General features: G+C 34.9%; 2 protein-coding genes across 2 annotated transcripts; one reads left to right on the plus strand and one right to left on the minus strand.

Moving 5' to 3' along the window:
• The first annotated feature begins 4,553 nt into the window (after nucleotides 1-4,553).
• On the plus strand, nucleotides 4,554-16,929 carry LOC114284372 (putative fructokinase-7). The gene is made up of 7 exons (XM_082869637.1): nucleotides 4,554-5,223; nucleotides 5,436-5,635; nucleotides 7,274-7,486; nucleotides 13,995-14,192; nucleotides 14,474-14,602; nucleotides 15,388-15,504; nucleotides 16,429-16,929. Exons 1-7 carry the CDS (start codon nucleotides 4,980-4,982, stop codon nucleotides 16,549-16,551), a joined length of 1,224 nt encoding a protein of 407 aa, XP_082725763.1. The 5' UTR covers nucleotides 4,554-4,979; the 3' UTR covers nucleotides 16,552-16,929.
• Nucleotides 16,930-18,455: 1,526 nt separating this feature from the next.
• On the minus strand, nucleotides 18,456-68,997 carry LOC114284373 (MADS-box protein SOC1). The gene is made up of 8 exons (XM_082869638.1): nucleotides 68,501-68,997; nucleotides 68,154-68,357; nucleotides 21,037-21,118; nucleotides 20,218-20,279; nucleotides 19,972-20,071; nucleotides 19,836-19,877; nucleotides 19,432-19,473; nucleotides 18,456-18,902 (listed from the first exon to the last, which is right to left on the minus strand). Exons 2-8 carry the CDS (start codon nucleotides 68,333-68,335, stop codon nucleotides 18,759-18,761), a joined length of 654 nt encoding a protein of 217 aa, XP_082725764.1. The 5' UTR covers nucleotides 68,336-68,357; nucleotides 68,501-68,997; the 3' UTR covers nucleotides 18,456-18,758.
• Nucleotides 68,998-144,179: the final 75,182 nt, after the last annotated feature.

Raw genomic sequence — 144,179 nt, forward strand, 5'->3', positions numbered from 1 at the left:
AAGGATTTGAGGTTAAAGGAAAACAGAAACGAGTCTGCAAACTGAAGAAGAGTCTCTACGGCCTGAAACAGGCGCCGAGACAATGGTACAAGAAATTTGATTCATTTATGGTGGATCACGAGTACACAAGAACGGTGGCAGACCAGTGTGTATATTTCTGAAGGTTTTCGGATGGAAACTTCATTATCCTACTGTTGTATGTCTATGATATGCTGATCATCGGACAGGATACTACTATGATCAACAAGTTGAAAAAGGACTTGTCGCAGTATTTTGACATGAAGAATTTAGGCCCAGCACAGCAAATTTTGGGCATGAAGATTGTTCGTGACAAGAAAGCCAAGAAGATACGGCTATCACAGGAGAAATATGTTGAACGGGTAATTGAAAGGTTCAACATGAAAGATGCCAAGCCAGTCAGCACACCACTGGCCAACTATTTCAATGTGTCAAAGCGTTCGTGTCCCATGACCAGCCCTGCAAGGAAAGAAATGGAGACAATCCCTTATTCTTCCGCAGTAGGAAGTTTGATGTATGCAATGGTGTGTACCCGGCCAGATATAGCTCACGCAGTTGGCATTGTGAGCAGATTCCTCGCCAATCTAGGAAATGAGCATTGGGAGGCGGTCAAATGGATTCTTCGATACTTAAAGGAAACTTCAAAGATGTGTTTATGTTTCGGGGGAGCTGAACCAATTTTGGAGGGTTTTACCGATGCCGATATGGCAGGTGATCTTGATGGTAGAAAGTCTACATCAAGATTTCTATTCACTTTTGCAGGGAGAGCTATTTCATGGTAGTCCAAACTACAAAAGTGTGTTGCTTTATCTACAACAGAGGCAGAGTACATTGCTACCGCAGATGCTGGAAAGGAAATGTTGTGGTTAAAACGGTTTCTCCAAGAATTGGGTCTACAGCAAGAAGAATACAAGGTACATTGTGATAGTCAAAGTGCAATTGATTTGAGCAAGAATTCCATGTACCATTCACGTACAAAACACATTGATGTCCGATATCATTGGATACGAGAAGTGATGGAAAAGCAGCTGATGAAGCTAGTGAAGATTCACACAGACAAAAATCCTTCTGACATGATCACCAAAGGTGTCACCAGAGACAAACTGGAAGTTTGCAAGAATCTGACCGGGATGGACTTTAAGTGAGAAGTCAATTATCCTTATGGGCGTGGAGGGGGAGAATTGTTAGCTCCAGCTCATAAGAGAATTATCTCCCATGTGAAGAGATGATTTTCTTCTCCATATGAAGTCAGCTGCAGCATGTCAAGGAATGCGGCTGCCAACCGACAAGCCGCAAAGGTGGACGGCCACCGAAAGGAGAAGAAGAGGGCTGGTAGCCAGCTCACATGGAAGACTCTCCTTACCTACCATTATGTGTATAAATGGAGAGGGTGAGAGAGGGGAATATAGTGTGTGAGAGAACACCAAGAGAGAGAGTTCTATAAAGTGTATGTGAGTGAGTTCTGGAATCTCCCTCCGAGATAATTCTATAGTGGATACCTCTCCCATGGACGTAGGCAATTGCCGAACCATATAAATATTCTTGTGTTATTGTGTGGAATTGATTTCTGGTGTCCCGTAGTCCTAACATTTTGGCTTCAACCCCATTGTTACCAAAAACAAAAATGTGATTTTTATATGAATATTACTATTCAAATCTAAAAGTCAGGTTTATTTTTTAAATTTACATGCATGCAAATTTGTTTTTACAAAAACATTCCTTGTAATTATTGCATAATGTTGTTGTCCAAGACAAATCTGAAGTCATGTTTGGGAGCAAATAAAAAAATCATCTTTTTATTTATTTATTATCATTTTTTTTTGGTTTGTTTTTAATAATATGTTTTTAAAATCATGTCAAAAAATCTTGCCACGTCATAGGAGCCCGTATTTTGGATCCTTCCATGTTGGCAAAATCTTGAGGCTGCTGGAGCTCCTGTTCAGCAGCAATGGACCCTCCTCCTCCACCCCAATAGAGAGAAAACAGGACAGGAATGGCAGGTGGTGGGTTTCTTTGGAGAGAATCAAGAAACAGTCATTCATTCACATGCAGTGTTATATATATATATATTTACAATCACAACTATATATAGAGAGAAATTAAGAGACCTGTAATAGGAAAACCTCCAAATACCCTGTACGGGGAGCAGATGTTCCGGCGTGCCCGTACTCCTTTCTACCAAGCTCCTTGTCTGTCCGATCGACTTGCGAACACAACGGCGGTGAGCTACCCGGCGGTGTGTGGCCGGAAAACCCCTCCGACGGTCAAGTTAGCACACACTCAGGGATCGAGAGAGAGAGAGGAGAGAGTTGAGTGTTCAAGTGTTTCTTACCAAAAATGATCCATCCCTAGCATGGGGGGCACAGTCAAGCTTATATACTCTCTGCACTCTAAATCTGCTTCCATTAGTCTCTTGACACGTGGTACTGCTTTCCCATCCGTCAACACAAATTCAACAATCGCCACCTAACCATGTTGTCAGGCTATATTAGCGGAGCTCGGTAGACCGGCGGAACCACCTCGGCCTTTCACGACCGCGCTGCGTAGCGTACCCCAGTGCTCCACTCGCCGAGCTCCAGAACGACCGAGCTCGGTTGCATTCCGGCAATGCCGAGTTCAAGATAGGTTGAGCCAGCAAACCGAAGGCCTTCCTGCCGCGCTAAACGCGTGAACCGTGGAATCCAGAATGGCAAGCAATCATCTCGGCCGAGCCACTCAAGTAGCTCGGTTTTCTACATAGAAAGCCCAAGTAGCTCGGTCTCAACATGGTCCTGGGCCTCAACCGAGCAAAACCTTATCTAGACGAGCCCAAGCTATCACGGCCCAAACATGTTCGGCCCCTCAATTTGCCCGGCCTTTACCATGGCCCATTCCAGCTCATAAATCTCCCTCTCATACCCCAAATAGTAGGAATCGGAGAAACTATAGGACCAACAGGTATGTACATATGAACATTTAATATTGAATGTAATAACTTTCTGATTATCTGCCTCAGTTGCAAACATGGATCGATTGGACAAGGACAAGAGCAAATTGAGTTGTTGTTTTCCAGTGAATCTTGATGGGTCTATGTGAAGAAGCTTCAACAAATCAAAGAACTCAAGGGATCTTAAGCTTTCTAAGAGTTCCTCCGAGAAGCTCGTCAAGAGCACTTCCTCTCGTGAGAAACATACATACCCATTTTGATTCTTGGTCCCTAGTATGCAATACTCATTGAGTTTTCATCTGGGTAACTGATAAATTTTGATTTAGGGACTTGGCAGGATATGATTGACATGGGTTTTGAGTTGTTTGAGTTTTTGTCTGAATTTGTTTTCCAATTTTATGTTGAATTCCTCATTTACCAATTTGAATTTTTGTGCCAAAAATTTGTGATTGTTGAGGTTAGCTGTTGGATTAGAATATGCTTCACAACACTGGTAATTTGGAGTTCTTATTTGGGTCATTGCTAAATTTGTTGTCTTGTAGAGTTTATGTTGAATTGGGTTTGATTATGGGTTGATATAATGCAACATTTCCATATTATTTTTTGGGTTAGAAGCGATTGCTTGATTATTTGAATGATCTGATTATCTTATCCACTGTTATTCTTAAATTATGAGAATGCAATCATTTGTCAGCATTTGGGCCACTGGTTATGAGATGGGTTTCTGCTCAACTTTGGTGGCAGTGTATTGTTGTTCTTATATTGCTTTGAGATTAATGGAGTTTTGTTTGTTTAATTAATCTATGCGTTGGTTGGAATACCAATACCATTGTAATTTGTATGTTTTTTACTATATGACTTCCTTTCCTTTCATTTCATTTCTAAAAGAGAAGAGATGAGTTCTTGATAGAATTATCTGATCATTTTCTGTTTCCATAATTTCTATTTCTATCCTTTGTTTTGGGTCATTACTGAATATTCTTGTAGTTACTTGTAATTTTGTCCTTCTGAGATTCTCTGATGGTGTATCTATCATTGTGTGTATATATAAGATTATTGTCTTTCAAAGATTATTGGATAAATCCTTTTAGATCATTTGTAATTCAAGCCTTTGAGTTGGATTATTATTGAATTTTTTGAAGTGGGGGAGTTGTGTTTGATCCTTTCTCTTTAGGATGTATAATTGTGCCTTCGTCTAATACAAAAAATAAAAATAAAAATTAGGATGAAATGGGCTGTGAAGAATGTTTTGCTCTCATCATAAAGGAAAGAGATTAAAAAAAAGAAAAAAAGAAAAGAAAAAAAAGAGATAAAAGTAAAAACGAAAGAAAGACTTTCATGCCAAAAAAAGGAAGGGAAAAAAAAGATTACCAAAAAAGACCAATGTTCTTTTCTGTCTAAGCATCATTTTATAAGATTTTTCCACATTGCACCAGAAAGCTCCAATTCTAGGTCATATCAGATGTGCCAATGTGCTCTCTTCATATTATCTTGAATGTGCATTGAGCTGGTAGAATAGGGCAGACTGCTACGTCTTGATTGTTTTTGAACACATATGACCTTAATAGTAGAGTTCTCCATTAATGATGTAGTTTTTAATTTGCACCAGGTTCATTATTGTTTAAGGCAGGGGAGCTAGGTATAGGCTGTCTTGATGCATTCACTGGACAGTGGTATTGAGGATGAATGTTGCTATCTGTTGTATGTTGATGCCTTGATGCATTCACCAGGTTCATATGTTGCTGTCTGATATATGTTGCTGTCTGTCTAGCTGCTAATCTGGTTGCTAATCTGCTAGAGTGCAGAGGACAGTGGTTTTGGAGGATGTTCATAGGTTAGAGTGCTGGGCAGTCCTCAGTGTGCTTTCATCTGTTATGCTACTCATATGCTGGAGTGCAGTGGATAGTGGTCTTAAGTGTGCCTCTGTTCAGTTGTTCATCTGCTAGTCATCAGGAGTGATGAATCAGATATGGAATGCTGCTCTGTTGGGGGCTGCGAAGTGATGTATTACCTCATGGCACTGTCCTAAGGCAGCATGGTGTTTGGTTTGCTACTGCTGCTGTCAGCTAAGTGGGCTGTTCTGTGGGTTGTTGCTGTGGTGTATTGGGTGCTGGTTGCTATGCGCAGGTTGTGGCTGTGGGGGTCGTTTTGGCTGCAGTGCATTTCTGATGTTGGCTTATGTTTTGGTCTGTTATTGGTCTGTTGGTGCTTTTCTGTTCTTGTTGCTTTCTTCTGTGTTTCTCTTCTGCTTGGGTTTGGTTCCTCACCAAACTCCTGGGGTGAGCTAGCTTGCTGCTCTTCCCCTCCTTTTTGATGTAATCTCTGGTTTTGTTTGGTTTTTGCATCAATAAAGGTTCTCTTTTGCTGATCAAAAAAAAAAAAAATATGACCTTAATATTCCATATTAGGTGTTCCCTTATATTTTTCCTCCTCCTTTTACTTAAATGTACTATTATTTGGCTTGTAATCTCAAACAGTTAAACCCTTGTAGGTTTGGCAAAATCTCTTTCTGTTGATAAGAAGAAGCCACTTGTGGTTTGCTTTGGGGAAATGTTAATTGACTTTGTGCCAAGTGTTGCCGGAGTTTCACTTGCAGAAGCACCTTCTTTTAAGAAAGCTGCTGGTGGGGCTCCTGCTAATGTTGCTGTGGGTGTAGCAAGATTAGGAGGCTCCTCTGCTTTTATTGGCAAGGTTCAAACATCCATGTTTCTACGCTTAATACACACACATACGTGCATAGTTGTATGACGCTAAGAGACTTGTTTGACATCATTGTCTCAAAGAAAATCCTCCTATCAAAATTTTATTTGAGGCCATTAAAACTTCAATAAATCCTATTGAAATAAAGATACAATTTTGTTTATGCATTGAGGCTGCAGTTACAATTGCCAATGGTTTCTGACGAATAGATTTTGCCTGCATAACAACTGCCCGACAATACATATTTTCTGATTTAGACAACGTAAGGACTTACAATTATATTTCTATTATCCAGGAAAGAAATATTGAAAAAGATTTTATTAGGCTCGAATTACAAAAAATAGGTAAAAGAAAAATTCTATACCGATCAATGTCAAAGACACATTCATGTTGTGAAGTGTACCAGTATAATTTTATTGTGAATCCTTAACACACTCAGTTTTTGCTGATATATTCCTCAGTTTGTGCTCTGTTTTGTAGTATTGCCTCTGATTCTTTTTCATCTAAATGGGTTTTGGGTCACTGAGGATCTATGAAGCACGGATACTTCAAATAGGAAGACGTATCCGTATCGTATCCGTATCAAATACCAATACTCCTTGGATACTTCCAGATACGTATCAAATACTTATTAAAAGTATCGGATATTTCTTAATTAATTTTTCATTAATTTTGAAGTATCGGATACTTAGTTTTGAAATATCGGATGCTCCAAGTCACATATTATCTGATACTTCTTAATTAATTTGAAAGTATCAAATGCTCCAAGCCACATATTACTCCTTTTACGAAATTAAAATTGTATCATTTCTTACATAACATCATAATATAATATAATTGCGAGGATAAATAGAATATTTTTACAATACTTTGCTTAGTTTTTTTTATAAAAATAACATAGTAAGCTAAAGTAATAGAATTCATCAAATTGACATATCTTCATTGTATCATGCATGCCCCCTATAACTACATAGAAATAAGGATTAATAAGATAATAAACAATAGTAAAATTAAAGATCAATAAATAAATAAGCAAATAAACTTGCATAGAATATTTTTGACTAGTGCAAAAGGAAAAAGCATAGGGTCAAGTTGTGGATTGTTTTGATATTATAATATCAACATATTAGACTTGATATTGAAATGAAATATTTGCAAGACCTATTGAAAATTTAAAAACTAAACTAGTTACTGCCTTAAATTAATACCTAATTCTTAAAAATGAGTATTTTGCATCATAAAGTTACTATGGTTTCTTAACATTCTTGAGCTTATGTGTAACTCACTGGTAATAATTTATTTAAACGTATCCTAACCGCACCTATATCCAACTCCTTTAGGTTTTGTTGTATCACCGTATCTGTATCGTATCGTATCCGTACCTCGTATCCGTATCTGTGCTTTCTAGCTTAGGATCATAGTTTGCAAACATATCAATCCTTTTTCATTTTTGTGTATATTTTGTATCCCTCGTTTCTTCATCTTGTTCATAGACGATATGTCCCTCCTCAGCCCTTCATGGAAACAGTTTATGTTTTATATATTTATTATTTTATAATTTCTTTATGTTGGAAAAAAAAAAAAAAAAAAAAAAAAAAACTAATTAGTCCTCAACCGTCTGCGCCACAGGTGGGTGAAGATGAGTTTGGTCATATGCTTGCTAATATTCCGAAAGAAAACAATGTTGACAGTTCTGCCATACGTTTTGACGCTAATGCAAGGACTGCGCTGGCCTTCATCACACTGAGAGCTGATGGGGAGCGTGAATTCATGTTTTTCCGCCATCCAAGTGCCGATATGCTTCTTTCTGAAACAGAACTTGATAAAGACCTGATTAAGAAGGTAAAAGCATCGAAGTGTAATAAAAATAACAAAGTTCAACAGCTAATAAAAGTACCAATGTTCAACTATTCATGATAATAATTTATAGTTGCTTTATCTCTTAAGTTGTGTTCATTGCATAGTTTTCATTTTTTGGTGTAAAGGAAATTTTTGTGAATCCTCTTTTGCCCTTATAGATTTATTGGAGAGCTCAATGTTTGCGTTGGGCTTCTTTGAGTATGTAATCTTTTTGTACAAAGCTATGCCCCTCTTTTGAAAAATCTAGAAATCCGCTAGATATTGATTTGTGATTATGTATCAATTTAAAGCAATAAAACAATCGCAATCAAACAATCAAGACAAATCGACACAATGATTTTAACGTGGAAAAACCACAATTGGAGCACCTCCAATTTGATAACAAAGAACATCTATTTCATATATTTTTGAATAATCATTGAGTACAATATATATAACCTAAATGAAATAAACCCTAATAATCTAATAGACTAAACTACCCTAAATAACTAATAGAAAATACAATAATCTTCACACCCCCCCCCCCCTCAAACTGAGGATGCGAGCGCAGAAAGTATCGAAAGTTTGCTAAGAAGAAAACGAAAACGAGCAACAGTATGAGTCTTTGTAAAAAAATCGGCCAACTAAAGAGAGGACAGAACAAAAGGAAGAGAAATAGTGCCAGCCTGAAGATGCTGTCGGACAAAGTGACAATCGATTTCAACATGCTTGGTCCGCTCATAGAAGACTGAATTATGAGCAATCTGAACAGCACTCTGATTATCACAATACAATGGAGTCAGATCAGAAAGAGAGATGCCCATATCAGAGAGAGGCCAGCGAAGCCAGACTATCTCGGAAGTAGCATGAGCCATGGCACGTATTCAGCCTCAGCAGTGGAACGAGCTACAACAGACTGTTTCTTACTTTTCCAAGATATGAGAGAATCACCAAGGAAAACACAAAAACCAGAAGTGGATTTGCAATTAGAGATGTCACCGGCCCAATCAGCGTCAGCATAGGCACGGAGAGTCAAGTCCGAAGAGGCAGATAACAGCAGACATTGCAACAAAGTGCCCTGAATGTAGCGCAAAGTACGGAGTAAGGTAGCCCAGTGTGTGGAGCGAGGAGCAGAAACAAACTGACTGAGAATGTGCACAGCATAGGAGATATCCGGACGAGTAACGGTGAGATAAACAAGGCACCCAACCAACTCACGATACAAAGTGGGATCCTCAAGAGGAACGCCATCAGAAACAGAAAACTTAGCATGCAACTCAAGAGGAGTGTCGACAATCTTATCATTAGTGAGATTGGCACGAGAAAGAATGTCACGGGCATATTTAGTCTGAGAAAGAAGATACCCAGTAGGAGAAGTAGCAACCTCAATACCAAGAAAATATCGAAGAGACCCCAAATCTTTCATTTCGAACTCCTGAAACAACTGATACTTAACCTCCTCGATAGTATTACAATCAGAGCCTGTGATGATCATATCATCCACATATAAGAGAAGAAGAACAAGGCCAACAGAAGTACGCCAAACAAATAGAGCACAATCATGTTGACTAGGGCAAAACCCAAGCTGAAGTGCAACCGAGTGAAATCGCTCATACCAATACCAAGCACGAGGAGACTGCTTAAGACCATAGAGAGCACGGCGAAGACGACAAACCACACCATGAGGGTGTAAGAGACCCGGTGGAGGGCGCATATATACTTCCTCTGCAAGATGCCCATTCAGAAAGGCATTTTTGACATCAAGTTGAAACAAAGGCCAGTGATGGGCAGCAGCAACAGAGATAAGAGTGCGAACAGTAGTCATCTTGGCAACGGGGGCAAAAGTCTCATCGTAATCAATCCCATACTCCTGAGAAAAGCCTTGGGCAACCAAACGAGCCTTGTATCGTTCCAAAGAACCATGAGAAAGGGTTTTGACCCTATAGACCCATTTAGAGCCTACAATATTCTTGCCAGTAGGTAATGGAACCAAATCCCAAGTCTGAGTGTTAGCTAAAGCAGTTAACTCGTCATTCATGGCAGCAATCCAATTGGGATCATGACAAGCTTCCTTGTAGGACCTAGGCTCAAAATAAGTATGAAGACAAGAAAGAAAAGACTGATATGAAAGGGAAAAACATGTATTACCAAAACCATACCAGTTCGGAGCACGACGATCACGCGCGGAAAAACGACGTGCAGGAGGAGCGGGATCCAAAGAAATAACTGGAGGGACAGTAGAGCTAGAGATAGGTGAACTCGGAAGTGCTTTGCGACGCTGATAAACAAGAAGAGGAGCAGGGGAAGCGGGAGCTGGAGAGGGAGGAGCTGCCGAGATATTAGAGGTACTAGGAGGAGGCAAGGTAGAGATCTCAAGATCAGAAACAAACTCATCAGAAGAAACATCAGAAGGAAATGGGTCAATGTGAACCAATTCCTCCTTGGTAATAGGAACAGGGGTGGAAGGTATAGTGTAGTAGGGTAGTTTTTCCAAAAAAGTGACATGCCTAGACACATAAAGCTTTTTGGTGGCAGGATCATAGCACCGATAACCTTTCTGATTAATGCCATACCCTAAAAAGACACATAGGACACAACGAGGACTAAGCTTAGAGCGCGCCCGTTTAGGAAGGAGAACAAAGCATGTAGAACCGAAAACACGAAGAAGAGAATAATTGGGAGTAACACCAAGAAGACGCTCATACGGAGATGAGCCGGAGAGAAGAGGAGTAGGCATCCGATTGAGAAGATATGCAGCAGTGAGCACAGCTTTTCCCCAAAAGACAGAAGGGACAAAGGATGAGAGTAGCAAAAAACGAGCTGTATCAAGGAGATGGCGATGTTTGCGCTCAGCATGACCATTTTGGGCAGGAGTGTCTGAACAAGAAGACTGATGAATAGTAAAACGAGTAGCTAAAAACTCCTCAAACTCAGACAAGTAATACTCACCCCCCAAATCAGAACGAAGAACTTTAATGGTGGTGGAAAATTGAGTGCAAATCATGGAGTGAAAATTGGAATATATTTTGTAAAAATCAGATTTTCGTGTCATCAACTAAACCCATGTAAACCGACTGTAATCATCCACAAAAGATACATAATATTGCGAACCTCCCTTAGTAACTATAGGGGAAGGACCCCAAACATCAGTATGAACTAATTGAAAAGGAGAAGATGAAATAGAACTACTTTTATTAAATGGAAGAGTAGACATTTTAGCCAGTTTACAACCACGACACTCTGAAATATCAGCAATGGGAAAATGGCCTAAATGTCCAGACTGAACTAACATCCTCAAACGAGCACTCGACAAATGACCTAACCTAGAATGCCAAATATAAAATAAAGAGGACTTATTGTTTAAACAAAAAGAAGACAATGCAGTAGAAGACACATCTAAAGGAACATGTAAGCTGTCCAAGATATATAGTTCTCCAACTCTACGCCCGATCCCAATCTGCCTCTTGGAGACCCGATCCTGCACAACACAATGAGAGGAAGAGAAAACAACATCAAAACCGGAATCAGATAATTGGCTAATAGAAATAAGACTAAGTGAGACATGATGTACATAAAATACAGGAGAAAGAGACAAATGGGAAGAGAAAATAGAACCAATAGAGGAGACAGGCATAGATGAACCATTAGCAGTAGCAATAGTGATAGGAGAAGGAGGGGAGACACAATTACTAAGGAGAGATGCAACAGGGGTCATATGATGTGAACAACCAGAATCAAAGATCCACGAAGTGTGGATATTACCTGAGGATGATGAACCAGACAAACCTAATTGAGTGGTAGTCATAGCGGAAGCCTGGGACGAAAGAGTTGGATTGGCCACCATGAAAGACTTGAACTGCTCAAACATAGACTGCATATTGGAAGATAGACCATTCTCAAAAACTAGTGCAGAAAAGGCGGCAGATGAGCGAGATCCCGAAGATGTCGGCTTAGAGGATGGTGGACCAGGTGAACGGCCTTTGGGCTACACCAGCTTAGGAGAAGCATGTTTCCAATGACCTTTCTGATGACAGAAGCTGCACTCAACCATAGAAACCCGAGGCTTGGGCTTACTAGTAACTTGAAATAAAGAAGATGGTGGGGTTGGCAAGAGCGGAGGAGTGGCAAAAACTGATTGGGAATGAGGAGTACCATGAACCACCTTAAAGCGAGTTTCTTCTGCAATAAGCTCACGGACAGCACCATCAACAGAAGGCAAGGGGGACCGATGAAGAATAGCGCCCCGAAGTGGCTCAAACTGATCACGAAGGGCCATAAGAAACTGAACAAGACATTGCTTCTCCCGATACTTGGTATAACTGTCAAGTAACTGCAAATCTGATGGTTCCATTAGAGCAAGCTGATCCCAATAAGTAGTCATCTCATTATAAAATTTCTGAATGGACTTGTCTTTCTGACTAGCACTGCGAATGGACATCTCAAGTTTATACTATTTTGCAAAGTTAGACTCAAGGTACATAGTTTTCAAATAGTCCCAAACTTGTTTAGAAGTAAAATACTTAGAGAAATTCATACCAGTGGTGGTTTGAACTGAATTATGAAACCAAGTAAGAATTTGTGCATTTTCCTTATCCCATTTAGCAACATCAGCCTCAGTTTCTTTGGATTCTAATGGTCGAGTAGTTACACCAATAACATAGTTCCACATACCTTTACCCATGATAAAATTTTTCATTACATGAGACCAATAAGAATAATTTGTGCCATCCAACTTAGTCGTGATGGCTTGCAATTTATCATCAGCCATATTGCTATAATCAAACAACCCAGTGCAAATAACAAATAGTACCAGACACAGATACACACTGAACCAAAGACCACGATGACGAAGTGCGAAGAGAAGAGAGAGAGAGTAGTACCAGTCAGAGAGATATAGTGAGCCAGAGATCACGATGAGGAAGGGCGAAGGAGAGAGTTCCAATCCCAGCGACTAGAACCACAAACGACCAGAGAGAAATCAAAGCAGAGTCAGGAAGTTGCAATTGACGAAAGAATGACGAACGACATCGAAGACTTGGAGCCGAAATTAATGAGAGAACCACGAACGAAATTCATGAAGTAGAACAGAAGAGGTAGGCGCGAGACAGGGCAGTCGGGTCTCGAAGCCAGGCAGAGGCATTCGCGAGAGAACTGTTGGTCGCTAGAATGATAACAAAGAACATCTATTTCATATATTTTTGAATAATCATTGAGTACAATATATATAACCTAAATGAAATAAACCCTAATAATCTAATAGACTAAACTACCCTAAATAACTAATAGAAAATACAATAATCTTCACACAATTGTGATAAAAAATCACGGGTAACAGCCACAAAACAATCCACTAAGAAGATATAAAGGAATTACACAGGTATACTCTCAATTACCTAGCGAATCCACGCCCGAATTGAACCAACCTCTATGTGCCTCTTCCAACCCCGTCTTCACCTCGGAATTGTCTTGACGATGAGCCACTCCGGAATCCACCAAAGCTTCAAGCTCGAATTCTTCAGAATCCATCGAAGAACAGCTCTCTCTTTTGTGTAGAACAAACAAATAATCCTTTAATGTATACTCTTTAAACCATGAGTTGAATACTCAATCAAAACATAAAAGAAAACTAGCAAAATATCCCCAAATATAAACCCTAGAACCCAAGAAGAAGATCTGGAGAAGTAATCTTAAAATCTGACAGAAACCCGTACTTATAGAAATCTGAATCACGAAGCTCGCTCGAGCGAAGACTCTGTCGCTCGAGTGAGGAATCAACAACGCTTGTTTTCCATTAGTGGCTTCGCTCGAGCCAAACAACCTGCACTCGAGCGTAAAATCATCTCTTTCAGGTTTTTATACGGACGCAGCTTTCGCTCGACCGAGAACTCCTTCGCTCGAGCGAGCAAGGGCAGACATGCAACTTTGAATGCAATTTTGCATTTTGCTTCGGGGGCGCTGCCCCTCGACCCCGCCTAGGCGCTGCCCCAGACCTGCCAAGGGGCACTGCCCCCTCGACCCCCGCGAGCTGACCGAGCAGCTCGACCTCCATCATAATCAGCAAAGTGGCAATCTTGAAAGCATTAACATCACAAACTTCTCTGCAAGGCACAATTCGGGTTGGATTCGCATCTAAACACTCATAGTCTCATTGAAATAAAAAATGCGAAAATAAATACAACTAAAAGGAGTTTTGTCAAACGAGATTGCCAAGAATAAAAACCTAACATCTTTGCATTTTCAATAGATTACATGTACTTACCAAGAACAAAAAAACAAAAACAAAAACAAAAAAAAAAAGCTTTGTGGTTGTTTTTCTATTAGTTCCAATGGAATATTTTGTTTTGATGTTCAAACTGCTTTCTTTCTACTTCTTAGGAAAATGGGTAGTAGTTGCTTCTTTCATTTATTTATTTTTCTGAAGTATCTTGCTTAACTGAACTTCTTTCTTTAGTCATAAAAAAAGTATAGAATCTATCGATGATAATTTTGTTTGCCATTATTATATATGCAGGCAAGCATATTTCATTATGGCTCAATTGGTTTGATTGAGGAACCTTGTAGGTCAACTCTTCTTGCTGCTACGGAAATCGCCAAACAGTCGGGTTGCATTCTCTCGTATGACCCAAATCTGAGAGTGCCACTCTGGCCCTCAGAAGATGTAGCTCGGGAAGGCATAATGAGCATATGGAACAAAGCCGATGTTATTAAGGTATATTTTGCAATAAATTGATATATAACTGTGAAATTGTGGATAAGTTTTTAATGTGTAACTAAACTTTGTTTTACAAGTAATGATATACAGACAGAACTATTTTTACAGAATTTTCATACGGATGTGGCTTCTTGTCATACTTTCATTTCCAATCAAAAATTGTCCTCACAATTTAAAAAATACATTGACACATCATTCTGGATGTGTTTTCTGCATAAACTTTCTGTTTGTAAATCATTTTCCTTGTTTTTATCACAGACCTTATGTGCAAATTGCAGGTAAGTGAGGATGAAATCACATTCTTGACTGGAAATGATGACGATGCAGCGATAGAGAAGCTTTACCACGCAAATCTTAAGCTTTTGATTGTTACCGAAGGTGCAGGGGGCTGCAGATACTACACTAAGGTTATCATTTGGATTTGTTACTTCTGATTTAAATGTGAATATTCTATAATTGGTCCAAAATATTTGGTACTTAATGAGATGGTTCCATTTGGGATGTCAGCATGGTATAGGTAATTCACTGGATCATATAGTGTGTCTATCGATTTTGGTCTGAACTAAGGGGCTTTTTTTTTCTTTTTTTTTTTTGAACAGTATCTGAACTAAGTTAGACATTGATTTTGAAAAAGAAGTTATTCTTACAGAAAATTCATACAAAATCTGCTACCAGAATGATGTGGCGGTTGCATTTTAGCAATTAATAATCTTTTTGGTGGGTTCTTTGTTTTGAAGTGAAAGGCTCTGATGCAGCCATATCATTCTGTATATTTTTTCTGCTTGTATAGCGCTACTCTTCTGAAAACAGTAGAAAATTATACATTCAGACCGCCTTTTCTCTGAAATTATGCTTCCTGGCCTCCCTCGCTCCTCTCTTCTTGGAGCTCGTCCATTCGTTGGGTGATCCTGTGCTCTCACATATGAGTGTTTGCTCTTCATTTAGGACCCATTAGTGAGATTTCTGCTCATTGCAGTTACTTCTAGGGTTCTTCACACCTGGAAATTATTTGGACCATTGCACCCTGGCCTTTGATCAGATAAAACTGCCTGCGCAAAGCCCATCCTATGACACAACTAAAAATGAGCCTTGCGACGAGATGTGGACATTCCCCATGATGTGGTTCGCTCCAGTCCCGGTTTGATACAATCCCATAACTTCTATTTTAAGTCAAATCAAATATCCTGTGCAGGAATCTAAGGGTAGGGTTGATAGTCACAAAGTTGATGCAGTTGACACAACAGGTGCAGGTGATGCTTTTGTTGCTGGATTACTGAATAGTTTGGCTTCAGACCCTACTTTGTACAAGGTATATATATTTCATCTCTGTTTGCTTGTAATTATTTCTTTTTCCTCTTGTTTTCTTTTTAAATAGAGTCCTTTTCAATATAATTACTATTTTCTTTTTCATGGGAAAATAAGCTGTGTTTGGAAATATATATCTTTATGTCAAACCATGTTGCATTGACTTGAATATGAGTGTTAGATGTAGTTGTGCAACTCGAGTGTATGATTCATCTAATTTCCAACTGCAAGGACACTTGGACACAGTTAAATTTTATCATTTCTCGATATTCTTCTATTATTTCCTAAGAGTAAAAAATGGTGTTTTTATGTAATAAAGAAATCATATCGCCAAAATCATATCGATATTCTTCTATTATTTCCTATAGTTAGGTCTCGGGTCTGTCTTTTTAGCCCTCTAAAAAAGCCAAGTGTAAAGCGTGGGCTTAAAAATCCTATTTGTTTGGCATATCTTAAAAAAGTAGAAGTTTTCAAGGCTTTTTAAGCCCTTTTTGTTTGATAACATTTGGCTTATATAATTTTTCAGTTTTTCACTGCAAAATGACTGTCATTCAATGTTTTATGATTCCACTTTTCCATTTTTCATATGAATGACATTTTCACACTTGTAGAGAGCAAAATAGTAAAGTCAGATTATATCATAATGATGTCAGAAAAAAAGGACATGAAAAAGGCATTAGGTTGGCTTTTAGGCTTTTAAAGCTGGTTTTTTCTGCCAAAAAACCACCTAAAGACCAGCCCAAACAAGGCCTAGTAAACTTGAACTGCCTGTTGTCCAACTAATCCTATGACCTTACCCAAAATGCTAAGCGTCCTATACCTCTGCATTTAGAAGAGTCCAAGTGACATAGATGTGAAAAAAGCAATATAATTTTTATGTGAAAAACTGTGAGTAATGCTTAAACAAAGTTATAATATTTTGCTGCAGGAGGAAGAGAAATTAAGGGAAGCTCTTGTCTTTGCGAATGGCTGTGGTGCTCTCACAGTGATGGAGAAAGGAGCGATTCCTTCATTGCCGACAAAAGAAAAGGTTCTCAAATTTCTGAAATAATGCCACAGCATGACAAAGATGAATGTTTTTTGCCATTGTGTTCAAGTTTTGATTTGCAGCCAAACAGACTGTCAAAGGTGTCCATTTTCGCCTCTTGAGCTAATTTGACATTTTATTTTTTTTCTTCCATTTTCTCCACATTTTTCTTCCAAGGGTTTAAGTTCTTTATGGTATCTTTATGGTTGTGAAAATTTCTCTAAATCTAAAAACCCATTAAGATGATTGTTAATTACAAAACTCATTTGTATGAATGTTTAGAAAGAATATCCTTTTCCAATTTGTAAGGCATTTAACTCGCTTGGTGCGGTAAAAATGTATCAGATCTGACAGAATTTGGAAAAATTCAGAACAATTATATACATACTGGATTTCCTAGAAGTGAGTTTTAGTTATGATTAAAGAGGTGGCAAATTGCAGGAAAAAAAAGAAGGGAAATTACAAAAAAAAAAAAAATTCATACTTTGTAACAAAATCAATTTGAGTTTTTAATTTCGTCAAATTAGACTCTAACCTTTCGATTGTTTTTGATAAAAAAAACATTTGCATATTTCCTTTAAGTAAAATAGAAAAAAATTATTCTAGTCATTAAATTCAACGTAAGTGTACACAAAATGTCTAAAATATATTTTTTTGTTGAGTCTAATCACTAAAATACTCTTTTTCGTCAATTTCACTTAAAGAAAAACATACCGATGGTTTTGATTGAAAACAAATTGAAAGAATAAGATTTAAATTGACAAAATTAAAAATTTATTTTGTTGCAATGGTTAAACCTTCAGTTCTTTTTTTTGTAATTTTTTTTTTTTTTAAATATGCATTTGTTTAACGTGAAAGTAGTGTAAGTACCAAAAAAGTTAACTTTTTATATATAATCATATGTAACTTACCTTTCATTTCTTACTTAAACACACAAAATTTTGTTCATGTGAAAGTAGTTGTATGTTATCATCTATCATCTTCTTTCCAATCTTCTTCCTACTTTCTCACCAAAATTTCATCTTACCAAATGCAAGCAACAAAATAAATTTTTTTTCCAAGATCACTTTCTATCATTTTCACTTCTCACTACAATTTTTACTCTAACCAAACGGATCCTAGTAAATTCATGACTTCGTAACGCTACGCAAATATATAAAATCTACCTAATAATTTCGTCCTCGTTATACATTGGATACAAACCTAACATTTGATATAATTCAAGCAAATTGACTGTTCTCATATATACATTCAAAAAAAATGTATAGAAACACAGAAAACGAAGACACAAACAATAGAATTCAAACATTCTACCTCAATTAAGTCTCTTCCATGCTATCAACCATGATTAGTGGCTGTCTTGTATATATATATATATATTTTTTGAACGGCGAAATAGAAGATCTTTATTGATGAAACCAACAAAGACAAGGATACAACAATAAAGAGGAGCTCGAAGCTAACACAAGCTAGGAGCTCCAGTTGGCAAGGAGCCAACAAGAAACAGAGAAAAGAAGGAGAACCAAAAACACATGGCCAATTACACCTGGTGGTGCTGGTATACAGATTACACAAACTAGGTAGCAGTTTATGCAGACAGCAGACAGCAAGAAGGAGAACCAAACAGACAGCAAATACACAGCTGCAATTCAGAACTACCCAGCAACCAGACAGCAAACCAGAGACACAGCACTACCCAGCTGCAATGGCCAAACAGATACACAGCACTACCCAGAAATAGATGACCAAACAGATAGAATTACACAGCAGCAAGAGCGTATGCAGTGCCTAGAAAACCTGAACAGATCAGGTAGCAGCTCAAGAGCGTATGCAGTGTATATATATAACTATGAACCATCAATTTTAGTTGCAATTTACCTATATATTCCATTTACAACATATTTTAACATGCTCCCCACCAAAAAAAATAAAAATAAAAATTCTAAGATTATTGAGAAAGCATAGTGCTGCAAAATATACATCAGGTTATGATATTGCAGTATTATTCTTGGACCATATCCAATGACATAGATACAAAGATAGATAGATAGATTAAAGTTGCAGTGAGCAAAATGCTGCACTCAATATAAAGCACATTATTGCTTGAGCAAGGCCAAAATACTTCAGTGGCAGCAACAATTTTACAGTTAGACATACAAAATATATGGAAATGACTATGATCATAAATATGTAGATATATATATATATGTTGCACAATTGCAAGTCGCTGTTCACTTCTGAGGCGAAGAACGCTTGATTCTCCCTTCTGGGGGTCCAATAAACAGATCAGTCTCTACGTCTGAAATCTCACTGCTTTCTGTGTATGGCACACCTTCTCTCTCTTCATTTGATTCTTGTCGCGGTAATAAGCCATACTAGAAAAAATATATACATGTCTATAAGACTGATGTGGTTGCAAAATTTACACTTAATTTGTTTTGTCAAAAGCTTCGAAAAACATTTTCTTATTTTTACATGCGACTCTAAAAAATGTGTTAGTGGTTTTGCCATATCATATGATCACGACCTTGGAATATAGTAAAACCCCAAATTATAAAGCAAACCAATTCACATAATAATCCTAGAAGATATATTACAATATAGAAATAAACATACCGTATAATTAAATCACATCGCGTTGCATGTAAAGTACAAACAACAAACAATCAAAATTTGGGTAATCACAAAATAATGAAGATCATCTTTATTGATGTAATTCTTGTTTAATTCATCAATAAAGACTTCGTTTGCCGATCAAAAAAAAAAATATTTAGCATTAAATTTATTTATTTTTTTTAAAAAAAAAAAAAGAAAAGAAAAGAAAAAACTTAAGAAATATTTTAAAAAATAATAACAAAGGTAAAAATAGAAATAAAGCCCAAAAAAGGGGATAGAGAGAATCACCTTCTCACATAGCTTTGCATTTTCAGCCGTTTGGACTTTCACCTAAATTAAATTGAAGCCAAAAGACATACAACATCAGCAATTAGCGAGATAATTTAAGTAAAATGGTATTTACAAACTAAAGTCAAATTTTTAAATAATAATTTTATATTTTTAGGGTAAATGGTATTTACAAACTAATATAGAGCATGTTATCCATAAGATGGAAGTAACTCGACTATTTATGCATATTTGTTGGGTGCATTATCCGACTAGAAATGTCATTGAACACATAATTAACTCATACTAAGGTATCAAGTGTCTGACATGGGTATTTCAAAATTTTGAAACAGTTGTAGTAACAAATGACTTTAGTGAAACAATGTGCTACACTCAACCTAAGATCACAAATTTTAATAGTTTACCTTTTCCTTATGTTGATCAATCTGTTCCATGAAAACCTCCATCTGAAGCACAGACAATAATCAAAGAAATTAGACTTCCAAGTAATTACAAAATTTTAGGAACTAATTACATTTTGTATTACATAATAATAACAACCTTTTTAGCCCGGACTCTGCTTACGCTCCGCTCCAACTGTTGTTCAATTTGCTGCAGTTCTTCCATGGTGCATGACCCCAGATCCTCTCCCAAGAGTTTCCTAATACATATTTTCCAATTTCAGAGTTTAGAAATGCTTCAATTTTATTTTATTTATAAAAAAAATAAAAAATAAAAATAAAAATAAAAGTTGACATATGTTTAGTGTGCCAAACAAATTCGAACTAGCTAGGCCTTCCATCCAACCTTTTTGCAACTTCAAGAAGCTCTATCTGCTTTGCCATGTCTGCTGCCTCATGCCTCAAATGCTGCTAGTCCGAATCAATAATTGCCAGAAAATCGAGTTAGTAAGGTTTTAATAGTTAACATAAGGTTTCATCTTCCAATAAAAAGAAAAAAAAGAAGATTAATTGGTTCCCACTAGAGGGTGGACAAAAAGGAGAGAGAGAGTTGCTTCATTAATAATGCTCTACCAAAGGGAGGAAAGAACAAACGAACAAACACCACATGAAAACATTTATTTGCTACAAAACAAATTGTTGGACAGTGGAAGCGTAACATAAAAAATATGTTAGCGTACTTAAGAATCTATGGATATATATATGGCTATAGAAACCGAGCAGAGCTCCTTTGAGAAATAAGAATAACTCTTGCTTCATATAACATTCTAGATATATATATTTCAGAATCACACTCTTAAAAGAACTATTCATATTCGTATGCAATTTTATTAACTACTTTCATGCATTTTACTAACATCTAAATGTACCATAAAACTTTTAGAAGATGTTGATTATTTTTTCCAACATAAAATCAGCTTTCCACAGGGAGGGCAGCAAAAATGCCTTAATAGAATGACATCTGTCATGTGATTTGATGAACATGGAGCAACAAAATTAAGCTATATATATGTGTCTTAATATAAGTACTGAAGTTACATGAAGTAAAAATAGATGAATAAATAAATAAAATTATTCCAGTTAATTATCTAAAATTTTGACAATTGTGAAGAGGAAGTTAGTATGATCAGAGAGAGAGAGAGAGAGAGAGAGAGGGGGGTATAACCTGCATGTTTTCTTCCACTAATGAGTTGTCAGTTTGAACATCTTTTGTATGCCTCTGATAGCGCTGTATTGTCTCCTGCATGCTGAGTAATTTCAAAATTGAACACAACACAAATGCAGTCACTCCATTGTCCCTTTTTAACCTCAAATATCAAATAACAAAAAGAATTAACTCAAAAGAGTCAAAACCATAAGGATGATAATAAAGATGAAAATAATAATAATAATAATATATATATTTTTTTGATGAATATGACGTTAAAGAAATGGCCAATACAGCATAATGCCAATAACCAAGTAATTGAATTACTCAGTTTTTATGAATTTGAGAATGTTTCTCCAATCAAATTTGTCATGCTATTCAAAATGTCATGCAAAAAATAAACGGTTCCAATTAAAAAACAATAAACAGAAACAAATAATTACACTAAATACAAGATATGTGGTTTGGCAATGTGTCTAAGTCCACAAAGGGGAGGAGATCAAATCCACTATACATAATAAAGATTACAAAAATTTGAATCTCACTTCTATCACTCTACAGTGCTGTCACAATCTCACACTAAACCCTAGCTGAAAAATACAATAACAATAAATATCACAAAAACTTCAGGCCAAGCCTGTTGCACTTGGAATCTCACCTCCTTAAAAAACCCCTTACGGTAAATTTAAGTGTATAGTACACATTCAAGGTATAACACAAAGTCTCCATTATATTTTCTACATAAAAATTTGAAGACAATCTGCAAAAACAGAAATGGAAAGATGATACAGTGAAGAATTTGACAACTAATTTTAGATGCTGGCCTTTTAACAAAGGAAGAGTCATAAACTGGACTTTCATGGATCATTAAAAGAACTTACCAAAGTTTTTGAAGCACATTACAAAATAAGGTGACACTAAAGTTAGTAACTATAAATAATGACAGATAATAGAAGTTGATGATTCTCCATTATCTTAGTCCTGTTTAGCAACAATTAAACTAATTTTCTTTAAATCAAGCCAACAAAAAAAAAAACAAATCTAGAACTTTATACAGAGTATGCCAATAGCTTTATATAATCATGTTTATGGTTAATTTGACCTTAATATCTTATTTTTTGTGTATTTCATAAGGTATGATGGTGTTGGGCATATTAAGTAGTAGTTTTTATTACTTAGTTGTACTTGTTAAAATTAATGTCATACATTGGATACTTTGGATACATTGCATTATTTGTATTCACGTCTCTAATGTTAGATATATAATATTGGATACATTATCTAGATTATATTCATGTACCTAGTTTTTTGAAGGTTGTTTAGGTTCATGGTTCTTGTTCCTGTATCTTTTTTATGACCCTCTATATAAATAGTTATAAGCCTATTGGCAAAGCATATCAATACAAGATCAACACAATAAAAATTAATAATTCCTCCTTGAGAAAATTCCTATCAAAAGCTAACAAAAGTGGTATCAGAGCTTAGTTAGGTCAAGAACAAGCTAGGCGTAAAGATCGGATCCGGGAAAACAATCCCTAAAAAGGACAACTACCATGGCGAATTCCAACAACCAAGATGTACCTATTCCTGCCTTTGATGGTGAAAACTTTGATTTTTGATCTGTGAAAATGAGAACTATTTTTATCTATATGGATTTTTGGGATCTAGTTGAAAATGGATTTGATGAACCCAAAGATGAAAGAGCTTTGACAAATGCTCAAAAGGGACAACTGAAAGAACAAAGACAAAAGGATTCAAAGGCTCTCTTATTGATTCAACAAGGAGTTTCGAAAGCAATATTTTCAAGGATTATCAACTCTACAAAAGCAAAAGAGGTATGGGATATTCTTCAAAAAGAGTATAGAGGCAACTTGAAGGTAAGAACCATCAAACTTCAATAATTACAAAGAGATTTTGAAAATTTAAAGATGAGAGATATGGAATTGTTGAAAGATTACTTTTCTAGAGTAATGATACTTGTGAATCAAATGAAAATTAATAAGGATGATATTTCTAATCAAAGAGTTCTTGAGAAAATTTTGATAAGTTCGTCGAAAAAATATAATCCTATTATTGCCGGCATTGAGGAAACTAAGATCTTACTGATTTGAGTATTGAAGAATTGATGGGTTCAATTAAAACATTTGAGCAAAGGTTGAGTAAGCAATCTGAAAATTCAATTGAAAGTGTTTTTCAAACCAAGCTCAATGTTGGTACTTCTAATTTCCAAGGAAGAGGAATAGGAAGAAATACAAGAGGAAGAGCAAGGTATAATTCTCAAAGAAGGGAAAATGAAGAGTCCACTCACAAAAGTATGGAATTTGTAACCGAAGCAATCATGTTGATAAAGATTGTTGGTTTCGAGGAAAGCCACAATGTTTCAATTGCAACAAATTTGGGCATGTCAAAAAGGATTGCCAAGTCAAGACCAATCAACAAGCTAATATCTCTGAGGAGCAAGAAAGTGAAGGGCACATGTTTTCTGCCTGTCATTCGGCATCGAAACAAAAGAATGATGCATGGTTTCTTGATAGTGGATGTAGTAATCACATGACCATAGATGAGAGCATTTTTGTAAAGATGGATGCTTCCTTCAATTCTCAAGTAAAAATGGGGAATGACGCCTTAGTCCAAACAAAAGGAAATGGTATTATTGTCGTAGAGACCAAGATGGGTACAAAACACATCTCCGATGTTTTCCTAGTTCCAGATATGGAGCAAAATTTGATAAGTGTTAAATAACTTATGGAGCATGGGTACTTTGCTCATTTTAAAGATGACTCTTGCAAGATTTATGAAAAATGGAGAAGAAGTCAAGTTGTTACAAAAATCAAGATGGAGAAGAATAGAAATTTTCCTCTCATTTTCGATATAACAAAAATGTGGCCTTGAAGATGGATGTGGCTAATAATTCCTGGCTTTAGCATAGAAGATTTGGGCACTTTAATTTTCAAAGCTTGAAGAATTTTCAACAAAAGAACATCGTTTTTGGGCTTCCGACTATTTTTGAAGTGTAACAAGTTTGTGAAGGTTGTGCTCTTGGAAAGCATCACCGGGAGTCATTTCCAAAGAAAAAAGCATGGAGAGCAAAAGAACCATTAGAACTTGTTCCTATGAAGCACAGATACTGCAAAAAAGGTGTTGTATGAGTATGAAATACTTATCAGATATGGACACAAGTCCGATATAGCGGGATACGTATTGGATATGGCAAATAAGTATCCGATTTATTTTTTTAATTTTTTAATTTTCGGATACAAGAGAGATACACGAAGGATACTTGAGAGATATAACAAGATACGTGAGGGATACGCAAGGGATATGCAAATAAGTATCCAAATTAATTTTTTTCTTATTTTTTATATTTTATATTTTAACAAGCCAAATGAATATCTTTTTTTTTTTCAATTTTTTTCTTATTTTTATATTTATATTTTTCAAAAAGGTCAATGCTCTCTCCTTGTTTCTCCCTCTCTTTATATGTCTCTTCATATTCTATGGGGTTTATATTGTCATTATTTATTCCCTTGTGATAACCAATTTCTATCTTGTTAGCTTTGCTACAAGGGCTACTCACTCATGTGTTAAAAAAAATCACATTGTTTATATTTTTTAATTTCTCTGTATTGTTGTTTTATTTTATTTTTAAATTTTAGATACTACGACTTAGTGCTATTGTTATCATTGCTTAATTTTGTTAGCTTATTGTTGCTCTTTAAACTTCCTTGAATATTTGATTGAATCCTCTATTATTGTTTGTTGTTAATTCTTTGTCAATATGCCTAGTTATTAATTGATTGCTCTTTGATGAAAATAAAATTCTCTTTTTGATATTAAGGAATTTAGTAGTAAATATTTTATGAATGTACTCTTGCATTATGTTTTATTTTATACATACTACATCACTAAAAATTATTTTTAAAAAAAAATTGCAAACATATCATCACCATACACACATCATACTTTTTTAAGTTTCGCCGTATCCATATCGTATCGTACCCGTATCTTGTATCTGTATCCCTGCTTCCTAGACTTGTTCATACCGATGTTGTGTGGGCCCATGGATACACCAACTCATGGAGGTAACAAGTACTTTATCATTTACTAGGAACGACTTGGGCGTATTTTATGAGACAAAAGAGTGAAGTTTTCTCTATCTTAAAAAAATTTCAAAGTCTTGTGGAAAGGCAAGGTAGTTACTTAATGAAAGTTTTGATAAGTGATAGAGGGGGAAAATAAAACTCAAACAAGTTTATGAAATTTTGTGAGGATACTGGCATGAAAAGGCAACTTACCGTTGGGTACACTCCACAACAAAATAGAGTGGCGGAAAGGAAGAATAAAACCATAGTGGAGATGTCCAAATCTATGCTACATGAAAAGGAGCTACCCAAAACTTTTGGGGGAGAGGCCGTGTATATGGCAGTTTACTTGATGAATAGATGTCCTACAAAAGCTCTTGAAAACAAAACTCCGTTTTAGGTTTGGAGTGGAATGAAGCCATCGGTGAATCACTTGAAAGTGTTTGGTTGCATTTGTTGTGCTCATGCCCCAAAAGAAGTGAGGCATAAGCTTGAGTAAACTAGTAAAAAATACATCTTTGTGGGTAATAGCTCAAAATCTAAAGGCTATAGACTCTATAGTTTGGACAAGAAGAAGGTGATTATTTCTAGAGATGTTCTCTTTGGTGAGATTGCATCTTTTGATTGGAAATAAAAGAAAATTCAAAATCAAGGCATTATTTCCAATGAAAATTCAAAAAGTCAACAAATTGAGGATGTTGAAGCATTTGGATCTCTACAAAGATTGTCACCCATTGCTAGTTCACAATCTTCTCCAACTTTGAGTTCAAGTTCTTCATCTCAAAGCTCAACTCCAAGAAGAATGAGGAATCTAAATGATGTGTATGCAAGATGCAATTTATGCATTATTGAACTTAAGAACTTGAAAGAGGCATTAAAGATGAAGCATGGAAGAAAGTGATGGAAGATGAAATTCATGTGATTGAGAAAAACAAGACTTGGGGGTTAGTGGGGAAACTGGAAGAAAAAGAAAAAATTGGTGTAAAGTGAATTTTCAAAACAAAGTTCAACTCGGATGGCTCTATTCAAAAGAACAAAGCAAGACCGAAGATTAAGTTGCAGACATCTTTACAAAAGCTGCACCAAGGAAGAAGTTTTGAGTGTCAACAATATGGCATTAAGGGGGAGTGCTGTTCTGATATGGCTACCTCTTAATCAAGTAGTGCAGCCTTGTCTTGGTGTTGGTTTTGGTATGGCAATCTGAGGGCGTTAGTTCATGGTGCTGCAGCTCTTCAGTTACAATTTGTTTTAAGTTTTTTATCATATGTTGTTGGTGTTCCTTCTCTCTTTTCCTGTTGGTTACTCACCAACTTTTCGGTGGTGCTAGCAGATGATTGGGTATCCTTCTTAGTGCCAACCTAGTTGGGATTGAGGGGGGTATTTTGATGCTTTTTGCACTTCCTTTCTTTATTGATGTTGTCCCATATGTAATGTATGATTTCTCATCAATAAAGTTCTTTTTGCTTATCAAAAAAAAAAGGGGGAGTGTTAAAATTAATGCCATGCATTGGACACTTTGGATATAATGCATTCTTTGTATTCATGTCTCTAATGTTAGATACATAATATTAGATACATTATCTAGATTCTATTCATGTACCTAGTTCTTTGAAGGTTGTTTAGGTTTGTGATTCTTGTTCATGTATCTTATTTATGATGCTCTGTATAAATTGTTGCAAACCTATTGCCAAAGTAAATCAATACAATAAAAATAATATTTGAACCTTGAGAGAATTCCTATCAATAGCTAACAGTACTATGATAATTTTAAACTTTACTACATGACTATAGTAGTTGCTCATAAGTTGTATTACATGTCAAGTATTGTTTTTAGTCTTATATAGCCTTTGTTATGTTTTGAACATTCTAGTTAGTAAAATAGTACTTAGTTCCTTAGTCATAACCTTAGCAGAATTAAGAGAATCATGTAGCCTTAAAATCGAAGTATAGAAATTTTGTGTAGACCTTTTGTCGGTTTGAGTGATATTTTGCAATCCTACCGGGGTAACTAGTAGGAAAGATGATGAGGAATTTATTGTTAAAATTACGAAATACTTAATTAGGATTGGTGAGACATGAACATAGAATAACAATAAACAAGAATTGTAAATCACATATAAAAGAACACAAGATTTATGGGATTCATAAAAAACTAGGGTTACGTACACAGTCACTGTGGTTTGACTATGATATGAAAAGTTCCAAACAAGACACTGAGATAGCTGATTTGTTTCCTGATTTGTTTCTTTACCCCAAGCTTTGCTTCTTCGATCAATGGACAACACTTACTAGCTTCCAAGAATTTGATTTTGGTTCATGGATAAATTTTTTGACTTGTTTTAAAAAACTGTTTCAGTAAGACATGTGGTAGGTTCCGAAAAATTGAGGGTGTTCAGAAAGTAATCTTGACTCGTAGATTGGCTTTGATACCAAATTTGTTAGGGGCACCAGAAGATAAAAACAAAATTGTATGGAGATGTACAACTATAGGAGCAGTAGACGACTCTTTCAATATAGGCTTGGAGCACAATCAAAATATTTTCTATGTTACTAATCTTTCCTCTCTCAGCTTATAATAATCACATTACCATGTCCCTTATATAGTGATAACAGATGACAAAACTTGTGTATATTGATTAATCAAAAGAATTACAAAATATATAAACGAAACCCTAATAATCCCTAATAATCTAAAGTACTAAACTATCCTTAATGAATAATATAAACTACATACATAATTCACACCCCCCCTCAAACTGAGGATGCGAGCGCAGAAAGCATCGAAAGTTTGCCAAGAAGAAAACGAAAACGAGCAACAGTATGAGTCTTCGTAAAAAAATCGGCCAACTGAAGAGATGAGGGAACAAAAGGGAGAGTAATAGTGCCAGCCTGAAGATGCTGTCTGACAAAGTGACAATCTATTTCAACATGCTTTGTCCGCTCATGAAAGACTGAATTATGGGCAATCTGGACAGCACTCTGATTATCACAATACAACGGAGTCGGATCAGAAAGAGAGACACCCATATCAGAAAGAAGCCAGCGAAGCCAAACGAGCTCGGAAGTAGCATAAGCCATGGCACGATACTCAGCCTCAGCAGTGGAACGAGCAACAACAGATTGTTTCTTACTCTTCCAGGATATAAGGGAATCGCCAAGGAAAACACAAAGACCAGAAGTGGATTTGCAATCAGAGATGTCACCTGCCCAATCAGCGTCAGCATAGGCACGGAGAGTCAAGTCCGAAGAGGCAGATAACAGCAAACATTGCAACAAAGTGCCACGAAGGTAGCGCAAAGTACGAAGTAAGGCAGCCCAGTGTGTGGAACGAGGAGCAGAAACAAACTGACTGAGAATGTGCACAGCATAGGAGATATCCGGACGAGTAATGGTGAGATAAACAAGGCACCCAACCAACTCGCGATACAAAGTGGGATCCTCAAGAGGAACGCCATCAGAAGCAGAAAACTTAGCATGCAACTCAAGAGGAGTGTCAACAATTTTCTCATCAGTGAGATTGGCACGAGAAAGAATATCACGGGCATATTTAGTCTGAGAGAGAAGATAACCAGTAGGAGAAGTAGCAACCTCAATACCAAGAAAATACCGAAGAAATCCCAAATCCTTCATCTCGAACTCCTGAAACAACTGATGCTTAACCTCCTCAATAGTACTGTAATCAGAGCCAGTGATGATCATATCATCCACATATAAGAGAAGGAGAATAAGCCCAACAGAAGTGCGTCGAACAAAGAGAGCGCAATCATGATGACTAGGGCGAAAACCAAGCTGAAGGGCAACAGAGTGAAATCGCTCATACCAAGCACGAGGAGACTGCTTGAGACCATATAGAGCACGGCGAAGACGACAAACAACACCAGGAGGGTGAGAGAGACCCGGTGGAGGGCGCATATACACTTCTTCAGCAAGATGCCCATTCAGAAAAGCATTTTTGACATCTAGTTGAAACAAGGGCCAATGATGGGCAGCAGCAACAGAGATAAGAGTACGGACAGTAGTCATCTTGGCAACGGGGGCAAAAGTCTCATCGTAATCAATTCCATACTCCTGAGAAAAGCCTTGGGCAACTAGACGAGCTTTGTACCGTTCCAAAGACCCATCAGAAAGGGTTTTGACCTTATAGACCCATTTACAGCCTACAACATTCTTGTCAGCAGGTAATGGAACCAAATCCCAAGTCTGAGTGTTAGCCAAAGCAGTTAACTCATCATTCATGGCAGCAATCCAATTGGGATCATGACAAGCTTCCTTGTAAGACCTGGGCTCAAAATATGTATGAAGACAAGAAAGAAAAGACTGATAGGAAAGGGAAAAACATGTATTACCAAAACCATACCAGTTCGGAGGATGACGATCTCGCTTTGGGAAGCGATGTGCAGAAGGAGCGGGATCCAAAGAAACAGCTGGAGGGACAGTAGAGCTAGAGACAGGTGAGCTCGGAAGTGCTTTGCGGCGTTGATAAACAATAAGAGGAGTAGGAGAAGTGGGAGCAGGAGAAGCGGGAGCTGGAGATGAGGTAGCTGGAGAGGTATTAGAAGTGCTAGTAAGAGGCAAAGTAGAGACCTCAAGGTCAGAAACAAACTCATCAGGAGAAACATTAGGAGGAAATGGGTCAACATGAACCAATTCATCCTTAGTAATAGGAACAGTGGTGGAAGGTATAGTATAGTAGGGTAGTTTTTCTAAAAAAGTGACATGCCTAGACACATATAGCTTTTTGGTGGCAGGATCATAGCACCGATAACCTTTCTGATTAATGCCATACCCTAAAAAGACACATAGGACACAACGAGAACTAAGCTTGGAGCGCGCCCGTTTAGGAAGGAGCACAAAGCATGCAGAACCAAAAATACGAAGAAGAGAATAATTGGGAGTAACACCAAAAAGACGCTCATACGGAGATGAGCCTGAGAGAAGAGGAGTAGGCATCCGATTGAGAAGATATGCAGCAGTGAGCACAGCTTCTCCCCAGAAAACAGAAGGGACAAAAGATGAGAGCAACAAAGAGCGAGCTGTATCAAGGAGATGGCGATGTTTGCGCTCAGCTCGACCATTTTGTGCAGGAGTGTCAGAACATGAAGACTGATGAATAGTTCCATGAGTAGCTAAATACTCCTCAAACTCAGACAAGTAATACTCACCCCCCAAATCAGACCGAAGAATTTTAATGGTGGTAGAAAATTGAGTGCGAATCATGGAGTGAAAATTAGAATATATTTTGTAAAAATCAGATTTTCGAGTCATCAAATAAACCCAAGTAAACCGATTGTAATCATCCACAAAAGCTACATAATATTGCGAACCACCTTTGGTAACTATAGGGGAAGGACCCCAAACATCAGTATGGACCAATTGAAAAGGAGAAGATGAAATAGAACTACTTTTATTAAAAGGAAGAGCAGACATTTTAGCCAGTTTACAACCACGACACTCAGAAATATCACTAATGGGAAAATTGCCTAAATGTCCAGACCTAACTAACATCCTCAACCGATCACTCGACAGATGACCTAACCTAGAATGCCAAATATAAAACAAAGATGACTTATTGTTTAAACAAAAAGAAGACAATGCAGTAGAAGACACTTCTAGAGGAACATGCAAGCTCTCCAAGATATATAGTTCTCCAACTCTACGCCCGATCCCAATCTGCCTCTTGGATACCCGGTCCTGTACAACACAATGAGAAGAAGAGAAAACAACATCAAAACCGGAATCAGATAATTGACTAATAGAAATAAGACTGAGTGAGAGGTGAGGCACATAAAATACAGGAGAAAGAGACAAATGGGAGCAGGAAATAGAACCAACAGAGTGTACAGGCATAGAAGAACCATTAGCAGTAGCAATAGTGATAGAAGAAGAAGGAGAGACACAATTACTGAGGAGAGATGCAACAGGGGTCATATGATGTGAACAACCAGAATCAAAGATCCACGAAGTAAGGATATTACCTGAAGAGGATGAACCAGACATACCGAACTGAGTGGTAGTCATAGCGGAGGCTTGGGACGAAAGATTTGGATTGGCCACCATGAAAGACTTGAACTGCTCAAACATAGACTGCATATTGGAAGATGGATCATTCTCAGAAACTGGTGCAGAAAAGGCGGCAGATGAGCGAGATCCTGAAAATGTCGGCTTAGCGAATGGTGAACCAGATGAACGACCCTTGGGCTGCAAAAGTTTAGGACATGCATGTTTCCAATGGCCTTTTTGATGACAGAAGCTGCACTCATCCATGGAAACCCGAGGCTTGGGCTTACCAGTAACTTGAAATAAATGAGAAGATGGGGTGGGCAAAAGCGGAGGAGTGGCAAAAACTGACTGGGAAGCAGGAGTACCATGAGCCACCTTAAACCGAGTTTCTTCCGCAATAAGCTCACGGACAGCACCATCCACAGAAGGCAAGGGAGACCGATGAAGAATAGCTCCCCGAAGTGGCTCAAATTGATCACGAAGGGCCATGAGAAATTGAACAAGATGTTGTTTCTCCCGATACTTGATATAACTGTCAAGTAACTGCAAATCGGACGGTTCCATCAAAGCAAGCTGATCCCAATAAGTAGTCATCTCATTGTAGAACTCCTGAATGGACTTATCTTTCTGACTAGCACTGCGAATAGACATCTCAAGTTCATACTGCTTTGCAAAGTTAGACTCAAGGTACATAGTCTTCAAATAGTCCCAAACTTGTTTAGAAGTAGAATACTTGGAAAAATTCATACCAATGGTAGTTTGAACTGAATTATGAAACCAAGTAAGAATTTGTGCATTTTCCTTATCCCATTTAGCAACATCGGCCTCAGTTTCTTGAGATTCCACAGGTCTAATAGTCGTACCAATAACATAATTCCACATACCTTTACCCATTATAAAATTTTTCATCACATGAGACCAATAAGAATAATTGGTACCATCTAATTTAGTAGTAATAGCTTGCAATTTATCATCAGCCATATTGTATACCCAAACTACAGTACATTCAAAACAGAGTGAAAGGCAGCAGAGAAGAGAGAGAGATGAATGACCTGTCAAGAGTAGCAATGCACTCTTCTCATAACCACGGCAACCTATACACCAGAGAGCAGTGATGGAGGTTCACCGTTTACAGGAGCTAGGTCGAAATAGAGAGAAGATCAGCGAGATACCCAACCTAGGTCTCCGAATGAACCAGGGACCAGCGATGGAAGCTTCCTAGGGCTTCGATGACGACCTTGCGAAGAAAGAGACAGAGCTGCGATGGCCTTGCGAAGAGAGAGACAGAGCTGCGATGGCCTTGCGATAGAAGGAGAGAGAGCTGCGATGTGCGATGAGAGACAGAGCTGCGATGGTCGATGATGACCTGCGAGGTATGCTACTGTTTGTAACCTTGCTCTGATACCATGATAACATATGACAAAACTTGTGTATATTGATTAATCAAAAGAATTACAAAATATATAAACGAAACCCTAATAATCCCTAATAATCTAAAGTACTAAACTATCCTTAATGAATAATATAAACTACATACATAATTCACATATAGGACTGCATAGAAGATTCTAGGTCACACCCCTAGATAGCCATTTCATATTCCTATGCAAATATACTTAATATGATGCATTTTTGTAAAAGATTAATTTACCACCCAACATAAAGAAGTCAACTTTTCAACCCTAAAAGCTTAACATCAAACATAAATCATACCTAACCTTATCCTCCTAGGTTTCAATTGAACCATTTAACACTAATTGGATTTTGTCTAGACTTTTCATCAACTACTATTATGAAAATTCTGAAACTTGCCCGTTTGCAATTCAAGCCAAATCTCACATTTATTCATCTGCAAATCTTAGAAATTTTCTTCTATCTTTTATATAACCTTGGAAACTTGTCTATAACCAGTACCCATTATTACAATTTTGATAGTAGGTAGTCTTAAATTGAATCCAAGTTTTCTAAGGCTTTCCTATATCAAAAACATTGCCAATTTCCTTTTTTTAGCAACACTAAAAGATATTTATCGCTCCTTCTAATCACCCTTGATTTTCAATTGACTTACTTAACAAGTTTATTATACATTGAAAGCCAAGTCACTTAATCATATTGATCTCACTTGATAGGCTATTGGAAAATCCCAATAAAGTACAACGTATTTGGAATGATTGCTATTGCTAATTTCCTAAGTGAATCTCCATTCCGTCATGTGTCCGCCAAATTAGAATTGGTCATGCTAACAAGTGTTCTGGTAACACTTGTTTAGCAACAATTAATGCAACATATATGTGTCTAATAATGTCAATCAATTTTTCAAAACAAAATTAATAACTGTTAATTAAAATGTTAGAAATTCTTGTAGTTTTCAATATTACTCTTCTACTATGTTAAAATAAAACCCATGCCCTTACGATTTATTCATAAAAAACCCAAAACCCTTTCATCCATAATTGAAGTATTCATCATCATTACAAATATATAAGAAAAATCTAAGAAAGGGTAAATTTGATAATAATTTTTATTTATTTATTATTTCTACAATAAATACAAGTGATTAGGGAAATTTATCATCTAAGAAGCCTGTATGTGGATATACGACAAGACACGAATAAGAAGATACGTCAATTTTCAAAAAGTGCAAAACACGATATCTAATTTTATATATTTATTATATGTCATATATATGACTATTTCATTAAAGATAATAAAAATTACATCATAACAATAATTCCAAAAGTTTAAAGGAATAGGCATTAATAAGTATAAATCTTTAATGTTTTTTTATTTATTATCATTATATCCTTTAAATTATTTTGTTCAAACTTAAAATGTGTTTTATGTGTGTCTTAGCAATAGACATGTGTATCTCCAAGTGTTTGAAGTGTTAGAAACGTGTTTGAGTAAAAAAAAGTTTAAAAAATAATGACACATTTGAATGCATGTTCGATACATGTTAGGAGGTGTCTATTGACGCCTCGTTTGGCAACATCACATTTTAGCCCAAAAATTAAAAAGTGATTAAAAAAATAAAAAATCCAACAAATTATACAAAAAAGTCAACTATTCCCTTTTCTCCCTACTTTTTGTATATCTTTTCGTAAAAAACTAAAAAATCATCCCAAAGATACTCTTGTTTGGTTTGTGTTTCTCAAAAAATTTTGGAAAAAATTCTCTACAAATAAGTTTTCAAAAGTAATCAAACCAAACAAATTTTTTCAAAAAAATTTTCCAAAACTTGTTTGGTTTACAAATTTTTCAAACAAATATCTCTCTCATACACATCAAATCAATCACTTTTTTCAAAACTCTCTCTCAAAATAATTTTTCAAAACATCTTTTGACAAAAAACCAAACCAAACAATTTTTCGTACTTTTTATCTCAAAACATGTTTCTCAAATACAAACCAAACAAGGACTAATTTTTTTTACCTCATATTTTAACCAAAAAATCAAAAAGTTACTAAAATAACTTGTTCCCAAACGAGACCTGAGAATCGGACATGGACACAGACACGACACAAACACACACCTCAAGTATATGTGCTTCTTTATACCCCTTGTACTTTCGCACATCAATAAATTTTATTTCGCCAATAAAAAAGAGGTATATATGCTTCTTAGCTTATCATATTAAGCATATGTTCTTTATATCCTTTGTATTTTCGCACATCAATAAATTTTATTTTGTCAACAAAAAATATATATATATATATATATATACTTCTTAGCTTATCATATCTAACTCGTTTAATGATCATTAAAAGTTAAAATGTTGTTTCACTAACTTTTTGACATAAATTAGGTCATTAATTACACCTTAATAAGTGTCTTGAGACACCCAAACCATTTTCCATCAGGAAGAGATTTTGGTTCTTACAGTCTACAAAGATGCATATTGTTGGAATGTGTCCCATATCGTCTAGAGTTTGCCCCATATGTGCTGGTTATAAAACTTCAGTTTCTCTCTCCTTAGTACTTAGGTTTTAAGGAGAAATATGGGCTAGGCTTTTCTTTATTTTTTTGATCGGCCAAAAAGGAAACTTTATTGATGACGATGAAAGGTGCAAGTTATACACACAAATACATCAAAAAAAACATCAATAAAGAGAAGATTGTGCACAAAGCATCACAATGGGCTAGATCATCCCAACTAGGCTGGCACCAAAAAGCTCATCCTATCATATGCTAAGCACCCCCAAAAGGGAGGAACAACCAAGAAAGACCACACAGAGAAGAACAGTTGAACACAAAGGGAGGACACACTAGCCAAGAAACATCAGCAGAAGACAATGTGCCACCCTTTCTGATGCAAAAGATCAGCCATAACTCAATCTATTTTGTAAACCAGATCATTCCTAGAGACAAATAACAGATCATACACACCATTCCTGATGCAAAACAGTTAAAATAGAGTCATTCCTAAGACAAAACAGCCAAAATAGATACACACTCAACCACCTTTTTTGAGACAAAACTTGACCTGCTGCAGATTGTAAACCAAATCATTTACAGAAACCTCCACAAGTATTTGGCGAGGCCTTGACCCACAAAGCAACTAACTTTTCACAATTTCACATAAAGCTCCAAAGTCTGGTTGAGATCCATTGAAAACACACTCAATTCTATGCCTCCATGTAGACCAAAGAGTTACCAAAGGGAGGAGCATCCAGATTTTCTTCTCCAATTTTTTCATTCTGCATCCATACCACCACTGTAGCAGCCCATCTACAGAACCTGGCAAGACCCACTGAAAACCCCACCATCTTACAATGTTTGACCACAGCCTCCAAACAAAAGGACAGAAAAGAAGAATATGTTCTACAGTTTCCACTTCATTATGACAGAAAACAAAGTCAAGATTAACTCTCCATCAAGTATACCAATTCTGTGGAGGAAACAAGAAGTTTTAACCTTACCAAGTCATGCCAACCACCCAAAAAATTGCACTTTTGGAAGAGCAAAATTATTCCAAATAGAGCATGCCATTTCCAGAGCAGGACCAAGAAGTGATTCACTCTATTTATAAACTGACGCTACACTAAACAGTCTAGACGGATCTGCAGCCCATTTCAATTCATCTGGTTTATCAATACAAAGAGCTGGTCTACTCCGAAGCAAACAGACTAAACGATGGACTTCCTCCTCCTCACAAGCCAAAAGATTTCTTTTGAACTCTAGGTTCCAATCATCAACTGCACCCCTTCTCTCAAAAAACACCCTTACCACCCCATGCTTATCATTAGATAAAAAGAAAAGTCTCGGGAATTCTTCCTTAAAGCAGACATTTCCAGTCCACTTGTCCAGCCAAAAGTGTCCCCTTTTCCAATCCCCCAAAGCAATCTGAGCACTATGAATATCAAAATTATGCAAGTCAGGATTAAGCAGAACCACATTAATTATATCAGTCCAGAGCTTAGATCCTCTACCTTCCAATCTTGGAAACCACTTCCCATTCTCAACATTACATTTTAAGCAGATCACTTCTTTCCAAAAGGTTTTATTCTCAGCTCCAAACCTCCACCACCATTTTAGCAAAAGGCATTCATTGAATGTTCTAATCCTCCTCAAGCCCAAACCACCTAGATTCTTATTCTTTGCAATCACATCCCAACGAACCAAATGCACTTTTCTTCTAAGATCTAATCCACCCCACAGGAAAGCTGATTGCGTTTTCTCAATCTCCTTAGCCACTCCTACAGGAATCTTGAACAATGACAAATAGTAAACAGGCAAGTTAGACATAACAGACTTGATTAAGTTTAATCTTCCAGCAAAAGAAAGCAATATTCTCTTCCAGGTAGCCAGTTTTTGCTTGAATTTGACAAGAACAGGTTTCCAAGTACTTCTTCTACTTGGGTTAACCCCCAATGGCAGTCCCAAATACATAATAGGTAGCTTCTTGTGAATTCAATTTAAGATAGAGGCAAACTCATGCAATAGTCCATCATCAACCCCAACACCACCGATAACACTCTTGTGATAATTTATTTCCAGCCCCAAAGCAATCTCAAAACATCTTAAAATTCATTTAATATTGCACACTTCCTCCCTCTTGGCTTCACAGAACAAAATTGTGTCATCCACAAGCTACAAATAAGTTACTCTAAGGTCATTTGACCCCATCTCTGTCCCATTAATTAAGTTTAACTCCTTAGCCCTGCTCAACAAGATATTGAGTCCCTCTACTACAATGTTGAAAAAAAATGGTGACAATGGGTCTCCTTGTCTAAAGCCCCTTTGTGGGCAAAATTCAGATGTTGGTGACCCATTTACCAAAATAGAGATCTTAGCAGAAGATACACAAGCTTTCATCCAACGCACCATCTAGATCCAAAACCAAACTTTGATTACATGTTAAAAAGAAATTCTCAATTAATTGAGCCATATGCCTTTTCATAATCCAATTTAAGAATCAAACCTGTCTTATTGGATCTTTCCACCCATCAACAATTTCATTAGCTATTAAAATCCCATCCAGAATATTCCTTCCACCCAGAAAAGCTGATGGGTCTCCTTGTCTAAAGCCCCTTTGTGGGCAAAATTCAGATGTTGGTGACCCATTTACCAAAATAGAGATCTTAGCAGAAGATACACAAGCTTTCATCCAACGCACCATCTAGATCCAAAACCAAACTTTGATTACATGTTAAAAAGAAATTCTCAATTAATTGAGCCATATGCCTTTTCATAATCCAATTTAAGAATCAAACCTGTCTTATTGGATCTTTCCACCCATCAACAATTTCATTAGCTATTAAAATCCCATCCAGAATATTCCTTCCACCCAGAAAAGCTGACTGAGCCTCACTAATAATCTTGGGCATCACCTATTTCATTCTATTTGATAACACCTTTGCTAGAATTTTATGCAAGGAACCAACCGGACTAATTGGCCTATACTCATCCAAACAAGAGGGGCTATCTGTTTTAGGGATTAAAGCAATAAAGGAGCTATTAATCCCACCAACTAAACTTGCATTCTAATGAAATTCCCTCATAAATTGTAGCACATCAGATTTCACACATTTCCAACATTTCTTGAAAAAAGCCATGGTGAAATCAGGCCCAGGTGCCTTATTAGCTTCGTAGTGCTTGATTACATTACTAATCTTAGCCTCAATAAACTCTGCCTCCAATTGTTCCACAACATGAGGTCTACCAATGTTCTTGAAATGACCAGATATTTTAGGTTTGTCTTTCCAAGACTCAGAGAAATGCTGTAGAAAGTAAGCATTCACCTCAACTTTTATTACCCTAAGCTCCTCAGCCATTGAGCCATTCACAACAATGGAGCACATAGAGTTCCTATTATTCCTGCCACAAGCCATAATGTGAAAATACCTTGTATTTTTATCCCCTTTAAGTGCCCAATTCACTCTAGATTTCTGCAGCTAGATCCACTCCAACATCTTACTTAACCTCAAAACTTAACCCCTCACCTCCTTTCTTCTAATCAGTTCTATATGAAGCAAAGGTCTGACCTCATCTAACAGATCAAGAGCATGAGCTTCTTCTTCCAACACTCTTTAGATTATTTTCCACCTTCCCAAAAACCTCCACGTTCCAATGTTTTAAAGCTTGCTTCAGGGCTTTAAGTTTCATGTGACACTTATAACCAGCCCAACCCTCCACTACAAAACCAGACCAACATTGCTTCACAAAAGGTAAGAAATTACGATAAAGTAGCCAAGCATTAAGGAACTTAAAAGGCCTAGGCCCCCAGTCCCTATCATCGTCCATTAAGATGATAGGACTATGATCAGAAAATAGTCTGGGAAGGCCCCATAATTTGAAATTAAAATTTTGCACCCACTAATGATTAAGAAAAAATATGTCCAGTCTACTCCATTTCTCCCTATCTTGGGAATTACACCAAGTAAACTTTCTCCCAAGCATAGGCATGTCTATCAGCTCAATTTGTTCAATCATATCATTGAAGTCTTTCATCCCTTTGTCCCTTTTGGAACACCCAATTCTTTCTAATATAATCTTAATTTCATTAAAATCACCCCCAAGCACCATGACCCCAGAAAATTGGACTTCAGTCTTACTAAAACATTTTACAACTCTTTTCTTTTCACCACCTCATTAGGACCATACACATTAATAATAACACAATGAAAACTATACAGCAACAAGCCTAAAACTGAAACACCTCAGGTTTCCAGATACATAGCAATCCTCCAGCTCTACCAACCACATCTACGGCCATGAATTCAATTTGATCCCCAGGCCACATAGATTTAACCAAATCAAAATTGATGGAGGAGATCTTAGTTTCTTGAAGAAGAATAATGTCCACTTTTCTATCAGCAATGCATTTCTTTAACTTCCTTATTTTCTCTGGTCTTCCTAACCCCCTTACATTCCATGATTGTATCTTCATTATCACACTAGAACACCTTTAGTCACCCGGGATTGCTAGTCTAGATAGCATCACCTTCCATTTGCCTTACTTTCTTTTGTCCTTGGCTTCAAATTCATTCAATTTGCTAATCACCTCCACTTCTTTCCCTACACAATCAAGACCAAGAGCGTTGCCAATTTGAAGTGAAGCTTTAACCTTCGACAGCACTCTCCTTCCTCTGCTGGTTCCACTAGTCATTGATAATGAAATGGTAGCTACAACTGACCTGAAAATAGCTCCATTTTCTCAAATTCAATGATGATTCTCCCAATTTCCTAGTAGTCACAAACTTCCCCTTCTTCTACACACTGCTCCTTCATATCATTAGAAACTATGATTTGCTCTTCACATACCCTAACTGGGTATGTTATACCTTTGCACTTTAAGTTGATGACTTGGTTAATAGCCTCCATACTTGGTTAATGGCCTCCATACATCTTGTGGTTATCTTCACTTTCCCACAATAGAGAGAAGATAGTCTACTAGTAGCATCATCCATACCAATCCCTACTCCCTAAACCTTTCCAATGCTGCTGAATGTAATGTTACTCCACAAGTTCAATGGGACTCCAGAGCAACTTAGCCAAACCTACCTTTCTTGCTCAATGGGCTGGGCTTTTCAATTTGGTATTAGAACTTGGTTGAGCCTATGATTGGTGTGTCGTTTGTCCGACTATTGTATGTTGTGGTCTAGGAGGGTGAATTAAGAAGTCGGAAAAATCTCAACGGCTTATCTAAATAGATGCTACCGAATAAACCCGGTAGCCCCAAATAATAAAAAGGTAGACAAAGGGGCTTAATACATCAGTCCAATCACCCCAAGAAGGAGAAAAAAAACAGCCACGAACCACCTAAAGAGGCAACCGAAGTACATAAGACCAGAACCAAGTTTGGTTGGCAGTAACCAAAGCCTCGACAGGGATAAAGAAGGCCTACCAAAATGAAAACAAAGAAGGAGAGGAGTTCCGTAGGCTGGGTTGAGGCTATCGGAAGGAGAAAAGGAGTTAGAAAGGGCTGTCGGAGGCTGGAGAGAAGAAAAAAGGCAGTCGGTGGTGATGGGTGGCTTATGAGAAAGTGCGCTAGGGGGCGGCTTAGATAGTGTGCCAAGGGATCGGCTTCGGTGGTTCACATGGTGTATAACTTTAGTGCGCCAAGGGGTGGCTGAGATAGTGCGCCTACGGATCGACTTGGGTGGTTCACATGGTATATAACCATACTCACCATGATATAGGTATAATACTCCCCTCAAACTCAAATAGATTTGAAGATAGAAACCTATTTCAGGTTAAAGCAGAGGGAAAGACATGGTAAAGTATAAGCACAAAAAAAAAAGAAAAAAAGATTGTGAGTAAAAAAATATATAATTGAGATATTTGGGATAGGAATAAACCAATGGACAAAGGAAGAGATCACCATGATGCAATATTGAAAGGAAAATATGGCGGCGAAATAGGTTGAGGTCCGGCGAGCAACCAAGGCAAGGTTGCCGCCCGCCGATAAGACGAAGAACACCAAGAGCTTAACCTATAGCTTTGAATATAGAAATCAAAAAATTATGTTTGAATATGGAAATTAGAATAGGAATTAGAATATGAATTATTTTGATTATAGAAATCTTATCATATGTATATTGTTTCCTAAATTGTATCACGAGTATATTATATATATATGGCCTCTACCTCATTGATTGGTAAGCCAAATAATTCTTTTCATTCTTTTTGGTATCAGAGTTTGGTTAAGCTTGTGATTGGTATGTCGTTTCTCCGGCTACTGTATGTTATGGTCTAAGAGGGTGACTGTTGTTTACCTCATTAATAGGACCCCTAGTCTTGTGTTGCATGGACTCACTCCGTTTCATACCCTTATGCCCACCACCACTATATTTCCACTCTTACCTTGTGTCGTTGGGTGTACCTGTTTTGTTCAAATCAGTCCTACCCTCACAAAGTTAGATGACAAATCTATTTGTTGTATCTTCTTAGGATACTCTTCCATGTCCAAAGGGTATAGGTGTTATGACCTTGTGTCTTGTCACTTTCACCACACTTTAGATGTTACGTTTTGTGAGGATTTTCCTTTCTTCAATACTAACCCTTCTTTGCAAGCTTCTCCTTCTATTATTTCCATTGTTCGCCCGGTGATCATTCTAGACGAGGATGAGAATGAGGTTGTCTCCCTTCCTTCTTTTCAATCTTCGCCTCCTCCTCCATTGCAAGTATACTCCCGTCACCTATGCACTCAGCCCCTCTTGTCGTCTCTCCGATATCTGGTTAGGTAACTCTTCTCCTTTAGCTTCTCCTCTGCCTCATCGTTGTAACCCACATCGGGATCAACATCTTCCAAACTGTTTGAGTTATTTGAATAGTACTTATTATCCTATTTCCCAATATCTTTCCTATGACAGGGTTTTCCCTTCTTGTCGTTCTTTTCTAGGAAAGCTTGAGTCGGAGTCTATTCCTCATTCTGTATCTAAGGCTTTTTAGAATCCCAAATGGGTAGCGGCTATGCAGACTAAGATGGTGGCCTTAGAACAGAATCACACTTGGGATCTTATACCTTTACGTCCTGGGGAAAGCACAGTTGGTTGCAAATGGGTGTTCCCTATAAAGCACCTCGCTGATGGTTCAGTTGACCATTACAAAGCCAGCTTGATGGCCAAAGGTTTCACATAGATTCCTGGCAAAGATTTTGATGCCACTTTTGCCCCTATCGCCAAGCTTACTTTTGTACATTTCCTGCCAAGGTCTCATTCTTGGCCTTTTCATCAGCTTGATGTCAAGAATGCATTTCTCCATAGAGATCTTATTGAGACGATTTATATGGCTCCTCCACCCAGTTTTCGGGCTGAGGGGGAGTATCTGGGGAAAGTGTGTTGATTACGCAAATCCTTGTATGGTCTGAAACAATCTCCGTGAGCATGGTTTGGTCGCTTTAGTTTTGTTATTATATCTATGGGCTTTGTTCAGTGTCACTCTGATCACACTTGTTAAATTCGCCAGAATTCTGCAGGTTAGTATATAGTCTTGTTAGTTTATATGGATGATATTATTCTCACAGGTGTTGACTTTGTCGACATTGGTCAAGTAAAAAAGGACTTGGGCCAAACTTTTGATATTGAGGATCTGGGATGTCTCAAATATTTTCTGAGAATTAAGGTGGCTCGCTCAAGGGAGGGTATCTCCTTATCTCAAAGAAAGTACACCCTTGACTTGATTCAGGATACTGATATGTTAGGGTGTAAACCTACTTCCACTGCTATGGATCCTAATGTCAAACTCACATCAGAGTCTGGTGAGTTGTTAAATGACCCAGGCATGTATCAGCGTCTTGTTAGACGCCTCACTTATTTGACCAACACTAGACTTGAATTGACATTTATAGTTAGTGTTGTGAGGCAGTTCATGCATGCATCTTGTAAAGAGCACCTTCACGCAGTTCATATTTTGAGGTGTTTAAAACCTTCTCCTGGCTTGAGATTGTTCTTTACCGTTAGTCTCTAATTTGGGCTCTTCTGTTTCACCGATGCAGACTATGTAGGATCTAGCACTGATCAGCGTTCCACTTCTGGCTTCTGTACTTTCTATGGTGATCATCTTATCTCATGAAAAAATAAGAAGTAAGTAGTGGTTTCTAGGTCTTCTATAGAGGTTGATTATCAGGCTATGGCATATGGGACATGTCAGATTCTTTGAATTCGCTCTATTCTGGCAGAGTTGGGTTTTGAGGAGACTGTTCATTCCTCTTTATTTTCTAATAACAAACTTGCCATTATGTTATCCTCTGATTCTGTACTTCATGAACATACCAAGTATATCAAGGTTGACATACATTTCATTCGAGAAAAGGTTCGGACTGCATTGTGCCTCCATCATTTGTCCCTTCTTCTCAACAGTTGACAGATATGTTTACAAAATCTATGGGACCAACTTTGCTCCAGTCTTCAATTGACAAGTTGCGTTTGTTGAATATTTTCACGCTAGCTTGAGAGTAAGTGTTGAATATAGAAATCAAAATATTATGTTTGAATATAGGAATTAGAATAGGAATTATTTTGATTATAGGAATCTTACCTTGTGTATAATGTTTCCTAAATTGTATCATGAATATATTATATATACATGACCTCTACCTCATTTGATTGGTAAGCAACCAATTATTTTCATTCTTTTCATATCCCATGATTAATTAAGTCTTTAACAAACTAATGCCAATGACTTTATGCCTACTAAGTGTTTAAATGAAGGAAAATGTTATGAACTCCAAATAATCTATCAAATCTCTCACACGGGTGTGGGACCCACACAAACTCATATGTGTGTGGGTCCCATACCCGTGTGAAAGATTTGGTAAAAAATTTGATAGATTATTTGGGTCATAGCATTACTCTTAAATGAATGATTTTGTTAACAAGCACTTGTTAAGATGCATTAAATCTACTCAACAACTTCCATTATCATAGAAAATATAAAATACTATAAACACATTTTGCTTGTAGACTAAACTACCTTTTTTTTCAATTTCATATATTTTAACATTACATACTTTTCAAAATAGAGTTTTTTTTTTTTTTATAATATTTTCTTATCATAAAGGTAAATTTCTTTTATTTTTAAATGACATTTTGTAGATTTGTTTTTTTATAAATATTCTTTATTTTGAATCCTTAGAACCTTAATATACAATGGTGATATTGAATGACAATGTTGTAACATTTATTTTTAAATAAATTCATATGCCTTTGTTGATTGATCTTATAAATTTGTTTTTATATTTGTTATAATTTTTAAATTCATTTTTTTACCATATAATTTATTTATGATTGAAAATAAATAATATTTATAAAAAAAAAAACTACCAAATGTTACTTAAAAATAAGGACATTCACTATAGGAAATCGCACTTTTGCCGACTAAAAATTTAATCGGCAAAAGTCTATTTTCGGCAAAAGTTATCCGCAACTAATTTTTTTGGTCACCACTTTGGTCGCCAATTGAGGGTCGGCAAAAGTAATTAGCGACTAAAACTTTTGTTAGTCGCGAAAAAGTTGGATTTGTCTACTAAATTTTTAGTCGCTAAATATATCATTACTGCGACTAATCTATTTAGTAGCTAAAACACTTTGATCGCAAAAAGTGATATTTTCTCAACCAAACATGTTAGTCGCCAATTGTCACATTCCACAACCAAACATATTAGTCGCTAATTGTCACATTCCACGACCAAAAAGTTTGGTCGCCAAAAGAAAAAATATTTTTAAAAAAACTCTATTTTGAAAAGTATAGAACGTCAAAATATATGAAATTGAAAAAAAAAGGTAGTGTGATCTACAAGCAAAATGTATTTATAAAGTTTTATATTTTCTATGGTAGTAGAGGTTGTTGAGTGGATTTAATGCATAACAAAACCCTTCAAGTGAATAATGGATCTTGTTAAGCAATAAATGAATTTCAACTTCATCCACTAGTATGGGGAATGTAAAGGAAGAGTTAAATTTTTTATTCATGTATGGACATAAGTACCCTTGTTTTTGTAAGACAAAAATTCTTTAACTACTACTACATAGTGTGATTAAAAAAATAAAGACTATCCTATATATATATTTTTTTTAAATGGTTTTAATATGGTGAGAACCCGATCAACATTTATGAAGGTACTATTGGAAAACTTTAGTTGCAAAATATTTTATTTGATTGAATTTTTAGAGATTGTATTTAGAATTTATTTTAAAAAATTATAAATTAGTTTGACAAAACTAAACATAAATATATATTTGAATTTTTAAATATTATTTATGTTAAGAAAAAATCATATGAAAATAAGTGTTTGATTTAAAAAAAAAAATCATCAAACTAAATTTTAATTTTTTTTAAGAAAAACATTAAAAAAATTTTTAAAAAAAACTCAATAAAAAAATAAAGGAGGAGAAGGGTGCAAAGCAAAAAGGGTATTTTGATCTCATTATAAATATAAAAAAAAAATAATTCAGACAACTTTTAAAGTTGTGTTATTTTTCTACACAAGTTGATATAAATGTACTCATTTAATGTTTTCTTAACATATTAACGCACATGTTAACAAAAGCCATGGATAACTATAGAATCTGGCTTCTCTCCAGCCCTTTATTAGACTAGAGAGGTACTGTTGGGCCTAGTGTGCCCATTTTTGGGCCCCACTTCAATTATCCAAATTGTTCACATTTTAGGATTCATTGAGTATATCATCCCTGCATAAAATCAAGTGAATCGGATAACAAAAACCACGTGTTCGAATCAATTTTGTATGAATCGTTTATTTTCTCACCATCCCTTTTTTCATACAAAACTAATCTGAACACATGATTTCCATTATCCGATCAACTTAATTTTTTACAAGGATGATGTACTCAATGAATCTTAAGATGTGAACAGTTCAGATTATCGAAATGAGACCTAAAGGTGGGCCCACTAGGCCTAATAGTACCTCTTCAGTCCGATGAAGGACTGGAGAGAAGCCATATTCATAATTATAACAAGGAAGATGAAAATTGTGTTATTGAGTGCCAAGGAGATGAATTATAGCTTAATATCAAAGTAAATAGTCATAAAATGGATGCATTATCAATACAGTGCATTACTAACAACATCTCATTAATAATGATGGGAAAAAATGAAAATTAATTTCAGAACAAGACATTTGCATATTAGGGATGTTTAGCTTTCAACTTTTTTATTTTGGGAAAAAAGGATATTAGTATCCTGCTGGTCAGTTTTAAAAACATTTGTACTAAGCACACAAAGATTTCACATAATGGGACACAAAGAAGACACAAAGGGTATAGAAAGATTTCACATATGAGAGACAAATGGTGAGACTCACATACCGTTTATCTCTCCTTTGTGTCACATTCAGTGAAATCTTTCTATACATTTAAACTTGAGAGAATTTCATTATTGCTCCTATACTTTGCCTCGATTTTCAATTATACCTCCAAACTTCGAATAATTTCAATTTTACCACCAATGTTTTTGAAATCGTATCAATTTTGCCCCTGCCATCACATTTGAAATGGAAAAGTTAAAAGAATTACATTTTGGCCTCAAATTTCAAAAGAAAGATGCAAACACACCACCTCCTACCCAAATTCACCCTCTTTACTCTTCCTCTAATTTTCCAACCCAACTTCTCTCAAACCCAAATTCACTTACTCAATCCCAAATTCAATCACTCAATTCTACATCCTGCTATACACCACCGATCATTTCATGTTATTATATATATGCACTGTAAATACAAATAGACTTCATTAAGGCTTGTGGATTACTTAGAAGTGAATAAATTATTGAGAAAACAGAGCAGCAATTGGATTTTGAAGAGAGAGAAATTGCCAAGATTACTAGTGTGTTTATGAAACACTTGGCTTTCCCATGAACTTCAACCCCAAAAACACAAAATCAAAAAAAATAGGATAGTGCAACTACCTATTTTTAAACTTCAAAATTTTGAGAAGATTTGAAGAACCCATAAGCAAATACAATGAAATATGTAATGAAATCACCAAATTAACATCTGATTGCCCATAATATTGGAACCATTTTAGAAAGAGAGACAGTTTGGCACAGACCCAACAAACAAAACACTCACAATTTGCCTATATATATACATGGCTTTGATGATTCTGTTAATATACTCACAAACTGTGACATTATGCGTTCAATTATGTGTTGAGTAATCTTAGAAGAAGCAAACGAGAAAGGATTGTCGGAGACAGTGGCCGCCTACTCCACTTCTCTGGCAATGTCCACCACTGCCGCAACCTTGAAGTCTGGCCCTGAAGGTCTGGGATAACATCTAAGCAAGAAGATAGTTTTGGAGACTTCCATAGAAAACACACTCTAAGAACGAGACAGAAACTCAGAGAAAAGAGATTGAACACTCTATTTCTGGGTTTTTTGGATCGGTGTCAAATGTGGATGATAAAGGTCAAGAAAAGGAGAGAAAGAAGGGTAGAAAGAGAAAGTAGGTGGCGGAGTGATAGTGGCAGTGGTGGGGTGGTTGTGGAGAAGAGAGAAATGAGGTTTTGGAGAGAGAGCGAGATGTGAGGATGAAGAAGACGATGACGTTGTTCTATTGAAGATGATGATGAAGAGAAAGAGCGAAGGACGAGGAATTGGAGCTACATTAATGGCGTTGAAGGTCGCCACATTTTCAGAGAGTTCTAGAGAGAGTGTGTGATGTGAGTGCGTCTCTCTTTCTCTCTCTACTAGTTCAGCTTCACATTTTCAGAGAGTTATAGAGAGAGAGTTTGGGTAAGAGTGGTGGATTTGCATCTTTCTTTTGAAATTTGGGGCCCAAATGTAATTTTTTTAATTTTTTTCATTTCAAATGTGACGGCAGGGACAAAATTGATACGATTTCAAAAACTTTGGGGGTAAACTTAAAATTATTCAAAATCTAGGGGTGTAATTGAAAATCAAGGCAAAGCATAGTGATAAAAATGAAATTTTCTCTTTAAACTTTTTATTCGACAAATCTTAAGATTTGTAGGAATGGGTTGTATTAGTGATCTATGGTTATAATTTGGACCAATTACATTATGGTATTGTTATGTGCTTTTCTAGAGAAAACAAGAAGTTGCGGTTAAGCTAGAGTTGTTATATATAGTCAAACATCTTATAAACATCAAGTCTTTTAAATCTATGTTAATTTTAAACAATGCCCTTGGAGAATTTGTTAATGTGCATTTAATGTCATATTAACTTGTATTGATATTTAGTAAAATTTTAATTTTAATATACTCATTAAAATGTATGCATTTATTATTTACCTATTTCTACTTTTTTTTATTTACAACCATTTAGCAGTTTAATGCCATGTATTTCCATACACAAAAATGATATTATCTAAAATTTTAGCCATTTTCAATAGAGAATGACCTTTAAATCAATAGAGAAATTATGAGACTTGAAAATTGTGTTTGTGTATAGAGTAACTCAAAACTTGAAGGTTCTTGCTAACATCTGTTCCAAAAGCACAAGAAAAAGACGGCAAAAAAAGAAAGAAAGAAAGATATAGAATTCATAGCACTTTTCACTATTTTCAAAACTTCCAAAACACATTTTACACGAATCCCAACATAAACAATGTCCATAAGTCACTTGTTAATATTTGCCAAACTTGAAAACAACAAAAGAATCTAGTCAAGTTCATAAATTTTATTATTATTGTTTCTCAACTCTTATCTTTCTTCAAAAGTAAAAGGGAAAAGAAAGCACAAGATAATAGAAACAAGAGACTAATTAGAAGCACATATATCGATACACTAACACAATTTTTTTTTTAAAATTAAAATACACACGACAGAGTCACAATCACAAATAAAATATATTTTGATACATATACAAAAATATATTTATTATATCAAAATGTTAAGAAACCATTTTTCATAATCTACGTATTAGAGAAAAAGTATAAACAATCTAATATCTATTTTAGAAACTTCATTGATAAATAAATTGAACAGAATAATAAATGTGGGGACATAATTTTCGTGTTGTCCACATAGCTTAGCCATTAGTCGAGGTGCCACACGGCAGAGTGTTATCGGCCGAGGTGTGGAAACGATTCATACTAGATCCGAGATACATAAAGGGTGTGGAAACGATTCACACTAGATCCGAGATACACAAAGGATGACATGAGTCCTAAATGAAGATTGACTCCTAGATTGGGCAAGTTAGGGCTTTTGTGAGAGGTAAATTCAAACCTAATTAGGAGAGATGAGTCCTAGGTGATTTGTTATTCCTAAAAGGAATAAGAGTTTTGAGTAGAATATGATCACTATGAGGAGGTGGGGCACTCTATATAAACATAGGTACCCCCATGGGTTAGAGAGATGTGTGACTTTATCTGTGATTTATTGCTCAAGTTTATTGTTTCTTTGTCAAATTATCTTTGAGAGATTTGTTTATTAACTTTATCATCGAAGTGCCCTACCAGTTGATGAGCAATCGGGTTAGTTATTTTGTCCATTCTTATAGTTGTGGATCTTATTTATTGCACGTGCTCTTCAACTTTGTTCCCAAAATTCCAAGAAAAATATTAGAGTTTGGTTGTGTGGTCAGATTTTAGCACACAAAAAATATAAATTCACATTATTTTATTTTATTATTGGATCTCAAGTTATTTTGTTTAAAGTTGCAACATATTTTATGTGTCTAGAATGATAAATACAATGTCCATTTCCTAAATATCTTTGAGTGTGTTCCATTCTAAAAAATTAATTATACATATTTGGTGAAAAGCCTCTCAAAATAGTTTTATCATTGAAGAAGGATACTTCAATAATTTTTGATGAATAAAGTCCTTCACTTTCTAAATTTCGATGCTTATAATTTTTTGGGACTGATTTGTCATTGCATCCTATCTCATGAACAATTATATATTGGTTGTCATAAGTGAGTTGGACGAGGAACAGTCCCAATCGACATCACTCTAGGAAATGTACTTCTCACAATGAATTGTCGATCCTTGCTAATTGCCTCATTTCTTGTAAGAGTTTATTCCCTCGTTGATCTTCCTCATTCAACCCATTCGATGATGAACATGACATGATCTCTTTGCTTTCTCCTACATTTGATCAATTTGGATTCAATTTCAAATTTCATTCATTTGCATGTTTCAGTTTTTCTATTTTATTCAAAGTTGTGATGAAAAAAAGAACAAAGGTTTCAAAAATGAGGGGTAATGGTGCTATTTATTTATGAAATCTGAAACAAATGAAATCATAATAGTCCATGTACCGGTAATAGTGCTCTAAGTGGAGTTGTCTGAAATCATATTTAATTCAAATGAAAACACCGATTCTTTCAAAGAGTACTTCTCACTAGCTCTCCATGTGTCCATTCGACTAGTGTAGTACAAAATTTGCGGGATTCTATATGAACCTTTTTTGATCAGCTAAAGAAGAGGCCCTTTATTAATGATATAAAAATAACATCAATATAGGGAAGGAAAGGAAAGAAAATGCATCATAGTGATCTCGACTCATAGCACAAGGGAGACACCAATCATCTGCAAACCCACCCCCTCTCCCCCAAAATATATATATATATATAGAAATTTGGTTTCAACAGATCTTCGAAGGATAGGCCAAAAATCCGAGGTTCATTGGAAGCGGTGCTTAGCCCACATGACTCAATATCATAGGAGATGGAATTCTTTGAAGCAAAAATATGCGAAGCAATTAAGAATTGTGATGGGAATGAATCTTTGGGACCAGATGGATTCAACCTTTTTTTCTTCCTCAATAAGTATTGGAACATAATTAAAGGTGACCTAATGCAGTTCATGAAAGATTTTCACAATAATGGGAAGCTAGTCAATGCTCTTTTCTTTTGATCGACGAAAAAAGAACTTAATTGAATAAGAATTAAGGAAAATCCTTACATCTTACATCAATAAAGACAAAAGCCTATGAGATGCTATAAGCATCAAAGTGTTTTTCCCCTCATCACAATTAGGTTGGCACAAAAAGATAGTGGTATTCTCTCTCTTCTTTTTTTCATAACTAGAGATTGGATACTTGTGTAAGAAAGACAATGTATCTCATATCCTTGTCTTCTCTTAAGCAACGAATTGTTCCTCGCTTGTCTACTAAGTCAGAGTATAAAGCTTTTGCCGACATTGCAATTGAGTTTTGGATTCAATCTTTTTTTATTTGAGCTTAGCATCTTTCTTCCTAAAGCTCCTATTATGTAGTGTGACAATGTTGGGGCCACTAACCTCTTAGCGAATCCGATATTTCATGCATGCACTAAACATGCCAAAATTGACTTTCTTTTTATCTACAATAAGATGGTGCATAAGGATTTAATAGTCAACTACATGTCATCTAATGATAAAAGTATTGATATCATGTCAAGGGGTCTCACCTCCACACGCTTCATTTTTCTCCATAGCAAGCTTAAGCTAACTCTCTGGTTTCCTTTAACTTAAGGGGGCTTATTGAAGCATATGTCAACTTGTGTTTATCACTAACAACATCTTGTTACACTTGCTAATGTATATCCCCAATATACATAATAATGTAGATCCTTAGCATGACTCCTAATCCTTATTTGTAAAGTGAGCTTTGTATAAATAGACTAAATCTCATGGCTAGAGATGTGGGAGAAACTTTTTATTTTATTTTATTTTGAATTGTGCCTTTTTCTTAGCATGACTCCTAAGCCTCTTTCTTTCACTTGCAATAATCATCATAGAATGTCATTATCTAGGACTACATAAAATATTCAACTAAATGTATCTCACACTCCTAGTTGAGCATTTCATATTCCTATGCATCTATATTAAATACTTTTTTTTTTTTTGATCAGCAAAGAAAAATTTCATTAACGGCATGAAATTAAAGGTATAGGAAGATGACATGCATCGAGAGAGATTCGGAAAGTACAAAATACCCCTACTACTGCTACTTGCATCCATACAACCAACCCCTTGGCCTCACGATTTTTTTTTTTTTTTTTAAATAAAAAAGTTAAGAAGAACTTAACTAGAAAATAGAATACTTGAATCCCCACAAAATTACCCACAAAACCCAAAAACAAAGCTGCTACACACCCAACGCCTACCTGCTAATTTAAAACTAAAACTTTACCGCCCACTAGCTATTTTTTGAAACTAAAATAATCACCTATACTGCTTCAACTCCCAACACCTATGCTGCTTCATATCTATACCGCCCACCTGCTGCACACCCACGCCTGACAACTCCCAAAGCCCAACGCCCACCTGCTACTACTGCTAAATCTGTACACCACGCTCCTCTGCACCTCCCAACTCCCACCTGCTAAATCTTTTCACCACGCTTCTCTGGCCGGAAAAATCCATAGCCAACATCACCACGGCTGGAAGAACTCCCATGCCTGACATCTCCAAGCTGCTATACTATTGCTATATCTTTACCACCCACGCTGCTACACTCCACACGCTGCTTCACTTCCACTGCCCAGCGAAGGCCCACGCCGGACAACACACTGCCAACACCCAACTACACCCACGGACAACACCCAAGGCCACACCTCTCCGATGCGGTGGTTCAAAACTCTGAACACACCCAAGGCCGATCAACACTCATGACAACAAGACCCACTGCAGGTACTACTCCACCGTCCCTATATTGACGACCCAACGCCGAACTCCTCTTATTCAAAACAACCGCTGAGATACCACCACACATCTATATTAAATACTTACATGCATTCACCTAGATTAATTATATTGTAGCAAATTGTAGATGACCTTTTTCTAATACCCTCCTTAATTCACAATCTTTTCAAAATATGCCCAAGATAAATTCACCGTAGAAGATTCCTGATCATTTGCAATATACTTGTCCAAAAATTTGAACAAATTTGTATCACTATGTTCTCCAATTTTTTTTTTTTTTTTTTGATCGGCAAAAAAAAAACTTTATTGATGAGAACCAAAGTACAAGGTACAAACAAAACAACAATAAAAAGAGGCGAGTGCAAAAGTATCACAATGAGCTAAATTATCCCAATTATATTAGCACCAAAGAGCCCATCCTATCATTTGCTAGCACCCCCAAAGCTGGTGAGCCACCAACTAGAAAACATAAAAAAAAGACAAGCAACAAAAACAGATATCTACAAATATTAGCACAGCTTAGCATAGTAGGCACAAAATATCAGCTTAGCATAGTAGGCACAAAACACAGCTTAGCATGGCAGTCACCATGGCAGTTTAGCAGATATCTCCTCTATATCATTAGCACAGCCTAGCAGTCACCATATCAGTTCACCATTCCACAAATTAGCATAGCAGGCACAAACTAGATAGCCTCCCCCTGATTATACAAACACCAAAACCAGAGGAACTCCTCCACTGCTGAGCATAGCAGGCCAACAGATCAGGTCTTTGGCTCTTCCTATTATCACCCACCAAGACTTTGCATCTATTTCCTCCCAAACAATACATGATGCCTCTGAGATCATAAATGAAATCCTGATGGTCAACATTTTATTCACTAAGCTGGGCTACCCCACACCAGAAGCAGATTTAGGAACTGACGGAGAGCTGGGCTGCCCCACTCCATGGACAGATTCAAAACCAAATTTAGTGCTATTATCAGCCCAAGTATCTGGTATTTCAGCCCCTTGGGCCAACCCATCCCAACTTGTGTCAACATGGGCCCTATTTAAATCCACCACCCCCAGATTAATTCCTTGTTGCTTCCCTACAGACCCACTTGTGCTTTTGATAAACCCAGATGTGACCACCTCACCATCAACTCTATAGCTACCCTCTTTGCGTGCGCCATCCTTCTCTGATGCCCCTTTACAGAGCCTGTTTCACGTGCGATGCCTACCTCTGACCTTCCCTCCATCATTTCTGTCTCCTCTACCATCGAAACTTCCTTCAAGCTGGCATCCTCCTCCATGTCATTCATATTAACATGTGCATCCACCCTGTCCCCTGCTTCCCCGTCACAACCTTTAACCACCTCATCACCCATCTGTAATGCCACATCATCTTCTTCTTCCTCTTGTTTGCTTCCTTGATCTTCAATAGTCTCATCTTCTTCTTCTGAGCTGTAACTGTCTTCATTATTCCTCATAAAAGATTGGCAGATACAATGTTCTTTCACTATTTGATTGACTATGATTTGTTCCTCACAAATCCTAACTAGATAAATTACACCTTTACAATCTAGGTTAATTGTGTGATTAATGGTTCCCACGGATCTTGTTGCAACCTTTACCTTCCCATAATGGAAAGAATTCAGGTTAACTGTGTCTGCATCCAGTTCCATAACCTCTTCCCACTCTCTACCTATGCTGCAAAATGTGTTGTTCCATAAGACCACTGGCACACCGTAACAGCTTAGCCACACCTACCTCACTTGTTCCAAGACCATTCTATATTCCCATTCTTCAACCGATTCACACCAATCTGTGATCCAGTCCTTCATGATCAAAAGCTTTTCCTTCATAGCTTCCACTGATTGAAAGGAGAGAACTAGTTGTCTGCCACCGCCTACTCGAACAGTGACGTCTCCATGACCTCTTCTCTGTAATTCCTCCTTAAAAGCTTCGACTGAGGTAGTTGAATTTAGTCTGACCACTGCGTTTTCATTCATCCATCCATCACCGGCTTTCTGTACCTTAATAGGGCAAACTGAGTTAGGTTGAAGCACCCTATCTCGGACCACATCAACATGTGACTTTCTCCCCTGATAATGGTCATATACAGTGTGATTGCCTTCCTGATCCCACCTCTGTTGTACTAGATGTGGCTTGCTTTGTTTTGTACCCTCCTCCTTTTTGAACACAGATTTTAACCTTTAGCACCTTGTCATCACACCAAAGGCCATTAGCTTTTCGTAGAGCCACATCAATCGCTACCGAACAATCATACCTGATGAAGCCAAATCTGGATCCTGTAGATCTTCTTCTCTTATTTGGGATATACGCATCCAACACAACTCCAAAATTTGAGAAGATTTTAGACAGCTCTTTTGGCCCCATAGATATAGGTATGTTGTCCACAAACATAGAGTAAATGGTATTCCCCCTTAAAGTTCCAGCTCCTCTACCACCATGCCTGCGAACCACGGGTTGCCATCCTCCATTCCCATGCTTACTTGCTTGCCCTTCAAACTCGTTACCAGATTGCCATGGACACCTAGATGCTAGATTGCTACTCATCTCCTTCTCTAGTTCTTAGCATTTTTTTTGGTATTAGATTTTCGAGCTTTATAGTAAAAGGAAGAAATGTTACCTGTGATTTTTAGTGAAGGAAAGACATAGTCTGAAAGAAAAAATGTACTAAAGATTCAGTGACTTGAAGAATGGGAACGCCTCAACTCAGAACTGCCTTCCCATCTATATGCCGATGAAGGAGAAGGAGACGAAGAAGAAGGCGAAGACAAAGGCCCGAGAAAGTAGTTGTCTTTCAAATGGTGATGGTGGGGACAATCATGATGGCGACCACAATGATGATGATAACGATGATGGAGTTGGAGGAGGAAATCCAGACTTGGGTTTGGGGAGGATGCAAAAATGCTTGAGGACAAGATCTTCTCCAATTATGGCATTTCATGAAGTTACGATCCATCTATTTAGGTGCATATGGAACTTGGGAGTGGTCTATAAGATGTTTTAGTACCAGATAAAGTAAGATCACAATCAGTAATAAATCCAATATGTTGCATTAAGAGCCAATAACCATGGACAACAAAGATTACTGTGATGCAAAAATGAGATGAACCTAATTATTGTTGTTTGCAACCTATAGAACCACCGCATAGATCAGTATTATGAATGGACACATTTGCATGCACTAGAAATATTGAGAACTAACTTATATACACAAAACAAATAATTAACCAAGTCATCTTCTCTATGTAAGTAGACAAAGGAAATTATAATGTTAATACAATGGTGAAATGCAAATGGTATGGAAAAGACAATTAAAGAAAGATGCATTACAAATAAATGACCATTTTTACACTATCAAAGTGAAAGAAAGAATATTCACCATATTTATTTCCTTATTCATAGTAATATGCACTTCCCACCTAGAGTATACTTATGTAAAAACCTTTTTACCTTATCCTCATTGACAATTAAAAAAAAAAACCCTCATTAAGCTCACTCTTTGCTTATTCATTAGAAAATATCATTAACAAAACAAAGTTATGATGCCTTGACATGTTTTATAGTACGGTATGTTGTGCAATAAAAATAATAATATGTTTACAAAATGAGTGTAGCCAAGATGAAGATACTAAGGTGGAAATGTGCAAAACTAGGCAAGATAAGATTAGGTATGAAAAAATTAGTGAGATGGCAGAGATATCAACTATTGAAGATAAAACGAGAAGAAACTAATTAAGATAGTATGATCATGTACTAAGTGCTTGCCTCCTAATTCATCCTTAGGAAGCGTTGAACTCACGACCTCTCCCTTAGTACTAAACCCTTAGGAGAGTCATAGTGGCCAACTACCATTGATGTTCCAAACACCACCTGCGAATATAACGATACCTCATTCACTAGATTTGTTATAATGTTTTACTACCTTCACTTATCTCATTCATCCATAATGGATTTCATAGTTTGTTGTTTAGAATATTGTGAGAAATCTTCTAAAATAGATTTTCTGGAAAAAAAAAAAAAAAAACCTATAACATAAAACTAACATATATTTAGGTCTTAAAAATGTGGTCATGCATCATTTTGATCCACATTAAGTTGGAAACATGTTGTAACTTCAGATATTCAAAGTTCCAATTCAAAGTTATGATGCCTTGACATGTTTTATGTTGTAGAAAGCGTCGTTCTTGTGGTCCCTCAGGTCGATGTGGCCAGAATAATAATTATGTGGTCCCAAAGACCGGGCCCAACATGTTTTCCCAATTCTAGATGGGCCTTCAATTATAATGCTCTTGGGCCTATACGGTCTTTGGGCTTCATCTCTTATATTGTCTACAACCCATTGCTGTATTGCTGTTGGAACGACCCATACTGTGTCTGTAAATGGATGAACATACGGCAATGGTGGATTAAATGAAATCCGGTCATAATTTGATGACAACTTGTCATAATTTAACCAGAAACATTTTGGGTCGCCATTTCGTACCACTGCTAGTGCTTCGTCCTTGGTGCCGGCTGCAAGTGCATCCCGATATATATTGTCTTTGTTATTCTGGTTAACGCAGCGGCTCCTCTCACGGAATTCACCCCATTCCGTGTAATCCCCGTGTTTGGAGATGTATTCCAGCACATTCTGTTGGTTGTAGGCCCCTTGTACATTCGGATGGAAACGGCAACTGGTTCGATCGTGAGTAACATCGAAGAAAGATGCATTACAAATAAATGACCATTTTTACACTATCAAAGTGAAAGAAAGAATATTCACCATATTTATTTCCTTATTCATAGTAATATGCATTTCCCACCTAGAGTATACTTATGTAAAAACGTTTATACCTTATCCTCATTGACAATTAAAAAAAAAAAACCCTCATTAAGCTCACTCTTTGCTTATTCATTAGAAAATATCATTAACAAAACAAAGTTATGATGCCTTGACATGTTTTATAGTACGGTATGTTGTGCAATAAAAATAATAATATGTTTACAAAATGAGTGTAGCCAAGATGAAGATACTAAGGTGGAAATGTGCAAAACTAGGCAAGATAAGATTAGATATGAAAAAATTAGTGAGATGGCAGAGATATCAACTATTGAAGATAAAACGAGAAGAAACTAATTAAGATAGTATGATCATGTACTAAGTGCTTGCCTCCTAATTCATCCTTAGGAAGAGTTGAACTCACGACCTCTCCCTTAGTACTAAACCCTTAGGAGAGTCATAGTGGCCAACTACCATTGATGTTCCAAACACCACCTGCAAATATAACGATACCTCATTCACTAGATTTGTTATAATGTTTTACTACCTTCACTTAACTCATTCATCCATAATGGATTTCATAGTTTGTTGTTTAGAATATTGTGAGAAATCTTCTAAAATAGATTTTCTAAAAAAAAAAAAAAAATACCTATAACATAAAACTAACATATATTTAGGTCTTAAAAATGTGGTCATGCATCATTTTGATCCACATTAAGTTGGAAACATGTTGTAACTTCAGATATTCAAAGTTCCAATTCAAAAACGTAATGTTGGAACCCATTAATTAAAAGTTTGTTTAGGTATTCTATATATGAAAATTATAGTCAACGCTCTGTACTTTTGGCCAAATCCCACTTTGGTCTCTGTACATAAAATTGTGACAATCGGAGTGAAATCGTTAATTGCAGTGAATTTGTGAGAGTGATCTCAACATGAGTAGAGGTGGGGGTTGGATCCCGGTGCTGAGACAAAGGAGAGGAGGTGGAGCACAAGGTAATGAAGCAAGGTATGGAGTTGTTACTGTTTTCGTGGACAACATACCCTCAGCAATGGCTGCAAAGGCTCTGTTCAAACTATTTTCAAATTTTGGGATTGTGAAGGAAGTATTTATCCCATACAAAAGAAGGCAAGCGACAAACTCACGCTTTGGGTTTGTGAGATATGACTGTCAGGTAGCAGCAGCTGTTGCCATTCAAAAAGGTAACGGCCTTTTGGTGGATGATAAGGTGCTGGAGGTCAAAGTTGCTGCATATGATAGAAATAACAGAGGTGAACAAGGAAGGGGGAAGCCTCAGCATTCCAGAAGGGCCCCACACACAAACAACTTTAGTGGAAAAGCTGCATTAGTGGGTCATAGATCTTTCGCAGAGGTACTAAAAGGGGACATTCCTTCAACGGCTGGGGAAGAAAGCATGGAGATTCAAGCCTTTGAAGAAGGCAACGGTTGGCTATATGATAGTGCAATCATCGAATTCAATACAGAATATCCCACTCACATTATTTCAAAAGCCCTGAAGGAGAAAGCATTGGAGCAGGTAGTGGTCAGAAAAGGGGGGGTCGTGATATAATATTATCTTTTAAATCTCAAGCGGAACTGCATTCAAACATCGGCCAGCTCAAAGATTGGTTCAAGGACTGGAGTCTTTCCGTGTCGGAATGGAAGCCTGGCTTTCATCTACAACCTGAGAGATGTATATGGCTGAGATGCTTTGGCATACCACTGAATCTATGGAATAGAAATACTCTAAATAACATTGGGCGCACATGGGGTTCTGTTCTTAGTTTAGAGGGTGACTTATGTCAACCAAAGTCATTCTCTCATGCTAGAATTAGAGTGGTCACTGGGTGTATGGAATATATCAATAGAACTGTCAACTTGAAGTGTAATGGAAGTTCACATCCCGTTCTAATCTGTGAAGATCATTTAGCTTTCTCCGATTGCTTGGACCACAACGGTTTGGAGGAGTTCAGCTCCATTGGAAATTGCTACAGTAAGGAGAGTAGAAATGTTTCAGGGACAGATGTCAGAATTAAGAACGACGGTGATGGGGCGGTAGCTCAACAGCAGGGGCTCTCTGTCGGTCACATAGGTGAGGCAGTGGATACTGTTATTGAGGAGACACTAGCTGTAGGAGGTTTCAGCAAAAAGAAGGAAGCAAGCATTGAGGAGCCTCTGTCGGAAGGGTCAGATCGCAATTCAAAAAGCAATGATGACAATCTTAGGTGTATCCCTCAAGTCTATACACCCGGGTTTATCAAAAACTTCAATGAAGATGGTGATGGGCCTGGACATGGCACTAATTTGGAAGAGTTATCGGCAATGGAGTCCAGAAAAGACTTTGGGCCTGGCATTAATTTGGAAGTGGTTTTCGCCTATTCTTTAAATAAGTTCTCAGATTGTGGTCCTTCTAATAGGCCCAAGGACGTGGTTAGTACCAAACATGGCAATTTTGTTTCTTTGGCCTCATCCATTCCTCACATGCAATCTGCTGGGCCTAATCTCTCTGCTGGGAAGAGTTTTTTGACCCCTTACCCCAATTCAAAACTCCAACAATTTACGAAGAGAAGGGAAAAAAAGAAATCTCAGCTTGAAGGATTTTCTAGCTTTGCTAGAATTCATGGCTACAGGGCTGCTACAGTTCATAAGCAATCCTCCAAGAATGTCATTTTCAGACCAGCTGCATCTGCTCTTGCACATTCGGATCTGTCTGGAAGTTCTTCATCTTTCAACCACTGTCTCCTCCAAGAAGCTAAAGACACAATGCATCTGGGGAAATCCCTAGGAATCAACTTTAATGGGATGGAAGATGTTGTTCTAAGCAAGATCATTGATCTAGAGTTTCAAGACCAGGAGAGAATTATCAAGGATGGGAAGGCTCAGCAGTAATATGCTGTAGATGGGTGCCTTGAGTGTATTTCTTTGTTTCTTGATGAAGTTACTCTCCTGGAATATTAGGGGTTTGGGAAAACCTGAGAAAAAGGGTAGAATCAAATGCCTTCTAAAGGATAGACTTATTAATATTGTTTTCGTTCAAGAGACCAAGAAAACAATGGTTTTAGAAAATGTTGTAAGGGGACTTTGGGGAAGCAGAAACATGGAATATATGTCTGTAGACCCTGATGGATCTGCGGGTGGGCTCCTATGCATTTGGGATCCTGCTGTTTTCCAACTATCTGGCTGCTGTTGTAATAGGAGGTACATATTACTCTCCGGCTCTCTATACAACTCCTTTAATTGTGTTTTGTTGAACATATATGCACCCAATGATGTTAGTGCTAGATCCAATTTTTGGGAAGATATATTAAAGCTCAAGGTCTTTTTTCCTGATCCTTGGTGCATGGGAGGTGACTTCAATGAGATCAGACATATTGGGGAGAGGGTAGGCTGTTCCAGAAGAGACAGGGGGATGAAACAATTGAATGATTTTATTGAGAAATGTGAGCTCAATGATCTACCTCTGTATGGAAGGAAATTCACTTGGTATAATGCCCAGGATTCTGAGAAGTGGAGCCGAATTGATAGTCTTACTCAGTCCGGAGTGGATGGTCAACTTTAGAATGAAGCTTTGGGGCCTGCCTAGATTGATCTCAGATCACTGCCCCTTGTTGATGATGGAAGATGAAAGAGATTGGGGGCCTCGTCCTTTCAGATTTTTAAATGCTTAGACCTTACACCCAAGCTTCTCAGACCTCTTTATCAATTGCTGGAACAACAGTTCTTTCTCTGGATGGGCAGGATTCAGGCTTATTCAAAAATTCAAGCACCTAAAGATGGAATTAAAAAAATGGAATATTAAGGTGTTTGGTAATGTCACATCCAAACTTAAGGCTTCAGAGGAGGAGTTGCATACATTGGATATTATGGCAGAGGATAGAGCACTACTAGATTCAGAAAAGATACGAAGAAGAATGGTCAGACAAGAAGTGTGGAAGCTTTACAGAATGGTGGAGTGGTTATGGCATCAAAAGTCCAGACTGAACTGGACTCTGAATGGGGATAGGACTACTAGGTTCTTTCATGTCTCTGCCAATCTCAAACAGAGTAGAAATCTACTTAACTCTATTACTATCAATGGAGTGTCCCATGAGGAGCCTAGCAGGGTCAAGCATGAGGTTTTTCAACATTTCAAGACTCATTTTACTAAAGATTGGATTAAAAGACCTGTTTTGGGAGGGGTGTTCAAGACTATAGAGGCAGATTTTGTTTCTCATTTCCTTGTTCCAGAGTTCACTGAAGCTGAGGTTTTAGCTGCAATTAAAGATTGCAATAGCAACAAAACCACAGGCCGTGATGGGTTCAATCTGTTGTGCTATCAGAAATTTTGGAAGATCTTGAAGCCTGAGATTTTGCAATTTTTTAAAGAATTCCATCAAAATAGTAGGCTCACATATGGTATTAATAATACGTTTATTACTCTCATCCCTAAGTTGGAAAATCCCATTAATCTGTCTGATTATCGACCCATTAGCCTTGTGAGTTCTTTATACAAAATTTTGGCAAAAGTGCTAACACATAGATTGAAGCCAGTGTTACCCACTATTATTGGTGAAACTCAAACGGCTTTTATAGGTGGGAGAAATATCATTGATGGGGTAATCATTGCCAATGAAGTGGTGGATGGATGGAAGAAAGCTAAGAAACAAGGTCAGATTTTAAAGTTGGATTTTGAGAAAGCCTTCGACTTTGTAAATTGGGAATTCCTATTCTCATTGTTGTCTAGTTTTGGTTTTGGATCTCAATGGACTTCCTAGATGAAAGCGTGTGCCTCTACAGCTAGAATTTCGATTCTTGTGAATGGATCACTAACAAAGGAATTCTCACCTCAACGAGGTCTTAGGCAGGGTGATCCGCTTTCACCTTTCCTGTTCAATATAGTATCTGAAGGGCTTAATATACTTTTGGGCAGAGCACTTAATCTTGGCATTCTCAAAGGTGTGTTAGTTGGGGCTAATGATGTTCTCTTATCTCACCTACAGTTTGCCGATGACTCAATTCTTTTTTCTGAAGCAGATTGGGATCAAATGGTCTTGGTCAAAAGAATTCTCAGATGCTTTGAAGTTCTCTCTAGTCTCAAAATTAATTTCCACAAAAGTGTGGTGTGTGGTGTTGGTGTGGATAATGCACTTCTACTCTCTTTTGCAAGGCTTTTAAATTGTGAAGTGCAAAACCTTCCTATCAAATTTTTGGGGTTGCCCCTTGGTGCTAACCCTAGTAGGAAATCTACTTGGAAGCCTGTGATTGACAAATTTAAAGCTAGACTTTCCGGGTGGAAGAGGAAAATGTTGTCATTTGCAGGAAGACTAACTTTGATCAAGTCTACTTTATCCAGTCTACCAGTGTACTTTCTTTCTTTATTCAAGATGCCTGAAGGTGTGGCTAAAGATATTGAAAAGATTGAGGCTAACTTTTTATGGGGTGGTAATGCCATTAAAAGGAAAGTTCACCTTGTGAAATGGGTGGAGGTCACAAGGAGCACAGATCAAGGGGGGCTGGGTATCCGAAGGATCAGAGATGTCAATGCTTGCTTGCTACTCAAATGGTGGTGGAAATTTGGAACTCAAATCAAGGCTCTTTGGAGGAGAGCTATCTGTAGTAAATATAAGATTGATGAGCTGTGTTGGTTTCCACCAACGAAGTCCTCTTACAAACATTCTAAACTGTGGAAGGACATCATCTCCGTAGGGTCTCATAGCAGTATTATTTACAACTTCTACTTGGGCAACTGAATTATTAAAGTGGGAAATGGAAATAGAATCAAATTTTGGCATGATAGGCGGTGTGGTAACTCTTGTCTTAAGATCGATTTTCCACATCTCTTTAATCTCTCAACTGATAAAAAAGGATCTCTTTACCAATTCTTTGCAAGAAAAATCAGCTCAAGTGATTGGATTTTACCCCATAAAAGAGTGTTATATGTATGGGAATTGGCTGAAGAAGCTAGATCGCTTGGTGTCCTTTCCTCAGTTCCTTCTCTGAGTCTTGATAGAGCAGATTGTTTGTCCTGGGCTTGCGCATCTACAAGTAACAGTGAGTTCTCTGTGTCCTCTCTTTACTCCCTTAGTAGCTCTAATTTCGGCCCCAATCTCAGAATCTGCAAATCCATTTGGAATAGAACCACTCCCCCCAAGGTTTCATTTTTCTGTTGGCTAGCATGGAAAACCAAAGTCAAATCTATAGAATTTTTGCAGAGAATTGGCATTCTGGACAGCAGTGTTTCCATTCTTTGCCCCTTCTGCAGAACTGCATCTGAATCTGCAGTTCATGTTCTGCTTCTTTGCCCTTTTTCTTGGCGGATCTGGTCTTCTTTTATTCTTGATTGGGGGTTCTACTGGTGCATCAATAACTCTGTGGATGGCCTTCTCAATTGGTGGTTGGGTGTTATATTGAAGAGCTTTGTTAGGCTTATTTGGAGAGCCTTTCCCCTTATTATTCTGTGGTCTCTTTTGAAGCACAGGAACGAATGTGCCTTCTCTGAGATTTAACCCAATTTATTAGGACTGTGTGAATTAATCAAAATCAGGGCAACTTTTTGGTTGAAAGCATCTATTAAGAACTTCCCATTCTCTATTAATGATTTAGTTTTCAAATGGAATCAAATCAATTTTCATTCCTGAATCCACAGTTGGTCTTTACCTTTTGATTTGCTAGTCTATTTACTTCTGCTCTAATCTGCTAGTCTGTTTCTCTGTGGGGTGTTTTGTGTTGGGTGAGATTGGTTGCTGCTGGGTGCTTTTTGGTGGGTTACATCTGTTGGGTGCTTTGGTGGGTCTGCATAGTGAGCTTGATTACTGTTGGGTGTTTTTGGAGTTCATCTGTTGAATCTGTTATTCTGCTATGTTTGGAGTCCTTCTGCTGCATATGCTATGTTTGGTCTTCATCAGATCAAATGATGTTGTAAGGATTGTTTGGTCTGTGCTCTGGCCGAATGGCTTGCATGGTAAGAGGCAAGTGTTCTGTTATGTGATGTTCTGAGAAGCTTTGCATCTGTGTGAGGAACTGATGTGTGTTGTAGTGTTGAATCTGCTTGTAGTCTGTGTATTCTGGGTTTTGGTGTGCTATATCTGTTGTGCAGTTTGCTTGTTCTGAAGCTTGTTCTGCAATCTGAAGTATATCTGATGTTTTCATTTGGAATGCAAATGGGTAGGCTGGCTAATTGTCTTCACCTGGAAAGGGGAAGGCTGGTCAATTGTTTCATCTGGTTAATTGCTTCTGCTTCAGAAATGAGAAGGTTGTTCTGCATCACTCGTTTTGTTCTGTTTCTGCGATCATCTGAAGGCAAATGGATTGAATTGTATAGGTAGGCTGTGGCTCTGAACTTGATCAGAAATGGATGGCTGGTTTAGTGAGAATTGAATTGATCAGAAATGGGTACTGTCTACTTCTGTGAGAGGATATGGCTCTGTGTTTAGTGAGGATTCTGCTTGGGATTGGCTCTGTGTTTTTTTGCTTCTGTTTGTTGTCCTTTCTCTTTCTCTCTTTTTGTTGGTTTCTCACCAACTGGCGCTTGGTGCTTTTCTAGCCCCAAGCCCTTCTTTATTGATGTAATCTTCCATACTTTGTATGTTTCATTAATAAAGATTTTCTTTGCCGATCAAAAAAAAAAAAAAAAAATTCAAAATATATAAAAATTATGTATGCCTACAACATGAGAATATGTATTCCTCATAACTCATCCTAAAACATAGTTTCAATTGAAAATATGTAAACACATAAATTGCATTTTGACACAGAAAACAATCAAGGTACAATTCAAATAAACAAAAGGGAAACCTTACAATTAATAAATAAATAAATACAAGGAAAGCTTGTATGATGCTCTAGCAAATTCTATTCATTGGTTGTGTCTTGGCATTCTCCGTAGTGTGGGAAAATTATATTGTGCTCCTGGAGCAAGTACATTTGGTGCCCCAATTTGATTGGTATTGGCTGAAACAACGTGTCCTAACACTTTTATGTTTCTTCTTGGGAGACAAATGGACATATGTGTGTGGAATAATACTCTAATGCCACCAAATAACCCCTCCTTAATAGGAATATAGCAATAATGGGCAATGCCAAACACAACCCTAATAATTAAGGAAGAGCTAGTTGATTTAATTTGAATGCATTGCATGAACAAGAAGGGACAAGTAATGACATCATATAGACAATTTAATGCATGAGATTTTCGCTAATATGAGAATTGCGGAGTACAATATATTCATTTTTTTTATCAGCAAAGAATTTTTTTTATTAATGGAGTACAATATATACATAGTCTTACTCTATTTTCGAAAAGATTGTTTTCGTTACTCAAACCAACACCACCAAAATGCTATCCGGAAAACCTTAGCCTTCGAATATAAGCAATCTCTCCAAAAAGGGGAGAGAAGAATTAGGAAATCAAGCTCAAAGGATTTAACCAAATCTTCATGATTTTTGAGTTGGACTAAAACAGTTAACCAAGGAAAGAAATAGTTAATCTAGTTACACCAAAAAAGATGGAGTTTTAACCTAGAGTTCCATGACTTCTCTGTCTGTCTCTCTCTCTCTCTCTCTCTCTCTCTAGGGAACTGTTTGGAAAGACAATTATTCAAGTGAAAGGACACGGGTCTTAACTCTTTGAAAATGTCACAAGGAACTGTGATTTGGGACTGCAATGGTTGTATATCTAATTCCACCAAATGTTTTCATGGGTATCGGATTTTGATCTTCTCCATTTTATAGATTAAATAGAGATTTCATTTCATTTTATGATGTTGCAATAGATTATCAAAATCTAAAACCAACATCGTCTATCACATCATTGTAAGTTCAAAATCTCCCCTTTTTCACTTAAAATAAGGATTTAACTATGTGAATATTTTTTTTTACTACTATTGATCATGAAATGTAGATCTCTATTTCACCTAAAAAATAGAGAGAATCTGAAAATTGAGAAGTTGAAGAGCATGGACTTTGAAAAGCATAAAACTGAACAGAAGATTAGTACAATTAAAATGTAATTAATGGCTCAGTTACCATTGCCAACTGACACATATGTCAGTGTCCCACTTTATTCACACTTAGCTCCACCATATACTCAAATTGGAGTACAATTTTCTTTTGCCTACTTTTTTCACTCACAAACCTATGTATCAAGTTCAAGTCTCTTCTCACATGTACAATATTTTGAACCCCCTCAAACATAAAAGCCAAAGTTTTAAACTTAATCTATGCATCCACAGTGTACCCTTGAACAAATGTAAAGCAAAAATTTTTAGTGTACATTCCTCAATTATGATGTGATGTACTTCAAATTATGACGCAATGTGTTCAAAAGTATACCTGAATCATATTGAGCCATAAATTTGTAATCATCATTTTAAATATTGATATCATGATACAGTCATATATCAATTAATATCAAACAATATATATCAGTAAAATCAAAAGTTCAAAACCCTGTTACATAATAGTCGTTATTTAAAATCATGATCCTAGTGATTCAATGTGATTGTTATTATAATTGATGATTATCAAACAATATATATCAGTGAATAACATCGTAAGTTCAAAACCCTGTTACATAACAGTCAATATTTAAAATCATGATCCTAATGATTCAATGGGATTGTTATTATAATTAATCAATTAATATCAAACAATATATATCAGTGAATAAAATCAAAAGTTCAAAACCCTGTTACATAACAGTCAATATTTAAAATCATGATCCTAATGATTTAATGTGATTGTTATTATAACTTATCAATTAATATCAAACAATATATATCAGTGAACAACATCGAAAGTTCAAAACCCTGTTACATAACAGTCAATATTTAAAATCATGATCCTAATGATACATAACAGTCAATATTTAAAATCATGATCCTAATGATTCAATGCTATTGTTATTATAATTTATCAATTAATATCAAACAATATATATCAGTGAAAAACATCGAAAGTTCAAAACTCTGTTACATAACAGTCGATATTTAAAATCATGATCCTAATGATTCAATGTGATTGTTATTATAATTTTGACTATATCGCATCATAACCAAGATCGCAACGCGTTAAGAAATGAGCACAAAAAAACACAAAACCCATGAATGATATTGGACCCATTTCATGAAAATCAATCAAAGCTTGTTGTTGATTAAGGTAGTAAGTAGTTTCAAACAAATATCACTAATCTTTCACATCAAAGTGAATGAGAGAGAAAAGCAAGAAAGTGAGAAAGAAAGAAGAACAGCAAAACATATTGATGAGGTTGTCTCAGAAATGCGAAAAATAGTTGTAAGATTGTCAGCTCCCTTGTGAGCAAAAAGATATACTTCTCAGAAACAAAAGTAGATCTGATTCAACAAGAGAGAGAGAGAGAGAGAGAGAGAGAGAGAGAGAGAGAGAGATTGTCAAAGATCATGTAACCCTAGGGCTTAAATATGCATAACTTCAGTTCAAATGCATGATATTACCCACAACATTTTTTGTAAAATTTTTTATGGGCAAAATAAAGATTATATTGATGCAAACTAGAGGCGAGAGTTCATCTATGAAATTGTTCGCTAAACCAACAACATTTAGCTAAACAATTTCAATCTTTTTACAAAAATAAATAAATAAATAATGAAAAATGTTCTCACAACCTAGGAATCACCAAAAAATCAACAGACAAACAGAAACACATACCATCAAAAAAACAATTCAACACATAGATATATATGTATATATGTATGTATATAAATCATACCTTGAACTAGCAAATTCATAGAGCTTTCCCCTAGGAGAGAAGATGATGAGAGCAACCTCAGCATCGCAGAGAACCGAGAGCTCAAATGCCTTCTTCAGAAGCCCATTTCTCCTTTTGGAAAAGGTGACTTGCCTGCTTGTAGCGTTCTCTATCCTCCTCATCTGAGTCTTCCCTCTCACCATAACTCCACACACACAAACAAACCTTTCAAGAAATCATCAAGAAAACAAAAAAAAAAACCCATCAAAAAATCTTCAACACCCACAACATAAACAGTGAAGAACATCAAGAAAAACAATACTGTATATATGCGTGTGTGTGTATGTAATGAAAGAAAGAGATCTTACAAAATAGGCAAAAAAAACCCAGAAAAGGTTTTAGGGATATTAGGGGTGAGTTGAGGAGAGGACAATAGGGCTAAATATAGGAAAAAACTGATTTTAGGTCTGATCTGATGAGAACAAGACTCTATCAAGAATACCAAAAAAAAGGTTCTATACAGAAAGGGTGTTGGACAGTAGGTGAAGTGGGGATAGAATGATTCTTCAGTCTTTTTTTGGCTTACAATCAGTGGAAGGGTAAAGACTTCACAAGCACATGACACACCCAACTTTCCTTTTTCATATACAATCTCTATCTTGTTCTCTCTTTCTCTCTCTCTCACTAACTTTTCTTAACTTCAAAAAAAAAAAAATCCCACTAGGAAAAGGGAAAGAAATAATAATATATTGTTTGGGAGGAAAACCTCATCCATTGCTTGTTTTGGTAAACGCAACGAACAAAGCCAAAAGAGAAATATTAGATGTAAAAGGAAAAATTAAGGAGAGAGAGAGAGAGAGAGAGACTTTAGCTACTGTCCAATTGGAGGGGGTAAAAATGTTTCCAAAGTTGGGTCAAGGTTTTGTTGTTGTTGTTGTAATAAGGGAAACTTACCATTAACGGTAGATTTTGAACAATTATTACACATTGATAAAAATAAAAATAAAAATAAAAATAAATTAATTTTAATTATTTGTATTTATAATATTTATTATTTTCTTTAAAAATAACTCCTGATACTATACAGGTATAATTTTCCCTTGTAATAATATTTGCAGTCATGTACTTGTTTTTGGTATGTAATTTCATATTTTGTGAAAAAAGTAAAACAGAAATGTTATACACAAAAAAAAATGCTATACATAATTAAATTTATTATTTGATTTTCTTATATACACTACAACATATAGAAGTTTTAAAGATTAAATATTTTTATTTTTAAAAGTAAAAATTTTGTTACAAAAGACATTTATGGATCAATTTCTATCATCATGAGAATAGTCGTTAAAAGGCCGTCTCAAAAAGTCAAAAATAAAGTTTTTAATAATAAAATTTTGAAAATATCACTAATATTTTTTTTTTTTTTGATCAGCAAAGAAAAATTTCATTAATCAACATGAAATTAAAGGTACAGGAAGATGAGAAACACTGAGAGAGATTCGGAAGGTACAAAATACCCCTACTACTGCTACTCACAATCATACAACCAACCCCTTCGCCTCACAAATTTTTTTTTTTAAACAAAAAAACGTTAAGAAGAACTTAACAAAAAATAAAATACATGATTCCACAAAATCAATCCACCAAAACACCCAAACTACTAAGATAACCTATTCTAACACCCAAGGTGGTAACCCAAAAAATTTCAACATCTGCTGCACTCCCAATGCTGTTGCACTCCAGGCCTTAGTTGCCACGCCTAAGCTACACACCTATGTTGTTCCATAAGCAAGCTACCACCCACCTGCTATTTTTGAAACCACAAACATCACACCTAAGCCGCTCCAACTTCCAACGCCTACCTGCTACAACGCCCCCCTGCTGCACGCACCTCCGCTCCTGCACGCTTCTGTGCATGCTCCTCTGCTCCTGCCAGTGCCGAGGACATCTCCATGGCTGGAAAGACTCCAGCTCTCTTGACCGGAAACCAATCTCCCTTGACTGGAACTATGGCCGGAAACACCTCCAACCATTGGATTTCCAAACCCACCTCTGCCGCTCTAATTGCAAGCTCACCCACTCCTGACAACACTCTACCGAGACAGTTCTGTGGCCGGAAAAACTCCATATCCAACAGCTCAATGGCTGGATAAAAACTCCACCATACGAACAACACGCCCACTCCCAATCCAAACTTCAAACATACCCACTCCCGATGACACTACCATACATCCGGATGAACATCACCCCTCAAACTCCCTCTCGAAAAGGAGCGCACGACTGAAATCTAAGACAGATCTGGATCAACTTCAACACCCTAGTTCCCCCCAAGCAAAGCACCAAAGCAGACTCCAAAGATCCGAACCCGAGCTCAACCCTCAAACTCCCACTCGCAGAAGAGTGCCCGAATGAAAATCCAACCAGATCTGACCAACCTCTATTCCGGTCCAAAACCGACCTCCTTCTACTCTGTTTTGATCCTTAAACCAAGCACCTTGTTGATACAAAACAACCCCCTGTTGAAGCAACATAAACACCCCCTGTTGATACAAAACAAACAAACCGGGGCTCCCCCTGATGAACCAAGAGAAAGGACACCTAAGTGGAAAGAAAATGTGGGAATCAAGTTTATTAGAAACAAAAACCAGCACACAAACTCACAAGAGAGCTGGGCCAGCCGACCGCCATAGCCAAAGGCGGCGATCGGCTGGCCAAAAGTGAGGCTCGGGGGTGGAAGTTTGTCAAAGAATCACGGTTGAGCCTTATGGACCACCAAGGAGAAAAATATCACTAATAAATGGACTTTTAGAGACAAAATAATTTGGTCTCAAAAAGATTTATTTTTTTAGACAAAAAATTTGGCCCCAAAAAGATAATAATTCATCACTAATGTCTAGTTGTTGTTGCTAAAAATATAATAACAGCACTTTTCGCAACAAAAATATTTCGTCCCTTAAAAATAATTTTATCTCTAAATTATAGTTTCTAAGATTTTAATTTTTTTTGTAGTCATAATTAGGTACAAATGTAGCTATCCAACATGTTTTTAAGCCTATTTTGAGAAGTGGGTTAAAAATCACTTTCTAACTTTTAACTTATTTCCCTTTTTCACAAAAATTTAAAAAAAATCAAAAAATAACTTTTAACCATCTTTTCAAAACATTCTTATGGAACATATGTCTTTCTCTACAAATGTGGAAGTCTCTCGTGCATATTATCAATTTTTTGATAAAAATCTTTTTTCTATTTCTCTCTCTGATGCAGTTCAAATTTCGTTTGTATTTGATATTTAGTGGGAAAAAATACTTGTTAAATTTTGATATTCTAGATATTATAATAAAAAAAATGACTTTATAGTCTGTCATTTTAACTGTTCAAAATTAGAGATACTCTTGAGAAATTAAATTGTTAAAAGTACTTTGATCAAAATGAGTCTTTCAAGAGTATATTTAGCCAATTTTAAACTAGAAAAAGGTACGGCCTAATTTTTAAAATAAAATAATAATAATAATAATAAAAATAAAATTTTGAGTGATATTATGTAGGGACTTTTGGAAGCACCAAAACTTAACTCAACCCCTCGAGTTGATAAGGAGTCCAATAAAAATAAATAAATTACACGAATTCAACTTTCCTTCCAATTCAAATATATATATATATATATATACATATTGAGTCCCTTTAAATTAGCATAATTATAATGTGTACTTTTAAAGTTTTAATCCACATAATTTTAATTCATTTTAATGAGTGATTGATCAGTCATATAAACGGGGGAAAAAATGATGCTAACATCTTTATCACACTCAAATGTATATTTTAAGGGTTGGTTTGGCAATCACTTAGGCCTTGTTTGGCAACTTTCAATTTTAATTTAAAAATAAAAAAGAAATTACTAAAAAAGTCAAAAAAAAAAAAAACAAATCAATTATATATATAAAAAATCAGAAATTCTCTTTTCTTTTTATTTTTTGCATATTTTTTCTTAAAAATTCAAAAATTCAATCCAAATATCATAATTTTTTTTTACCTTATATGTTAGTTAGAAAATCAAAAAAAATTACTAAAATAATTTGTTCCCAAACGAGGCCTTATATAGACAAAAAGTCACTACCAAAAAGTCAATTATTCTTTTTTACTTTTTTATATATCTTTTCATAAAAATTTTAAAAAACTAACGTAAATAGCCAATTCCCAAAACAATACACTATTTGCATTTTGGGGACAATAAAAATAAGTTTCTTATTGACTTATTAGTTTATTTCTATCATTTATACGTCTTTTTTAAGTAAGTAATAAAAATAATTTATAAGTTATATCCAAAACAACCTTTAACTAAACTAAAAAAAGTTTAGTACAATAATATTAATTTATAGAACTTATTTTAATTTTTTCTTTTACATTAAGAATGATTAGTGTAATTTATCCCAACAAAAAAAAAAAAAAACTACTTTAAAAAAAAGTTAAAAACATTGACCTTGCTCGGTTTAATAAAATTTTAAATTAATTTCTAATTACACTAAATTTTTCTTAAGTTCAATATAATTGTACAAATTTCTAAAATCACATAATAATTTCTATAATTTTATTAAGGGGAAATAACTTGTCAGTGAAATTTTTTTTAAAAAAATTACAAAAAAAAGTAAATATTAATAATTAAAATTATAAATTTTTAACTAATGTGTAATAATTGTTATAGATTACCACTTAAAGGTAATTTCCCTTTTTATTAAAGGGAAATTATAAGATAACGGTACTTTGTCAAAAAAATTACAAATTTATTAAAAATTTATAACTTTAATAATTAAAATTTATGAATTTATAATTATTTTTCAAAATATTTTTTTTAATTAAATCTAAGAGGAGATATTAGTTATTATTATTATTAAATGAAAAGGGAATATATGTTTCTAAGGCCATGTTTGTTTCGCGATTTGAGTAGTTGAATTGGACTATCATGGTTGTGGATCCCACCCACGACATGTTTGGTAGTGAAATGAGAGGCAAATTGATAGTCCAATGGGCTTAGTAATCTCCCTCAGTAAGGAGATTAAGGGGTGGTTTGGCATCCCTAATATAATTCATCTTTTTATCTTTTTTTCATCATATCACCTCTCTACTTTTTTGTACATCTTTTCGTAAAAAGATAAAAGTATACTTATTTAGATCATTCCAAGCAATCCCTAATTTGATTGGGTTTTAGGTACGAATAGGAAATAGGAATGAGATTGAATCTATTTTATATAAAATATTTATTTATTTTTACCAATTACACTTGCTTATTTTAATATTTGTTTTAATTTTTTTAATATAAAAATAATTTAGGAAAATTTACCCATAAGTCCTAGTTTCTGAAAAGTTGAACCATTTAGTCCTAAAAGTTTTCTTATGCTCCATTTAGTCCTATTTGTACATCAATCTAATGTTTGAAACATTAATCTGATGTTCGAAATCTAATGTTCGAAACATTAATCTGATGTTTGAAACATTGTAATGGGACCTTTCAGTCTATAAGAAAACTTTTAGGACTAAACAGTGTATAAGTTATTAATTTGGGATTTATTGGTGCATCTCCCAATAATTTATTTATTTGTTTTATGTAAAAATAATTTAATAATTTCATCACTAATCATCTCTTATATTATCATCAAAATAAATATATTTTTATTTAATTCGCTTTTTAATAATATTTTTATAAACTATTCTATTATAAATAATTATATCTAAGTTAGCAGTGTTTTGAGAATTTAATAAAAAATTAGTTTTTTAATTTTTTAATTTTTTTTAATAACTTTTTTAAGTTTAAAAAAACTGACTTTCTAATAAATGAGTTGTTAAAAATGCGGGAAGTGGTCCGTACGATATTAGAAAGACGTCCCATCAGTCGGACACGATGGACCAATGAGAAACCGAACAGGCAAACATGAGGCTCTGCTAGCTGATCTATCATTCATTTCACCACAAATAGCTTCGTTTGTGAAGTGATTTTTTGATTTTTTAATTATTTTAATTTAGGTTAAAAAATTTAGTTTAGAAAATTTTTTTATAAAAAGAAATATAATGATTGTAGATTAAATGTAATATTTTATTTATTATTACAAAAATAATTTATTTTATCTTTTGTGACTATTTTAACTACAAATTAACTTGGCAAACAACACCATAAAATCATCTTCTGCTTTTCTCCGAATTGGCTTGCATTGCAGACCCCACTTCACATGCACATGCTCATGCTCTCTCTCTCTCTCTCTCTCTGATCCTGCATTCCCACTCTCTTTCTATGGCGCGTGGCGGTTGACCTTGTTCACTCAAATTCTCGAGTTTTTTTTTAATATTTAAAAAAAAAACAATTTAAAAAATTGACTTACTTTCAAGTTATTTTTAGAAATTACCATATTTTTTAAAATCATATTTTAAAAATACGATTTTGAGATTGAAATTACATTTTCAACATACATATTGAAAATGCAATTTCAAAAAATGAAGTCCATTTCAAAAAGTGAAGCATGTTGAAAATGTAATTTCAAAAAATAAAGTTCATGTCATCATAAATTACATTTTCAACATGCAATTTTAAATGTAATTTCAATTTAAAATTGCATTTTCAAAATACGATTTTAAAAAGTAAGTTAGTTTTCCAAATAATTTGAAAAGTGGTTCAATTCTCTAAATTATTTTTTTCTAGAATATTTTTTTTTTAAAAAACTCCCAAATTCTCCTCTCCAATTTTTCCAAAGGATAAATTACAAATATACACATTTGTTTAAAATATAAATTGTTATTTATAATTTAAAAAATTATAAATATCTTTTTATTAAAACATTTTATTTAACATAATTGACTGAAAAAATAAAATTCATAATTGTTCTCCTATACAATAATAAAATTACTTGAATTATTAATTAAACTATATGTATGATATTATTAAAAACTGTTAATTTACTTAATAATTTATTAATAAAAATGATCATTTGTTATGAATTAGAAATTTTAAGGGACATGATATAATTTTCCAAATTACAAGAATAAGTCGTACTGTAATTTATCCTTAATCCAATCATAAAATAAAGAGTAAATTACAAATGCACCTATTGAGATTTTCTTAAAATATGAATTATCCCGTGTGATTTTGAAAATTAAAATTTTTTTTGTCAAAATTTTTATTTAGCATAATTAGAAAAATAAATAAATTTTCTATTTGTTCTCCTATATTATTATAAAATTACTTGAATTATTAATTAAAATATATTTAAGATATCATTAAAAATTGTTAATTGACTTCATAATTTATTAATAAAAAATGTAATTTTTTATGTGATTAGAAACTTGAAGGGTGTGATGTAATTTTCAAAATCATATGAGATAATTTGTATTTTAAAAAAATCTCAAAAGTTGTATTTATAATTTATTCTAAAATAAAATATAGACCGCCAAGCAAACATTCAAAAACTCAGTTTAGGGGTAGTTTGGAATGTGAATTTTTTAATAATTTTTTTTATTTTTTAACTAAAATATGGAAAAATTACACGTCAATGAAAGTTTTACAAAATATTTACAGATTAATGAAGAAGCTTATAAATTTAATTATCAATTTTAGAAATGATGTATTAATTTTTATGAAAATATGTATAAAAAGTAGAGTGAATTGGAAATTATCTTTGACTTTTTTTGTATACATTGAAAACTGGATTAATTACACTAAGATAAGAAAAAAATTAGATTAATTATACCAAGACTCCTCAATTATTAGTGTACATATTAATCCCCTCAATTATGAAATTAATAAAAATACACCCCTTTTGAAGATAGTTTAGGATAAAAGTGATATATTTTCATAATTGAGGATATTAAAATGAACGGGTTCATAGATGACGAGGAGTAAAGTGAAACTCACAAATAGTTGAGGGGGTCTTGCTGTAATTAATCCAAAATATTACAAAGTGAAAATTTTATTTTATTCCGTCATAGTTTGAGACCAAACTACTTTACTTTCCTATGGTTCAAATATTGCCCATTAACTACAAATGTGAAATGACTATAATATTCTCAAATCTTGTATATATATATATATATATATATATTTTTTTTTTTTCTTTCTCTTTCCTCTCTTATACATAATATTTATAATTTCTAACATTAATTCAATTAAATTATAATTAATCATAAATTATTTATTATTTATTATGATTCCTAACTTTTTAATCTAATTTTAATTTAATTATATTTAAGATCTCAATTAATTCTAAATTCTTAATTATTTATTGTAATTCATAACTTTTTAATTTAATTATAATTTACTAAAAAATAATTCTAAATATTTAATTATTTATTATAATTTCTAACATCTTAATATAATTTTAATATATTTATATTTTAGATTAATCCTTAATTATTATTTAATTTATATTTTAATTTAATTATATTGTAGATCAATCCTTAATTATATTTTAATTAACATCATATTTTAATTAACATCTTAATCTAATTTTAAGTTTGGAGAAGATAAGGGTAAAATTATCTTTATATTTTGTTAATTTCACTTTAATTTTAAAAAAAATCCATGCCCACTTTAAAAAGTGATATGTATAATACCATTTTTATTAATTTGGATAAAAAAAAATTAACAATAACAGTTTATCCAAAATCACATAATAATTTTCTGACTACATGTCTAAAAAAAATTATTGTAACTATTTTTTTTCACTCTCATCAAATAAAACAAAAATAACATGTACTTCTCTCTATCAATATACATTTTAAAAGTTGAAGTTTACCCTCTCTCTTAACAGTTCAAAATCAAATAATTATGTGCCCCTCTCCCTCGTCTTCCTTCACAATGAAAATACTCATTATGGTTACAAAAAATCATTATCATTCTTCAATTAATTATCAAAATCATATTAGGTGTGATAATCATGTTCTGTGTTATGTTAATTAACCTTAATTATGATTATGATTATGTGCTTAATATGATTTTGGGTGATAATTATGTTTTTGAATCTATATCTGTTCATCGTAAGAAAAGTTTGTCCAATTTACTATTATGATTTGAAAATTAAAAGTAGTAGAGGCAATAGAAATTGAAATTGGTGGTGCCATTGTGTTAAGCGTGATTTTTAGAGCCTATGGTGAAATTTGATTAAAAATTGATTTGTATCAAAATAATTAGATTAATTTAGTGCTTAATTGAGCTTAATTGATTAACACTAAGCTTGGATTAGAAATATTGATTAGTCTAGCTTATAAATACATGGGAGATTAATGTATAGGCTCACATTTGAACCCTTTTTCTCATATTTGGCTAAATCACACTCTAGAGAGAGAGAGAGGGACGGTTCTAGAGTGAGAGAGGGCACAAATTGTAGATTTTGGCTCAAAGTTTGGAAATTTGGAAGCTAGGCTCAAGAGATTAGTTAAATTTGGAAGAATTGAAGCTTTAGGTGAGTAATTAAACTCTAACCAAGATCATGGTTATGTGAATTCAAAAATAAAATGAAGCTAAGAATGAGATTTGAGTTGTCTAAGATGAAATTGAAGTCAATGGTCCTGTTTGGTAGAGCTTATTTTCAGTTTATTTCAGCTTTTAACTTAATTTAAACTATTTTGATGTGTTTGGTTCAGCTTAACAATACAGCTTATAGCTTTTTGTAAGTCAAAAATCAACTTATTCTTTGAGTGGAGGAGGAGAAGCTTTTATAAGTCAAAAATCAGCTTATGTTCACAGTTATAAGCTATAAGCTGTTAGGCTATAAGTTATAATCACTTTCCCACAACTCTACCAAATAAGGCCAATATAACCATGCATGTAAAGAGTTGCCACGAATTTGTGTAATCAAGCATGTAGCATATTAAATATGAAGAATTGAGGGCCAAATTAGACATGCATGCATAATTTTGTGGAGCTTCATGATTTTGAGCATCAATTATGCCATTGAAATAGAATGATAGTCAATATTTTATGCATCAATTATGCCATTGAAATGGAATGATAGTCAATATTTTACATGCATGCATGATTCGTGAAGGCGTGATGCTTAGTTGTATAAGTTTTGAAATTGTCAAGAAAAATTTGAAATGATATGGGAAATGGATCATGATTCTGGACAATTAGCTTCAAATTACCTATGTTCATATGTTAAGCAATGTTTTTCCATGTTTTGGTGTCAATTTGCAAGCTTTGAACCTTTAGGAGTATGTTTTGAACTTCAAACAGAATTCTAGAAATTTCAGAATTCGACATGTCCACTCGAGCAAAGAAAGTTTCGCTCAAGCATCAACATTTAGCTCCCAAAAGCTTTGCAGAGAATTGCATGGTGGCTCCAGTTGCAAATCTTGCACTTGAGCGAACCCTGTTTTGCAAGACTCCTCGCTCGAGCGTCAAAAGTCTCGTTCGAGCGTAAAATTCATGCAACCAGTACTGTTACAGAGTTTTATAGGCCGCTCGAGCAACCAAAGCTACGCTCGAGTGGAGAACCTTGTTTCAAAAATTTTGAAGAGTTGTTTTATGTTCCATTTTTCGTTCTCTTTCATTTCTAAGCACTTTTAGGCATGCATTGAACATTCTAAATGAACTAAAGGGATCAGAAAGAGGCCTAAGAGAAATAAATAAGTTAAGAACGATTTGAATTGCTTGTGACCCAATGTGTTATGAAATGTGTAAAGTCAAACACGAGGACAAATCCATCGGCGGAACACTATGAGTAATATCTTAGTAAAAATACTTTCAAGTATGTCATTTTTCAAATGCTACTTTTGTACAAGTTTCATGAATTTGCTGATTTGAATTGTGAATGAGTATTCGATTTGCCTAATGTTTGTATAAGGCTTTTGTGAAGGATATGAATTGGGCTTGAGGCCGTTTGACACGTTCGATACGTTAAAATGTTTTGATGGGCCAATGGCCGTTTGACCAAAAAGTTGATAATGATCTTTGTTAGGTTTTATTTTTGGCAATCCCGTTTGACAAAACTCCTTTCAGTTGTACTTGAATTCACACTTTTATTTCAATGAGACTATGAGTTTTTAGATGCGAATCTAACCTGAATTGTGCCTTGCAGAAAAGTTTGTGGTGTTAATTCTTTCATGTTTTTCACTTCGCTAACTATGTCGGGGATCGAGTTGCCGGTTAGCTCACGGGGGTCCAAGGGACAGTGCCCCTTGGCGGGTCCGGGGCAGCGCCCTGGCAGGGTCAAGGGGCAGCACCCTCGAAGCAAAATGCAAAAATGCATTCGAAATTGTTTCTCTGCTGAACCGGCCGTTTGTGCGCTCGAGCGGAAAACGTTTGGTTCCAGAAGTTTGACATATCTGCAAAAGTACTGAAAGTTAGGATTTCATGCTCGAGTGAACTTTCTTGCACTCGAGTGGCCATTCCTGCGCTCAAGCAGAGATCGTGGATCAGTTTTCTATAAATATGTGATTTTATCAAATTTTAGGGTTACGGTTTCTAGATATTCTTATTGGATATTAGGGTTTATATCTGGAGCTTCTTTGCTGGTTTTTTTTTTTTTTTTGAGTTTAACTCATGGTTTGAAAAGCGTATATTAAATAATTGTTTGTTTCATTCAATACAAAAGAGAGAGTTGTTTTTTAGTGGATTCTGGAGAATTTGGGTCAGAAGCTTTGGTGGATTCTAGAGTGACTCATCGTTGTGATTCAACATCGGCATTGTAGATTCAACGTTGTGTAAAATAATTCCGAGGTGAAGACGAGACTAGAAGAGACATATAGGGGTCGGTTCGATTCGAACGTGGATTTGCTAGGTAATTGATAGTACACTTGTGTAATTCCTTTATGTCTTCTTAGTGGATTATTTTGTGACTTTTGCCTGTGATTTTTTTATCACAATTGGAGGCTCTCTAATTGTAATTTTTCCACGTTAAAATCGTTGTGTCACTTTATCTTGATTGTTTGATTGGAATTATTATTTATTGCTTAAAATTGATATATAATCACAAACAAATATCTAGGGAATTTCTAGATTTTTCAATCTTGAATATGAAAGGCGTATATATATATATATATTGGGCCCGAAGCAGTTTGATATGAATTAGGTTTGAGGTAGTTTGATAAACTTGACAAAATTATGCAGTGGCCCTAAGGCCGTTTGATATGTTTGATAAGGATCTAAAATGGGCCTGAGGCCATTTGTATATGAAATTCACAGGTTCAATGTACTTAATATGACTTAATGTGAATCTCATTCATCTAACCCCTTTACTTTGGTATTATTCACTGGGTTTCACTCACTCTTTATTTATATGTATGTAGGTGAGCAAAGAGATGTCCAACCCCAGCCTCAGTGAAGAATGTGAGAGGAGTCCAAGTTTTTGTGAAATTAGTCCAAACGTCTCACGCACGAAAATTTGTTTTTGTTTTACCCTTTTTGCTATTTTGGTGGATCCGTTAGATCGCCTATGTATATAGACCTTCTGTTCGACTAGCCATATGTTTGTATGATCCTGGATGAACAAGATGTTTATTTTGGTTTATGGTGTGAGTTATTATTACATATGTGGAAAATGTTTTCGTATGCCATGTAAGCACAGCTCAATGGACAAAATCTTTAAAACTGCTTCCGTTTACCCCCGTTTACTATTATAATGTATGTTTGGTTTTGTCTGATGTCGTAGGTAATCTTATGATTACTGGCCGATTATGACCTTAATCTACAGGGGCGAGTTCGGGTCATGGTATTAGTAATTGACATTTATTTTATTTTGTTAGTAGATTGTATTTTTATTTTTGCTAAACGTGTGAATCAAAGGGATATTATTTGATTTGGGTCAAGCAAAGAAGTAAAAATTAGAAGAAATACAAATTACTTTGATCAAGAAAGTTATGAATTTTAAATAAAAACAAATTATAAAAAATGTCCCTAATTAAATTAAAAAATAAAAAATTACTTAACCCTAAGAAAGTTATGAATTTTGATTTTTTTTTAAATAAATAAGAAAAGTATAAAAAAATTATAAAGTCCCTAATTATTATTATGATTATTATTATTTTTGCCTTTTAACTTTAAATAAGCTTGAGTCATCTCTGGTTGAGATTGGTGTTGGACCAAATCTCATTGCCAATGGCTTTTTTCCTTCACTTTCCTCCCTTTCTCACTAATTACTTTAAACTCCGATTGATTAGAAAGAAAATTTGATTGAAAGTGAAAGTGGAGTGAAAAAAATATAAAAAAATTATTTTTTCTTGTAAACATTTGATTAAAATGAAAATTTAATAAATAAATAAAAAATTTAAAAATTTAGTTATAGATAACTCACATATTTAATTTTTCTTATGTTTTCTTATATTTTTGTAAGAAATTAAAAATTAATTACAATACTAATATAAGTGATACAAGAAAATTAATTTTCTTACACTTTTCACATTTTTTTAGCTAAATAAATTTATAAAAGATTTTTTTATTCCCTTCACTTTTTCTATATTTCATTCTAAACATACTGAGCTAACAAAACAATAAAATAAAATAAAAAATAAAAACAACAGCACGTCATTAGCACGCGCCTCGGGGAGGGGGGAGGGGGTGTAGAGAATTTACAAAGCCATTTTTTAAAAATAGTTTTCAAAAAATTTTACATTCTTATTTTTCGTTTTTTTTTTATTTTTACTGAATTTTTTTAATATTTTATGCAAATTTTTTACTTTTTAGACACACCTAACATAAATATACCTAAAAAATAAAAAAATTGTAAAAAAAATCTTTTAAAATTTCACTAAATATCAAAAATACAAAAAAAATACAAGAATTTAATACATTTTTTATATTTTTATGTATTTCTTAATTTTTTAAAATATTTTTTCACAATTTTTTTACTTTTTAGACACATCTAAGTAAGGTGCATCTAAAAAAGTAAAAAAATTGTTTAAAATTTTAAAAATATTCACTAAAAACAAAAAAATACGAAAATCAAAAAACTCAATTTTTAAAAAGCTTAATCTAAAAAACTCAAACCAAACACAGTGAATAACTTTGGTAAAAAAAACAAAAAAAAAAAAAAAAAATTGTTTGAAAGAGCTCTAATGGTGTGGGTTCTACATATAATAATATTTGTATTTTATTTTTTTATTACAAAGCGTATAAAGCTGTGTTTAGAGCTCTATTTTTAAAGAAATATATTGCTATTAAGAAAAAAAATAGGATGTGTTTAGTTCTCCATTGAATTAGTTAATTTAATACTTGACTTTTAACTTTTTAAATATTTTAATTTGACAAAAAAAATTATATTTAAGATAAATTTTAATTTTTTTATATTTGATTTAATAATTATAAAAAAAATAAAATGATTATAATTTAAATGTGATATTTTATCTTATTAATTAAATTAATATATTTTTTTCTTTATTGTCTAATTTGACTAAAATAACTCATGCCAAATAAGGCCATATTTGTGGTGCTGGGACAGATATTCTATTCTTACATGTCTCCAAATCCTATTTTTGGTAGAATTATCTTAGAATAAATTTTTGTGTAGTTGAATTTTTTTAAAGTGATTATCAATATTATTTTATCCTCAATTTAGTACTATTGTATTTTCAACTTTTGTAGAATTAAATTTCAATCATTCAAAATATCACTTTAGAAGGTCTGGATTTGTATATGTAATTATACAAATCATCCTTAAGTATCAAACTTATTTTATTTTGGTTCTTAATTTTTAATTTGTATCAATTATATCCCTAAATTTTGCACATTACTTCAATGTAGCCCCTTATCCTAATTGTCTTGTAAAAAATGTACACACACAAAAAATGTTAAATCAAGTGGAGAAATATCATTTCGCCTCATAAATTATCATTTAAAAATTAATTCAACTTCTACTCTTTTAAGAATATCAGTTTTATTTGATTTTTGATCATTTTATCTCACCATTACCTGCCATTTATAATTAAAAAGAAGTTGCTTACGTGGCACTAAAATTTCATTTTATCTCACAAATTATATCTAAAATATCAATTAGACCCTCAATAGTCATTTAGGGTTTAGAGTTTAAGATCTAATTGATATTTTGGGAAGAGTTTGGGAAGGTTAAATGAAATTTGGTTGCCAAATCAGCAACTTCTGTTTAATCAGAGAGGACAATTGATAAAAGGGTCAAATATAAGGAATTTTTTGTAAGTGGGCCAACATAGATCAAATACTTATATATTGTATATTGTTAAATAAAGTATAAATGGTGGTGGTTAGACCCATTAAATTATGACACATATAGAAATATGGCTGGATTATAGACACATCTCTAATATCACGTACTTTAGCCATGCTATCACTAAAGTAGATGGGTTGAATCATATGTGTAGAGACCAGTTTAGGCTTACTTATAATTTCATTATTTATGATAGGCTAATATGGGATTAGGACTTTATAAATATGTGATTGAGGTTCTCACTTCAACCCTAACCTCCAGCTCATATTTTTTTCCAACGGTGTGTGAGAAATAGCGAGAGTAGAATTCTAGAGCGGAAGACAATAACTATCAAGAAATCTACTATTTAAATTACCACCATCAATGGTGTTAGATAAGTAACTGTTATTATTTTATTCTATTGATTTGACTTAAGATCTTGGGGTTGAGATTTCTATTGAAATCTCACATAAAATTGATGCAAAATTAATAATTTAAATATAAAATTAATATTATCAAAAGAATTAAGTGTTGGATTAATTTTTTAATATATTTTGGTCTTGTTTGAAAAATTATCTATTTTAGGGCTCGTTTGGGAACCCTCATTTTTAGCTAAAAAGTCAAAAAGTTACTAAATTAGTCAAAAAGCCAACAACCCATACCAAAAAGTCAAAGATTCTCTTTTCTCTCTACTTTTTGCACATGCTAGTTTAATAGCTTTTTAGCTATTTGACTAAAAAGATAGGTAAAAAAAACTTGTATGTTTGGGATGACTTTTTGGCTAATTACGAAAAGATGTGTAAAAAGTAGAGAGAAAAGAGAATCTTTGACTTTTTGGTATGAGTTGTTGGCTTTTTGGCTAATTTAGTAACTTTTTGGCTAATTGGCTAAAATAGCCTCTTGCCAAACGAGGCCTTAGTAAGCTATTTTAATTTTTGACTATTTTAATAGCCTAAAATTTTCTTATTTGGAAAGAACGTTGAATTTTTTATAGTTAGATGTGATATTTATAAGAGAAGAAATAAAATAATTTTAAATAAGGCCAAGTTTGGGAAGACTAAATAAGTGCACTTTTTGTCTTTTTGGACTAAAAAATTGAGGTTGAAAATATGGATGTTTGGGTTAACTTTTTGACTTTTTATTGAAAAATGTGTAATAAAAAATTGTAAAAATTGATTTGTAGGGAAAAATTTGAATTGGGAGTTGTGCAGCCGTAATTGTTGACTTTTGGTGAATAGTGTTAACTTTTTAACTTTTTGAGTAACTTTTTGGCTTTTTAACTTTTTTGGGAGTACCCAAACTTGGCCTAAATGTAATATTTTTTTTATTAATTATTTTAATTTATTTTATCTTTTTATAAATTTTAGTTAAAAGAATCCAAATTTAGCTTCCCAAGCACAACCTTTGAAAGACAAATTGATAATTTAAAGCAAAGAAAACAGCTTTAGAGAAAGAAAAAGCACCTACCTTCATAGGGCTTGTAGGCAAGTAAATAGCACGTGGAATTCTTCCTTGAGATGACTAGGAAGAGAAGATTATAATCCTATCAAAAATTTTATTTTGATAATTTAAATTATTTGTTATGGATAACTTATTACATATATGATTTACACATAAAATTAAGTCAATTTGATAAATATAATATATTTAATTTATTACGTTTATCTTTAAAAAAAATAGACGATATATATATTTTTTTAAATAGACCAATTATATTTTTTATGATAAGCATAATAAATTCAATATATTATAATTATTAGATTGATTTATTTATTTTTTATTTATGAATGATATATACAAAAGATCATATAAAATAAATAGAAACAAAACTCGTGATTAGGTCAAAGAGAGTGAACAACAAAGGCAATTCAGACGTATCAAAATGAGGTAGTTGCTACTATTTAGGGACTATATGTACAATTTACCTTTTTAGCTATATCTTTAAAAATTTTTTAAAATACAAATTGTCTCTTATAATTTTAAAAATTATAAATTTTCTATTGTTAGAAATTTTTTACTTAACATAATTAACAGAAAAAATAAAATTTTTGACTACTCTCCTATTCAACAATAAAATTATCAAAATTATTAATTGTAATATATTTTTGATATTATTAAAAATTATTAATTAATTTAATAATTTATTAATAAAATAAATTATTTGTAATGTAATTAAAAATTCGAAAGAATGGACTGTAGTTTTTAAAGTTATAAAAGAATATTTTAAGCAAACAAAAATTATTTGTAAGTAATTTATCCATTTTTTTTATTTGGCATATAATAAATACGAGTATAAAATTTTACAGTTGTGGTGCCGACACTTGTCAGCACGTGGTGGTGCCTTTTATGTGCATTGGGCTTAGTTTTTATTTTCCGACAATTTGGGGGGTTTTTTGAGAGATTTGGGAATTAGAATTGTTCACTCCGAGGCCGAGCCCGACTGGGGAAGGTTTGTTGTGGTGTGTAGGGGACCACTTGGCGTGCGATGCTCCCTCAATATATTAATCAATTTTGCTACGAATATAAAAAGAAATACAAAATATACATAAATAGATATAATTTTATAGAATTTGTGGGCGGACTTAATTTTTTAAAAATCGTATCCCTTCATATATAAAAAAAAACTAATAATTATACAAATAAAAAACTAATAATTATAAACTAATAATTATACAAATAATTATACATAAATAGATATAATTTTATAGAATTTGTGGGCGGACTTTATTTATTTATTATTTCTTTTTAGTTGTAGATTTTATTGGAGTATGGTTATACAAATAAAAAAACTAATAATTATAAACTATACTTTTACTTCAAACTTTCACCATAATTTCTCTATGTTTCATCGTACTTCAATTTGTGTTTTAATGTGATTCTTATATAATTTATCTGTAAAATTTTAAAAAGTGCTCAATTGAGTACATTTTAAGGGTATTAAAGAAATTGCATTTTTTACCTCTTAATTTTTATTTAAATTTCACTTTAGTCACTCAAATTTTTTATGGTGGGATGAGGAGATGATTACATTAAAATGTATGTTGATGTTTGAGAATTTAATTGTTATAATTAGAGGATAAAAGATCAAAGTAAACTTTTAGTGAAAGTTTGAAGATAAAAGGTGTAATCTACCAAAAAAAAAAAAAACCATAAAATTTAGGGTAAATTATACTAACTTCTCTTGAGATTTAGAAAAAAATACATTAAGCCTCACAAATTAACATAATTATATTGAAATTTTTTAAAGTTTTTTTTTTTTTTATCAGCAAAAGGATACTTCATTGATGTAAAGACTAGTACAAGGTACGAAAGTATTACACCAATAAAGAAAAGAGGAGTGCAGGAGCATCACGATGGACTAAATGATCCCAACGAGGTTGGCATCAAAAAACCCAACCTATCATTTGCTAGCACCCCAAAGTTGGTGAGGAACCAACGAGAGAGACAGACCAAAAACCGAACCAATGCAGCAATGCTGCTAAACAACAACTGCTAGACACAACCAGGCAGAGAACCAACCAGGCTGCACAAACCAGCAGAGCAAACAGATCAGAATACACCACCCAAACAGATCAGAATCTGTTTTAGCCAGCAGTCCAGTAGCCAACAGATTGCAGGAGTAGAAAAAACATTAGCAAACAAACCAGTATCTAACAAACCAGTAGCAACAGCACAGCAAAAGTAGAAAAATCTGCGGAATTAGCGAACAACCTAGAAGCTCATCCAGCAAACAAACCACCATCTTGAGCAACCAATCCACAAACAGATTGCAGGAGACCCACAGCATTGTAAGGCAGCTTTACTCCTGTTTTTTGGGCACTACAGCAACCCAGGTAGCCTACAACCTTGCAGCAAAACAGAACCAACATGCCCAGCAGTCCCAGGCAGATCAGATCCGGCATGCCCAGTAGACCAAATAGAACAAGCCAACTCCTCTGCACTAGCCAAAATCCTATGACAGAGCAGCACTGTTAAGCTGAACAGGCCAAAAGTAGACCAATGCAGCCCACAACCCAAAGCCAGCACAGAGCACACCAACATGCCCATCTAAACTCCTTTGCCTAAGCCAGCCCTCCTTATTGCATACCTAAACATGATTCAGAACAATTGCTATATCAGCAAGACTAAATACACACCCCACTCCAGCCCACTTCAACCCACTCCAAGTAGCACAAACATTCACACTGCCAGATCAACTTCAGCCTCACAAATCAGATCCAAACTCCACCAGAGCTCCATCAAACCACCAGTGCAGCCTCCTACTATCTGCAGAATGAGGATTATTTAATTTCTTGGGTCATTACAGGACTGTAGCAAAACAGACATTGAGGCAAAACAGAACTTCAGCTGGGCATACTTCAGGCTAGAACCAAACCACCTCTACTGATCTGAACCATACTGACCTTAACCTACTACTGCTTTGAATCTTACTGCCATCTGATCTGGTAGAGGTTGGACACTAAATCATGGACTGAATACTCCACCTTCAAGTGCCATTTGGACCACAAAGCTACCTGCACCTTCACTTGTTCGCAAAGAGCTTGTGTATCAGGAATAGCATCCTTAAATAAGCATTGGTTTCTCAACCTCCAAACTGACCATAAGACTACAGAGGGAATAATCTTCCAAACTTTGAGTACCCAGGACTTGAGATTATGTCTGCCCCCATTCCACCACTGCACCAGACCTTCTATAGAACCTGGAATTGCCCATTACTGATCCCACCACTCAACCATGTGAGACCAGCACCTCCATACCAAAGGGTACATCAGAAGCACATGTTCAACAGTTTCCACCTCCGTTTGGCAAAAAACACACAAGTTACTAGCACCCAAATGAACAGCCCCAATTCTTTGAAGGAAGGATGAAGTTTTAACTCTGCCACGCCAAGCCAACCAACAGAAAAATTACATCTTTGGAGGGGCCAAACTCTCCCAAACCCCTGCTGGGACTACTAGATTATTCCCACTCGCTGCAGCCCTCCATCTCCATACAGAGGCAACAGTGAACTGACCCGACTTCTCTGCTAACCATGACCATGAGTCCTCAACCCCATCTCTGAGCCTAGGGGTGAATAACAGCATACCTACCAGCCTCTGCAGCTCCTCTTCCTCCCAAGCTAGTAGAGGCCTTCTGAATTGAAACTGCCACCTACCTGAGGCACCAAACTTTGCACACATCTGCTGTAGGGTTTCCTCCTTCTCTATAGATAAACTAAACAGCCTAGAAAATTCAGCCTTCAGCCCTCTGCCCCCTAACCACGGGTCATACCAAAATTTTATCCTCCTCCCATTGCCAACAACTATTTGAACCTGTTCTCCAAAAAATTCTCCCAATTGCTGGTTAACCGACGAAAGTTGGGAAATATCTTTCCAAACCAGTGAGACCCCTGCTAGATGATTCAATACAGGAGACCATCCCCCGCCCTTTTTACCATACCTAGAGCAGATTACTTCTTTCCACAGAGCTGTATCCTCACTACCATACCTCCACCACCACTTTAGCAACAAGCACTCGTTGACCACACCTAAGTCCCTTATGCCCAAGCCACCTTGATTCTTACCTTTCGTAACCTCCCTTCATTTAACCATGTGCACCTTCCTGCTGGCAGCGGAACTACCCCAGAGAAAGTTTGCTTGAATCTTAGATATAGCCTTTACTATCCCCTTAGGCATTTTGAAGATTGACAAGAAGTATAAAGGCAAATTTGACAAGGCCGATTTGATCAAAGTCAATCTACCTGCAAACGACAACAATCTCCTTTTCCAAGACGATAGTTTCTTCTGAAATTTCGCCACCACAGGATCCCAAGTGCTCTTCCTTCTAGGATTTGCTCCAAGAGGCAAGCCTAAAAAATTAATTGGCAATTTATTAGGCAGACAGTTGAGCACCTTTGCGAACTCCTTGGTCTGGTCTTCAGTAAAACCCACCCCACAAACCACACTTTTGTGGAAATTAATCCTTAATCCAGAGATCACCTCAAAACACCTCAAAACTCTTTTTATATTGATGACATCATCCATACCTCCTTCACAAAAAATGATGGTGTCGTCAGCAAATTGAAGATGAGAGATGCCCATCGGATTAGACCCTACTGATGCTCCCCTAAATAAGCCCTTCTCAATAGCCCTATCCAACAAAAGATTAAGGGCTTCAGCCGCTATAATGAACAAAAAGGGAGATAGAGGGTCACCTTGCCTTAATCCCTTCTGTGGTTGAAACTCCACCGATGGTGAACCATTAACTAATACAGACACCATGGTTGTTGTAACACAAGTTTTCATCCACCTAATCCACCTCGCCCCAAAACCAAAATTCCCCAACATAGATAACAAAAAATCCCAACTTAACGAATCATAAGCTTTTTCGAAATCCAACTTTAAGATAATTCCCTTCCTCCTACCTCTGTGCCACCCATCTACAACTTCATTGGCAATCAACACTCCATCCAATATATGTCTACCACTAACAAACGTTGTCTGCACCTCACTAATCACAGTTGGGAGAACCAGCTTTATTCTCTTAGACAACACCTTGGCCAAAATCTTGTATATGGAACTGACCAAGCTAATAGGTCTATAATCGCCTAGCCCTGAAGGACTATCCCTTTTAGGGATAAGAACCATGAAGGAGCTATTGATCCCATATAATAGCTTAGCATTAGTGTGGAACTCATGAAACAATTGAACAATCTCACTTTTCATAATAGACCAACATTTTTTAATGCATGCCAAATTAAATCCATCAGGACCGGGGGCCTTGTTCCCATCACAATCTTGAATAGCTACCCAAATCTCAGCTTCCGTGAATTCTACCTCCAATTTAGCTGCTGCCTCTGAGTTAATAACCTTAAAAGGGCCCGAAAGCTTTGGCCTCGCAGACCAACCCTCCTTAAACTGCTTGCTAAAGTGCCTCACCACAGCCTGTTTAATCTGAGCAGGTTCCTCCAAGCACTCCCCTTCCACACACACTAAGTCCAACAAGTTCTTTCTTTGTCTGCTGCAAGCCATAATGTGGAAAAACCTAGTGTTCTTATCACCATTTTGGGCCCAAAGCACTCTGGACTTTTGATGCCACAACCTTGCCTTATCTCTGCATAATTTCCACACCAGACTTCTAACTTCTCTTTTACTTCTAATACCTGCATCATCCAGAGACCCAGACTCTGCCTGCAAATCCCACTCATGTAGCTCCTCCTCAGCAGACTTTAATAGAGCATCAATATTTCCAAACACCTCCTTATTCCATATCCTTAGATGGGATCTTAGATCCCTTAGTTTCCTTATGAGTCTAAACCCAGCCCAACCTGTCACCTGATTATTTTCCCAAATCTGTTTGACTGCAGGCATAAATGAAGGGTGAGCTAACCATGGATTTAAGAACTTGAATGGTTTGGGTCCCCAATCCCTTTCATCTTCCTTCAATAGAATAGGGCTATGATCTGATACAGTTCTAGGTAAACCCCATTACTTAAAGGAGAATATTTCTAACCATCTAGAATCCAATAGAAATCTATCAATCCTACTCCATCTCTCCCTTTCCACTGCATTGCACCATGTGAACTGCCTACCTATCATAGGTAAATCTGATAGTTCCAATTTGTTGATAAAATCGTTAAAATCCTTCATACCCCTCTCCCGCCTGGAGCACCCTCTCCTCTCACTTATGAATCTGATTTCATTGAAATCCCCCCCCCACACACCAAGGGCTTGGATAATGGGGAAAAACATCAATCAAGACCTCCCAAAACTTTCTCCTAGCTACACCTTCATTTGGGGCATAAACATTGACTATGGTACACATAAAAGAAGGGCTAGATATACCTGATAAAAGAACGAAATTCTTACTGCAACAGCAATCAGTAAGCTTAAAAACCTCTGGCCTCCAGATGCTCAAAAGACCACTGGCAGAACCTTCCGAATCCACTCCCATAAACTCCATCTCTTCATAAGGCCATATAGACTTCACAAAACTAGCATCCACCGAACTTCTTTTAGATTCTTGCAATAATAAAACATCCACATTCCTCTCCCTCACCAGCTGCTTAATTTTCCCCCTTTTTTCTAATCTACTCAGCCCTCTAACATTCCAAGATAAAATATGCATGGGTAAACTGAATTAACACCCTTTTTTTCCCAAAAAAACATTCTGCTATCTTCTATTTGCCTCAATTGCAAGTCTTTCCACATCGTTTTCCTCAAGCTCCACTATTTTGTTCACAACTTCTTGCTCTCTACCCTGATACTGCAGCCCCAGAATTGCTCCCACCTTCAAAGTTGACTTTGCTTCTTCAATTAAATTCCTTCTACTACCCCTTGATTGATTTTGGGATGATGACAAAGAGGAAGCTACAGCTGCTGCCGTGGCTCTGAAAATGGCACCTCTTTGGAACCCAAAACTGCCGAGTACTCCCCTTTGTTTGTTGACAGAGCCTTTTTTACGATTGTTGGATGTTGCCTTATCTGCGACCTCCTTGACTTTACTGCTTTCAACACCAGATCTGTCTAAATTATTCTGTATGGACTGAAACACATTGGGTTTGAACCTGGGTTGGGCCTCACTCTCTTCCACTGTCAACCTCTCCCTGTTGTCTAATCCACTGGGCAAAGGCCCAACATGCAACCCTTCAAGTACTACTTCAAGATTAATTTTTGATGTGCCTTCATCAGGCCCACACATCTCTGTACAAGGCCCAGAAGAGCCAAGAACCCCGTTTGAAATTTGAAAGTTTTTCATCATAACCTGTTGTGAGTTGACAACTTGAACCAGACCTTCCTCATTGGAACATGCGCCTACGTTAGCATGCCCCATGCCTCCCTGTAACACACCTTCGGCTTCTGCATGTTGACCTTCATCATCCTTGTTCACCATGTCTGGTCCCTCTATTTCTGTCTCCATCACCCTACTCTCCTCCTCGGATCTTCCCCCCATTACCTCCCCCCTTGGTACAGGAACTTTCTGGACACACCTCCTACAGTCTTCATTTCCTGATAATTGGTCCACCTCCTCATTAACTTGGGATGGAGGAAGACCAATAACATTACCCCGACTAGAACTTAAACTCAGACATAAACAGCGAGGTAATTCCTCGCAGACCCTTTAATTCACATAACACTTATTTCCTTTTTATTCGTAATTCGTTAGTCGTATAAATGAAAAAATAATATTATCACCTCTTCTTACGCTAAATATATATATTATACCTTATTTATCTTTGCTCGCACACTATCTATATCAATTTTGATTGCATTACCCTTACACACGCATTATATTTTGTCTAAACTTTTACTCTAAAATTTATATTAGAAAAAATTCACCACCATATGGTGATTTGGACCATTTGCACTCCACCTTTATGTAATTTTAGTAATGGGCTGAGCCAATTTTGACTGCTTAGTATTTTGCTTCATCTACTACTGTTATAAAAGTGTAAAGAGCTTTCACATTTTTTTACTTTTTTTAAATCTCAATTTTACACTCTCAAATCTACTATATTTTCAAAAAGTCATGAAGAGTCCTATATAAACTAATTATTTCTTTATTTTTGGAGTTGAGTACTCAAAAACGATATATTCCAAGAATCCTATATAAGTATAAACAAGCTGCCTCCTTTCTTATAAATAAATAAATAAATAATTGTCTCTCTATTTTTTACATTGATGATAATTGAACAAAAAGCTATTCAACTTGTTTGATTCTGATTTTCAGAAAACAGTTTTCAGAAAATTCAACTTTTTATTTTTCATATTTTAATATTTTCAATGAATTTTTTTATATATTTTAAGTAATTTTTAAAATTTTTAGACACATCTAATATAAATACACTTAAAAAGTATAATATTTGTGAAAAAATCTTTTAAAAATACACTAAATACAAAAAAATAAAAAAAAATCAGTAAATTTTTCGTGTTTTTGTGTATTTATTAATTTTTTAAAATATTTTTTCATAAATATTTTACTATTTAGATACATCTAAGTAAGGTGCATCTAAAAAACTAAAAAACTTATTTAAAATTTAAAAAATATTCACTAAAAATAAAAAACTCAATTTTCAAAAAACTGAAACCAAACACACTGATTACTCTTTTTTATTTTTTGTGTCTACTTCGATATACATAATATTTATAATTGTCCATCATGGATTAAACACTATGAATAATTTTAATTGAATCTTAAAGTTACATGCATTCGTTCAAATCTAGACAGAGAAAAACACATGCGTTTATAAAATAGAGATTTGTATTGCATCTCAAAAATTTACAGTTTATTTTTCATATACTTTCTTTTTATTTAAATTATATTTTATGAACTGTAAAATTTTACATGGTACTTTAATAACTAAGGTATGATATCAAAATTCTAAATAAGAACCACTTTCGTTGGTTTTATTTTTTAAATATATTTTTCAGTTTTTTATTTTTCATATTTTCTCAATTTTTGTAATTAAAAATACTAAAATTTCTTCATATTTTATATTTAAATTATACTTTTACATGAAAATCTAATATCTAATAATCTAAATAGAATTAAAAAGTAAAATATTGGGAAAAAAAATTATAAATTCAAACATGTACTTTTTTATTATTATATTTTTTGTTATTATTATTATTTAATATCAATATTTTTTTTGAAAAAAAATACACAAGAAATTATTTTCTAAGTGTATTTAGATTAAGTGAATCTAAATCTAAAAATAAAATTTAAAATTTAAAAATATTAAATTAAGTGAATTTAAAAAGAAAATAAAAAAGTTATTAAAAAAATGGTGTCAAAGATTAAAAAAAAAATGAAAATCAAAAAATTCAAAATAAAAGTTTGAAAAAATAAACCAAACCAAACACTAAACTTCTCTTTTTATTTTTTTATTTTAAATCTTTCTTCACTAATCTCTAATTTTACACAAATTCCTTTCAATTTTTATGTGAATTTAATAATCTAATTAAAAATTATACATACACACAAAAATATAACACTAAATATCTATATTATGACCAACTATTCAATTATGAACAATTAACTCCTCATTGTTACTTGTATTATATTGTTGCAAAAAATTTCACATACTACTTTTGTGATATCTTATATATGTCAATGTTTATATATATAAATACATATATAAAAAATATAAATGTAAATTTAAATATGTTGTTGTATTCCTATATTGTCAATTTGTAATGTTATATTACCACTGGATACTTTAATTTTCTAATATGTATCCCTTTCCTAATATAGTTATATTTGTTAGGAAAAAAAATTTGAAGAATTGTTTATTGTTTTCCTATCAATTTATGTTTAATACATATATATATACATGTTATATAAACAAGTGTCCACAACAAACACTTTCAATAACAAATCAAAAGTTTGCAAAACACTTCAATTATGATCATTAGAGTTGTGCAAAATACCGTCAAATCCATTAAAACTATACCGATCTACATCAATTCACACCACTCTATCCGCTAACCGCAGTTTAAACTTTAAAATTTATAATTCGCCTTCGAAACCGCTCCGTTCCGCTCCGTTATAGTTAATATATATATATATATATATATATATATTTTTCAACCTATTATGAAATATCAAAATAAAAATGAGTGTGAAAGAGATTTAATATGTAAAATTTATTACAAATTAGTAATTATATATATAAAAAATATTATGTACTATTAATTTGTATTATATATTATGCAAATACTTGATAATTTGATAGAATATTTTTCAATCCGCTAATCCGTCTAAAACCATCAAACTACAATTTGTCAATTTGCAAATCGGCTAATCTGCCATTCAGTTTATAATTTTACTTTCAAACCACTCAAACCACACCGCGCACACCCCTAACGAAAATAATTGTACTTTTTTTTCCTCACAGAAAAAATCACAATATTGAAGGATATTGCCTCAAACTCTTACTCATTAACATATTTTTATTACAGTGAATTATAATTGTGAGCAAGGAGAAAATTAAGAAAATGATGAAATAAAAATTATAGAAGATCTATTGCAACATGCTGTCAAAGTAAAGTTAGACAAACTAAGGCCTAATTTGGGAAGACTAAATAAGTGCACTTTTTGACTTTTTATGAAATATGGGTTGGGTTGGGTTTGAAGTGATGTGTTAGAGAGGTGATGTGACTTAAATAAGATGATGTGACTTAAATAGGATAGTGACTTTTGACTTTTTGTCTTTTTTCAATCATGCCAAACTTGGCCTAAAACAAAAATTCTCTTATCTATTGTGAAATTTAAGAAAAACATTACACCTAATGCACACATTTTAGTCAAATTATAAGGAAAAAATAAATGATGCTCAAACATTATCTCAACAACTTAATGATGCAGAGCGTAAGTATGTCAAATAAAAAATTTCGATCAATTCTTGTCATATGCTGATTCATTATAGATGACATAGGCGGTGTTTGGCAAGATTTTTTTTGGGATTTTTTTTATTTTTATTTTTTCCACTAAAAGACAAAGTTTTTGCAAAATCAAAAAAAAAAAAAAAAATCCAAACAAAATATCACATCCAACCTTATAATCATTTTACTTTTTCTCTCACAAATATCACATCCAACCACAAACAAAATCCAACTATCTTCCCAAACACAAAAAAAAATTTCTCCAATAATATCTTACAACTAAAAAAACCTACATAAAATCCCACTTCCCAAACACCCACATAATAAATTATGTAACTTGATAGTTTTATGAAAGTAACCCTGTAAACATTATAAGCATAGATCTATAAATATCGTGAAAACAATTATGAAATTCCTATATCGATCGAAATATTAAATACAATATCATTCTATTTTCTTTAAAAAAATTATTTCACATTTTCTACATAAATGAAAATATACTAATGACTAATGTTATATTTTTCATTATGCAAGACACTCGTGGAACAGAAAACGTGACTCAACAACTCTAATGTATAAAAATATATTACATATTGATATTAATGTATTCTTACACTAATAATATGCAAATAATATGTAATAGTGAATTTAATGAATTTGTATTATGAGATAAACTATTAAACAAAATTACGTAATTATGCAATTAATTTAATACTTTTAATTATATTACATGTATGGATTATGAAAAATTGAAATGAGAAGTCGATAGAAAAAGATTTGTGTAATACTATATTTAAAGGATCTGTTTATTATTTAAAATAAGATTGTGATCTCAACAATTTAGTTATAAATTAATAATTATATTTATAAATTTTCTCACTTATCATTTAAATTATTCAATCAAGTATGTATTTATTTCTTACTTTGTTATGTTTTAGATACAGATGAATTTACCTATGCAAATTTTCATATTTCGTATATATATCGCACACAAATTTATAAGACACATATAATTACAATACTAATAATTAATAAAAAAAATCACGCACCACATGCAATTAATATACATATCCAATCACTAGTTTTATTAAAATATCCATGCAAAACACAAATAGTTAAAGTCTTCAAACTCAGTCAAAAATCAAATTTCAAAAGCGAAAAGAATACAAGGGCACTTTTTTTCTTGAAAAATGCTTGGGAGCACTAATTAGTGCTCCCACTAATTAGGTGGCAGTGGGTCTCGCCATTAATGATGTGATGTTTTGATCTTGGAGTTGTGTTTTTTTTTTTTTTTTTTTACTTTTTTAATGCATTAGTGCTATTAGTGGTGGTGTTTTTAGTGGGATGAATCATTGTTGTTTTTTCTTTTCCATCTAAAACATTAGCTACAGCAAAGTCAGAGGTGGCAATCCTCATCCGAACCCGCCAATATCCGCCGGTAATACATGGGTTTATAGCTGCTTGTTTATCAAGCGGGTCATAATTGGGTAATAATGATTTGAAACTGGTTTGCTTGTATGGGTTTGAACGGGTTGTTAACGGGTCCGCGAGACTTGTTAAGTCTCGTTTAGAAATTAATTATTTTAATTAATTAATTTTTTTTTTTTTTTTTTTATGAAAATGTGTTCAAAAAAGTAAAGAAAATATGTGATAAGTTATAATAATTTTTTAATTTTTTGATTAAAATCTTAGATTGCGTTTGGTTGTGTTTTGTAATTATGATTTGAGAGTATGAGTTGTATTTTGAGTTTGTAGGGTTTGGAATTATGATTTGAGTGTAGAAAATTTATTTGGTAAAGAGTTTTGAAAATAGTTTTGAAAAGAGTTTTTGATTTGAGTAGAGAATTATTGATGTGACATTTAATATTTGATACAAGAATTTATAACTCATAACTAAACATACAACTTAAAATTATTTTAAAGTACATAAAAAAATCAAAAAATATTTTTTTTGATTATATAAAAATTAACATACAAATTGCAAAAAAAAAAAAAAAAATCACTATTCCGGTCAACCGGCCGGACGACCCCGTCAGGCAAAATTTTCAAAAAAAAAAATCCTGAAAACAGGGGCTGAGACAGAGCGCTCTGCAGAGTTTTTGAAAAGTGAAAAGTTTTCGAAAAGTGTTACAAAACACCCACCAAACAACATACGTGAGTGATGCTGCTGAATCATGATTTTAGAACATAACCAGCCACAGCCTTAAGTTTCCAAATAACGTTGGCAACCACTCATCTACATGTTCACTGTTTGTCAATTTCTATCTATATTTTATATATAATATTCATATTCTCTCTCTCTCTCTCTCTCTCTACCCATGCACATCTATAAATCTTCATAGAAGAGCTCATAAAAATAAATATGTACTGATATGGATATCTTTGGGTTTGGTTTTTTTATTGAATGTTCCTTTTATTTTTGTTTTTGTTTTTGTTTTTTTCGTTTTCATTTCTTTTGAATTTAAATTCTAATCATTAAGAAAAAGAAATTCTTCTTAATTTTATTCTCATTTTTTATCTTTTTTTTTTAAAAAAAAATTGTATTGTAACGCCCCAAAACAATACAATAAATACAACCCATAAATGGAAGGATAATAGAAATAATATGCCTTCATTCATCAAAGTTCGTATACAAAAGATAACACATGCGATATACATTCATAAACTGTTCATCCTAAATCTACAACATGTGTTACAATGATAAGAGAACTGAAAACTAAACAGGTAATCATATGCCATATAGGCTTACATCTTTCTAAGTCATTGCTTGATTATAACAAAAGTGAGCCTAACTAAAAACAATTAAAACTCTTGGCTATACAAAAGAATACAACAAAAGAAAGAAGCTCTTGCTCCCAAATGTCCCTCCATGTCCATACTATTGCCTTGGCAGAGGCATATCACCAATACTTGAAAACAATTTTTTCCCAAATAGGGTAAGCCAAAACCCAGTACAATATATGAGATTTAACAAAGATATAAGTACAATGTGCATGTACAATGCCTATAACAAAACATTTACATTTTATATAATCATAAAGTACCAAGTTCATATCTTAATCCATTTTCCTTCAATTCATTTTAATTCATGAGCCAATTTCATTATTTTTCAACAACTTAACTGAGACTACAACTCAGTGGTTTTCCAATCAACACAATTACCACACAAACACTTCAATCTGTCATTTAATGAAAATTTCGTCTGCGGGATCAGCATCCATGTATACGCGCGATTCTGGGACTTTTAGCTAGGACACTCCGGCCAACTTAATTTCATTGAAGTCCATCACATATCTCCTCCCAAACATGGAGTACATCCCTTTCTCTTTCCAAACATCATACATATACAATGTATTTAAAACATAGTCATATTCAATGATAACCAACAATAGATTAGTTTTAATTCACTTAATCTTTATGTAGTCTCTACAACAATTATAGCTGTCCTCCACTAATAGCCTAATACAGATATTTTTAAACAGATATTCAATCTCAAGACAGATAATTTATTCAAATTTCTATAGGTGTGAGGTAATATATATCCAACTCCACCGTTTATATCAACATTCATCCAATTTCATATTTACAACACCAATTCCATTTATTTATACATAATAAATATTTGAACCATTTTAGGGCAAGCTCTATTTCCCTAAATATCAACCCAAAGGTCAAAATCTACTATTTTTGTCACAATAGAAACTCATATTCAAACCACATAACCCTTTATAACACATTCATCTTAGGAACCCCTCTTTTGATTTTATACCCAAACCTGAGGTTTGTCCATAACACTCCTATATCCCACCATTGTTACACAACAACGAATAACTAAATTAAAAACCATATAAAAGTGTAGAAAATCCCTACCTCAAAGAGAAAAGACGAGCAAGGCAAGGATGAAACTCCAAAGATGCTCAAATATAACTTTATTCAGATCAAAATAAAAATCTTGAGATGCTCTACCTTTTTCTTAAAGACACTAGGGTGGAGAGATCAATGGATCTAGGTAAAAATGTATAGAGAAGATGAGTGTTAGAGAGAGAAACTCAAGATCTAGGATTTTGGAGAGTTTTAGAGAGAAAAAGGAACGAAAAAGTGATATAAAAATGTGGCTGTTACAAACTAATATACACGCAGTTCGCTCCAGCGTGAGAAGTGACGCTTGAGCGCAGAATGTATACTTTCAGAAGTTTTGTAGACGAAAGACATCGCTCGAGCTTAAGATTGAACGCTTGAGCACCCACCCGCTCGAGCGTAGAAAATGACGCTTGAGCGAAGAATACACTCTTCCAGTATTTGTAGGTCTGCAAAAATACTGAGAGTTTGCAAAGCTCGATCGAGCGTAAGAATGGTCGCTTGAGCGGAGGAACAAAAACCTGGGCAACAAAGGTTTGGAAAATCAAGAAAACAATCTGTTCCAAATACACAACTACAATCCAATAACCACGTGTAAGGAGGAATAAAGGGGAAAACGACAATGAACAATATTCAGAAACCATAAGCCTGAGTCCATAATGCAACAAGAGTCGGGTCAAAACCAGAATCACTATATGCGTTGCATTTTTTTAATCATGATTTAGATCTAAAATTTTAAGTCAACCCCAAACCTTTTTGTAAAAATGGATATGTTAAGTTGAAAAATAAAATTTAGAACTTTTTTTTTTTAAGTACAGGACTGTGTGTATATATATATGTAACACGCTAAAAATTATTTTTTTACATTTTTTCTGTTTGCAAAAAAAAAATAAAAATTTAAGTATATTTAAAAAATGAGTTCAATAAAGTAAATGTCAAAAATAACTACCATCACTCTACGACTACTACCTTCTCTCCACCACTATTACCACCACCACCACCACTTCCACCTCCACCTCCACCACCACCACCGTCGCCACTCCATTGCCATCTCCGATCTGTCATTGTCATCATAAAAAAAAATTAAAAAACAAAAAATAATTTTTTTTTATAAAATGTAAAAACTTAAAAAAAAAAATTTAAAAAGAGAGAGATGAAGTAAATGGGTCAGTGGGTTCATTTGTCAAACCCATATCCAATTCAACCCAACCTGTTTAAACCCATTTATTAAATGCAAAACCCGCCCATTTGCCACCTTTGAAATATATATGTGTATATGTACATATTACAATAGATGGATAATGTGTGTTGGTGAAAATACCAGAAAAAATTATATTTTATTGATAAATGATGCAAAGAAAATGAGATACAAATAGATCCAGCTAAGGCACAAATATCTCATTTTCTTTAAAGAGATCAAGCCCACTGCGGTAGGAAGAATCCAAATACCGATACAGCAGTCACAAAACTATGACTTGTCCCCTCGAAGATACAACAGCTCGACCACTTGTCATATGGTTCAGGCCAACTCTACACAAGATGGTGAACCTAAAGCTCCACTAAGAAAAACACCATTCTTTGCTAGTAATCTCTCTTGTATAGAAAATAGTTGGCGTGTTTTGGTGTAGAAAAGAGTAGATGAGATGGACTATTTATAGGCCACTAGAACCTTACAAGTTACACCAAAAATAAAGATGATCATTAAACTAGAGAAAATGGAGTAACTCCAAAAACTAACTTACCACCAAGTTCATGAATTCTAATTACTCTCCATTCATGAACAAGATAAAAGGTTACCAAAGTAATGAAACTTCATTCATGAACAAGATAAGAGGTTACCAAAGTGATGAAACTCCATTCATTAACAAGATATATCAATAAATAAATAAAAGATATTAAAATGGATCAACAATCCCCCACTCATTTTAATATCAACAAGGACAAGAGAGATTACCAAACAAAGATAGACTGGTATGCATCATGAAGGAATGCTCTGCATTGAACCTTCATTAGTGAAACAGCAACCTCTACTTCAAAGTCAGTAGTGGTTTCAGACTTGAACTATGACTGCTTAGGGGAAATAAAGTATTACTGCTCACACATAATTAGGGGTGTGCATAATACAGCTGAAACCGCCAAAACCGCACCGAACCGCACCGCCAAGACAAATTCGTTATTTTTTGCCAATCGAACCGCTGGTTTTTGGTAAGAAAAATGAAAAATTCTAGTGACATTTTTATCAATCCACCGGTTTCTATTTTTCTTCCAAATCGCACCGACCCGCACCGCTATTAAATCATGTTTTATAAGATTCTAAAAATTATTTTTTACTTAAGTTTGCTTGTTATTCTATACCTTAGAATATAGTATTACATTACTGCTCGAGGGGAATTCAAGATGTCAGTAATCCAAAATAAAGTTGGATTCCAATTCACTTTTCAATCTTTTTTTTTTTTTTTTTTTCTGGCCATGTTGCAAACTTGCATCAGCTCACTTTTCAATCTAAATACTTTTCAACAGTAAACATTTTCAATATATTGTAAACCTTGAATGATATTAATTTTATGTATTGTATTTGATCATTGTAACTTCTACAGATGCTTGTAATGAACTGATGGCATAGTCGTTGATATTAGCATGTTGTTGCTACACTTGCTGCATCAGAAGAAAGCTTCGCAAGATGCTTAAAATCACAGTGTCTCTCGTCTTTTTTTTACTCTTTGATTTAAGTTTTGTAATTTGAATTATATTTTTTTATAAACCGCCAATCCGCTCGAATCGCGAAGGCAAATCCGCCATTATTTGCCAACCGAACGGCCGATTTTTGATAAGGAAAATGGCAAATTCTAGTGACACTTTTATCAATCCGCCACCCGCCATACGGTTTCTATTTTTCTCTCAAACCGCACCGACCCGCACCGCGCACACCCCTACACATAATAGTCCAGGTGTTGACATGAGCTTTACTAGCCAGCACATTACGGCCTTATGCTAATCCTAGTTTTCCTGAGCATATTTGAGAATAAGCCCTGTTCTCATAGAAAGCGGCCCCACTTTCATGCTTACATAGGTGAAATCTGTTAAGGATGTTCCTGTAATTGACACACCCCACTCAACAAGAGCTACAGAATTTCATGAAGAGTATAAAAACTCAACCCTCTAATATTACAGGACAAATGCACTTACATCATAGAGATGATTAACAAAATATTAAAGAGTGCATTTTTACAATCACCATATGATTCGTTCTTCCCATTGAACCTAGTTACAGCATCTCTGGTCCCTAGGTTAGGTATCCTTATACATGATTTATGATTTTATAGGCTTTAAACCTATCTCCCTTAATGTATTCCAGACCCTATCTCTCGCCAAGGCCTTGGTTAACGGATCCGCAAGATTATCATAAGATTTGACATAATTCACAGTTATGATGCCATTACTTAAATAGGATCTCACATTACTGTGTTTCCTTCGAATAGGTCAGGATTTACCATTATAAAAATGGTTGTTCACTCTACCAATAGCAGCAATGCTATCACAATGAATTAACACATGAGAAATTGGTTTTTCTCGAAAAGGAATTTCATGTAACAAATCTCTCAACCAATTCGCTTCCTCACATGCTAAAGCTAACCCTATAAGCTCAACTTCCATTGTAGAATTAGCAATTATAGTCTGTTTTTTAGACTTCCAATATATAGCACCACCACCCAAGGTAAAAATAAAACCCGAGGTAGAGAGAGAATCACCTGACAAAGTGTTCTAATCGGCATCACTATATCCCTCAAGTACCGTAGGATACTTGTTATTTACAAACCATAATTTTTGGTACCAGATAAATATCTCATAATTCTTCCCATGGCTAGCCAATGATCTTGACTTGGTTTACTAGTAAACCTTCTAAGTACTCCAACAACATATGCAATGTTAGGTCTAGTACAGTCAGTAGCATATCTCAAACTACCAATCATGCTAGCATATTCTTTTTGATTAATCACTTCTTTTTCATTTATTACAACAGATAAATGTATGCTTGCATCAAAAGGAGTAGCAACATGTTTACAGTCTAGAACGTTATATTTCTTTAAAACTTTCTCAACATAATGCGAATGATCAAGAAAAATGCCATCCTTAGTCTTGGTAATTTTAATTCCCAAAATAAAATTAGCTTCACCAAGATCTTTCATATCAAATTGGCTATTAAGCATTTCACAAGTTTTATAATATATGCACTTATCACATTCATTAGTCTTATAGCCATGCTCAAGCATGCAAGAATCAAATTTCTCATGCCACTGTTTAGGAGCTTGTTTTAAACTATAAAGGGATTTAGTTAGCTTACACACCTTTCTTTCTTGGCCAGGCTCCACAAAGCTTTCGGGTTGATCCATGTAAATCTCATCATCTAGATCTCCATTTAAAAATGCTGTTTTTACATCCATTTGATGAATTTTTAAATCATGAAATGCAGTCACTACAAACAACAGTCTAATGGATGTAACTCTAGTAACCGGAGAAAAAGTATCAAAGAAATCAAGATCAACTTGTTGTTTAAAATCTTTAGCGACAAGCCTCGCTTTATATTTATCTATAGTTCCATTTGGTTTAAGTTTTTTACGAAGGACCCATTTACACCCAATAGTTTTACAACCTGGAGGTAAATCCACTAGCTTCTATGTTTTATTTGAAAGTAATGAATCTATCTCATCATTTACAGCCTCTCTCCAGAAAATAGCATCAGTTGATGATAAAGCTTCTTGCACCGTAAGAGAAATTTCTTCTACATTGCAAAGATAATAGTCAGGGCCAAAATCTTTTTTAACTCTAGCTCATTTACTCATTCTTTGTTAGATTTGAGAATTTTCTTGTTCTTGAAAAACTTGAGAAGGAGTAGAAGAGCCAGGCATGGATAAAATATTTTCAGAAATTATTTGACCCCACTATTTCTAGATTTAAAGGAAATTTATTTTCATGAAAAATAGCATCACTTGATTAAAAAATAATATTATTTTCCATATCACAAAATCTATAAGCTGTACTATGCAACGCATAACCAAGAAAGCCACAGGTGGTAGCTCGTTCACCCAATTTAGGTCGTTTAGGATCTGCAAGCTTCACAAAAGCTAAGGGCGTGTTTGGTAACGTTTACGTTTTCAGTTTATATTTACAAAAATTTTAGAAACTGGTTTTTGTTTATTTTTTATTTATTTTTAGAAAAACATAAACTACAAACACGTTTGGTAATTGACAAAATGTTTAAAAAATTTTAAAAATATAAAAAAGAGTGAGAAATGGCAAGTAGTGACAAGTGGCGGCGGAAGACGGTGATGGAAAGTGGTGACGGTGGGTGGTGGGTAGCTGGTGGTGGTGGGTGGTGGCGGGTGGGTGGGTGACGGTGGCAGGTGGTGGGTGACGGTGGCGGGTGGTGGCGAGTGGGTGGTGGTGGTGACGGTGGGTGGGTAGGTGACGGTGGGTGGGTGACGGTGGTGGGTGGTAGCGAGTGGGTGGTGATGGTGGTGGCGAGTGGGGGGTGGTGATGGCAGGTGGGTGGTGGTGGTGGTGGTGGTGGTGGTGGTGGTGGCGGGTGGTGGTGACAGGTGGGTGGCGGATAACGGGTGGTGGTGGGTGGTGGCAAGTAGGTGGCGAGTGGTGGTGGTTGGGTGGGTGACGATGGCGGGTGATAGACGGTAGCGAGTGGGTGGTAGGTGGTGGTGGTGGTGGTGGTGGTGGTGGTGGGTGGTGGTGGCGGGTGGCTGGTGGTAGTCGGTGGCTGGTGGTGACAGGTGGTAGATGGTGGTGGTGGCAAGTAGGTGGCTGGTGGTGGTGGCGGGCGGTGGATGATAGTGACGGGTGGTGGTGGCGGCGAGGGATGGGTGGTGGTGGTGACAGGTGGGTGGTGGTGGCAAGTAGGTGGCGGGTGGTGGATGGTGGTGGCGGGTGGCGGGTGGTGGGTGGTGGCGGTGGTGGCGGTGGCGGTGGCGGTGGCGGTGAGGGGTGGGTGGTGGTAACGAGTGGGTGGCAGGTGGTGGTGGCTGGTGGATAGTGGCGGCGGGTGGTGGTGGGGGGTGGCAGAAGACGGTGGTGGAAAATGGTGGGGGTGGTGACTAGTGTTGGGTGGTAAAAAAAAAAAAACTCAAAACTCAAAACGAAAATACATTTTTGTGTTTTCATTTTTTTGCCAAATTTATAAACTGAGACCACTGATTTATAAATTAAAAATTTTACCAAACAAGTTTCTATTTGAGTTTTTTGAATTTTTGTAAATATAAACAGAAAACTGAAAATGTAAGTGTTACCAAACAACACCTAAACAACTTCAAACCCTCAAATAACCTAGATTTGGTTTATGCCCCCCACCACAACTCATAAGGTACAATTTTAGTCTTTTTGTATGGCATTCTATTTATCACATGGCAAGTTGTCAAAATAGCCTCGCCCCAAAGATTTGAGGGAGCACCTAAATCAATAAGCATAGCATTCGTCAAGTCAATTAACGTTCTATTTTTTCTTTCAGCTCCGCCATTAGATAAAGGTGAATATGGTGGAGTAGTCTCATGAATAATTCCCAATGACTGCACAAAAGAGTTGAATCCTAGAGATTCATACTCCCGACCTCTATCACTTCTAATTATTTTAATCTTTTTACCGAATTGATTTTCCACTTCAAGAAGGAATTCTTTAAATTTCTCAAAAATATCACTTTTATTTTTTAATAAATATACATTTGTGTATTTTGAAAAATCATCAATAAAAGTGATAAAATATCGGTTACCACTTCGAGTTAAAATTCCTTTAAACTCATACAAATCAGTATGAAATAATTCTAGCAATTCGGTATTTTTTGCAATACTTTTATGAGGTCTCTTGGTAATTTTTGTTTTACTGCAAACTTCACATTTCTCAAAATTTTTTGTCACTTTAAGAATTAATCCTAAACTACTCATGATTCCCACATATTTACTGTTAATATGACACAAGTGAGCATGCCAAAAATTAATAAAAAACAAAATGTAAGTGGTATCATAGTAATAATCATAAAATTAATCAACAAGGAAATTTAAGAGATAAAAATGACATTTATACTCATCTGTATTATAGGAAGCCACATTTGCTTCATGTGCCTCGTAGTCTTCATCATTCATCTCCTTGGTTGGGATTTTGTTTGGGTTCTTCTCGGTAAGAACATATGCAACTTTCAAAAGGCTGAGGTAAAAAAGAACTTTTCATTTCCACCTCTTAAAATGAACTCCTTTGAACTTGAAAGGCTTGTTGAGATTTCCAATTCCATCATTGGTTTTTTCTGGCACTTGTTCCCTGTTTGATCTCCGTGTTCTCCTTAAAATTGTTGGTGAAAATACCAGAAAAAATTATATTTTATTGATAAATGATGCAAAGAAAATGAGATACAAATAGATCAGGCTGAGGCACGAATATCTCGTTTTATTTAAGGAGATCAAGCCCACTACGATAGGAAGAACCCAAATACCAATGCAGCAGTCACAAAACTATGACTTGTCCCCTCCAAGATACAACAGTCCGACCACTTGTCATATGGTTCAGGCCAACTCTGCACAAAATGGTGAATCCAAAGCTCCACCGAGAAAAACACCCTTCTTTGCTAGTAATCTCTCTTGTATAGAAAATAATTGGTGTGTGTTGGTGTAGAAAAGAGTAGGTAATAGGGACTATTTATAGGACACTAGGACCTTACAAGTTACACCAAAAATAAAGATGATCTTTAAACTAGAGAAAATGGAGTAACTCCAAAAACTAACTCACCACCAAGTTCATGAATTCTAATTACTCTCCATTCATGAACAAGATAAAAGGTTACGAAAGTAATGAAACTCTATTTATGAACAAGATAAGAGGTTACCAAAGTAATGAAACTCCATTCATGAACAAGATATATCAATAAATATATAAAAGATATTAAAATGGACCACCGATGTGTTTTGAAGTAAAACTATTGAAAGTTATGCTAAAAAGTAATAATCATTTTTATAGTAGATGGTTATGTTTTAGAAACAAAACCAGTGAAAGGCATGCCTTCCACACACATACACACGAAAGATAAGAAAAAAAAAAAAAAAAAAAGTTGGGCTGGGTCAGGCCGTGAATGGCCCAGATATGGCCTGACCTGTTACCTAAATGGATAGTTTTTGACTAATACTCCTTTGACCTGTTACCCATTAAACCCGCCCAAACTCATTCATTTGCCAGCCCTAAGCTAATTATACATATATTATTTACATAATCAAAAATCATATCAACTATACACAAAGTATGCTTAGTGCTTAATGAACATTTTATTAATACTTTTTTCCCAGTAATCACTAGAAGCTAAGAGTGTTCACGGGTCAGTGTTGGGTGAGTTGCATGTCATCCGTCACTTGCCCAAATGGGGTTTGGATTGAAAAAATTCTATTTCCATCTGACTACCCATAGTTTCAAAATCAACCGAGCAGATTGGGCAAATTGATAGGTAAATGTGAATTGAGTTACTGAATTAAACAAATCATAATTTTATACACACCCAAAAAAAAAAAAAAACTTAATTTTTTTACTGAACAAATCCTATTTTAAATCCTAATTTCTCTGCACACAAAAATAAAATACACGTGCATGTGACTATTTCTAAACCCCGGGTAACAAGAATCTAATGTACTTACAATGTCCTTTTAAATTACCATTTTTCAAAATTAAGGAAGAACTCTAATATTGAGGGTAACAGTTGTCATCAATCAATAAAAAAAGATAAATTATATTGACCTTCTTTGTAGTTTGAAAGAACGGTAATAATAGAGATTATGAAAAAAATATTACGAAGATAATCATGAAAACTTTTCTACCCTTAGATTATACATATAATAAAACACCACACGCTAATCAAAGGATGAAAAATATTCATGAAACATTTCATGATATATTTTTCATGATTCCTAATATTATTCTTGAAAAAATTATAATAAGTTTTACAGTTTTGCATAGTTATTTTGACCTTTCTTTTAAGGGAAAAATCCTCTTTACTTCCATGTGGTTTAGGCCAGTTACACTTTACCCCTTTATTGTTTGGAAATACTTACTTACCCCTATTGTGATTTTGGACTTTTTTGTAATACTAGGGTCTTTTGGAAAGTGGGTTATAATCCACTTTCCAGATTATAACCCACTTCCCTCTCTCACAAAAAGTAACTTATAATCAGCTTTTAATCAAAAAGCTAATTATAACCATCTTTCCAAAATAGTCCTGATTCTACTAACGACTTATGTTGAAAAGTCAAAATTGTCCTTCCTTAAATATATAAGTTTCGTTTGTACAGTTTTTATTTTCACATGTCACAATTGAAAGAAGGTTTGGAGAAAGTTTTTAAGGTTTTAATTTTGGTTCTCAATTGGGATAATGGTTAACGATTAAAGAGGGTAACGATTAAAGTGAAGTCAACTCACAAAAAATAGCAAGAAAAATCAAGCTGCAAAGGTAAGAGTTGTGATGTATGTTTTGTGTTTATGCCTAAATTGTTTGAATACTTCGGATTTTTTGATTTTTATGTTACAGAACTAAGGTTATTTGAGATTTTTGCATCTCTGTGTTATAGATTTAGAATTTTTCAGAATGTATGGTATTTTTTGATTAAGGATTTAGAAGTTTGGGGTTTTTTTTTTTGTTCTTGTGATGTATATTAGGTTCCATATATGATATTTTTCAGAGGGTTTTTCTCAAAGTTACATTTCATTTATGGAACATGCGTATGTGTTATATATTTCTATTACATACTTGAAATACAATTATGTTTTTTTAAATATTTTTTTTATGTTTTCTTGTGTGCTTTTGTTTTTGTTTTTTCCTACTTTGGTAGTTGCTTCTTTATGATTTTTAAATGTTTGTTAATGCTTGTGGCCCATAGCAGTACAATAAGAAAAAGGGTTTGTGAGGAGGATTATAACGTTGAATCAATGTTTACTATTAAAATGGTGGTGGAGATTTGGTGTGGAGAAACAATCGCTTTGGAAGGAAGTGATTTGTGCAAAATATGTGCCAGTGGATGGAAGATGGTTCCCAAAACTGTTTGGTAGAGGTTCAAAACTCTGGACTGATATAATTCATGCTGTTCAGTCCAATCCAGAGCTGCATCAGTTCTATATGAATAATTCTAAGATAGTTCTGGGGGATGGGAGAAGAGTTCTTTTTTGGAGGGACAAGTGGGTGGGTAATGTTTGCTTAATGGATGAATTTCCAAGGCTTTTCTTATTATCTAATGATAAAGATGGTGTCGTTAGTGTGTTTTTCGAAAGAAGGGCAGAGGATGGTGGATGGAACCTGGGATTTAGAAGAACTTTGATGGCTTGGGAGGAGGAAGAAGCATATAGATTATCCTGTTTGCTTAGCTCTGCACCAATACTGTGTAATACCAACCCTGATGAGCTCCTTTGGTGTGCAGACCCTTCTAAACTCTTTTCTGTTTCATCAATTTATAAATGGACTGAATCTTCTCTGGGATCTGCAATTCCAGTGGCTGCCTCACTTTGGAACAACTTTGTGCCTCCAAAAGTGCAATTTTTCGGGTGGTTAGCTTGGCTCGGTAAGGTTAAAACATCTTATTTTCTTCATAGAATTGGAATTCTTACAGGTAATGTAAACCTTGGCTGTGTTTTTTGTCATATCGAGGTTGAATCTGTGGAACATATTTTGCTCCACTGCCTTTTTGTGTGGCGACTTTGGTCAGATATTATTTGTTGGTGGGGATTGCAGTGGGCGATTCCAGGATCTGTGCATGGGTTGCTGGAATGGTGGTCCGGAAGTGTGATGCAGAGGCTGGAGAAGAAAATCTGGATGGCCATTCCTTTGGCCACTCTCTGGTCTACATGGAAGCACAGAAATGAGTGTGTCTTCGGTGCCTCTCAACCAAATCTGGAAGCTTTGTGTGATTTAGTGAAAGTTAGAGTTGCTATGTGGTTCAAAGCATCGAAAATCCAGGTTGATTTCTCCATTAATGATTTGGTCTTTAATCTGCCTCAGATGAAATATTGTATCAAGAATGGAGGGTGAAGGTTTTGTTCTAGTATGGTGCACTTTAATGTGCTGGGTTATTGACTGGAGTTCAAACAGAAGCTCACTAAATTCTACTGAGTTTGCAGAATGAGAAGTATTAAAATATTGAGGTTGTAATATGAGAAGGATCTTATAGTGGGAAGGATCATCACTGTATTTGTGTTTTTGTAGGATCTTCACTGTATTTGTAGGATCATCACTGTATTTGATTAGTTAGGTTGCAGCAATTCCACAAAACAGTAGCTATTCTGACTTGATGTTGCTGGTCTGCTGGTAGATATGGTGTTCTGATATGGTGTTCTGCTATGTTGCTGGTCTGTTTTGCTATGTTGCTGATGGAGAGTTGTTCTGCTATTATGCTATTATGGTGTTCTGCTAATATGCTATGTTGCTATTTGCTATGTTCTGCTATGTTCATGAATTTTGCTTCACAGCTGCTGGTCTATTGGTGGCAAAGGTTTGCTATGTTTTCAAGTGGTAGTAGGAGAGTTGTTCATGTTTTCAAGTTTGCATTGGTGGCAAAATTCAGCTGGTAGTAGGAGAGTTGCTTTTCAAGTTTTCAAGTTTGCATGAATAAATTCTAGTTTGCATTAGTGGTTGCTTTTAAAGTTACTCAGCTGGTAGTAGGAGAGTGTTCATGAATAAATACCTTGGCCTCTGAAGTAGGACTCAAAATATGGTGGCTTACTGCATTTTTGGGTGTGCATTTTGATATGATTTTCTGCTGTGAAGCTTATGATAGGAGAGTTCCTATCATGTGCTGCTGTGAAGCTTATGCTAGCATAATGAGCACTAGGAATTTAAATTGTGGTTGATGAGCATACAGGGCCGTAAATCAGACTATGCTTAGGTGCTAGGTTTGGTTGGTTGGTTGGGTGGCTGCTCTGTTGTTTCTTTGGTCTTTTCTTTTTTTTGTTGGTCTCTCACCAACTGGGGTTGCTAGCAAATGATAGGATGAGGTTTGTGGTGCCAACCTAGTTGGGATCATTTAGCTCATTGTGATGCTTTTGCATTTCCCTTTTCTTTATTGATGTAATTGTCTTGTACTTTGTACTTGTTTATTCCATCAATATAATTTCTTTTTTGCCGATCAAAAAAAAAAAAAAAAAAAAAAACATGGTTTTTTAGAACCTTAGGTCAAGTACTTCCATTACCTCCATTTTGCTTGATGAACAACTTGACATCTAAATAAATTTTAAAAACAAAAAATAAAAAAATTTATTTATAATTAAATCAATTGCTTAAAAGTTAATAATAATAATCATACTATATACATATATGATTTCTAAAATGTAAATTAAAATAAAATAATAAATAAATAAATTATAGTAGCTCACCTGGAGATCTTCTTCTAGATGGGTTCTTCTAGATGGGTTCGTCTGGGTCGGTTTGTTGGCAAACAACTAACAATGCATTGTTTCATTATAGAAATATGTGGGGGCATTTATATTTTGTTTTGTTGTTGTTTTTTATTTTATTTTTAAAAACTAGTTTTGGAGGGAAACAATCATTTTTTCAGCAGACTTGCGTGGAAGGCACGTACATTTCAAATATATGAAGTTGGACGGAATAGCTAACGGCAACAGTTTAATCCAAAACCACAAGAGGGGTAAATGGCTATTTCCAAATGATAGGGGATAAAGTGCAACTATGGCAATGCAAAATATCACCTAATCCGCTAAATCGCACCGATCGGCACTAATCCATTAACCGCAAATTAAATTTAAAAATTTATAATCCGCTTTCAAAATTGATTTGTTCTGCTGTAGTTAATAAATATGTATTTTTTTTAACTTCTAATGAAATATCTAAGAAATAATGAGTGTGAGAAAGATTTAAAATGTGAAATTTGTTACAAATTAGTAATAATATATATGTAAAATTAGTTTGTGTTATATATATATATAAAATATTATATAAATTAGTGTTATATGTTATGCAAATGATTGATAATTTCAAAATTGATTTGTTTTGCTGTAGTTAATAAATATATATTTTTTAACCTCTAATGAAATATTTAAAAAATAATGAGTGTGGGAAAGATTTAAGATATGAAATTTATTACAAATTAGTAAAATATATATGTAAAATTAGTTTGTGTTATATATATAAAAAATATTATACAAATTAGTGTTATATATTATGCAAATGATTGATAATTAGTTACGAATATTCTTCAATCCGCCACAAATCGCAATTTGGTTATTTGCCACTCCGCCAATCTATCATTTGATTTATAATTTTACTTTCAAACTGTTTGAACCGTACCGTGCATACCTCGAACTGCAATTGGTCTAAACTATATGGGATATAGAGGATTTTGCCCTTCTTTTAATAAAGTTAAAGAAATCGAAACTAATGCAAATGATGTGAAAATAAAAAAAAGAAAAAAAAGAAGAAGAAGTCATATATACATTTTAGACTAAAATAGATGGTACTATTATTTTTTTCATTTACATGTCAAACAATTTGTTGCTAAAATAAGAGTAAGTATTATGTAAATTAAAATATTAAAAGAGTTCAATATAATTGTACCAAATTTGTAAGATTTACTATATTTTCTGTGGACTACAAGAAAGTCAGTGTAATTTACTTATAAAAAAAAATTACAAATGGAAATGGATAGAAACTTTTTGTTTTTTACTAATCTAAACATAAATTTTTTTTATAATTTTTTTCATTAAAGGATAATACCATCTTACGTGCCATCAATAAATAAATAAATAATTGAACATAAAAATAGTTGGAAATCTCGCTTCCTACTAATCTAAAAATATTAAAGTCTCATGAGAGACAAATAGGTATAAAAAAAAAAAAGTGTAAATTACACTTACCTCCTCTAAAGTTTTTGACAATTACAAAAACATTCTTTGTAGTTTTAATAATTACAATAATCTCTCTTGCTTTTGAAATTATTATCAAGATTCCCTTACTGTTATCCTTTGTTAGGCTATTTAACAGAATTTGCTAATATCATGCTAATGGCATGCTGATGTCATAGGTTGTACTATAAAAAATGATGAAATTGCCCCTTAATAACCCTATTTATGCAAACAAGAAATTTCACTCACATCATATGAGTTTTTACATATATATTTTGAAAGGCCCATACATATTTTTACCATTATTTAATAAAATTCTTAAATTTCATTTAATATTAAATAAAACCCTTAAATTGTTAGGACATTATTAAATCATTTAATGAAAAAAAACTTAATTTTCATTGATAAAATATTTAAAAATAAACAATCTCTCTAAAATTAATATTAGATAGCATTCTGATAATTTAATATAAGACTTATTCTACACTACCTAAATAACGTAAAATTTATTATTTTAAGCAATGCATTTATTATTTGAATTTTTTTTAAAGTTGAAATAAATGGATTTATTTTTTTCCGACAATTTGCATTACTTATTTATTCATATGTAAAAAAAAATTATTATTTTATCTTTTCTCAATCATAGATTATTATTAAGGAGTTGTATGGGGTGTCCTAAATAAGTGCACTTTTTGTCTTTTTGGACTAAACAGTTGAGGAAAAAAATATGGATGTTTGGGTTAACTTTTTGACTTTTTATGAAAAAATGTGTATTAAAAAATTATATAAATAAGTGTGTAGGGGAAGATTAGGATTGAGAGTTGTGCAGCCGTACTTTCTGGGAGTGGAATTGATGCTAAGTAATGATTGGCTACTAAATGGGCATTGCACTGGACGATTTTGTTCGGTCCGTGGGCGTTATTACGGGTCCTATTTTGATAATCTGAACCGTTCAATGTGTACAACTCATCGAGTACTATATGCTTATAAAAAATCGCATTGATCGGATATCGACAGCTATCTGATCAGATTTATTTTTTTTCAATCGTTAATTATAACACAATCCATTTTTTTATACAAAACTGATTTGATCATGTAGTTATCGATATCCGATCAATGTAATTTTTTATAGACATATAGTACTCGACGAGTTCTACACATTGAATGGTTCAGATTATCAAAACGGGACCCATGATGGGCCCCCACGGGCCGAACAGTAGTGTGTGAAAATTACACCCAAACTATGCAATTTTCACACACAAACGCGTCAATAGAGCTGAACATGTCAGATTCTGAGTTGTAATTTTGTGTAAAAAATTAATTTTTTAATATTTTTTTTGGAGAATAATGATAACTTTTTAATTTTTTGAATAACTTTTTGACATTTTGGGAACATGCCAAACTTGGCCTAAATTTTAATTTTTATCTTTGAGTCATTAAAATTCTAATCGATACATTTAAAAAAAAATACAAGTTAATATTCTTACATGATTAAAAAAATAAAAAATAAATATAGAATAAAAAAAATTCTAATCACCTCACAATAAATTAAAATTAGTTGATAGGGAATAAATGATCAAGAAATTATTTGAGAATAATAAACAATTCAAATAATTTGTCATTGCTTACACCTAAAATTAAAATTAATCCTTACGTGAATGGATTAATTATTTAAGAATAATAAAATGCTCAATTAATTTATTGTATGATTCTTAAAATCAATTTCTCCATCTTTATTTATATTATTTAAACTATTTTTATTAAACTAAATTGAAAATTAATTTCACACCTTCATTAACGATTGAATTTTTATTTTATTATTTTCTTATAAAATTTCAAAAGCTTATTGTGGAAAAAAATATAGTCAATAAATTACATTTATATTTTGAAAAAGTTATAAAAATAAATAATAATTTCACATATATTTAATAAGGTAAACTCAATTTAGTGCATTTAAGGTTAAGAGAGATAGTTTATTTTTAAGTATTTTACTAATGAAAAAAAATATTTTTTTTATATTAAATGTCTTAATAATGTCTTTACAATTTAAGGCTACGTTTGTTTGGTGGATTAGGTTGGATGAGATTATTAGTGAGCGAATTGTTAGTGAAGAGATTGTTAATGTGTGGATTGTTAGTGAGGGATTAAATAAAAGTGTGTTTGTTGTGATGGGATTATTAAATTATTTTTATATAAAATAAATAAATAAATTATTTATATATTAAAAAAAATTAAAACAAATAGAAGCACTTGGTAAAAAAAAATAAAAATAAAATAATAATTTTTTTATGTAAAATAGACTCAATCCCTTCATTATTTGCCTAATCCCACTTAAAATTCACCCAAGCTAATCCCCCTACAGAAAGGGATTACTAAGCCCCCTTCACTACTAATCCTATCATATTGTGTTGCATCCAAACAAGGGTTTGGTGGGTCCCACATATTGCTAATCCAATCCACCCTCCCAAACTCTCGATCAAACATGGCCTAAGAGTTTTATTTAATATTGTATGAAATTAAAATTTTTTATTAAATAATACTAAAATATGCATGGGTCTTTGATAATATATATACAAAATCTCAAAGGAGGTAAATGTATCTTACCCATGTTAATAATGAATGAAACTTCTTGATTTATGGGTATTCTCGTCTTTTTACATGCAAACCAAAGAACAATATGATTGTTTTCACACTCAAGTAACGTTGTTTGTATGAACTTAATAGATTGAATTTTTTTAATAATAGTTTAAAAAATAAAAGAGATTAGTGTAATTATTAAAATTACAGAAAATGTCCTTATAATTATAAAAAAAACTCAAAAAGAAGAAGAAGAAGATATAATTTACCTACTATTTTATTAAATAAAAATACCATCACGTGATACTACTGTTGTATCAATTATGGAAAATGTCTTTTGAAACTCTACCAGGGGTTGGTTTGGAAAGTAAGTTGGTTTTTTTTGACTATTTTAGTCTCCGTTTGGGAAGTGGGTTAGCTTTTTAGCTTTTTTTGGCTATTTTAGCCTGAGCTAAAAAGCTTGGTTTGGGAAGGACTTTTTAGCTTTTTGGTTTTTTTGACTTTTTTGTGAGAGAATAGTGTAATGATTATGGGTTGAATGTGATATTTTGTTTGTTGTGGTTAAAATAACTTATTTTGTCTTTTGTGGCTAAAATAGTCTATTTTGTCTTTTGTGGCTAAAATAGTCTATTTTGTCTTTCGTGGCTAAAATAGTCAAAAAAGCTCTTGCCAAACGGAGCTTAATTAGTCTGGAGTTAAAAAGTTTCGTTTGAGAAGAATTTTTTAATTTGTTTAATTTTTTATGAGAGAAAGAATGTAATAATTATAAATTAAATATGATATTTTACTTTATTAAACTAAATTTTTTTTTTTTTTTTTTTATAATTATTTTAACCAAAATAATCACAACTTTAACTTCCAAAAGAGAGGCTAATTAGGGTTAATTTTGAAATATCAGTTCCCAATTTCGAAAAGGATACGGTATGAGTCACTTTGATCTGGGTGTGTACGGATATATATAGATTATAAAAGCGTAAACTCAAAACTTGACAACCTAGTACACACAATTAACAGTGACTGTCCACCACCATTATTCTAGTGGCCCACCTATGTATAGAGTAGGCCCAAGCTACTTTTAATTTTTATTATTTATTTATTCAGAAAAAAATACTTTTTTTCTTATATACCATGTTTGGAAATAAATAAATTACATAACCTCACCCTTCAGTTTCAGATATTTTTTCCCTTTAAGATGTGTTTTGAGAACAAAGAAATAAACAATTTTTTTCTTTTGATAAATAAGCAAAAAGTAACTTGTTTTAGGTCTTTTTTCGTTTACAAGGAGATGAATAAGTCATATGTCAAATTATCAAAATATCCTCAATTTATTTTATTGCCTAGGGCAGATCAGACTCCCTGTCAAAATGAGTAAAATGATAATTTCATAAATCAGCGCTGCTAAATACCCCAGTGACTGGCAGACCCTCATTCACTGAAACAAAAAAAAAAAAAAAAAATTTTTTGAGGCCAATGGTGTCTATACATGCACAACCTCCAGTGACCCCCATTGGGGTCTTAGGCATTTTTCTTTCATAAATATACATGAGGATAATATAGGTATTTCACAATTTTTTAAAAATGATGTGACATCATATTATAATAATTTTCAAAAAATAAAAAAGTCAATAAAAAAGCAATAACCAAATGTATTTTTTTTTTTATAAAAAAAAAGAAGCAAAAAACTACTTATTTCTTTATTTCCAAAACGCCCCCAACTCTTCAAGTTTACTTTTTTCTCACTTTGGTTTCTAACGTTTGGCTTCGTTTGAGAAGTGGGTTGACTTTTTAGCTTTTTAATTTTTTTAGCTATTTTAGCATAAACTAAAAAGCTTGATTTGGGAAAGACTTTTTGACTTTTTGATTTTTTTTGTGAGAGGAGAGTGTAATGATTATGGATTTGATGTGATGTTTTGTTTGTTATGGCTAAAATAGCTTATTTTGTCTTTTGTAACTAAAATAGCCAAAAAAGATCTTTCCAAACGGCGCCAAAAAATTTCTTCAACTGTTCACTTTGGTCCAATTTTCGACAATTAAGCAGTCAAGTTAATTGTTTTAATATTTTCTCACTTTAATTTTTAATTTTCTTTTTAAAAAAAATATATTTTAGTTCCTAATATTTTCAATATTTTTTCAATTTACGCAGCAACAAACACCCATAAAAATTTGAATGAAAATCTGTTTGTTGATGCGCTTGACTAAAATAGCCAATAAAAAAGAAAAAATAATTAATATGACAAAATTTCACATCCTCAATCAATTATTTTTTCTCTGATCTATTCAATTAAAAAAATAAATTACAAATCATCCAAAATATACAATTTTTTAGCTAAAAAGTTTTTTTTTTTTTTTTTTAAAAAAAACTACTAAATAGCGAAGTTCCCACAGACCTTGTTTGGGAATAGGCTATTTCAGTTGGTTTTTTTTTTACTATTTTAACTTGGCTGAAAAAGTTATATTTAGGATAATAGTTGATTTTTTTTTTTTTTGAAATTGATTTGATTGTTGTGAGAAAAAAATAAAATTATTATGATTTGGAAATGACATTTTGTTTTATTAACTATTTTAACATATTTTGTCTTTATTGGCTATTTTAGCCAAAAAAAAAAGCCTTCAACCCAATGGTTTAAAGCTAAAATAGTCAACAAAGACAAAATATACTAAAATAGCCAATAATATAAAATGTCTCACAACCATCTATTCAATTATAAAAAAATTCATAAATCACGACAAATACAATATTTTTTTTCATCTCATAAAATAGTTAAAAAGTCAAAAACCAACTAAAATAACTAAATTCTCAAACTCGACCTCTACACTACCCCCTTTATAATTCCCTTCCACTATCCCTTCATTACGGCTCAATTTGGAAAGAGGCTAAAAAAGTCAGCTTTAAAAGTCAGCTTTTTAGCTTTTTAACTTTTTTAGTTAAAAAAGTCAATTTTTTTTACCCAAAAGAACCCAACTTTTTGCCAAAAAGTTACCAAAAAAGCAAAAAATTCAAAAAATCAGCTTTTTACTAATTTCCCAAAACACCACTACGTGCAGCAACAACTATTGTGCACTGTATTGGGCCCAATTTGATATTTTGAACCACTTATATTTTAGAAGATATCTAAAACCCTTACCCACTATTTGCTGGTAATTTGTCATCACCAACAATTAAACAGTACCATTATATCCACTTCTTTCTAGACACCACTAATCACATGAATTCAAGCACCATGACCCTTTCAAGAGCAACATTTCTTTCAAATTCAATTGTCATTTAGTAGATTTAGAGGAGATAAGAGGACGATGGAGTGTGGGGTTCCAATTGGAGGCAACGTGGTTGCAATTCATTCAATTTTGGACAAAAGTTAGATGTTGGATCAAATTGAGAAAAAGTAAAATTATAGGACCAAAGTTTAAAAAAAAAAAAAAAAACTTTAAGAGTTAAAATGAGAAAATTTTGAAACTTTAGGTGGCAAAATACAATTTATCCAAATTAGTAATAAGAATGTGTTGTTATGTCACGTGATTGTAACATAGTGCCACATAGACGCTAATGTAGCATTTTTCGTAAAAAAATGAGAAAGCTAATATATGCATTCCAACTCATTAACAAAAGTTAAAAATGGAAGTGAGGCATGTTTGGTTTTGTTTGGTTTTTAGAATTTTTTTTCAGATTTTTTTTTAAATTAACAATTAATGTGGTGAAAAAATGAAAAACAAATTACTCACTATTTTTATGTAGTTTTATCTTTTGGGAGGGAAGAAATAAATTTTAAAAATAATCTTTTTAATATTTAATTTTTTTCAAATTAAATCTATTTTTTCAAAAAAAATCAAAAAATACTTTCAAAAATTCAAATCAAGACCAAAATATCACTCGGTTACATCATCTACCATGGCATGAGTAATTTATTTTCTTTTTTTAGGTACAAAGTAAGAGCTATTTTGCTGATGTTGATGAATGATTCAAAAATTAATTAAGAAAAAATAATTGATAAAATAGTTAGCCATCTATTACATCTTAATTAACCAATTTGTTATCTATTAATCGACATTTCAATCTGAAATGATTTTTTTTTTTTAATATTACACTAAATTTGTTATCTATTAAATAGATTATTCTACAAAATTTGCACACAAAATATTACACTAAAATGATGTGACAGTATTATTTATGTAATTGTAATAAGCTCTTTATTCTAAATTGATAAATTCAAAAAAAATAAAATAAAAAATTCTCATCTCAAAAACCAACCAAGTCATTATGTATAATTTTTTCATATAAATTTATTACATCCTAATTAACCAGTTTATCATATATTAATCAACCTTTTTGCTAAAATATATATATATATATATATATATTTTAAATAATTAGTTCTACATTACTAAAATAACACTCTATATTGATTGTAGATAATTATAAGAAAAATATTAATCTACCAAAATATTATACCAAAATAATGTGACAATATTATTTGTGTAATTAAAGACTCCTTAATAGGCTCTTTATTTTAAATTTGACAAATTCAAAAAAAAAAAAAATTCTCAACTTAAAACCCAACTAGTCATTATGTAAAAAAATTTCATATAAATTATCTATTTGTATTTCCTTCTTATAAAATCATTTATGACCTTTTCTTCAACTTTTTTTTAAAAATATTGGGTGAAATTTATTTGGGAAAAAATTATTTCAAGTGGATTATTTTATTTTTTTACAACTATTTAAAATTAAAATTAAAATTAATATTAATAAAATAAAAACATTATAATCCAATCCATCAGCCAGTAAAACAATACAACAATCCAAGTCTACAACCAAAAAAATTAAAACTGACTTATAAAATATATTTTTTTAAATAAATATAATCAAGTTGAGGTGAGAATCAAAACTCGTCCCTACCCCTGAACTTTTATCAGGTCGGAAGAAATTTGTATATTTTGAGATGGGTACGATCAAAGCCGGTAGGGGTAACAAAACTTGACAATATGTCAAAAGAGTATACCACCAAGTGATATACTTTGTGGTGGCGTTTTGAAAAGATGATAAAAAGTTTATTTTTTAAAAAAAATTTGTAACTTTTTGACTTTTTTGATGAAAAAATATAAAGAGGTAATGTGACCTAAAAAAGTCAAAAAATTAAAATTGACTTTTTACCAACTTGCTAAACCACTCCTTCATACAATCATCACCAAAGGCTATTTATAAGATGCTCCTTAAATCTTTTTTTTTTTTTTTTTTTCTTTTTCTGTTTTTGTTGGCGCAAATAAGCAACAAAATAAAGGAAAATTTACCCATAAGTCAGAGTTTCTGAAAAGTTGAACCATTTAGTCTTAAAAGTTTTCTTATACTCCATTTAGTCCCATTTGCACATCAATCTAATGTTTGAAACATTAATCTGATATTCGAAATCTAATGTTCGAAACATTAATCTGATGTTCGAAATTTAATGTTTGAAACATTAATCTGATGTTTGAAACATTGTAATGGGACCTTTCAGTCTATAAGAAAACTTTTAGGACTAAACAGTGTATAAGTTATTAATTTGGAATTTATTGGTGCATACAAAAGGGTTTTTTTTTTTTTTTTGGGGGGGGCGGCCTTTTTATTTTATTTTATTCTGTTTTTGCTCGCACAAATAAGCAACAAAATAAATATAAAAAGGGTTTTAGCCCCTTCATACAATCATCCCCAGAGGTCATTTATAAGATGCTCTTTAAATCTTTTTTTTTTTTTTTTTCTTTTTCTGTTTTTGCTCGCGCAAAAATAAGCAACAAAATAAATACAAAAAGAGGATTTTTTTATTATTTGGGGGGCCCTTAAATCAGCAACAAAAAGGGTTTTTTTTTATTTTTTTTTGGGTGGGGGTGGGGGTGGGGGTGGGGGAATAGAAGTATCCAAACTGTATCAAATTTTCACAAACAACTCTGCACTGAAATATTTGATATAACTGCTCACTCCAGTACTCTATTGCGAAGAAGTTAAAATGTTTCACACGATACGAGTCACTTTGATTTGGGTGTGTACGGATATATATAGATTATAAATGTGTAAAATGCATAGCTTGACAACGTAGTACACAACAATTAACAGTGACTCCACCACCATTATCCTAGTCTATTGAGTAGGCCCAACCTACTTTTAATTTTTATTATTTATTTATTTAGAAAAAAATCACTATGTTTATTTTTAATTTTTTGAAAATATTTTTTAGAAAATTCTATTTTCTTATTTTTTATATATATATTTTTTTATTGATTTTTTTAATATTTTGAACAAATTTTTTAATTTTTAGACACACTTGACATAAATACACTTAAAAAGTATAATTTTCATAAAAAATCTTTACAAAATTCACTAAATATTAAAAATACAAAAAATATGAAAATTCAGTATATGTTTTCACAAATATTTTAATTTTTAGATATATCTAAGTAAGGTGCATCTAAACAAGTAAAAAAATACTTAAAATTTTAAAAATATTCACTAAAAATAAAAAAAAACACGAAAAATAAAAATTTAATTTTCAAAAAATTGAAATCAAACACACTGTATACCATGTTTGGTAATAAATAAATTACACTAACCTCGCCCCTCAGTTTCAATTATTTTTTCTTTTATGATGTGTTTTGAGAACAAAGAAATAAACAATTTTTTTTCTCTTTTCATAAATAAGCAAAAAGTAGCTTATTTTAGGTCTGTTTTCTCTTGGCAAGAAGATGAATGATATGTCAAATTGCCAAAATATCTTGAATTTATTTCATTGACCAGGATAGATCATACTTACTTTGGCTTATTTTGGGAAGATGGTAAAAAATAATTTTTTGACTTTTAATCAAGTTTTTGGCTTTTTTAGACAAATGATTTGGAAAGTTGATAAAAAGTGACTTTTGACTTTTTTCATTAATATTTGTTTATAATGTCAAATCATAATGAAATGACCAAAGTATCCCTAACCAATTGAAAAATTACACATTTTTACCTTTTCATTTTCCATCTATGGAGGGTAATTTCGTAATTTTTCTTTTGGCTTATAACCAACATCCCAAATTGAGCCTTTAAAAAAAAAGGTCAAATGATAATTTCGAAAATATGCATAAGGATAATATAGGAATTCCACAATTTTTATAAATGATGTGACATCATTTTTTAATAATTTTTGAAAAACAAAAAGGCAATAAAAAAGCAATTACCAAATGTACTTTTGAAAACGGTAATGCTAGAGGCCTTGAATCCGAGGCCTCGAATTTGTCTCGAATGAGCTTTTTTTTTTTTTTTTTTGGCGCGGCTGCTGTGTGTGTTAGTTTTTTATTTTTATTTTTTATGGGTGGTTATTTGTAAGGATGTGTCAAAAAAATTAGACATTCTGTACTAACTCATCGTATAAAATTATGTGAAATTAACAAATTGATCAATCAATTTGTTCACTCAACCAGTCCAACCTAATTGACTGATCAGTTAGACTGCTTGTTAAAATTTGTTAATTTCATATAATTTTGTACGATGAGTTGGTACGGGATGTCTAGTTTTTTGACACACCCCTATACATAACCACCTTTAAAATAAATAAAAAAAATCAAACCAACAAAGCCCAACAAATAAAATTAAATTAAATTAAAAAAAATTGATTAGTCAATTTTATCACCTAATTAGTCCAACCCACATCCCTATACATAAACTACCCTTGCAAAAATAAAAAATAAAAATTGGGAGTCGAGGCAAATTCGAGGCCTCAGGCATTTTCCTTTTAAAAAAACAAAAAAAAGCAAAAAACTACTTATTTCTTTATTTCTAAAACACCCCTAACTCTTTAAATTTACCTTTTTCTCACTTTACTTTCTAACGTTTCTACAAAAATTTCTTCAACTGTTCACTAAATTGGACAAAAAAGCAGTCACATTAATTGTTTTAATATTTTCTCACTTTAATTTTTAATTTTCTTTTTTTTATAAATATATTTTAGTTCCTAATATTTTTTCAACTTACTCAACAACAAACACTCATAAAAAAATTAAATGAAAATCTGTTTGTTGATGTGGTTGACTACAAATATCTATTCAAATTTTAAAAAATAAAATCATAAATCATCCAAAACATACAATTTTTTTTAATAAAAAGCTATATTCATAAAAAAAAAAAAAAATTTACTAAAATAGCTAAGTTCCCATAGGTCTTGTTTGGGAATAGCTTATTTTAGTTAATTTTTTGACTTTTTTAGTCTGACCAAAAAAGTTGCATTTAGGCTTCGTTTGGGAAGTGGATGGTTTTTTGACTTTTTAGCTTTTTTGGCTATTTTAACCTGGGGTTAAAAAGCCTAGTTTGGGAAGGACTTTTGACTTTTTTAGCTTTTTTGTGAGAGAAAAAATATAATGATTATGAGTTTGATATGATGTTTTGTCTTATTAGGCTAAAAAGCTTATTTTGTTTTGTTTTGTTTTTCGTTTCGTTTTGTTTTGTTTTGTTTTTTTTTTTTTTGTGGCTATTTAATCCAAAAAATCCTCAAACTCAACTTCTCAAACAAAGGCTTAAGATGATAGTTGGCTTTCTTTTTTTCTTTTCTTTTTTATAATTGATTTGATGGTTGTGAAAAAAAAATAATAATAATTATAATTTGGATGCGATATTTTGTCTTGACTATTTTAATAGATTTTGTCTTTATTGGCTATTTTAGCCACAAAAAAAAAAAAAGCCTCCAACCCAATGGTTTGAGACTAAAATAGCCAATAAAGATTTAAAAAAAAAATGCTAAAATAGCCAATAATATAAAATGTTTTACAACCATCTATTCAATTATAAAAAAATTCATAAAACATGACAAATATAATTTTTTTTTTCATCTCACAAAATGTTAAAAATAAAAAAATCAACTAAAATAGCTAAGTTTCTAAGTCAGACCTCCACTACCCCCTTTATAATTTTCTTCTACTATCCCTTCACTACGCGCCGTAGCAATTATTGTGCACTTTATTTTGCTCAATTTAATATTTTGAACTGCTCATGTTTTAGAAGATATCGGGTAAAACATATCTGTAAAAAATCATATTGATCAGATATGAGTAGTCCTCTCATCAAATCACATTTGTATGTAAAAAAATAAATAGTAAGTGTAATTTAAAATATAAAACTACATGCAAATGTGATTTAATTAAAGGGTTATCGATATCCAATCAATATGATTTTTATAAATATATTATACTCAATATTTATTAAAATGTAAACAATTCAAATTATCACATTATATCTTCAAATAAATTCGATTAAATGTATAAGTTATGCATAATATGCAGCAAAAAGATTTTTTGAGTCAATAAAATGATGTTATGAAGTGTTGCTGATCTGTTCTACCTTTGATGTGCTGCTGGTTCGGTGCACTGCTCAGATTTTTGCTGGTTATGTTGCTGCTGGGCATGTGTACAGTGGGAGTTCATTGGCCTGATGTGGGAAGTCTGTTGATTGTGGGAAGATGTTTTGGTGTACAGATTGCTGATCTAGTGGCCATTTCTGTATTTGTTTCTTTCTCTTCTTTTTGTCCTTGTCTGTGTTGGTTGGTTTCTTACCAGCTGGCGCTTGGAGCTTTGCCTAAGCTCCTCTTTATTGATGTACTATTCCATACCTTGTATGTTGTCATCAATAAAGATTTTTTTCGCCGATCAAAAAAAAAAAAAAAAAAAAAAAAAAAAAAAAAAAAAAAAAAAAACCACCACTAAAACCCTTACCCCCTATTTGGTGGTAATTTGTCATCACCAACAACTAAACAGTACACCGTTATATCCACTTCTTTCTAGACACCACTAACATCTCAGAACCACATTCAAGCACCATAACCCTTTCAAATCAACATTTGAGCAACATCTCTCTCAAATTCAATTGTCATTTAGTAGATTTAGAGGAGAGAAGAGGACAATGGAGTGTGGGGTTCCAGGGGTTTCAATTGGAGGCAACGTGGTTGCAATTCATTCAATTTTGGACAAACGTTTGATGTTGGATCAAAACAAAAAAAACTTTAAAAATTAAAATGAGAAAATTTTGAAATTTTAGATGGCAAAATATAATTTATCCAAATTAGTAATAAGAATGTGTTATTATGTCACGTGACTGTAACATCGAGCCACATGAACACTCATGTAGCATTTTTCGTAAAAAAATGAAAAAGCTAACATATGCATTCCAACTTATTGACAAAAGTTAAAAATGGAAGTGAGGCATGTTTGGTTTTGTTTGGTTTTAGAATTTTCTTTTAGATTTTTTTTTAAAAATTAAAAATTAATGTGGTGAAAAAATGAAAAAAAATTAGGGGGATGCACCAATAAATCCCAAATTAATAACTTACACACTGTTTAGTCCTAAAAGTTTTCTTATAGACTGAAAGGTCCCATTACAATGTTTCAAACATCAGATTAATGTTTCGAACATTAAATTTCGAACATCAGATTAATATTTCGAACATTAGATTTCGAACATCAGATTAATGTTTCAAACATTAGATTGATGTGCAAATGGGACTAAATGGAGCATAAGAAAACTTTTAAGACTAAATGGTACAACTTTTCAGAAACTAGGACTTATGGGTAAATTTTCCAAAAAATTACTCACTATTCTTATGTAGTTTTATCTTTTTGGAGGGAAGAAATAAATTTTAAAAATAATCTTTTTAATATTTAATTTTTTTCAAATTAAATCTATTTTTTCAACAAAAAAAATCAGAAAATACTTTCAAAAATTCAAACCAAGACCAAAATATCACTCAGTGACATCATCTACCATGGCACGAGTAATTTATTTTATTTTTTTAGGTACAAAGTAAGAGCTATTTGTCGGCTGAATGATTCAAAAATTAATTAAGAAAAAATAATTGATAAAATAGTTTGGCAGGAAGCCCAGGTTCCAGTTGATGGTGGGCAATTAGTGAATATTAGTAACTCACATAAAAAATTAGAGGGGAGGAGTGATGGAGTCAGAGGAAGGAGAAAGAGAAGGCTACAGACAAGTCAAGTACTTTTTGGAGGATTTCAAAGGGGTGCCATTTTTAGAGCTGCGATCGCAGCTGTATCTCTTTCTTTGTCACAAAGATTGGGAATGAATTGCGAAGGTAGGAAGCAGGAGGTGATAAATAAATTAGTTGAATTGGAAAATCAAGATGCAGAGAGATTTGCTAGGAGTGTAAAAGGGGGCGAGGAGGGTCAGACCTAGCTGGTTGAGGAATCACGGGTGGTATTGGTGTTTAAACTAGTTATTATGAAGATCATGTCCTGGAATGTTAGATGTTTGGGAAAGTCGGAGAAAAGGAGTAGAGTTAGGAATGTTATCAAGGAAAGGAAAGTTGATGTTATGCTTATTCAAGAAACTAAAATGAGTCAAATAAATGAGTGCTTTGTTAGATCCATTTGGCCATGGGAGATGATGGAGTTTGCAGCTATAGATTTTGATGGAAGTGCAGGAGGTCTGTTAAGCATTTGGAACCCAGATACCTTTACAATGTCAGAGAGTTGTGGAAACAGAAATGTGTTGGCTATCTCAGGTATTTGTCTTGGCTCTTTTGATTGTGTGTTTTTGAATATCTATGCTCCGAATGATGTTGTGAAAAGAGCTAGGTTATGGGAAATTATTGTCAATCTTAAAGTGCCATTTCAACAACCTTGGTGCGTGAGTGGTGATTATAATGAAATTAGATTCATAGCAGAAAGGAGGGGTTACATCAGACGAGATAGAGGGATGCAAGATTTTAATAATTTGGTTGATCAATTAGGAATATTAGACATACCAATGTTGGGTAGAAGCTATACTTGGTGTAAGTCAATGGAAGGAGAAAGGTGGAGTAGAATAGACAGGTTTTTGTTGGACCCTATTTGGTTGGAAAAATTCAGATTTAAGTTATGGGGTTTACCAAGGGTTGTATCTGATCATTGTCCATTACTGCTAATGGAAGATGAGAGAAACTGGGGCCCTAGGTGTAGACACCCCATTTTTAACCGACCTTAAGACTCAGACGTCACCAACTGAGTGCTCGGTGATGTTGCATATTGTGCTCGTTCTGAGTCTCAGCTGCGAGCCTTGCCTCCGGACTTCCGGGCTCTTTCGTGCTTTGCCTCGGTTTGCGAACCAGGTCCCGTTTTCTCCGTTTTCTCTTCCCAAAGGGAGGGAGAGGTCTCGTAGACCATCTGTCAGTGGCCGTAGGCTACGTTTCGTGGCCGTAGGCCATTTTTCCCGTTTGGAGCCCAGTTCTCGATTTTCAGAGCCGTTGGCCGTGCACCTCGGTTCGGGACCGCTTAACTACCTCTGTTTGCTCCGATTTTCAGCATACACCTTATTTCCTCCCTTTTGAGGAACACTGTGGCCCGAGAGACCAACTTCGTGGTCAAATGCCACCTCCAGTGCTTAACAGCCCATTTTCAGGGCCCCGGGCCGCGCGTTTCGGTCCCGAACCTCCGTTTTGCATCCATTTTGGTTCATTTTTGGTGGAGACCTTATTTTCATTGTTAGAAAGCTTGTAGGAGGGTGGGAGGCCAGCAATTTTTCTGAAAAGCCAGTTTTATTTCTTCATCGCTCTCCGTCGCCCGTTTTCCTCACTAGAAAGCTAATGTTAACCACTCCCGGGCCACTTTCTTTAGCCCTAAACCCCATATTTGTGTTGTACACACTTGGGAGGCCACCAATTTGAATAGGCCGGCCAGTAATTGTCTTTGACCCTTTTGAACCCCTCAAAAAAGTTGGCTTTTCTCTCTCCTGGTTCACATTTTCTGGGTTTTGACCACATATTTGTGTTGTGCACACATGGGAGGCCACCTTTTTGGGGTGGCCGGCCAACAATTTTGATTGACCCTTTTGACCCCTGGCCGACCGGCCAGGGGGGGCGGCCGGCCGGCCCCCTGAACCTTTTGAACCTGGTCGGCCATGATCCTCTCTCCAAGTGTATTCTAGCTGTGCCAGCTGTTTTCCCCCAGATCCTGTATCCGAGGGGCTGCCTTTTGGGGGAAAAATTTGAATTTGTTTTTCCCCCCCTTTCCTTGGCCTTTCTCCCTCTTTAAAACCAGCACTCTACCACCATTTTGAAGGGTTAGAAAAACCAGCTGGGATTCACATATACACCCTCCCATATATCTCTCTCATTCAAGCCTCCAAACATCCTTGTTCTTGACCTTTACACTACACCTCCAAGCCTACTACCTCCACACTCCGTCCTAGCAACTTGGAGGCCATTTTCAGAGGTTAGGAGCTCACTTTCTTGGACCAAAAGCTACTGGAAACCTGTGCTACAAGGGTGAGTCCCTATTTCCTCTTTTCTTGTCCTATTTTGCATGCTATCTTAGCTTTTATTGCTTACATTTTTGAGCTCCGACCTAAATTGTAAATAGTCATATTTTGAACTCCTCTTCATGTTTGTTGAAGGGCTCTCCTCTGTTTGAGGCCAGCTGCTACCACTTGTCTCTTTATCCCTCTTTTAGGCCTATTTTTGCATGGTATTTTAGTCTTATTTGTGAGCTGTTTTGGACTTGGTCATAAATTGTAAACTGTCTTATTTTGAGCCCCTCTTCAACTTTTTTGAAGGGCTCTCCTCTATTTGAGGCCAGCTTCTGTCCCTTGTCTCTAATCTCTCTTTTAGGGTCATTTTTGCATAATAGATTAGCCCTATTTGTGTTCACTTTTGAGATTTGTTATAAACTGAAAAGAGTCTCCTTTTGACATCATCTTCATGTTTTATTAAGGACATTTTCTTGTTTGAAGTCATATGCTTCCTTGTATGCTTGATTGTCCGTTATTTTGAGCCTTACACCCAAGCTCTTGTTGCATGCTTGGTTTGGCCTTCTAGCCACTGAAATCCAGTGGATTTTCAGTGGCTAGCACACTATTTTGAGCCTCCAAATCAGAGGGGGGTGACCCCATCTCACCTTGACTTGTTTGGTGGCCTTTTTGGCCTTCCAAAGGGACCTTACCTTGCATGTTTTGAAGTCACTTTCCAGGGTCAATTTGGTGAGTTTTAGGACTACCATATTTGATTTTCATAGTTTTTTATGCCATGATAAATGTCTACCTTGCATGTGCTTAATAACTCCTTGCATGGCCCTCCAAAGTAACTCATTATTTTTGCATACCATGGTTGCATATCAGTGGTTGTTTGGGCCTATTTTCACATGATTTATTCACTGATTTTTGCTGGTTTGGTGAGATTACATTTGCTTCATATACTTGCCATGTAAACCATGATTGCTAGTCAAGATTGCATGCTATTTTGTCCACCATGCTAGCATCTTTTGGCCATGCTTTGAACTGGAAATGTTCATGTTTTGGGACTGTCTTGGCTCTGTCTTCATGCTTCATGATCAAATAATGCATGCTTTGTATAGCTATAAGTCATTCCATGTGCCTAGTTTCGAGTTTCGGGTTTCATCTCATGTATCGGGTGCCATTTTTCCATGTTTCGGGGCTGTTTAGCATCATATTTCAGTGCTAGAATTTGTGAGTTTGCATGCCATCTTGCATCCCTTGCCATGCCTTGTTAGAGTTACATGTTATGCCTTAGGTTCGGTCCTCGATTTACGTGCATGCGTGCACGCATTTTGAGAGTCTCATTTTCACCTAATGGCTACTGATGTGAGTGTGGCTGAGGTCCACTCATGTTAGTATAAGTCCATTATGCATTGTGTATGCCATTTCATTTCATAGCATTGCGTATGCAAGGTCATATGTTAGAGCATTGTGTATGCCTCGTTACATCGTGCATTGTGTGCGCCATTTCATAGCATTGCATATGCTAGGTTGCATGTTAGGATTGCATTCATGCATGTCATGCATATTGCATTGTGCTTGGGATAGGAGTTAGCCCAAGCACGGGAAACGAGGGACGTTTCGTACTCCGAGTGGCGGAACGTGTCTCAATTCCCGGTTGCCGACACTCCGGATTATCCATGATGGAGTCTAGGCCTTGTTGTGTCCATATGTACATTCATTTCATATTGAGTCATGCAATTCAACTTCTCGGCCATCATGCATCGAGATGCATGATTGGTAGCACGAGGATCGAGGACTACACTCCTTGAAGAGTAGTCATGCATACATATGTGAAAATACTTTGCCATGCCCCTTTGTTGCTCTCTGTTGCAGCAAATCAGAAATCAGTAACCTTTCGGAGCCTGGCACGCATCTCAAGAATAATTGCAAACAGAGGCAAATCAGGACATCGCAAGGGATTCTCCGCACAAGGCAACCCGAGCATGCATCATTCATCATTTGGAACAGAGCAGAGGTGGTCCATGGATTTGCGTGCCAATTTACTACTTTCCTAGATTAATTTGTTAATTAATTAGGATTCTGTATTTATTCGGGACTGTATTATTTATTCATTTGGGACTGTATTATTTATTCGGACCCTCTGCGTGAGGGCAATGTTGTAATAAGTGTGCGTGTGTGTGATGTATGTCTTCCAACCCCACGTCTTTCTCCCTTTTATTTATTAGTTTATGATGGTTAGATTAGGGCATGTTTCAATTAGCATACAGTATGATAGCATGTTTGCATTCATTCATCTGTCTTGCATGCACCGGGCTCGGCACATCATACTAACTGCATTTGTATCTCAATTCCTAGTTGAATACATGTTAGTTGTAGCATTTCACATGCCATCTTTAGAATAGCCGAGCCTATCTTAGTTGCATTTTGCATGTGTTGCATTAGATATTTCTGTATAGTTAGGATCATACATGGATTTCTAACATAGCTTTTGTTTTGGCTTGGAGTACTCGGTAAGTGTTTATACTTTAGCATCCTTGCATGTGTGTGAGTGACTGCCATGATAGCATGCTTACCATGAGGCTATATGCTTATGTGATATAACTGCCTGAATGCCTGTGGGTGAATGTTGGATTATTTGAATTGGAATAAATGCATTGACTGTGAGTTTTAAGCCCACTAGATAGTGGCAAAATCATATTTTTCTAAGCCCACCCGAGGGTGGCAAATCCACGTCTTAGCCTACTTGCGGGTAGCACCATCAAACCACTTTAAAAAATAAACATGAAATGTTTTGTTCCAATTCAGACGATCCAGTCTATACTTGTATGCTGTGCGCATCACATAGTAAATCTAGGCTAATAACCGGAATAAGAACACATAAAGTTTTCAAAACTAGATATCATGGTTAGTAGAGGCCGATCTTTGATCGGGCGAGCGGGGGTGCTCACGAAGTGACCTTCCCCAATCGTACCCAAGTTCCCGAGCCGAGGCAACTTTGGTGATGACGGACACGTGACCTTAGGCAACGAGTCAGGGTTTCCTAAATTTCCCAAAAATAAAATATTTAGGTGGCGACTCTGTATCTGGCAAAGTAGTCCATGTTTGGCACTTCTTTCAAAAAATCTGTTTTGCCAAAACGATTTGCCGGATTTGGACTCTTTGGTTCAGATTGAGAACCGTGACAATTTGAGTCCGAACTGTAGTGAACCCCAAAACAAACAAAACGGGACTCGTCCTCCCGAGATGTTCGGGGACGTCTACACTAGGCCTTTTAGATTTATTAATGCCTGGTTTGTACACCCCAATTTCAGTAGAACAAAAATCTTGGTCTGAATCACTGGTACAGGGATGGGCTGGGTACAGAATCAGGATGAAATTGTGTGGTCTTAAATCTGAGCTGAAGAGATGGAATCTTAAAGAGTTTGGAATTGTTGAGTCTTAAATAAAAAAACAGAAGAGGAGCTGCATGCATTTGATCTGATTGCAGAGTCAAGAGTGCTGGAAACTCAAGAATCAGCAACCAGAAGAGAGGTGAGGAATTTGGTAAGGGAGTTAAGGAAAAAGATGGATTTTATATGGTGTCAGAAATCTAGATTAAACTGGGCTCAAAATGAAGATAGAAACACTAGGTTCTTTCATATCATGTCTAGTAAAAGGCAGCGAATGAATTTAGTTGACTCAGTAGTAGTAGATGGTATTAGGTTTGAAGAACCTGTGCTGATGAGAGAAGCAGTCTTGAGGTATTTTTCAAAGGCTTTTGCTGAAGAATGGAAGTCTAGACCAAAACTAACTAGAAATTTCATTTTAGTCAGTAGAACAAAGGTAGTGGAAGTGCTGGAACCTGAGTTTACAATGGATGAGGTTTGGGAAGCAATAAAATAGTGTGAAGGTAATAAAGCACCTGGACCGGATGGATTCAATATGATTTGTATTCAGAAGTGCTAGAAGATAATGAAATGTTATGTGTTTCAATTTATATAGGAGTTCTACAAAAATAGTAAGTTGGTTAAAGGAATTAATAGTTCATTTATTACTCTTATACCGAAGAAGGTTAACCCTGAAGGATTGGCGGACTATCCGCCAATTTGTTTGATAGGTGTGTTGTACAAAATTTTGGCCAAAATTTTGTCAAGAAGGTTGAAAAAGGTGTTACCTGGTGTTATCAGTGAAGTGCAAACAGCTTTCCTGGCTGGTAGGAATATTTTCAATGGTATAAGCATTGTAAGCTTTCTGTATTTCTGTATATTCAATTGTATAGTTGATTACAACCAGACCTTAGATTATATAGTCCTAACTCCTAAACCAAAAAGGAGAATACAATCATGCCTCTAATAGGACTCTAATACAATCACTCCTCTAATAGGACTCTAATATGTATGACCACAATCATGCCTAATTTGTAAGATTCACAATTGTGAGAATAAAACTGACTCGACTGAGAATCTAACTGAAAAGAAGAAGGTGCAACGGGGGAGGTAGACTAAGAAAGATGTAGGCGTTCCACCACATAGAGATCTCCAACTCTACGGCCGATCCTAATCTGCTTCTTGGATACGCGATCCTGCACACAACAAATAGTAGAAGAAAAGATAACATCAAAATCAGAAGTATCAAGCTGACCGATAGAAAGCAAGCTAACAGATAGTCGAGGAACATAAAAAATCGAGGGAATAGTAACAACAGATATAGCAGAAGGTAAAACAGACCCAATAGATATGACAGACATACCAGACCCATTAGCAGTATTGATAGTAATAGGAAAGGGAGGGGGGGATACAATTTTAGAGTAAGGAAAGGTGAGGAGTCATATGATGAGAGGCACCAGAATCAAAGAGCCAGACAGATGGAGGAATACCTGAAGAGGACCCAAACAAACTTGAATGAGAAGAGGTGAGAGCAGAGGCATATGAAAATGACTAAGAGGTGGACAAGAGATGCTGAAGCTGAGCAATTTGAGCACTCAAGGAAGCCAAGTCAGGATCAGAAGCTGGGGCAGAGGTAGTATAACCAGCAGAAGGGCGAAAAATACTCAGAGCAGGACCTCAGGACTGTGGCTAAGAAGACTGAGCAGATTGATGGCCCTTCTTGGGATAGTTGTACTTCCAATGGCCTTTTTGATGGCAAAAAGCAAACTCATCAGAGGCTAGTGGCCCTTCTTGGGCTTTATATTGGCCTGAAGCTAATGAGGTGAGAGGTTCGGTAGTAGAGGAGACGGAGTAGTAGCCAAGAAGACAGATGGAGATAGAGTCTGACTGGCTATTTTAAGACGGGTTTCCTTGGAGAGGAGCTCACAAACAATAGCATCGACAGAGGGGAGAGGAGACTGATGAAGGATGCCATAATAGATAGCCTCATACTGAGGGGAGAGAGCTGTTAAGAATTGCACTAAACGACCTTGCTCCCGAAACTCAACATAAGCGTCAAGTGTCTTGAGGCTAGATAGTTCTATCAGAGCCAGCTGATCCCAGAGGCCTGTCATCTCAATGTGGAAGTCTTGAATAGACAGATCCTGTTGACGAGCTCCCTGAATAACTATTTCCAACTCATACCGTTTGGCAAAGTTGGACTGCTGATAAACACTTTGTAAGTAATCCCACACCTCTTTGGTAGTGCTATATTTAGAGAACATCATCTCGATATGGTCATCTACAGAGTTATGGAATCAGGTCAAAACTTGAGCATTATCACAATCCCAAGTGTCACAAGAACTCAGATAGTCTTTTTGTTTGAGATCCGATAGACGAGGAACAGAAGCAGAAATGTATCCCTATTTTTTTTGACCGAGAAGAAAATTTCTCATAACACTAAACCAATATGCATAGTTGTCACTTGTAAGCCTGCATTTAATAGCTTGGATTTTATCTTCTGACGTTGTAATGAACCAGAAATAAAAGAAAAAAGAACTGATGGGCACAGTGATAAAATCCAATAAAGTTGAGGGGTTAACTTGTAATAATCCAAAGTTAAAAACAGAGAGATCAAGGTGGATTGAAATCAGAACATAGAACAAAACCGGAGATAGAGAGAGCAAAACCAAGAGCAAAGACCAGAGAGAGAGAGCCAACGCAGAGGTCGTGAGAGGGATCCCTCAAGCCCAAACCAGACTCGCGACTTCAGACCCAACAAGAGAAGGCAATCGCGATTTCAGCGAAGACAGAGAGGGCTGTTGCGACTTCAGAGAAGATTGTCACGACCCAACAAGACCTTCGTGGCTTTGGAGAGGGCTGTCGCGACTATCACGACCCAGAGAGGGCTAGCTTCGATCGACCCAAAAAGACCCAACAAGCAAGAACGAAGAACTTCGAATGATCAAGGCCAAACCTAGGGTTTCAGACGTGACTCTGATACCATGTAAGCTTTTTGTATTTCTCTATATTCAATTGGATATTTGATTATAACTAGACCTTAGATTATATAGCCCTAACTCCTAAACCAAAAAGGGGAATACAATCACTCCTCTAATAGGACTCTAATATGTACAACCACAATCTTGCCTAATTTGTAAGATTCACAATGTATTCTCACAGATCTTAATATCAAAATAAACCAAGGAAGCAGCAAGAATAAACAAAATAGTGCAGACTCACCCTTTGAGCAAAATGGACAGCATTTTCCTTTTGATTTTCAAGGGGTGAAACAACAGGAAGATACTCCACCTGTACAATTTAACAAATAACCTCAATCAATTTATTACCAACATACAATACAAGAAATGCAGTACCAAAAAATTCCAATTAAATAGGTATGGTTGCCTTGTTTGTATGTATGTATATCTAAGCTGTTGCATAATAAATATTGTCTGTTGCGGTCTGTAAAATATATATGCAAATGTAAGGTCAAGATGCAAATTCTAAGACAATATCTGCTATATGATGTAAAAGCACTCCAGTGTTCTTTCCACGATCATGTTGCAGCAGTAGATGATTAACAAGTAAACACAATGGCTGTTACAAGTCAAAACACTGTTATTGTACTGCCCGTAAGTTACCCAAAGTAGAAATTGGCTTATTGACTTCAATTCTCCGAGACACTTTGTTCTCCTATTAAAACTATTCAACTTTATGTTAACTCCAGCCCATATGGAGTAGTTGGAGGTTGGCTGGTTGACTCTCCAAGTCAAGAAGGAAGAGGGAAGTTGGCAATTGGCAGTTTGGCAACCCCATAACTCCTTTCACTTGACTTTGTTCCCTCTCTTTTATGTATAAATAGAAGCTGAGAGGAAGAGAAGAAAAACACACAGACAGAGGCATCAAACACAGAGTGTATAATCTGTGTCAGAGAGTGAGAGTGCTATAGAGAGAGAATGAGGTGTGAGTGTTGTAAACTCCCTCCTCCGAGAAAAATTCTATAGTAGATATCTCTCCCGTGGACGTAGGCAATTGTCGAACCACATAAATCTCTTATGTGATTGTGCGTGACTGATTTTTGGGTATGCCTTGATCCTAACAAATGATATCAGAGCCGCGTTGGTCGATTTTCCGAAAAACAGGGTGTGTTTTTCAAAACTGCCCAGAAATCAAGTTGCTCGAAATTCAATTTTGAGCATACCAGGAGGAAGCTCTCGACGAGAGAAGTCTAGAACTGCAAAGCCTAGCCTAAGAAGAGGCCTCACGCCCTCACACGCCCTCTGAAGAAAATGCTTGAGGCCCACTTTCAGGCACGCTCCATACACGTTGTTGACAGCCCAGCGCGTCATCCTAGTCGCAAACGCGCGCCGGAAGGAAGAAGAAGAGTGGTGCGCATGTGTGCATGACGTCACCGCCACGTCACACGCGATCTCGGCAATCCACGTAAGCGCCACATGCCAGCCACGTCATCGCCATGTGTCGCCACGTCAGTGCCATGTTAGCCTAGTCAACCCGCTGGTGTGACACGACCCGATCAAAAAGTGGGGGTTATCCAGTGCAGCGCGGCTAACGTACATCTACAGATTTAAACCATCGAACTTATTTTGGCTAGATCTGAGCCATTTAAAGTCCAATTTTGGCAATCCAATAGTGATTTTCAACTATTTGGAGTATTTCAGAGACATCTATACGGTCAGATTTTTAATTCAGATTTTTCTGTAAAAAGAAAGTAGACGATGGAGGAGTCCACATCAACTTTAGGATCCATGATCAAGTTGAATTTTTCCAATTATGCAATCTGGAAGTCGCGGATGAAAGACATCCTATATTATAAAGACCTGTTTGATCCTATTGCTCTAAAAAGGGTTAACCCGGAAGAAGTGAAGGATGAAGACTGGATAAACATGAACCGGAAGACTGTCGATTGTATTAGACAATGGATAGACCACAGTGTGTTCCACCATGTCGACCAGGAGACAGATGCATATGTCCTTTGGATAATGTTAGAAGGAATGTACTAGTCAAAGACCGTCCGGAACAAAGCCTTGGTGATGAGAAGCCTTGTGAATTTGAAGTTAAAGAATAGTGTGTCTGTCGCCGAGCACACCAGTGAATTCAAGAATCTGGTAAATCAACTTGGAACCGTCAAGATGCTCTTGGATGATGAAATGCAAGCCGTATTACTGCTTAGTTCTTTACCGGATAGCTGGAAGACGTTGGTGGTTTCTCTCAGTAACTCTACACTAGAGGGGAAGCTGACCATGAACATGGTCATAGACGCCATGTACAATGAAGAGACAAGGAGGAAAGACATAGGAGGTAATCAGTCCCATGCTCTTGTCACAGAAAATAGAGGTAGAGGAAAAGGGAGAGGAAGAAACAAGAGTAGAGGTAGATGGAACAACATGGGTAAATCCATAGACAGTAAAAGTCAAGGTTACTCTAGTTTCACTTGCTTTCACTGTGGCCAGGAGGGTCACATAAAGAGGAGCTGCCCAAGCCAAAAAGATAAAGGCCAAAGCAGTAAGCCAAAGGGAGATAAGAACACGACAGCCACAACAACTGAGGAAATACTTCTTGCAGTTGGTGAAGAGGAGGATTTCCTTCACGTGGCTGACCACAGCTGTACAGAGTAGGTGATAAACACAACTGCATCTTATCACACCACTTCCCACAGAGAACTCTTCAGCTCATACAATGTTGGAGATTTTGGCACTGTTCGAATGGGGAATTCTAGTTATTCGAAGATTATGGGTATTGGAGACATTAGTATTCAGACTAATGTCGGACACAAGTTGGTTTTTAAAGATGTGAAGCATGTTTTAGATTTGCGCCTCAATCTTATCTTCGAAAGTGCCCTGGACTGATAGGGCTATAGAAGTACATTCAGAAATGGCCGTCGGAAGCTGACAGGATGAGCTTTGATAATCGCCAGAGGAGAGATGTCTTCAACACTGTACAAGACTCAAACAAAGATCTGTCTAGGAAGTCTTAATGCAGCAGAAGACAAGGAGTCACCAGACTTATGGCACAAAAGACTAGCTCACATGAGTGAGAAGAGATTGTATCTGTTGGCAAAGCAATCCAAGATACCCTTATCTAAAGGGAGTGCCCTGAAGCCGTGTGATCATTGCCTTTATGGCAAGCAGCATCGAGTATCATTTAGTTCAACGAACAAGAGGAAAACAAAAGTGCTCAGCATGATATACTCGGATGTTTGTAGCCCAATCGAAATGGAGTCACTTGGTGGCCGCAAGTATTTTCCGACCTTTATTGATGATGCATCAAGGAAGTTGTGGGTGTATTTCCTGAAGACGAAGGATGAGGTATTCCAGCACTTTCAGGAGTTCCATGCAATGGTAGAAAGAGAAACTGAGAAGAAGTTAAAGTGTCTTCGCATAGACAATGGTAACGAGTACACTTCCAATGCTTTTGAAGCATATTGTGCTAGCAGAGGTATTTGGTATGAGACAACAGTTTTCGATACCCCACAACACAATGGTGTGACAGAGAGGATAAACCGCACTATTGTTGAAAGAGTCAGATACATGCTCAAAATGGTAAAGTTGCCAAAGTCATTCTAGGTTAAAGCCGCCCGTACAACCTGTTATCTCATCAACAGGTCACCTTCAGTCCCGTTGAACTTTGCGATACCTGAGGAAGTTTGATCCAAAAGAAAGGTATCATATTCTCACTTGAGAGTGTTCGTGTGTAAGGTGTTGACATACATCTCCAAGGAAAACGGACAAAAGCTTGATGACAATTCCATTCCATGCATATTTGTGGGCTATTCAGATACATCATTTAGGTACAAGTTGTGGGACCCAGTGAACAAGAAGATGTTTAGGAGCAGAAATGTTGTGTTCCAGGAAGACCAGACAGTAGCAGATTTTGAGAAGTTTGCAAAGTCTAGAGATGTCATCACTCCAGACTTGTTCCCATCTCCCCGAGCCATCACAAAATGCTAGATGTGATGATGTGCAAGAAGAAGTGCTAGAGTTATAGGATCCTATGCCAGAAATTGAGGATCAGGAGGAATGATATGAAGACCTAGATGAATAGGGTATTGAGCAGGAGGAGCAACCCCCACAACCAGAGACAACTGGGCTTCAGTTGCGGAGATCTGAAAGAGCTGTTGTGCCATCAACTAAATATCCTGCTTCTCAGTATATTTTGATTACTGATGAGGGGGAGCCTGAAAGTTTTGCGAAAGCAAAGAGTCATATAGAGAAAGATTGCTGGATGCAAGCCATGAATGAGGAGATGAGTTCTTTGCAGAAAAACCACACTTATGAGCTTGTTTCACTTCCAAATGACAGGAAGCCATTGAAAAATAAATGGGTGTACAAATTGAAGAAAGATGGCAACGATAAAATATTGTAGCATAAAGCTCGCTTGGTGGTCAAAGGTTTTGGGCAGAAGAAAGGAATTGATTTTGATGAGATCTTCTCCCCAGTTGTGAAGATGACTTCCATTTGAGTAGCTTTGGGATTAGCAGCTCGCTTGAATCTGGAGGTAGAATAGATGAATGTCAAAACTGCCCTTCTCCATGGTGATTTGGAGAAAGAGATCTATATGGAGCAACCGGAAGGATTTGAAGTTAAAAGGAAACAAAATCTAGTCTACAAACTGAAGAAGAGTCTCTATGGCCTGAAGCAGGTGCCGAGACAATGGTACAAAAAGTTTGATTTATTCATGGTGGATCACGAGTACACAAGAACGGTAGCAGACCAGTGTGTATATTTCCGAAGGTTTTCAGATAGAAACTTCATCATCCTACTGTTGTATGTCGATGATATGCTAATCATCGGACATGATATTGCTATGATCAATAAGTTGAAAACGGACTTGTTGCAGTATTTTGACATAAAAAATTTAGGCGCACAGCAGATTTTGGGCATGAAGATTGTTCATGATAGGAAAGCCAATAAGATATGGCTGTCACAGGGGAAATATGTTGAACATGTGATTGAAAGGTTCAACATGAAAGATGCCAAGTCAGTTAGCACACCATTGGCCAACCATTTCAAGGTGACATAGCATTCGTGCCCTACGACTAGCTCTGAAAGGAAAGAAATAGAGGCAATCCCTTATTGTTCCGCAGTAGGAAGTTTGATGCATGCAATGGTGTGTACCCAACCAGATATAACTCATGCAGTTGGCATTGTAAGTAGATTCCTCGCCAATCCAGGAAAGGAGCATTAGAAGGCAGTCAAATGGATTCTTCCGTACTTAAAGGGAACTTCAAAGACGTGTTTATGTTTCGGGAGAGTTGAACCAATTTTAGAGGGTTTTACAGATGTCGGTATGGCGGGTGATCTTGATGGTAGAAAGTCTACATTCGGATTTCTGTTCACCTTTGTAGGGGGAGTTGTTTCATGGCAGTCCAACTACAAAAGTGTGTTGCTTTATCTACAACAGAGGCAGAGTACATTGCTGGCGCAGATGCTAGAAAGGAAATGTTGTGGTTAAAGCGGTTTCTCCAAGAACTGGGTCTACAGTAGGAAGAGTACAAGGTACATTGTGAGGTACATTGTGATAGTCAGAGTGCAATTGATCTGAGCAAGAATTCCATGTACCATTCCCGCACAAAGCACATTGATATCCGGTATCATTGGATACGAGAAGTGATGGATCAGCTGATGAAGCTAGTGAAGATTCACACGGACAAGAATCCTTTTGACATGATGACCAAGGTTGTCGCCAAAGACAAACTGGAAGTTTGCAAGAATCTGCTGAGATGGACTTCAAGTAAGAAGTCAGTTATCCATATCGGCGTGGAGGGAGAGAATTGTTAACTCCAGCCCACATGGAGTAGTTAGAGGTTGGCTGATTGGCTCTCCAAGTCAAGAAGGAAGAGGGAAGTTGGCAATTGGCAGTTGGCAGTTTGGCAACCCAATAACTCCCTTCACATGACTTTGTTCCATCTCTTTTATGTATAAATAAAGGCTGAGAGGAAGAGAAGAAAAACACACAAACAAAGGCATCAAACACAGAGTACAGAGTCATCAAACACAGAGTGTATAATTTGTGTAAGAGAGTGAGAGTGCTATAGAGAGAGTGAGGTGTGAGTGTTGTAAACTCCCTTCGGAAAAAATTCTACAGTGGATATCTATCTCGTAGACGCAGGCAATTGTTGAACCACGTAAATCTCTTGTGTGATTGTGTGTAATTGATTTCTGGATGTGCCTTGATCTTAACGCTTTATATTATGGAATGGCATGTGTAGACACCCCATTTTTGACCGACCTTAAGACTCAGACGTCACCGATTGAGCGCTTGGTGATGTTGCATATCGTGCTCGTTCAGAGGTTTCAGAGTCTCGGCTGCGAGCCTTGCCTCCGAACTTCCGGACTCTTTCATGCTTTGTCTCGGTTTGCGAACCAGGTTCTGTTTTCTCTGTTTTCTCTTCTCGAAGGGAGGGAGAGGTCTCGTAGATCATCTCTCAGTGGCCGTAGGCTACGTTTCGTGGTTGTAGGCCATTTTGCCCGTTTGGAGTCCGGTTTCAGATTTTTCAGAGCCGTTGGCCGTGTGCCTCGGTTTGGGACTGCTTAACCACCTCCGTTTGCTCCGATTTTTGGCATGCATCTTATTTGCTCCCTTTTGAGGGACACTGTGGCTCGAGAGACCAACTTCGTGGTCGAACACCACTTCCGGTGCCTAACAGTCAGTTTTCGGGGCCTCGGGCTGCGCGTTTCGGCCCCCGAACCTCCATTTTGCATCGGTTTGAGTTCATTTTTGGCAGGGACCTCTGTTTCATTGTTAGAAAGGTTGTAGAAGGGTGGGAGGCCAGTAATTGTTCTGACAACCCGTTTTATTCCTCCATCGCCCTCCGTCACCCGTTTTTCTCACTTGAAAGCCAATGTTGACCACCATAAGGCCACTTTTTCTTGCCCCAAACCACATATTTGTGATGTACACACCTGGGAGGCTACCAATATCATATGGTCGGCCAGTAATTGTGTTTGACCCTTTTGAACCCCTCCAAAAAGTGGACTTTTCTCTCTCCTGGTTTACTTTCTCCAGTTTTTGACCACATGATTGTGTTGTGCACACATGGGAGGCCACCAATCTGGGGTGGCCGGCCACTAATACCTCTCGACCCTTTTGACCCTTGGCCGGCCGGCCATGGAAAGGGTCGGCCGGCCACCTGCAACTACAATAACCAGCCGGCCATGATCCCTTCCTCTGGTACATTACAAAAATGTATTTTGTTTCCCCCCAGATTGTGTATACGGGGGGCTGCACTTTTGGGGGGAAACTTGAATTCCTTTTCCCCCCATTTTCCCCTTTTTTTCTCCACTCCTTTGCCTATATAACAGCACCTCCAGCTCCCATCTGGAGGGTTACAAATTTTGCTCTAAGCCTCCTATATTGTATCTCTCTCTCCCTACACTCCAAGCACCAAAACCTCTCAAGTCCTACACCATTTACCCTACACCACTTAGCACAAGGCCTCCACCCTCCATTCCAGCCACTTGGAGCTGTTTTCCAGAGCTAAGGAGCCACAAAACTTGGTCCAAGAGTTGTCAAAGACTTGGTCTTCAAGGGTAAGTCTCCTTCTCATCTTTTTGGCCCTATTTTTGCATACAATCTAAGATATACTTTCTTACATATTTGGGCTCCAACCCTAACTGAAAATAGCATTATTTTGACCTCCTTTTCATATTTGTTTAAGGGCCTCTCCCTGTTTGAGGCTTCCTTTTTACACTTTCTTCTTTACCTCTCTTGTATGCCTCTTTCTTGCATAGTATTTTAGGCTCTTTTGTAAACTGTTTTGAGCTTGGTCATAAACTGTAAAGTATCTTATTTTGAGCCCTTCTTCAACATTGTTGAAGGGCTCTTCACTGTTTGAGGCTTCCTTTTGGCACTTGCCTCTTTATCCCTCTTTTGGCCTTATTTTTTGCATGTTTTGTTAGCCCCCTGTGCTTATATTTTTGGGCTCTGGTCCGAACTGTAAATGGCCTCATTTTGACCCCTTATTCATGTTTGATCAAGGGACCTTTGCTGTTTGAGGTTCCCTTTTTGCTCTTTGTGTTTAAACCTCTTTTTAGGCCTTATTTTGCATAGTATTTTAGGCTTGCATGTGCACTGTTTTGGGTTTGGTCACTAACTGTAAAATATCATGTTTTCGTCCCCCCTTCAACTTTGTTGAAGGGCCATCATATTTTTGAGGCCAGCAACCATCACTTGCTTCTTTGTCTCCCTTTTGGCCCATTTCTTGCACAATAGTTTAGCCATACTTGTGTTTGTTTTCGTGGCTTGTTTTAAACTGTAAAGTGCTTCATTTTGAGCCCCTCTTAAACTTTGTTGAAGGGCTCTTGGCCATTTAGGGCCATCAGCTGCTACTTTCTTCATTACCTCTCTTACGGGACCATTTTTGTATGCTAGCTTAGTCCTATTTGTGTCCATTTTTTGGCCTTGCTTAAAACTGTAAATATGCTTTTTTTGGGACTGTCTTGATTCTATCTTCATACTTCATGTTCAAATAATGCATGCTTTGCATAGCCATAGGTCATCCCATGTACCTAATTTCATGTTTCGGGTCTCATTCCATGCATCGGGTGCCATGTTTCCATGTTTCGGGATCATTTTGCATCACATTTCAGTGCTGAAACTTGCATGTTTTTATGCCATATTTTGTGCCTTGCCATGCCTAGTTAGAGTTGCATGTT

This window comes from Camellia sinensis, chromosome 5, assembly GCF_055761805.1.
Source record: "Camellia sinensis isolate YWXY chromosome 5, ASM5576180v1, whole genome shotgun sequence".
Taxonomy (NCBI): Eukaryota; Viridiplantae; Streptophyta; class Magnoliopsida; order Ericales; family Theaceae; genus Camellia; species Camellia sinensis.

Excerpts from the sequence above, each read along its gene's own strand:
- LOC114284372 (XM_082869637.1), top strand. The coding sequence starts at position 4,980 with ATGGTGTTTGGTTTGCTACTGCTGCTGTCAGCTAAGTGGGCTGTTCTG. Across the intron at positions 7,487-13,994 it reads ATAAAGACCTGATTAAGAAG|GCAAGCATATTTCATTATGG; the intron begins GTAAAAGCATCG and ends TTATATATGCAG. Across the intron at positions 14,603-15,387 it reads GCTGCAGATACTACACTAAG|GAATCTAAGGGTAGGGTTGA; the intron begins GTTATCATTTGG and ends TATCCTGTGCAG.
- LOC114284373 (XM_082869638.1), bottom strand. The coding sequence starts at position 68,335 with ATGGTGAGAGGGAAGACTCAGATGAGGAGGATAGAGAACGCTACAAGC. Across the intron at positions 19,878-19,971 it reads GCAGAGTCCGGGCTAAAAAG|ATGGAGGTTTTCATGGAACA; the intron begins GTTGTTATTATT and ends TCTGTGCTTCAG. Across the intron at positions 19,474-19,835 it reads TTGATCAACATAAGGAAAAG|GTGAAAGTCCAAACGGCTGA; the intron begins GTAAACTATTAA and ends AATTTAATTTAG.